The sequence below is a fragment of the Artemia sp. Qi Xiang Cuo genome, chromosome 13, assembly GCF_049724085.1.
Source record: "Artemia sp. Qi Xiang Cuo chromosome 13, ASM4972408v1, whole genome shotgun sequence".
Taxonomy (NCBI): Eukaryota; Metazoa; Arthropoda; class Branchiopoda; order Anostraca; family Artemiidae; genus Artemia; species Artemia sp. Qi Xiang Cuo.
The window spans coordinates 27222672-27362967 of NC_142806.1; the positions used below are offsets into that span (position 1 = coordinate 27222672).

The following is a 140296-nucleotide window of genomic DNA, read 5'->3' on the forward strand; positions in this document are numbered from 1 at the left end:
AAGAACACCGTCATATTTTTTTTTTATTCAATATCAATTATTAATAAAACTTAATATAAACACATCTCCTCCAAATACCACAGCAGGATAAGGAGGAGGGATAGCCAAAAAAATCCACGAAAAAATAACATTAACCTCAGAAGGAGTTTAAAAAACAAAACACAACTACTACATCATGTAAACTGCTGCCACAAGCTTAACACTCAACACCTAACTCCTTCCTTACCACACATCAATCAAAACAAAACATTAAATTTAATGATCTAATACCATTTTAATCTATCAACTATGCAACCTATTAAATTAATTGCTAAAATCATGCTTAGAAAACACTCCATTTGTCCACAGTTTTTCAAATTCTTTTAAGTCACTACTTTAATATTCTCACTTAACGAATTCCATAGCTTAGCCCCTCAAAAAACAAAAGAAAACCATGACCTAAAAGTAATCCAATTATTAACGTAAATTTTATTCATTGACCTTGTGCCAGTGGAATGAACCTCTTTAACTTATGTGAACACACTTACAAAAAAAAGGATGAAAATCACATCGAGCTGCCACTGGGAGTATTTTCAACATATCACAATCCTCACGACACGATTCAGAAGGGAATAAATTAGCAAGTATTCTAATAACAATATATTGAAAAATTCGGACCGAACGAAGGACTGAGCAGAATTTTTCCAGCTATATTAGATTACAATACGAAATATATAGGTGGATTAAACTAAAATATAATATACGGATTATTTTGGACTATTATTTGGACTACGGATTATTCAGAGTAGCAGCAACAGTAATAGTAGTATTAGTATCAGTAGTAAGAATAGTCCTGGTCGTAGTTTATTTTAATACCGTAAAAGTCTAGAGAATATTGTGTCAGTTACGCTTTTCTAAATTTATATTACAAACATTTTCTTTTATATTTACATCACTGAAAAATAAAATAAAAATTACAGTGAAAGTACATCTTGAATTGCTTAGTTTTCGCAATAGAAATCTAAAAATTGGTTACACATTGTATATAACCAGGAATCATAATTATTAATGCTGTTTAAAAGTATCGACACTAAGCTCCGATATATTAAAGTATGAATGCCTCAGTACTGCCACCTAGTATTGAAAAGTGATTGTAAGAATGCTAGCTACTGCGTGAGAATTGAAAAAGATGGACTATGAATCTTCCGCGCAAATTTTTATTCTATTTCAAGTTACATGCGTTTATTGACAACTATTAAGTTCCAACTTCATTGAACTTCAGTAAATAATTGAATCTTCCTATGGCTGTTAAAATGCATTTCATTGACAATCCAGTGAAAAAAAAGTTCTTCTTATGACTAGAAGATAAAGAAAAAAAAATAAGAATGCTTAAAATTCATTGGCAGTTCGGGAGAGTGCCAAGAGCTTGAGCTTCACCCGGGCCCCGGCACTCGGTATGCGACTAGCTTGTACATATGTTATTCTCGAATTAAGATTAGTAAAACTATTGTGTCATTTTTTATTTTTAGGTCATGAGGTGGCAAATCAGCAAACTCAACTGAATTAAGAAACTCTGACCGGAGTTTCTAGCTGGAGTACATTTACCTATTAGGTAAATGTAGTATGCTTGAGTGCAATTTTAAGCATGCTAATATCTGTACCGCTTTTTCCAGTGGTCGTTGTTTTGGTTGCACTAAAGCTCACGTTAAGGTTCCTCCTTCTTTTTATCTACCCCCAGGAATAAAATTGCACCAATCTGTAAAAGATATAAATTGTTAGAATCACTCCTCCCCTTCAGCCGTCCTTTTGTAGTACACCGCACCCAAGCAAAGATCTCCCACCTACGTTGGTTAAACACAGCTCAACAATTAACAAACCCTTACCGATTACCTACTCCTCCTCCTCTTTTAATCAGCTCCCGTCCCAAACACTTCAACAAGAAATACCCTCGTTCCAATATTATACCCAGCCTCTTAGAATCGTCAGTGCCGATCCCTTCTTCTCTTACCTTGGCAAAAAACATGCCTCTGCTACTTCCTCCCCTCACTGAGAAGCCTTATTCCCTCTCCGCTTACGGAATTTGGCCCTATATCCTCTCCACTCTCCCACAAACCAACGACTCCTTGACAGACGTGAATCACCATTCCCCTATCAGGTAACAGCCGTTTAACAGATTATCTTCATTCCACCGTAGTTCCATTCCAACTTAATAATATCCCCATAATTTGTCCGCTGTCCTCCTTTTCTCTCAAGCCCGGTCAGTCCCGTCTTTTAATCCTGCTTCTCAAACAAATTACAGCCTTCATCCCGAAAAAGATGTCTCTCCTGCCTCAGATCCACGTTCCTTCCACTCCGCACTGGCTCCCACAATTAACGAACAAAAAATTGCCCGCTTTAGTAACCGTTTTACTTTCCCAAACCTCCTTGTTACGAACACAGAAAGCCTGAATTTTGACAAATTGATTGAGCTAGAGGCCCTCTGTCAAGTACACAAAACTGATGTAATTGCCGTGACTGAGGTCCAAGCACAGAACCCTGACTTATAGTTCATTAATAACCACTCCCAATTCATAAGAATTCGTCCTCATGATCACCCCCTAGGTAAAAAGGGAGGTGGAATACTATTATTTGTAAATAATTATCCCTTTCCTAGATTAATTCATGCTCCCAACCTTTCAGATTGCGATGGAATCATTTGGGTAAGTGTAAGACCCAAAATGTTACCACACCCCTTTGATTTGATTGTGTTTTGTTACTTCTATTATTCGCCAAATCAAAACGATGCACAAAGATAGCGATTTTACCAGCAACTGCATAGTAGTGCCGACTTTGTCCTCTGCAAATTCCCGAACGCAGGTATTTTCTTAGTAGGTCATGCTAATGATCTAAAGTTAAATTCCCTTTGTAGTTCCCGAAACTTAAAACAGATAGTAAAATTACCAACAAGGGGAAAAATGACATTAATTTTAAAGTCTCTGACTTCCAAAATCTGACTAAAACAAAATACATGGATTCCTTCCCTGAAAAAAAAAGAAGTAAAAACAAGTTCTAATGACAAATCATACATTACTAGCCAACTCAAAAAACTAATTAGAATTATGAATCTACTTAAGAATGGTAAAACATCCGAAGCTAACTCACAGCGTAAACATATAAAAAAAGAAATACGTAAATCTGCTTCTTCATATTACAAGTCTAAAGTCAAGGATTTGTTTTCTACAAAGCCAAAACAATGGTATAAAAGAGTAAGAAAATTTGGGGGAAAACACATAATAATATAGATTTCCGTTTCCAAGAAGACCCTTCAGTTACAGCCAATGATCTGAAAAAATGTCTTTCCTCCATAGTACAGAACCTCTTCTCCTTTCTTTTGACACTCCTTATGGTTTGTGCTCTCTCAATTTTCCTGTTATTTCGCCCTCGGATGTGGAGGCGAAAATTAAGAACAATAAAAAGTGCAGTACTTGTCCACTAGACATCCTAATTGTACTAATTAAAGCCTTTGCCGACAATCTCTCAGAGCATTTGTCCTTACTATTTAATGATATTACCTCTACTGGTAAATTCCCAAATTGTTGGAAATTAGGTTTTATTACTCCCGTAAAAAAGAAAGGCAACAAGCAAGATTTTGATGGTGTCCGTTCCATTACTCTTACTCCAGTTTTTTCCAAGTTATATGGAAGCTTTTTAGCTGGGTGGTTGAAAGTAAAGATAATGCCAAATGTTGACCAAAGACAATCCGGAAACCTACACTCTACATCTACCACCCACTTTCCTGTTCACCTTATGGACACAATATGTAACACACTCGAAAAACCCAATACCTGACTCAATGTTATCACTGGTGACTTAATCAACCACAATATACTATTAGAAAAACTATCTAATAACCTTCAAGTTGACCTTTATTTAATTAGAATAATTGCGTCTTTCGTCTCTAATAGAAGCAATTCGTGAAATACCTGAATGTATGTTATGATCCCCTCCCAATTTACAATGGTGTGCCCCAAGGAGCCATCTTAGGTCCAATTTTATTCCTTACAATGATAAACAGCCTTGGTGTCGATTTCCCAGATAGATGGAAATTCGTTGATGATCTAACTGTCTTAGAGACATATTTCAAAATTTAAAAAGTAACCCAATGAACATCTTGGAATCGATATCAACCGAAGCTCTTACTAATGATATGAAAGTCAACCCTATAAAGTCAACTGTTCTTACTATTAATTTCCTTGAAACTCTTCCGTCTTTCTCCTGTCCAATCCCCCCCTAAAATGTCTGTTACCACTTTGAAATTACTGGGTGTTACCATCTCAAGCGACTTAAAATGGGATTGTCATATTTATGACATCTTAAAACGTGCAAATGCCACATTTCCCCTCCTTAAACTCCTTAAAAAGTTTAAATGCCCAAAATCGCATTGCTTGAGGATTTTCCTCACATTTGTACACCCAACCCTCAAGTGTGCCTGTCCCGTTTGGCATTCTGGCATATCCATTGAATTGTCAGACAGAAGAGATGTATTCCAAAAAAGGTGCCTAAGAATTATCTTCAATGAGGGTAAAGTACCTTATATTTCCCTTCTTAGGAGAGCTAATCTTGTAACCCTTAGAAAGGAGGGCAAAAATTACCTTGCGTTTTGCTAACAATGCCCTTCATAACCCTGGAACAACTCTCCTTTTCCCTGGTCAACATTCACCCCTTCGACCCCGCCTCCCACGTTCCGTTTCAACAAAAATCCCCCTTCTTGCCCCAATAAGAGTTTGCACTGAAAGATGTAGAAGAACTTTTATCCTTTACATAGTTTACATTTTCAATCAGTGAATCTCCGCAGCCTACCCCCCTCCCCCCACTCACTTTTTACCTAATAATCTTAATTTTAATGTCCATTTTGCAAATTTGAAGGTTTTTTATTTATGTTTTTTAGGAACTAATTAACTTATGTTTTTGTTTTAATTTTCTTATCCCCTTGTTAATTTTACGAGTTTTCGTTTTTTTGGCATTTTTGCTGACTTGACATTGGCCATCTAATTTTTTGAGTTTAATTTGTTTTTGTTCTTAACATTTTTACGTATTTGACATTGACCCTTTTATAATTTTCTGTTGTTGCGTGATTGTTTGTTTTTGTTTTTTTTTTTTTTAGTTTTATTTTACGCTAAAGTGCGAATTCGGCCCTTTTGGGGTTGTGATAGCCGTTTTGCAGCAATAAATCTTGTCTTATCTTAGCTTAATTCCTCTTTCCTATTTATATTTCAATAGAATCGTACATTTACCGGAATTAATTCTTCTGGGAATTCTTTTGATTCTTCCTGTTACTTTCAGACATTTTTTATCATGCATCTTGCTATGGCTGTTCGGATTCATCCATCACCTTATATATATGTGCATGAGGTCATAAATACCAAAACACCTTCTTTCCCAGCGTTTTCCCCAATAATTGTAGCTCTGCTTTAATTAGTTCAGTTTAATAATGGTTCCTGCTCTCCAGTCCTTTGGGACTTTTTCTTTTTGCCAGAGGAGGGAAAAGAAGACTAGCCACACTGAAAGGGACCTGCGGATCGATGACTTGACCATTTCTCCAGATATACGGTCACTACCGGAGATTTTCCATTCTTCAGCTTTTTCGAGGCTGAAAGGATCTCGTCCGCCGTTGGCTCGTTTTCATTAATGAGAAGATCCAAAAATGGGCTGTCCGGAATATCTGGTGGAACAGAAGGGGACGGGCGATTGAGAAGGTTTTCGAAGTAATCGGCCCATGTATTTTTTCGGTCATCTGGATCGGTTAGCAGTCTTCCGTTTTCCCCTTTTACTGGTCCATCTTGTGCGTTGGTCTTCCCAACGATTTCTTCAGTTAGGCAGTACACAGCTCTCGTGTCACCAGGTCGGGCTGCTTCTTCTGCCATTCTTACTTTCATATTAAGGTGCTTTCGTTTGTATGATCTAGCATTTTTCTTTACTTCTCTGTCCGCTTCTTTATACGCTTTGACTTTCATGACATCACCAGAGAGATAATTACCGAGCATACTCTGTTTTATTTTCTTGCGGTCTTCGATCAAGTCCAATGTCTTCTGGGATATCCACTGTTCCTTTATTGACTTTTTAAAGCCAAGAACTTTTTCAGCAGCTTCTGCATAGTTCTGTTGTATAGACGTCCAAGCTTCTTCCACATCTTGTGGTATATCAGCAAGTGCCTCGAATTTGTTCGAGAGTTTGATGTTAAATTGTCTCCTAACATTCTTGTCTCTGAGCTTCTCCACATCAAAATTGCTTGGTATTTTTGTTGGTTGTCGGGATCTGTTGGAGCGGAGTTTCAACTTGAGTGTCGCTACAAGAAGTTCATGATCCGACCCAACGTCCGCACTTCTGTAACTCCTCACGTCTTTCAGACTAGTTCTCCTCCGTCGTCGGATTAGAAAGTGGTCAATCTGATTTTCGACAGTTTTGTCTAGGGATGTCCATGTATACTTATGTATATCATTGTGCTCGAATAATGTGCCTCCTATCAACATGTCATTCGACATGGCAAAGCTGACTAGCCTTGCACCATTTTCGCTGATAGTTCCAAGCCCGTGATGTCCCAACACCTCGGGGAAATATGATCTGTCCTGACTAATTTTTGCATTTAGGTCGCCTGCCAGGCAAGTGACGTCATGGAGAGGGATGGAGTCTAGGACGGACTGGAGGGTTTCATAAAAATCGTCTTTCAAGATTTCATCGGCATCATTTGTTGGTGCATTACATATGACTAGCGACAGCTTTGCATGTTTAGATGCAAATCGTGTATACAGAATTCTCTCGTTAATCGGTTTCCACGAGCAGAGAGACTTTGCTGCATTTGGGTTCAATATAGCTGCGACTCCGGCTGCATGTCTGTCCGTTTTTCCGCTGTACAGAACTGTATAAGTCATGTTGCTGTTTACTGTTTTGAGCTTCTTTTCTCCACAGCCTTTCCATCGTGCTTCGGCCACTGCGAGGATATCTAGCCGAAAGTTTTCGTACTCTTGTAGAACTTGTTCAGTTTTTGAAAGAGCCGACATGGTCCTTACGTTCCAAAATCCGATTCGTACTGGTTTATTCGCGTTCAGAAATCTGGTCTAGGCGCATGCATGGGTCGTCATCATATTGGGATTTGATCCGAGGCTTTTCACTGACGTTTCTTTAGCACATTCTTTTTCTACGGGAGCGACTATTTTTTTGCGGAGGACACTTCCCTACAACCCTCGGGGCAAGGGTTTTAAGTTAATACCTGGGGGTATATAAGGTTTTTATAGAAGGCGTTGTCGTAGAAACTTCAAGAAAGGTTCATTCGATTTGAAATTCAAAGAGCTAGTACCCTTTTCTAATAGTTGAAAGTGATTGGAGGGCAACTAGCCCCCCCCCCCACACCCATCATTCCCTCAAACACATCCAATCAAAATTTCGAGATAGCCATTTCATTCAGCATAGTTGATTTCCAGATAGAAAATATGTTTTTGAGGAGGACACTCCACCACAACCCTCAGGACAAGGGTAGTGTGTTATGCCCTTGGGGCATATGAGGTTTTTATAGAAGGCGATGTTGTAGAAACTTCAAAACAGACTCATTTGTTTGGAAATTCAAAGCGCTAGTACCATTTTTAATAGTCAAAAGTGACTGGAGGGCAACTAGCCCCCCCCCCACGCCCATAATTCCACCAAACACATCCAATAAAAATTTTCAGACAGCCACTTTATTCAGCGTAGTAGATTTCCAGATAGAAAATATGTTTTTGAGGTGGACACTCCCCCACAACCATTAGGGCAAGGGTTTTAAGTTATGCCCTGGGGGCATATAAGGTTTTTATAGAAGGCGTTTTCGTAGAAACTTCAAAACAGGCTCATTCGATTTGAACGTCAAAGGGCTAGTACCCTTTTTAATAGTCAAAAGTGATTTGAGTGCAATTAGCCCCCCCCCTCACGCCCTTCATTCCCCCAAACACATCCAATCAAAATTTTGAGATAGCCATTTTGTTCAGCGTAGTTGATTTCCAGATAGAACATATGTTTTTGAGAAGGACACTCCCCCACATCCCTCAGGGCAAGGGTTTTAAGTTATGCCGTGGGGGTATATAAGGTTTTTAAAGAAGGCGTTGTCGTAGAAACTTCAATAAAAGCTCATTCGACTGGAAATTCAAAGGGCTAGTGGCCTTTTTAATAGTCAAAAATGATTGGAGGGCATCTATTCCCCCCCCCACACCCATCATTCCCCCAAACACATCCAATAAAAATTTTGAGACAGCCATTTTGTTCAGGGTAGTTGATTTCAAGATAGAAAACATATTTTTAAGGAGGACATTCACCCAGAACCCTCAGGGCAAGGATTATAAGTTATGCCCTGGGGGCATATAAGGTTTTTATTGGAATCTTTGTCGTAGAAACTTGAAAAAGGGCTCATTCGATTTGAAATTCAAAGGACTAATACCCTTTTTAATAGTCAAAAGTAATTTGAGGGCAACTAACCCCTCTCTCTCCCCCATCTTTTCCCAAAACACATCCAATCAAAATTTTTAGATAGCCATTTTATTCAAAGTAGGTAAAAGTTTTTGGAAATTAGGTCTTTAAGGATGACGACCCCTCAGAATCCTCGCGAAAAGGTCTTTAAGTTAAGCCCTGGGAGCACATAAAGGTTATATAGAAAGTTGTTGTATATGATTTATAGAACAGACTTTATTCCTTTTTAAATAAAATTTTTATATGTTTAAAAACTAAATGTTGACTTAAGGTTAAATTAAAATCCACTGTGATAATACTAATTCTCAATAAGATATCTCAGCAGTATCCCAAGAACGACTGAGGGTATTATGTTCAAACGTTCGGGGCTACTTCTGCTATTAAAATTTAACCAAATCCAAATAGTGTCAATGTATCCAAGCAACCAAAGAAAGTAAACAGATTTTTTTTGTGGTATCAAGTTTTCCATTACAGGTCAACTAGAGGAGTTATGAAACTAAATGAAACAGTACTATTTGTGTCCAGATTTATAAAAGGGTATATGCTCTTAAAAATTGCTGAAACTTTTTCTCCGGCATACAAATAGCAGGCCAAACTATAAAGTCTTAAAAACTAAAATATTTAAAGTATTATTTTCTTTTTCCCTGAAAAGAATATGTCAATATAAAACGAAAAGAAATTAATTAAAAAAACTTTTTCCACAAAATAAGTTTTTCAAAGAAAAGTAAAGAACTCCATTAAACAAAAAATGAGCAAAAATAAAATAAAATAATCTACCAAGCGTGAAACTACCTCAAATCAGCATTGATAAATAAATGAAACCCAAAACGAACAGAAATTACAATAATTAACCAAGTTAAACTCAAAACGAGCAGAAATTAACGTAAGTTGGGCGCAAAACCCCTATTCCTTCCCAAGGCCAGGACAAAATTTGCACTTTACTGAAAAAATACAAATGAAAGTGCTTTGTAAGTTTAATATACATATACTTATATTTAGTAATCAAAATTTTAATATTATTTGATTTATTAAAGTTATAAAACTAAAAACATTTATATTTTTTCAGTAAAGTGCAAATTTTGTTCTGGCCTTGGGAAGGCATAGGGGTTTTGCGCCCAAATTATGTAAATTTCTGCTTGTTTTGGGTTTGACTCGGTTAATTATTGTAGTTTCTGTTCGTTTTGGGTTTCATTTATTATTCATTGCTGATTTGTGGTAGTGTCACGCTTGGTAGATTATTTGATTTTAGTTTTGCTCATTTTTTGTTTAATAGAGTTCTCTACTTTTCTTTGAAAAACTTATTTTGTGGAAAAAGTTTTTTTTAATTAATATACAAAATGGGGACTTTTCTATTCTTGCCACAAGCAAGATTACGGATGCGTGTTTAATTTTTTCCTAGGGCAGATTGTGTCAAACCAATGATCCTATAAATTCGAAAGAGGTCTCATTCAAACTGAGATCAAAAGTGCCCTTTATAAGTAACCAAAAAGATTAGAGGGCAACTAGCCCCACCCCACGCACCTTTTCTCCCAAAGATCTCCTGTTTTTTTCAGATGACCGTTCGATTCAATTTACTTGAAATTCACAATATGTTTAATTTTGGGGGTGACAAGACTCCAAATAGTCCCTGGAAAAAGGGCTATTACGCAACTTGCCCATTGTTCACATATAGTATTTAGTTTTCAGAAATGTAAGAATTGTTTGTTTTTTTTTTGGTGGAGGGGGAGGGTGAATTGTTTCCGAAAGGGGTTTTGTGTAGGGACAAAACTTTTTGGGGACATCTTCAGGGGAAATTTTACACGGAAGGAGTGGAAGAGGGAGTTCCGGGCATGATTCGAAAAACGTTCAGAAATTAAATAAAAAACAAGTTTTTCCACTGAAAGTAAGGAGCCACATTAAGACTTAAGACAAATAGAAACTATCATATGTTTGAGGGGGACTACTCCTTCCTCAACCCTCGCTATCTACCCTAAAGTTTTGTTTTCGTTACGTTTCTTTAAGAAAGACTGAAACACGAGCGTCCTCAATTTTGAGGGAAAAGTGTTTCTAAAAACTCTAAGACTTTAGCATAAGCAGCAGAAATTGATGAAGGGGTTTGGCCCCCACAGAAACAGAATAATTTCTGTCCATTCTAAATTTTAATATCGTTCGATAATCTCAATAAATATAACTCGGGTTTTTGTTTAATAGACAGTAATAGAGATATTTAACCTGCCTTATCCCTGAGCAAATGGAGATCCCTCGTTTGTTTGTAGGTAGAAGTTACCGCGTGCACTGAAAAAAAGAAGAAGAAATATATATTTTGGGGAGTTTTTTGGGTAGATTCTAATGATATAAAATACATAGTTATATGTCATATAATGTAGTGTATCAGCTATCGGCAACAAAAACCATGTTGTTGTTTTCTAAGCTTCAAAATCATCTAAAATTCAAGGAATATATACTATTATAAAACGAACATATTGAAAATCAGTGAACCCACTCTAAGCATTCAAAAGAAATTACCAAACACTCAGTTCTTTGCAAATGAAAGCAAAACAACTTGACATTCCTGTGGTAAGCAGGACTCTGAAACTGATAAGAAGTTTGTTTGCTAGTAATAGTGTACTGTAATGTCATATACATAAGGATAATCCTTAAAATTACCGTAAAATAAAAACTCGGTAAGTAAAATTGGTAAAATAAGGTAAAATTGGTAAAAGAAGGTGAAATAAGGTATTCCCTAGGAAATAAAGGGTAAAGTTGGTGTTTTAGATTTGTCTAAACTGGTCTTGCTCAACAAGGCCATTTGAGTATTTCTTTTTAAGCATCACTTATAGCTTTTAGTGACATGATTTTTATTTTCCTGGGCTTAAAAACGGTAGGGCCCATTCTTCTAGAGGTTAACCAGTTTAAATAACTGTCTAGTTTATCCCTTTGGTAATCTTGCATCTCGTGTAATACCTGAGCAATTGGACAGTGTGGACAGCAATTGGAATTGGAGATTTTGGACATCTATTTTGCAAAAAAAATACAATACAAATAAAAATAAAATAGATAAATCAAAATTATCCTTATTTGGAGCTAAAATGATATTAGTAATTTTAATTTCACCTAACACCTAAGGAATACACCTAATAATATTATACACCTAATATACACCTAAAATACACCTAAGGAATGTTCCCTAACAGCCTTTCTTGTTTAAATGGCCGTTTGGAATGTGGCTATTCCAAGATTGTTGCAAATCGGTCGAAATACAATCGCAAAGCTTTAGTGTCGCTGTATTCTGTTTTCTCTGACCATGCTATTTCAGGTTTTTACATTTTGCTTAGGAAGAATGACCTATCCAAATTAAGATAAGGCTATTATCAGTATTGCAAATTTTTGTTGTATCTTCCGTTGTAATTTCGTAATCGTCGTATTATCAAAAAGTATAACACACCTGATATAAATGAAAAACTTCGTGATTTACATATAAATTTCTTACATAAATTTCATGTAAAATTCTCTTACATAAATTTCTTTTTATTTGTTTATCTTACTTTAAGTGCTGTGTGTGTTTATTTTTCTTTTCTTTTTCTCTTTACTCCACTATTTTTCACATTGTTTGTGCAGTGGGTTATAAATAAATTTTATTATATATTATATAATAATATCATTATTAACTATTATTTCAGTTCGCCTTAAAAGTAAAAGTTTATTGCAAAAAGAAATTTGTGGTGATTTCGTAAAAAAAAAGCCAGCAACCCCTCAAAAATGGCGTCAGATCAAAATGGAAAGTGGAAGATTGGAATCAGAATTGTCGAAAATCTTATACAAGGAAATTACAGTGTCCGCCATCTGCAAGTGCCACATGTCACTAGAAGGACACTTTCTGCCATTGTTCAAGTGGTGGCGCTAGCAGGCTACCAGAACATCGTAGATAGATTTTTTATAGCTCATATAAACTATATTGTTCATATCTACTTTCTTTCTATAGGCCTAAATTCCACCATCTAAAATTTCCAAATGGCACTAGAAACGGCACTTTTTGTGTCGTGTCTCAAGCAGAAAAGCCGAGGCTATTGGGCTAGCTGAACTTATAAGATTTGCATTTCATGGCTCATTTGAAAGCTTTTGCTCATATAAACGTGCTTTTTTTTTTTTTATCAATTCTACAATTCTACCATTAGTAAGTGCGATATAGCACTGAAAACAATACTTTTGGTACCACTTCATAAGTGGAAAAGCTCCGAAGTACAAAACAGGTACTATTGTGATAGTTACGTTCCAGAATGGCATTCCTCATATCATATACATGTTTTTTTTCATTTATTTATAAAAGTACAGAATACAAGTAAAAAATAGGTTTGTAACACATGGATGACTGTGATTAACTAAACACTGGAGTAGTGATAGCGTGCGCAATGCGCCGGGGACAAGGACGGGGACATGAATATACAGTGCAGTTTAACCGGTACATTGACTTACCAAGGACAGTCACACCTTACCAGGGTGCAGTCACCTATGATTCTATGAGTGATTGCATAATATGACTACTGGTATATGCGATGGGAGACAGGTTTCTGACTCTGAATGGTTCTGACAGTCGTGTTAATCAGATTTCTAATTCATAATGTATACGACCTGCACGCCTTTTAAGGTAAGTTCATTATACCCCCCCCCCCCAAAAAAAAACGGACCGTCTTGGTTATGTGTTACTATATTCGGTTTTTTACTATAAAATAGAGATCCAAATTAGAATTTGTACAGTTTGAATAGCTCTTTCATTGTATCTATAGATTTTTGATCATTTGCATTGGTAGTGATATGGAGAGTTCTAAGCGAGTTCTGGTGAGTAAATTTTTCTTGTATTATAATAAAAAGAAATCCATTTTGTCTCGTCATTAAGTTAAGGAAAAATTTGACCCCCCCTTCTTTATCATTGTCCGAACCCCCCTCTCCTGCTCAAATTTATATGCAGGCATTTTAAGTTTAAAAGAAAGGCTTTAAAAATCTTAGACTTATTCAGTCGTCTGAGGCTAAAAGTGCTTCAATTCCAGGCCAAAATCGCAAGATCCAGATCGCAAGGTAATAATCAATTGAGAATACAGGGCTTCGCACTTATTTATTTAAATGGTTATAAAATAGGCTTGTACAAATCTTAAAATACCCACCAAGACCGTATGCTACATAGTAGAATTATCCCATTTTCCCCAACCTAAGCCTTTTTTAACATATCAAAAAGTACCAAACTTGAATCTTTGGAGAGTTATGGTACTACAAGAAGCATCTTTTTGAAAATGTGTAAAACAAATTGGACACTCTAGAGGAAAAAATCAGACATTCACTAGACTTTTAGTCTTTAACATAGGCTATTATATGACCTTATTAGGGAGGAGGGGGTGTCGCATAGTGTTTCTGTGTTTAGCATTTGTATTTACCATTTAGAAAAATCCCCCCACCTCCTACATATTAAACACATATATAACGCACTTTTTACATCATTTTTACTAAAGCCGTAAATTTTCCCATACAATGGCAGGTGCGAAACCCTTTATCAGTCAATACAGAAGAAGAACCTTTTTCCATATTCATTTATTGATATATCGGTTTATCGATGGTTTTAACGTTGTATGATAGGTGAGGTTAATTCCCTTAAATACATTACGAATGTTAACCGTCTAGCAAGCTGTTATAGTAAGAAAAGCATTTTAAAATAGATGACATGCATTTTGACACGATTAAAGCTATATAAATTTATTAGTGGTGGGGTATGGAGGAAGAGGGTTTTAATTGCTAGTTTCCCATAGTGAATCACACTTGTCAAAAAATAAATATGCTCACTTTAGTGTGGGGGAGTGGGTATAGAAAAAGAGGCTTATGGGATTTACCGGCTAGGTTAGGTTACGTCTTTCGTTTTAAAAATTTTCTTTTTGATTCAGTTCTTGTTTGTTTTAAGTTATAATTTTTCCCCATACTTATAGATTGAATTTTATCTATCTAATTTACCTATCTAGAAACTGCCAACAACATCTTTTTTTTAATTTTTAATTATTATTAATGAATTACTGAGATTAAAGACTTGATGAAAAATTGCTACTGGTATTTACTGTTCACATGTGTTCACTATTTCTTTTTATTTGAAAATAATTTGGAAGTTTACAGCTATAGGTTCCATCCCCGTGGTTTGGCTCTAAAACGTGCTCTGTAAAATGGGGTGGGGGGGAGTGTGAGGGGTGCAAGCCCGCCATTAATATTATGAACAAATATCAAAATTTTTTTAACTGAAATTATTTTTTGATTCCAGGACACTGATACAACAACAACAACGAGCCAAAAGTGCTCGAAAATTGATAACACGAGCAGAATTATGAACGCCATGAGGGAGAGTGTAATCCAATACGCACCCCTTCAAGACAGGAGGGATAGTGTAATCCAATACGCACCCATTCAAGACAAGAGAGTATCTAACGACCTAGCTGTGATTTTTGACGTAAGTGCAAATAGATATTCTGAAACTTATAAAATAGTTTATTAAATTGATTCCTTTTATGATTGAGGTCAATAGGACTTTTTAGAGTTTGATTTGTAACTAATATGCAATGCAGTGAAACCTGACTTAATGCAAATGAAAATCAAATCTATTTAGGGATGATTTTAATTATGCAAACTCAACAAAAGGAACATTGCTTACTCGATTAGTAATAATAATAATAATTTCGAATCAGTTTTTTCGCTAGTTATATATCTGCTGTCCATGTATAAATTCGCACGTATGTATTTACTCTGTTGGGTAATAAAGAGGACTTGGGAAGAAGGGGGCGCCCCACATTAATATTCTGAATAATTAATATATGAAGTAAATAGGCAAAATTAATGCAAACTCAACGAATGGGGCATTGCTTACTCGAGTAATAATAATAATAATTTCGAATCAGCTACTTATAAGTGTATATGTATTTTCTCAAGGGGCTAATTATTGTAGAAAAAAAGAGTGTGGAGGAGTGGGGTGAAAAATTTTTTTAAAGACATTTGCAATTTCACATATGAAAATAGATCACGAAGGATGAATTAGTGTCAACCTAGGGGTTAGATACCCCTTTTTATATTTTTATGTTATAGCATTCAGCAATTCTTCTTTTCACTCTTAATAATTTAAAATCAGCCAGTTGATCAAACTTGTGACATAGACATGGTGGAGGACCCGGAATGGACAGATAGATTTATGAGAGAGCATTTAGGTGATGGTAGTAGTAGTAGTACTAATGCATCTAAACCGGGTCCTCATAAAGAAAATCCATCACAAGAAAATACAGGCTGGCTTAATCAGCTATCCCCAAACACCCTGGAAGATATATTAAGTAACCTAGGCGATTTCAAGCCACGTCCAACAAATGAAATTGAATAGATTGGGGGTGGTGTTATTGACAATCCTATGCCACTCCCCACCATTGTGATTAATGACACTACTACTACTACTAGTAGTAGTAGTAGTAGCAGTGGTAGTAGTGGTAGTAGTAGCAGTAGTAGTAGTAGTAGTAATAGTAATGACATAATACCCCCACTCTTAGATTTTTTTCTTTCCAACTCTGCCTTGCGCCATACAAAAGCCTACAGCGCGAAACTCGGTGAACCATTCAGCTCTTTGGTGACAGGAGACATAATAAAAGATCCCCTGGATATTACCAGGTTTCATGTTAACAGGATTCGAGCCTTTCTTGAGCAACAAATTGGGGTGTGGGGGTGTGGCGGTCGTTTAAAAGCATCAAAAGCAATACAAATATTTTTTTTAATGAAAATGCGAGCGAGCTGTATTCGAAATACTTGCACACAGAGATGTTGGCAATTCACCCGCATTTATCAAATTATGAGGAGGTTTTTTAGATTGGGTTAATAGCATTCAAACTAAATGGGATAATAATAACGAGGGGGTTAGCGGGTCGGTGGTTTTATTTATTGAGAGTTTAAACGTTGATATTTGTAGATTTAAAAAGCATTTTAGTGTAAGAGGTGGGCATAGGGATAGGGGTATAGTTTTAAAATATCAATCAGACTTAGAGGGTTGTCAGGGGGTACAACGAATCTGTTTCGATGCGAGGCTACAGTGTTTCAAGTATACATTTTTGATTGCAGCCTATAGACCTCTGCGCGATAATGCCTCTAAGAAAAAGTTGGATGAAAAAGCAGTTAATGGGATGGAGGGTTCAAAGTTTTCAATAGTAGATTTTAATTGTTTAAATGGTCAATTTCCCGTGACACTAAAAGGAATTGATATTTTTGAGCGGGCTAATGCACATTTAAAGATTGGTGTCACGAAGTTGCAGTATGGACAGGAATTTGAGGAGGGTTGGCATTGTGATAAGAAGGGTGTATTATTTCCAGTGAGGGCTTCGTCAATTGAATCAGTGGAGCATTGGGTGTGGCTTCAATACACCCCACCCACAGAGCCTGATTCAATTGGACATTTTAATCCAATTACAAATATTAGTAGGGTTTTATGTGAGGGTAAAAAGGAGAATGGGGGTGTATGTTATTACTGTCCGACATGTCTCAAGATTTCGCTCTAATTTAAAGTCAAATCATCGCATGAAACACTGTAAACGTCATGGATAGTAGGTTGTGGAAACGGTAAGCGGAGGTAAAGTTATGTTACATTTTAAAAATTTCCAGGACACGCTCATACAGAGCAAGAAGACCATTTTGGACTGCAAGGTGAGATTCATAGACGTTTACGATCCGTCAAATCCAGATCGTGTTAAAATACATGAAGCCATAGGGGTCTCTTACGCTCATGTGCAACAAGATTCCAATAATACCATTCATGTGCTGGATGTAGTTGAGTCGCTGGCGGGGAAGACTGCATGCGTTCGGCATTGGTCAGTCTAACCAAAACAGTGAACGGTGCAATTACGCTCCTTCGTTACACAAACTATCCTATGCTCCTATCACCAGAAGACAGATTGGCCATTAAAAATCGTAAAATATGTTGGGTTTGCAAGGGAGAATTTGATGGTGGTTTTGGGAATGGAGGGAGGAGGAAGGTGATTGACCATGATCATTTGTGGCAGGAAATTACATCGGGAGGGAGTAAGTTTAGAGGGGTTGCACATCAGTCGTGCAATTTAAACGTTAGACAGCAATATTTCGTACCGGTTTTTATACACAATTCCAATTACGACTTAAAGTTTGTTTTACCGGCGTTGGCCCGCATTCCCAAGGGGGGAGTTGTAGATAACGCATGGATAGATGGTACTTTTTCTTATAATATCATACCCAAATCATCGGAGAAGCTACTGCTGCTAGAATTCATGTGGAAAACCATTGACAAGGGTAAAACGTGCCTGAATAAAATCCGTTTTTTAGACTCTTTCAGCTTCTTCTCCAAGTCCTGAAGTCAATTGATTTAGGTACAGAAAAGTGACAATTTTGATAGCTTCCCCCTCCTTAAACAGCGCTTCCCCGATGATGAAATGTATGATTTATTAAAGTGTAATGGCATATATGCATATTATTATTACAACTCTGCCTCGAGGCTAGATGAGGTTTCATTACCGCCCATTGAAGCTTTTTACAATTCTCTTACTGAGAGTGAGTGCACCACTAGCGACTATGAATTTGCTAAGAGGGTTCGTGCAAAGGGCGGATGTAAAAATGGGTGGGATTATTGTAAACTATACTTGGCTAGTAACGTACTTACTCTTCTGGACATTGTGTGCAAAAATACGGATAAAATCTATGGTGAATTTGGGTTGGATTTAGGGTATTATTTTTCCACAAATCATCTGGTGATGGACTTGACACTAAAAATCAGTAAAGAAGAAATAGGTCTGATTACCGATGTAGATCAGCATCTATTTGTAGAGAGATCAATGAGGGGTGGGTATGTTTTTCAAGGGGACCGTATCACAAAAACTGATCCGACCGGACAGCAGACCGATGAAAAGTCAGACGCAGTTTTTATATGAATTACTTTTACCCATCGGCAATGTTTCACTACTGTTTGCCATGTGGCAATTATAAATGGCTTAACAATCCATGTGCTTCGAATTTCCCCGACATTGCTAGCGTTGAGGAGAATGGGGCACAGGGATGGTTATTTGAAATTGACGGTGAAATACCCATGGAAATCCATGACTCGGTAAAAGACTTTGTTTTTCTGTGCATAAATAGACCGGTGGGTAGGGACTCTCTGAGCCCCTTCAATTTATCTTTAGTAGAGGATGGGAGTATGCACTGGGTACCTTCAAAACAAAAAGTAATTGCCGACCTCAACCGGAAACAGAATATCGTTGTTCAACACGTGCTATTGAAATGGATGGTGTCCAATGGTTTCAAGGTCAGAAAGATTCATAGAGCCCTCCAATTTGATCAAAAGCCTTACATGAAAACGTTTATTGACAACTTTATCAGTAAACGTTCACAAGCGAAAACGAAGGTTGAAAAAGAAGTCTGTAAACTCATTTTAAACTCAGCCTTCGTTAAATGTGTGAAAGCGTACGAAACAGAAGTCAATGTGACATTGTAACCAATCCCAAAGATTGCGCTCGAATCATTGCGGATTTAAACTTCACATCGTTCACTATCATAGACTCTGATATGGTGCTCCTCTATTCCAAGAAAAGAAACATTGTTTTAAATAAAAATATTGCAGGCAGGAGTGCAATAACGGAAATATCTAAAAAAATCATGTTGTCATTTTATTTAATGTATGCAAGGTACAATGGCCGATTGAGGGACAAGTTCAAGTGTATTACGGGGACACTGATTCACTCCTGTTAAAAGTTAAAACTGAAAATTTATTGAATGATTTGGAAAATGAGGAGTACATTAGCTCACGAATGGACCACACCAACTGGAATGAATCCCTCTATCCAAAGCTAGTAAAACGTCAGGCACCAGATCAATTGTTAATGTTAAAATCTGAAACGGGTAGCGATCTGATATCCAGTGGTGCGTTTCCTGGGCCGAAGGTAAACTGTATGGAAACGCACAACAAGGATATCAAACAAGTTTGCAAGAGGGTACCTACACACTTTGTAAAAAATAATTTCGACATGAGTGTGTATAGAAACTGTTTTGAAAGTAGTTTAGTCCCGAGAGCAAAAGTCACGGCGATTCACTCTTCACAATTTTAAAACTACACAGCTAGATTTGAGAAAAAGATCATATCGGCCATATCGGACAAAGTCTATGTACTTGAGGATGGTGTGAAGGTACTACCATACGGTCACTATATAATCTCACACCGAGTTGAATGTGTAGAGTATAGAAAACAACTTGGTCTGAAAAGGTTAACTTAAATTATTTAATAGTACAAGGTGGGTTTGAGTGTTTTAAATTCTTTTTTTCTCTTTTTATCACAAACAATTTTCAATGTGTGCAAGGCAGAGCAATTTCTTCTTCATAATCTCCACTACTTAGCTATTTAATGTCCCCCTCCGGCCCACCCTGGCCCGCCGCAGAGGCCCCCGCGCTGCTTCCCGACCGCGACCGCGGCTGCCTTCGGCCGCCGCAGCGGCCACCCCCGGGGGGTGGACCCCATTTAAAATAAAAAAATGTGTTATAATTTTAAGTGTGTGTGTGTATATTTTAATAAATGTTGTATTTTTTATAAATAAATAAAAAAAAAATGTGTATTTATGAATGTATTTTTTTTTAGTGCCTATGTAAAATAAATGTTGTATTTTTGCTATAAAAAAAGTGTATTTTTCTTGTTTAATGTGCTTTTGTTTCATGTTCAATGTATTATTTATAAATTGCTGCTTTTATGCATATAATAAAAGAAAATATGATTCTTTATTGATTTTGTTCTTCTCATTATTCTTGAACGGACTAGTAGTAGTATAGGTTGCGAAAGCATAGGTTACGAATGCGAAAGCATAGGTGGCTAGCCCTAGCTAAGGGTGACGGGTCAGCACATTTTACCTTTAGGGTTAGTAATTAGACGTCTATAGTCTACAGTTAGTTGTAGGTGAACTGTTGAAGGGAACATGTATCAATTTAAAACATTATTCAGACCGTTTCTGTGTGGGCCATCAATGTCAGGCAAAGCGACACTCTTAACTAAAATAATTAAAAATTACGATAAAATGTTTGTGGAAAAGCCGAAAATATCTACTATTGTTACAGTATTTGGCAGGAGTCATACGATAAAATAAAAGCAATTACATATCAGGGATGGTGCAGATACAATTCATACAGGGACTTGATGTTTTCAACCTTATTGAACCAAACTCTTGGCTGATTATTTACGATTTAGCTGAATCTATTGAACAAAGGTCCCAGGAAATGCTAAACTGTTCACTGTTCGGTCTCATCATGAACAGATTTTCATTACACTGGTTATACACAACCTCTTTCATCAGCGCAAATGTATGCGAACACTTGCATTGAACTGCACCTACTATATCATCTACAGAGTTGTTCGTGATTCTAGCTCGCTAATAACTCTCAATAAACAAATATAACCCGGTGCCCCTAAATTTCTGCTCTCAGCATACAATCAGGCAACTAATAATCCTTACGGCTACATCCTATTGGATCTTAATTGAAATACACCCGAGGATCTGCGTATAGTCACAAACATTTTTGACAATGAAATTACAGTGTAGCTTCCCTTGAACGGTAAAAAAGACTAATAGTTACCATCATGGCACTGAAGAAACTACATGAAAATAGACATTTATTTTCCGTTATAAGCACTTCAAAACCCCCACTTAGGAAAGCCATACTCAAACATGGTATTGGCAATGATTTCATTAATCTAATATCTGAACTTTGTTTAAGTTTAACCGAGAGCAATGTTCAACTGCCAGAAGTAGTTAGGCAAGAGGCAAAACAACATCGTTCCATTGTACGTACATTGGCCTGTAAAAAAAGGAAAGAATTTTAAAGGGAAACGTCTTCTTCAGGCGGGCGGTAGCTTTTTCACACTTTTACTGCCGATAATTGTAGGACTTGTAAACAGTTTTCTCTAGATGGCTAAACCCTATAAATTGACTCCAGTAGAACTCGCTCTCTCACCCGTGGAGCACTTTGAGAACAATCTGAGTAAATTCATTGATAACGAGAATATTGAGGATGATAAAAAACTGCTTTTACTTCAAGATGCACTTCACCGAGTGGACAAACATAAGCCTTATCGTGTGAGAGCCAGTGGCATTGATCACAAAAAAGAACTATCTCTTCAGGATTCTTCTTCTGCTATCACTGGTGGAACATATTTAAAGAAGGAGGATATGGATTCAATAGTGTCGAGCATTGGTAATCTAATGTAGCACTCATATCATGAACAAAGTAAACGACTCATAACATATCTCATGGAAAGTGGTCAAGATCGTATTAAAGTTGATAGCAATGGAAAGGGATTATAATTCAGGGCAAGAGCTATAATCTTCTTGATCTAATATAAGATATGATTCCAAATCGTAAAGGACTTTTCTCATCTAACACTTATATATGCAACTTTCTAAATACATTAAACTTCTCCAAAAGCTCTATTAGCAGTGAGCCAGTTCTAAAAAAATTAAATAAACATGCACCATCATCGTAAATACCGTTAAAATATGAACATGAAGAAGAAGATTTTAAATCAATCTTGTAAAATAATAGCACACCTAGTGGAAATATTGATTTGACAATGAGGAGGAGAAGCACATTACTGATAGCTAGACAAAAGCAAACACGTATCAAGTCAAGGTCACCACAACCACCATAAAGCACTAATATACAAAGGGATAGTGGACGTTACACTATGTGTTTACGTTCAAAATGGTTGAAGTTCTGAAACGAGTTTATGAAAATATTGGTGAAGCGGGAAGTTTAAGTTTCCCCATCACTCTCTTGAAAGTCACTGGTGTTCATACTAAACAAGTTACACTCTACATAGAAATCATAGGCTTTGTTTTAATCATTATCAAAAACTAAGGCCTTTTTTCTCCTGTATATAATGCAAGCAGATGTCTTAACTCTAGATGAGATTCAAAGACCTCACAATACACCGCAAAGGTACATTCTACTTGCAATCAGTGTTTATAGTCGTTATGCATATGCAATTCCATTGCGGTCAAAGAGAGGTGTTTAAGTTGCTTAGGCTATTGAAAGTATTCTCGAACAGGATTCGTATAAAAAAATCAAACGGATCGCGGTAGTGAATTTGCTAATCCCCATGTTGCAAAAGTACTAATGAAATATAATGCACTGCTCTATCATAGTCATAGTCCTATAAGGGCTGCATTGGCCGAACGATTGATAAGAACTATTCGACTTTTAATTTCAAGATATTGTACATTGAAAAATACTCCTGCTTTTATTCATGATTTAGATAAAATCATGTTGATTTATAATCAACGACCTCATCGATCATTGTCCAACTTAACCCCAACGGAAGCTCATCATTCTGATCATAATACTGTTGATACTTTTCTTAAACAATATTCCAATGAAACGATTGTCAAGAAGAAGAAAACATTCAATGTTGGTTATACTATTCGAATTAATAGAACAACTAATGTTTTTGAAAACGGTAATTACTTGTGGTCCTCAGAGCTTTTTAAAGTGGCAAAAATCGTAGACACCAAACCCATAACTTATCGTTTGCGCGATACCAAAGATGAAGAGATTCTCCGCGGCTTTTATGACTATGAACTACAAAAAGTTAAAAATAATAGTGAAATCTATCAAATTGAAAAGATATTAAAGGCCCGTACTCGTAGGGGTAAGAAACAGTTACTTGTTCGGTGACTAGGATACAACTCTGATTTTGATTCTTGGATCGGTGTTGAAAATATTGACAATGCCCAATGATTTTTATGTATCATTTATGTCCAACGTTTCCGATCCTCTCTACAATGACTTGAATAAAACAAGTGATTTTTGGACGAAACTCTCCCCCGCCATTAAATTCAATGACGGGAAGTATGAAGTGGTTCTTGTCGATTGTATTCTCAAAAATACCTACGACATCCTGAGAAAGGATCGTGTGTATGATATAAAAGTTATACCATTCGATTGGTCACTCTTTTTCGAGTATGAATGTGTTGAAGCACTTAACTCTAGTGAATATCCACATGTCACATGGAAATATATAGAATATGATTGTATGACAGATTTTTGTCGTACAATCAATAGAAAAATCTTATATCGTAGGAATGATACATTCCATTTTAATTATTCAATGGAACACGATTGGATTTACATTACCTCACCTGTTGCCACTGAAATGATTTATCTCAATGATAATATGAGAGATGTTCTTGGCTTTAAACAGAATAAGATCAATGGGGAAAACGTAGGCACTGTTAACGGGATGGATCAAGTTATCTTTGCTGATTATACACCTGGTCTAGCCTCGGACTCTTGCATGTTTCTGTATGCATCCTTTGTAGAAACAACTAGAGTTGGTAATATCAAATGTCCCCTCCTACGTGTTCTTGAACGAAAAACAACCCATGAACTTGTTCATCACTATAATAAAAAGTACCTTCAGTATGTTCCTGTAAACATTTCAGATTTGGAACTCTGTCAGTTAACACTAATAAGTGAATTGGATGATCCTGTAGCAATAAAAAAAGGTTTAGCAGTAATTACACGTCATTTTCGACACATCGTTAGTGACACCACCTAAAATGAACAATAGAAGAATTCCATTTGTCTGTCCTGATATCAGTTGCTATGTTGGTGCTCTGAGTCCACGTCAAATAGGTCATGGAATGGACAACTACAAAGGGCGTACTACAATGTCTGGCTATAATCTTGATAGCTGGTTTGCTAGGCTGTTTCGTTCTGCACTACCCCTTGCCAGAAAATATGTTGTACTTGCTGCATCAAATTTTGCTGCCTCAACAGTACAGGACTGCGGGTCGGGTGAAAATTTCAACGAGAGTGTTAAGGAAAATATTAGATCTTCAGCAAGAACCGTTGGTGAGCAATTAAAATCTCAGCAAAATGGGAAGGGATTGAAAAGGATGTATGCACATCATTCACTCATCAGTCTCTACCCAGGCGGGAAGCGAAGGACATCAACAACGAGTTTGAGGAATAAAACGAAGAAGACCAATAAGCAGAAGAAAAAGAAAAATATTGTTAGATCAAAGAAGGATTTCTTCTCTTTAATTGACCTATCTCCTCCACAGGGAATCACGTCCATCAATCAGATCCTCATTGAATCTGTTCAATGCTGAAAATGTTGATGTCAGTGTCAAGTATGGCTACTATGAACAATTTCACCCCAGCAACCTCTCTCGGAAAATATACACTTTCAAATATTTTCCAATGAAGACTATTTCAATGATTTGTCATCAACATTTATTGATTTAAATGTTGCGGTGAAGAAAAAGTCAGATAATACAACTCCAACTGCTGCCGATGGTCTCTCCTACGAAAACTGTATTCTACACAACCGTTTCAAACAAATTAATGTATTCATTAATGGAACATTGGTGAGCACTAGCAATAATTTATCCAACTATGCAAGCTACATACAATTTATGTTGATGACACCAAATTGCATATAAGGAGTTGAGAGGACAGTCATTGGGCTATGCATATCGATCAGGTGTTGATACTGACGGTGAGTTGACTACTGCAGTGAGCCAGGAGTATCATTTAGTTGGAAAATTAAATCATGAGATATTCAATATATCCCAATGGCTACCCCCCAATGTCAAGATTGACATAAAGTTGCAACTAGCCCCATCGAATTTCATTTTGAGAAAAACACTTCCCGCTGCACCCGATGCAAATGTCATTATCACATCGGCAATTATTCATGCCCGAAAACAACAGGTTATGAGCTCTGTTGCATTGGCATTCGAAAAGCTAAGAGTCAATGGCAACAACATTAAACTTCTTGTCTCCCATACGATCACCAATCAACGTCACATTGTCACCGGGTCTCGTAGTTATACTGATTCATCATATATCAATAGAGAAATCCCATCAAAACTTGCTTTGGCCTTTTTGAAGAGTGGCAGTGCCGTTGGATCCTTGAGTGCATCCCCCCATGATTTTAATTTTTTCGGTCTATCTAGCCTTGTGTGCAAAGTGAATGGTATTCCACTGTGCACTCTATCATTTGACAAAAAATCCTACAGAACTCTATATGAGTTGACCATGCAATCCCTAGACCATGAATCTCAACTATTTGAAAATGGAATAACCGATTCAATGTTGTACAAATATCATGGTGTAATTGTTTTGGACCTGTCGGGGACGCAGGATATGTGCATAGTACGAACAGGGAATGTACGCTTAGAGTGCACATTTGCCGATGCATTGACTGAGAGTATCACACTAATATCATTGAGTCAATTTGAAACCTATTGGGAAATCGCACCTGACGGCAGTGTTCTACTAGACCTAGCACCATGAACACAAACCAAATAAACAGTATAATTAATATGGATCCATTTATGCTCCAGTACAAGTCCTATTGCATACCATCAGATTTCATTGAATTATTCCGAGTGTTAACAATACCCTAATCATTGTTAAAAGTAGTCCATCGACTTGGAAAACAGGCCATTGGCTATGCATCTTTCAAACAGCGAAGAATATTGAATTTTTGATCCTCTTGGCCTATCATATAAATTCTACACTCCACACATCAGCAACTTTATTGAGAGCAGTGGGAAAACTATTATTCAAAATCAACGAAGAGGACAGGATTTAACGACTAAGAAATGCGGCTTTCATGCACTACTCTTTTTCATGTTCAGATGTCTTGGCTATACCTACAAGCAGTTTCTCAACATTTACGTTGACTTTCCTCGATTGAATGACTTTCTAGTGGAAAATATACTTACAAGCGTGTTTAATATTGATTTTAGTGCCCTACTAATAAAATGTTCTAAAAATGTATGTGAAATTGTTTATTAATAAAAATAATGTATATACATGATAAAAACGACTTTTCTACTCTTTAGATTTCATCTTCTACTGCGTATAGGTACTTGTCGAGAACAACTAATGCAGCTAGATTATCTGAATTATCGGTATACTGATCCTGATGTGCTGCAATGTCAGGGTCACATTTTCTACAGTAGAGTGTAACTTCACTCTTATCATATCTCTTTGTATAGTAAATGATACTATTCTCATCCATTTTGTATAATTCGCATGTTTCAATTTGCCTATTTGAAGCAATGTCACAAATAGTGTCTTCAAATAGCGAATCACATTCCGTAAGAGCCAAATAAAAATCAGGGCGCTTAAAATCAAAGTAGTTAATGTTTTCAGAACGATGACGTAGAAACTATATTCGTTTCTTGCTTCAACAGTTGAATCACTGTCCTGTTTCCTCCTCCAGAAAAATCTAAAGCCACGACGATACCAATGTCTTAGCAATAAATTAAAATAACGCTTAGGATTTTTTCCAATCATACCAGGATATGTATTCTCCCAATGATGACATTTATCGCAGTGGCAATTAGAGCATAGGTGCCCTCTAGAATGAGAGTCACACACCCGTTCAAGACAGGAATTACAACATTTAATTTGTACAGCATATCCTCTATTAAAATTACACAGGTTGCATCATCTGTACTTTTCATCATGCTCATGAATCATTGTACAAGTCTCAGATGATGACCAGCATAGTGGATATGTGTGGAACATTTTTTTCATGTGTTGACACTCTCACCGCCAAAATGAAACTGAGTTACTATCAACAAATTGAGTGGGATAGAGAGAGAGAGAGAGAGAGAGAGAGAGAGAGAGAGAGAGGAGTAAATCATCCTTGAGCACCATCTTTCTCATGAAAAAAGTCCTAAATTTCTAAGCTAGTGTTTAAAAGCATATCCACAACACCATTTTGTCCTGTTGTGATTAATATGTCTATAAATAGTGTAAATGTTTTTGGACCACGATGTAAAAGCTTCATGCAATAGTCTATTGATGGAGATTCAGTTTTCATTATATCGACAAGCATTCCCTGAGAATCTTCCGTTGAATGGACAACTCTAGAAAATCATCATCTAGAATCAAACGTTTTTCCATAAACATAAGATTCCCCATGATTCGCTGTTTCTCAAATCTATCCATTTTCTAGAGTCCAAACACTCTCATAACCAACTTCAGACTAACCTGGATTCTCTTTTTTTTCTACGCTAAAAAATATACGCTAGCCTACTATAGAAAGAAAAATATCTTCGATTTAGAAACAGTTTTATTTAGCATAATTACAAGAATAATAATCACTGTTTAAATTTATTTTCATCAATATATTTCACTAGTGCATCTAATGCTGCCTGAAGTCTATTTATATGCACAATGTTCAGTTTTGCAGCAAAGCATAATTGCTCTTCCAATTTAAATTTACTCAATGATATCACGTATGTTGCATACATATCGTTCGATTCAAGGCTTAGTCTACATCCTCGTGTTACTTCCACAGCCACGTTTGGTACTCTCACCCATGTATTATTGCTGTTGCTACCTGCTCCTCCATGAAGCGCCAATAGTGTAAATGTTCCACTCATTTTCTTTACTAATATCGTCTCAAATAAACTAGTTTCTCTGAATTCAATTCTCTTACTAATATGAACTACAATGAAAATCTCCCTTTATTTGAATCCAATTACTAATCAAGTTATTGTATACGGAGTAGTCTCCGCTCTCTCCGATTGGGCCCCCAAAAAATGGGTGTTGCCTCAGAAACCAGTCTGGTAACTCATATATCGTTCATAGTAATAGGTGACTGTCCTTAGTAAGTCAATGTACCGGTTAAACTCAACTGTATATTCATGTCCCCGTCCTTGTCCCCGGCGCATAGCGTACACTATCACTACTCATTGGATCATAATAGAGGAACATTCAGTCACTTTCACAGCCATTAAGGCTGTCTTTAACAGGATTTGCTTAAAAATCAAGCTCCTCTCCTTCAGACTTAGATTTTGATTCAGGTGACCGTGCTTGTTCAAAAGCCTCCCCCCCCAAAAAAGTTCTGGATACGATCCTGAGGATTATATATCAACTTCTGCCTCCACTCTCCCATCGTCTCTCCCTTAGAACCAATTTTTTATTTATCTGAAGATTCTTTCAAAACAACTGCTGAAACACAAGGGCCGTTAAACTAAAATAAGTATTTCTTTTGGACACTTTAGTCAGTAACAACTCATTCGGTAGCAATTGATTGAAAAGAATCTCAAAATTGGTTTCTAAATCTTAGAAAAGAGCACTGAAACTTTCGATTTCCAATTGACTGAGCCCCCTCTAAAGCTTATTCGACCACTCCTTTCACATGAAGCGCCTCTGGGATAAAATAAATGAATAAACATTAATACATTGAACCCTTATGGGTCGTTGCCTGTACTATAGGTAATGCGATACGGTGGCCCTTGACTTAAACAGGAGAGTAGAAATTTCAATTTCCCTTCTAATGAAAATCCGGATTTATCCAAGGGGAAAATAGGGGGAACTTTCCGTAGGGGCGGGGGATATTCCGGGGGCCGGGGGTAAACGCCGTCTCCCGGGGAAAGACGGCATGAATACAAGATTTCTCTGAGATGTGAAATTTAAAATAAGAACGAGAAAATTGATTCTGCTTTGACCCTCCACATTGTTGAAGATCCAGATCATGTAGTTGATGAGGCAACTTTAGCGTTTGAAGCAAATGGCAGTAGAGAGGCCTCATGAGCTCCCACGAGGACAATACCCCTTCGAATCCCGATCCGGACACTTTTTTTAAAACTCCCACGCCCACACCATATATGGGCATAGAGTCATTAGGGGGAACACGTGGTTAATGGGGTCAATGACCTCTTTTTCCAAGGTCGATTTATTTGATGTTTCTATGTGTAATAGCTCCGGGACGAAGATTGCACATGCGCATTGAATTCTAACGGGAACAATGTTATTGATCTAGGACTCGAGGGGGAAGTGAATTTCCGAGAACTTGATTGCGTAATCAAAGTGTGTCAACAACAACAACATCGACCTTGACATTCACTGAGAGCGTGCACTTACAACACCGGTACGAACCACGTGGTTTATGGTCCATATATTGGCATAGAATACTGACGGGGCTCCAAATATGGGCATGGACTCATTAGGGGGAACACGTGGTTAATGGGGTCAATGACCTAAATTTCACAACAACAACATCGACCTTGACATTCGCAGAGAGCGTGCACTTACAACAACAAAAACCCGGAATTTGGAACACCTGTGCTGTCGACCTCAATTCACCTATCGTGAATCAATAATTCCCCTTAGAAACAACAAATTAATTTCCCTTTCTTGACAGATCAATCAATCAATGACATCATCTATCAGACTTTAAAAATTTCTGCCTAGAAACATTTCTCCAGGAATAGATCCAAGTCATTAATGTCTTTGCCTCGGAAACAACTCTTTTGGTCGAACTCCAAAAGATATTAATAACCACAGGCCATGGAAACAATTAGGCAAGAAACATCTTAGCGATGAATTGTTTTAGCGCGCGAGAAGGTTTACTATTAATTTGAAATGCGTTTGTGCAGAGATGCCAATAACAAAGGAACACGATGAATTTACGTTTAGGAATAATTTTGGCGAAACCGTTTTAGACAGGTTATGGAACTATTTCGGTGAAACAGATAGAGACATTTTAAAAGAAGATTTTTGAAGAGATTTTAGAAGAGAATTTGAATGTGGTCGTTATAATACACAAGCTTCATTTGAACAGTGTTGTGAGGTCCTCTAACCCAACCCCAAAGGGTTCCGATCCTCCTACCCCAACCCCGAAGGAAGCCCCCGGTCCTCAAAGCCCCCCAAGCTCCCAAAGGGACACCGGCACCCCCAAAGGCCCACCCAGACCCCAAACTGTCCCCCCGGCCCCTCAAAGGCCCACCCTGTGCCCCAAAGGTCCTCCTCCGGTCCCCAAAGGCCCATCGAGCTCCCAAAGGACCAATGGGGTCCCAAAGGCCCTCTACCGGTCCCCAAAAGTCCCCTAGGCACCCAAAGGCCCTCCACCGGCCCCCAACTGCCCCCCACGCTCCCAAAGGATCACCGGCGCCCCCCACGGCCCCCCCCGACTCCCACAGGCCCACCCCCGGCTCCCCACAGGAATTTTTTACTGACCATCAGTTTTTGTGATTTTAAAAGTTCTTCTTTTGTTTTCTAAAATCATCGCCTAAAATGCCTCAAACTGTTTCACCCAAAGAGACACATACACAGAGACACACACAAAGAGACACACACACAGACAAACACACAGAGACACACACACAGAGACACACACACACAGACACACACACAGAGACACAAACACACACACACACACACAGAGACACACACACACAGAGACACACACACAGAGACACACACAGGTTATGTTTTACATTGTCACAGTTACATTCTCTTGATTTTTCAAAGTTCATTTTGAATTTCTTTCGTTGAAATGCAAGAGTTGGAATATTTCAGCAGTGTTTGGTTGTGGTTTACCTTGTCACATTTACATTTTCTTGATTTTTCAAAGATCATTTTGAATTTCTTTCATTGAAATGAAAGATTTGGAATATTTCATGAGTGTTTGGTTGTGGTTTAACTTGTCAAAGTTAAATTTTCTTGATTTTTCAAAGTTCATTTTGAATTTCTTTTATTGAAATTCTTGAGTTGGAATATTTCAGTAGAGTTCGGTTGTGGTTTAACTTGTCAAAGTTAAATTTTCTTGATTTTTCAAAGTTAATTTTTAATTTTTTTTGTTGAAATGCAAGAGTTGGAATATTTCAGTAGTGTTCGGTTGTGGTTTACCTTGTCAAAGTTACATTTTCATGATTTTTCAAAGTTATTTTTTAATTTATTTCTTTGAAAAGCAAGAGTTGTAACATTTCAGAATTGTTTTGGTTTGGTTTACCAGGTCACATTTCAATTTCTTGATTTTTAAAAGTTAATGTTAATTTATTAATTTTAAATTTAAGATTTGAAATATTTAATAAGTGTTCGGTCGTGGTTTAACTTGTCACAGGTAAATTTTATTTATGTCTAAATTTTAATTTTGAATTTCTTTCGTTGAAATGAAAGAGTTGGAATATTTCAGTAGTGTTTGGTTATAGTTTACCTTGCCAAAGTTACATTTTCATTATTTTTAAAAGCTCATTTTGAATTTATTTCGTTGAATTGCAAGAGTTGGAATATTTCATTAGTGTTTGGTTGTGGTTTACCTTGTTACAGTTTTATTTTCTTGAATTTTCAAAGTTCAATTTGAATTTCTTTCGATTAATAGAAAGAGTTGGAATATTTCAGGAGTGTTTGGTTGTGGTTTACCTTGTCACAGTTACATTTTCTTGATTTTTCAAATTTCATTTAGAATTTATTTCGTTGTCTTACAAGAGTTGGAATCTTTCATTGGTGTTTGGTTTTGGTTTACCGTGTCACCGATACATTTTCATGAGTTATCAAAGTTAATTTTGAATTTTTTTTGATGAATTGAAAGAGTTGGAATATTTAAGTAGTGTTTTATGGTGGTTTAAATTGTCACAGTTACACTTTCTTGATTTTTCAAAGTTTATTTTGAATTTCTTTCGTTGAAATACAAGAGTTGAAATATTTCAGTAGTGTTTGGTTGTGGTTTACCTTGTCACAGTTACATTTTCTTGATTTTTCAAAGTTCATTTTGAATTTCTTTGGTTGAAATGCAAGAGTTGGAATATTTCAGTCGTGTTTGGTTGTGGATTACCATGTCATAGTTAAATTTTCTTGATTATTCAAATTTAATTTTGAATTTCATTTCTTGAAATGCAAGACTTAGAATATTTCAGGATCGTTCGGGTGTGATTTGACTAGTCAGAGTTAAATGTTATTGATTTTTCAAAGTTCATTTTGAATTTATACAGTTGAAATTCAAGAGTTGGAATATTACAGTAGTATTCGGTCGTGGTTTACTTTGTCGCAGTTACATTTTCTTGATTTTTCAATGTTCATTTTGAATTTCTTTCGTTGAGATGCATGAGTTGGAATATTTCAGTAGTGTTTGGTCGTGGTTTACCTTGTCACAGTTACATTTTTTTGATTATTCAAAGTTCATTTTGAATTACCTTTGTTGTAATGCATGATTTGGTACATTTTACTAGAGTTCAGTTGGGGTTTTACTTGTCACTGTTAAATTTTCTTGATTTTTCATATTTCATTTTGAATTTATATTGTTGAAATGAAAGAGTTGGAATATTTCAGTATTGTTTGGTTGTGGACTAACATGGCACAGTTACATTTTCTTGATTTTTAATAGTTCATTTTGAATTTATTTAGTTGAAAAGAAATAGTTGGAATATTTCCGTAGCTTTGTGTTTTGTATTAAATTGTCAAAATTAAATTTTATTTATTTTTAAAAGTACATTTTAATTTATTTACTTTAAAAGCAAGAGTTGGTATATTTCAGATGTGTTTGTTTATGGTTTAACTTGTCACAGTTACATTTTATTGATTATTAAAATATCATTTTTAAGTTCCGTCGTTGCAATGAAATATTTGGAATATTTCGGTTGTTTTTGCTCTTGGTTTACAATGTCACAGTTAAATTTTCTCGATATTTCTAAGTTCATTTTGAATTTCTTTCATTTAAATTCAAGAGTTGGATTATTTCAGCAGTGTTTAGTTGTTGTTTACATTGTCACATTTACATTTTCATGATTTTTCAAATATCAATTTTAATTTCTTTCTTTGAAAAGCAATAGTTGTAATATTTCAGTAGTTTTTTGTTATGGTTTAAATTGTCACACTTACACTTTCTTGATTTTTAAAAGTTAAATTTGAATTTCTTCGCATTAAATGCAAGAGTTGGACTATTTCAGTAGAGTATGTTCGTGTTTTAACTTGTCACAGTTAAAGTTTCCTGATATTTCAAATTTCATTTGATTTTATTTCATTGAAATTAAAGATTTTGAATATTTAAGTGGTGTTTGGTTATGGTTTAAATTGTCACAGTTACATATTCCTGATTTTTCAAGTTTATTTTGTATTTCTTTCGTTGAATTGCAAGAGATGGACTATTTCAGTAGTGTATGCTCGTGGTTTACCTTGTCACATTTTCATTTTCATGATTTTTAAAAGTTCATTTTGAATTTATTTCATTGAAATGAAAGAGCTGTAAGATTTAATTAGTGTTTTTTTGTGGTTTACCATGTCACAGTTACATTTTATTGATTTTTCAAAGTTCCTTTTGAATTTCTTTCGTTGAAATGCAAGAGTTGGAATATTTCAGTTGTGTTTGGTTATGGTTTACCTTTTCACAGTTACATTTTCTTGATTTTTCAAATTTCATATTGAATTTCTTTCGTTGAAATGCAAGAGTTGGAATATTTCAGTATTGTATGGTCGTGGTTTAACTTGTCAAAGTTACATTTTATTGATTTTTCAAAGTTAATGTTTAATTTCTTTCGTTGAAATGCAAGAGTTTGAATATTTCAGTAGAGTTTGGTTGTGGTTTACAATGTCACAGTTACATTTTCTTGATTTTTAAAAGTTCATTTTGAATTTATTTCGTTGTAATGTAAGAGTTTGAATATTTCAGTAGTGTTTGGTTGTGGTTTACCTTGTCACAGTTACATTTTCTTTATTTTTAAAAGTTAATTTTTAAATAAATAATTTTAATTGAAGTAGTTTGAAAATTTAAGAATTGTTTGGTTTTGGTTTACCGTGTCACAATTACATTTTCTTGATTTTTCTAAGTTCATTTTTGAATTTCTTTTGATGAAAAGCAATAGTTTGAATATTTCAGTAGTGTTTGCTTGTGGTTTTCCTTGTCATAGTTAAATTTATTGCTTTTTAAAAGTTAATTTGAGTTTATTTCGTTGAAATGTAAGAGTTGGAATATTTCAGCAGTGTTTGGTTGTGGTTTAACATTTCAAAGTTAATCTTTGCTTATTGTTCAAGTTCACGTTTAATTTCTTTAGTTGAATTGACTGTTTTGGAATATTTCAGTAGTGTTTGGTTATTGTTTACCTTGTCACAGTTACATTTCTTGATTTTTAAAAGTTCATTTTGAATTTACTTGGTTGAAATGAAAGATTTGGAATATTTAAGTAAAGGTCTGTTGTGATTTAAATTGTAACAGTTAAATTTTTTTGATTTTTAAAAGTTTATTTTGAATGTCTTTCGTTGAAATGCAAGAGTTGGAATATTTCAGTAGTGTTTGGTTGTGTTTTACCTTGTCAAAGTTAAATTTTCTTGATTTTTAAAAGTTTATTTTGAATTTCTTTAGTTGAAAAGCAATAGTTGTTCTATTTAAGTAGTGTTTGCTTGTGGTTTACATTGTCAAAGTTATATTTTCTTTTTTTTTCAATTTTAAGTTTTTATTCTTTAATTTGAAATGAAAGTGTTGGAATATTTAAGCAGTTTTTGGTTGTGGTTTACCTTGTCACAGTCAATTTTCCATGATTTTTCAAAGTTTATTTTTAATTTATTTAGTTGAAATTATCTAGTGGGAATATTTCATTAGTGTTTGGTAGTGGTTTACCTTATCATAGTTACATTTTCTTGTTTTTTCAAAGTTCATTTTTAATTTATGTCTTTTAAATGAACAAGTTGTAATATTTCACTAGTGTATGGTTGTGGTTTAAATAGTCAAAGTTAAATTTTAATGATTTTTCAAACAAAATTTTTAAGTTCTATTTTTTAAATTCAAGAGTTAGACTATTTCAGTAGTGTTTGCTCTTGGTTTACGGTTTCAAATTTAAATTTTCATGATTTTTCAAAGTTCTATTTTTATTTCTTTAGTTGAAATTCAAGAGGGTGAATATATCAGTAGTTTTTGGTTTTGGTTTAAAGTGTCAAATGTACATTTTCCTTATTTTCCAAAGTTAATGTCGAATTTCTTTCTATTAAATGCTAGACTTGGTATGTTTCAGTTTTGTTTGTATATGGTTTAAATCATAAAAGTTACAGTTCACTGATTTTCAAATTATCATTTAGAATTTATTTCTTTGAAATGCAAGAGTTGTTATATTTAAGTCGTGAGTGGATATTGTTTATCTTGTCACAGCTAAATTCTCTTGATTTTTCAATTTTAATTTGAATTTATTTTATTGGAATTCAAGAGTTTTACTATTTCTGTAGTGGTTGGTTATTGTTTAAATTCTAACTGTTACATTTTCTTGATTTTTCAAAGTTAATTTCTAATTTCTTTAGTTGAAATGCAAGATTTGGAATATTTCAGTAATGTTTGGTTCTTATTCAAATTGTCACAGTTAAATTTCATTTATTTTAAAATTAATTTTGAATTTCTTTCGTTTAAAAGCAAGAGTTTGAATATTTATCTAGTGTTTGTTTCTGTTTTACATTGACACATTTAAAAAAATTTATTCACATATGTACACACACACACACATACACGCATACACATAAACAAACACACGTACACATACACACACACACACACACACACACATACACACACATATACATACACACACACATACACACACACACACAAATACACACACAAACACACACACACATACACGCAAGCAAATACACACACACGTGAGGGGCAGTTAGGGTAGGTTAGCCAATGTACGCTTAACTTAGGTTTGCTTAGGTTAGGTGAGAGACAGGCAAAAAGTTAGGTGTATGATTAGGTTAGGTTAGTTTAGATTAAGTTAGGTGAAGTTAGGTTAGGATAGGTTAGCCTACGTTCGCGCACGTATAGGTTAGTTTAGGTTTGATTAAGTTAGGTTAGGTTAAGTTAGGTTAGATTATGTTTGGTTAGGTTAAATTAGGATAGGTTAGATTAAGTTAGGTGAGGATAAGTTAGGTTATGGTTTGTTAGCCTACGAACATGCGCGTCCGTAGGCTACCATATCATAACCTAACTCAGCCTAACCTAACTTAATAGAACCTATCCTAACTTAACCTAAACTAACTTAATCTAACCAAACCTAACTTAACCTAACCTAACTTAATCCAACCTAACCAAACCTAGATGTGCGCATACGTAGGCTAACCTAACCTAACCTAACCTAACCTAACCTAACTTAATCTCACCGAACCTACTCTACTCCGACACCTAAGTATGTGCCTGTCTCTCACCTAACCTCAGCTAACCTCAGTGAAGCGCACAGTGGATAACCTGACCTAACTTACCCGCCCGTGTGTGTGTGTATGTGTGCGTTTGTCTGTGTGTGTGTGTAGTTGTGTGTGTATGTGTGTGTGTGTGTGTATGTGTGTGTGTATGTATGTGTGTGTGTATGTATGTATGTGTGTGTGTGTCTGTATGTGGGTGTTTGTCTTTGTTTGCGGGTATGTGTGTGTGTGTGTGTACATATTTGTATACATTTGTGAAATTGTGGCATGGTACAACATAACAACACACCACAGAAATATTCAAAATTTTGCATTTCAACGAAAGAAATTCAAAATGAATTTGAAAATCAAGATAATGTAACTGTTATAAGGTAAACCATAACCAAACACTACTGAAATATTCCAACTCTTGCATTTCAACGAAATAAATTTTAAATTAAAATTTAAAAATAAAGATAATTTATATGTTAGAATTTAAACAATAACAAAACACAACATAAATATTCAGACTCTTGAATTTCAACGAAATAAATTCAAATGAAATTTGAGAAGTCAATAAAATTCAAAAGTGACAAGGTAAACAATATGCAATTACCACTGAAATATACCAACTCGTTAATTTCAACGAATTAAATTCAAAATGATCATTTGAAAATCAATGTAATGTAACTTTTATGATGTAAACCATAAGCACACACAACTGAAACAGGCAAAGTATTTAATTCAATCGAAATACATTTGAAATGAAAATTTGAAAATAAAAAAAATGTAACTGTGACACTTTAAACAAAAACCAAACACGACTGAAATAGTCAGACTCTTTAATTTCAACGAAATAAATAAAAAATTAAATAAGAAAAATAATTAAAATGTAAATTTGACATTGTAAACAAAGAGCAAACACTACAGAAATAGTCTAACTCTATCTTTTCAAATATAGAAATTAAAAATTGTGTTTGAAAAATCATTAAAGTGTAATTTTTACAAGTTAGACCAAAACCAAACACTACTGAAATATTCCAACTCTTGTATTTCAATGAAAGAAATTCAAAATGAACTTTTAAAAATAAAGAAAATTTAACTGTGAAAAGGTAAACCACGAACAAACAATACTGAAATATTAAAAAAATTGCATTTCAAAGAAATAAATTAAATATGAACATTTAAAAATCAAGAAAATTTAACTATGACAAGTTAAACCAAAACCAAACACTTCTGAAATATTCCAACTCTTGCATTTCAAATGAACGAAAAAAAATTAAAATTTGAAAAAAAAAAAAAATGTAACTGTGAATAGGTAAACCACAACCAAAAACGACTGAAATATTCCAACTCTTGCTTTTCAACGAAAGATATTCAAAATTAAATTTTAAAAATCTATAAAATGCAACTTTGACAAGGTAAACCACAACCAAACAATACTGAAATATTCCAACTCTGACATTTCAACAAAAGAAATTAAAAATGAACTTTGAAAAATAAAGAAAATGTAATTGTGACAAGTTAAACCACAACCGAACTCTACTGAAATATTCCAACTCTTGCATTTCAACAAAATAAATTCAAAATGAACTTTTAAAAATCATGAAAATGTAACTGTGACAAGGTAAACAACAACCAAACACTAATGAAATATTCCAACACATGAATTTCAAAGACAGAAATTCAAAATTAAATTTGAAAAATAAAGAAAATGAAACTGGGACAAGGTAAACCATAACCAAACACTGCTGAAATATTACAACTCTTGCTTTTCAACGAAAGAAATTCAAAAATGAACTTTGAAAAATCAAGAAAATTTAATTGTGACAAGGTAACACACAACAAAAACCTATTTAAATAATAAATATAGGTCATTAATTCTATAGTAATTAAAACTGAACATTTAATTATCAAGATAATTTAACTGTGACAATGTAAACCAGAACCAAACACTACTGAAATATACAAACTATTTAATTTCATTGAAATAAATTAAAAATGAAATTTGAAAAATCAAGAAAATGTAACTGTGACAAGGTAAACCACAACCAAACTCTACTGAAATATTCCAAGTCTTGCATTTCAATGAAAGAAATTCAAAACGAAATTTGAAAAATCAAGAAAATGTAACTGTGACAAGGTAAACCACGACCATACACTACTGAAATATTCCAGCTCTTGCATTTCAACGAAAGAAATTCAAAATGAACTTTGAAAAATCAAGAAAATGTAACTGTGACAAGGTAAACCATAACCAAACACTACTGAAATATTCCAACTCTTGCATTTCAACGAAAGCAATTCAAAATGAACTTTGAAAAATCAAGAAAATGTAACTGTGACATGGTAAACCACAACCAAACACTACTGAAATATTCCAACTCTTGCATTTCAACGAAGTAAATTCAAAATTATCTTTGAGAAATAAAGAAAATGTAACTGTTACATGTTAAACCACGACCATACACTACATAAATAGTCCAACTCTTGCCATACAAATAAATATATTCAAAATGAAATTTGAAAAATCAGGAAAATGTAACTGTGACAAGGTAAATCATAACCAAACACCACTGAAATAGTCCATATATTTAATTTCAAAGAAAGAAATGCAAAATGAAATTGGAAAAATCAATTAACTGTAACTGTGACATTGTAAACCAGAAAAATACACTGCTGAAATAGTAAACCTCTTTAAATTCATTCGAATAAATTCAAACTTAACTTCTATAAATCAAGAAAATGTAACTGTGACATGGTAAACCATAAGCAAACACGACTGAAATATTCCAACTCTTGCTTTTCAATGACAGAAATTCAAAATGAGCTTTTACAAATCATGAAAATTTAACTGTGACAAGGTAAACAAAAATAAAACACAACAGAAATAGTCAAACTATTTCAATTCAAAGAAAGAAATTAAAAATGAACTTTTAAAAATAATTAAAATTTAACTGTGACTAGGTAAACAAAGAGCAAACACTACTGAAATATTCCAACAATTGCGTTGCAACTAAAGAACTTAAAACTGAACTTTTAAAAATCAGTAAAAGGTAACTTTGACAATTTAAACCACAACCAAAGAATACTTAAATATTCCAACTCTTGAATTACAATGAAAGATATAAACATGAACAATTAAAAATATATAAAATGTAATTTTGACAATGTAATTCACCACAAAACACTAAGGATATATTACAACTCTTGCATTTCAAGTAAATAAAAAAAAAATTAACTTTGAAAGATCAGTAATATTTAACTGTGCCAAGGTAATCAACAACCAAGTACTACTGAACTATTCAAACTCATGCATTTCAAAAATAGAAATTCAAAATGAAATTTTAAAAATCAAGAAAATATAACTTTTACACGAAAAAAAACACCCTAACTCTTCTGAAATGTTACAACTCATTCATTTCAACCAATGAAATTCAAAATAAACTTTGTATAATCAAGAAAATGTAACTGTGACAAGGTAAACCACAACCAAACACTACTGAAATATTCCAACTCTTGCATTTCAACGAAAGAAATTCAGAATGAACTTTGAAAAATCACGAAAATGTAACTGTGACAAGGTAAACAACAACAACACACGACTGTAATATTCCAACTCTTGTATTTCAACTGTAGAAATTCAAAATGAACTTTTAAAAATCAAGAACATTTAACTCTGACAAGTTAAATCACACCTAAGCTCTACTGAAATATTCTAACTCTTGCATTTCAACAAAAGAAATTCAAAATGAACTATGAATAATCAAGAAAATGTAACTTTGACATGGTTATACACAACCAAACACTACTTAAATATTAAAAAAACCTCTTAACTTCTTTATAAATTCAAAATGATAATATAAATAACAATGGTATTTTCCCGTTACTATGTAAACCACAACCAAAAACAACAGTTTGAGTCCAACACTAGCTTCTATACGAGAAATGTTCAAAATGAAAATAGAAACTACATGAAAATTTAATAGTGAAAAGGTAACAAAAGTACACAAACAAGAGACATAAACATACACATGCACTTCAACGAAAGAAATTCAAAATGAACTTTGAAAAATCATGAAAATGTAACTGTGACAAGGTAAACCAAAACCAAACACCACTGAAATATTCCAACTCTTGCATTTCAACGAAAGAAATTCGAAATGAACTTTGAAAAATCAAGAAAATGTAATTGTGACAAGGTAAACCACAACCAAACACTGCTGAAACATTCCAACTCTTGCACTTCAAGTAAATCAATTCAAAATTAACTTTGAAAAATCAAGAAAATGTAACTGTGACAATTTAAACCACAACCAAACACTAATGAAATAGTCCAATTCTTTCAATTCAACGAAAGAAATTCAAAATGATCTTTGACAAACCATTAAAATGTAACTTTGGCAAGGTAAACTATAAACAAACATAACTGAAATTGTCCAACTCTTGCATTACAACTAAAGAAATTCAAAATTAACTTTGAAAAATCAAGAAAATGTAACTGTGACAAGTTAAACCAATACCAAACACTACTGAAATATTCCAACTATTGAATTTCAACTTAAGAAATTCAAATGAACTTTGAAAAATCAAGAAAATTTAACTGTGACAAGGTAAACCACAACCAAACACTTCTGAAATATTCCAACTCTTGCTTTTCAACGAAAGAAATTCAAAATGAACTTTGAAAAATCAAGAAAATGTAACTTTGACAAGGTAAACCACAACCAAACACAACTGAAATATTCCAACTCTTTCATTTCAACAAAATAAATTCAAAATGAACTTTGAAAAATCAAGAAAATGTAAATGTGACAAGTTAAACCCCAACCTAACTCTACTGAAATATTCAAACTCATGCATTTAAATAAAAGAAATTCAAAATGAAATTTGAAAAATCAAGAAAATTTAACTTTGACAAGTTAAACCACAACCCAACACTACTGAAATATTCCAAATCTTGCATTTCAACGAAAGAAATTCATAATGAACTTTGAAAAATCAATAAAATGTAAATGTGACAAGTTAAACCACAACCAAACACTGATTAAATATTACAACTCTTGCACTTCAAAGAAAGAAATTCAAAATAAACTTTGAAAAATCAAGAAAATGTAACTGTGACAAGGTAAACCACAAACTGTGTATGTCTCTGTGTGTTTGTCTCTGTGTGTGTGTGTCTGTGTGTGTGTTTCTGTGTGCGTGTGTGTCTCTGCGTGTGTCTCCGTCTGCGTGTCTGTGTGTGTTTTTCTGTGTGTGTGTGTCTCTGTTTGTTTCTCTGTGTGTGTGTCTCTGTGTGTGTGTCTCTTTTGGTGAAACAGTTTTAGGCATTTTAGGCGATGATTTTAGAAAACAAAAGCAGAACTTTTAAAATCACAACAACTGAAGGTCAGTAAATAATTCCTTTGTGGAGCCCGGGGAGGGCCTTTGGGGGGTCTGGGTGGGCCGTTGGGAGCGCCGGTAATCCTTTGGGAGCGTGGGGGGCAGGTGTGAGCCGGGGGAGGGACTGGGGTGGCCTGGGGGACTTTAGGGGACCGGTAGTGGGGATTTGGGACCCCATTGGTCCTTTGGGAGCTCGTTGGACCTTTGGGGACTGTTGGTGGACCTTGGGGGCACAGGGTGGGCCTTTTAGGGGCCGGGGGGACAGTTGAGGGGCTGGGTGGGCCGGGGGATGCGCTGGTGGCCCGTTGGGAGCGTGGGGGGGGCTTTGAGGACCGGGGGCTTCCTTCGAGGTTCGGGTTGGAGGATTGGAACCCTTTGGGTTGGGTTAGAGGACCTCACAACACTGTTCAAATGAAGCTTGTGTATTATAACGACCACACTCAAATTCTCTTCTAAAATCTCTTCAAAAATCTTCTTTTAAAATGTCTCTATCTGTTTCACCAAAATAGTTCCATAACCTGTCTAGAAAGGTTTCGCCCAAATTATCCTTAAACGTAAATTCAGCGTGTTCCTTTGTTATTGGCATCTCTGTGCAAACGCATTTCAAATTAATAGGAAACCTTCTCGCGCGCTAAAAAAATTCATCACTAAGATGTTTCTTGCCTAATTGTTTCAATGGCCTGTGGTTATTAATATCTTTTGGAGTTCGACCAAAAGAGTTGTTTCAGAGGCAAAGACATTAATGACCTGGATCTATTCCTTGAGAAATGTTTCTAGGCGGAAATTTTTAAAGTCTGATAGATGGTGTCATTGATTGATTGATCTGTCAAGAAAGGGAAATTAATTTGTTGTTTCTAAGGGGAATTATTGATTCACGATAGGTGAATTGAGGTCGACAGCACAGGTGTTCCAAATTCCGGGTTTTTGTTGTTGTAAGTGCACGCTCTCAGCGAATGTCAAGGTCGATGTTGTTGTTGTGAAATTTAGGTCATTGACCCCATTAACCACGTGTTCTCCCTAATGAATCCATGCCCATATTTGGAGCCCCGTCAGTATTCTATGACCATATATGGACCATAAACCACGTGGTTCGTACCGGTTTTGTAAGTGCACGCTCTCAGTGAATGTCAAGGTCGATGTTGTTGTTGTTGACACACTTTGATTACGCAATCAAGTTCTCGGAAATTCACTTCCCCCTCGAGTCCAAGATCAATAACATTGTTCCCGTTAGAATTCAATGCGCATGTGCAACCTTCGTCCCGGAGCTATTACACATAGAAACATCAAATAACTCGACCTTGGAAAAAGAGGTCATTGAACCCATTAACCACGTGTTCTCCCTAATGACTCTATGCCCATATATGGTGTGGGCGTGGGAGTTTTAAAAAAAGTGTCCGGATCGGGATTCGAAGGGGTATTGTCCTCGTGGGAGCTCATGAGGCCTCTCTACTAATGGCTTCCCGCAATCATTTAGGAAGGCAATTGAAAAAAAAAATCCATAAATAAAGAACTTGCTTCAAATAGAGATACTAGAGATATTCCTATAAACCAAATTTGCAATAACCTAAAATTAAAATATTAAAATACAATTTTTCCTCAGTTTAAGTTAAGATAATCTCACCACACTTAAAACGGAAACCAAGTCAATAGACAAGCTAAGTCAATCACTATGCAGAGAATTCTTGCCAAAAGTATTTGGTGAAAAGTCTTTCATTTATTCTGGCTTGGTTTTTCCGTTTGTGTGATTCAGTCTTTCATCTGTTCAGTTAGAGCTAATTCAAAAGATTAAGTTTCCTTCTTCTTTTTTTTAGCTCTGAAGACGGCTGGGAGGAATTCCGTGACGAAATATCTGCCGCTATCATTTTCGCTTCTTTTTTCCACTGGCTGATATTACCCTAATTTTTCTCGGCTATATCATTTTTTTCATATGTCATGTAATTTTATTTCAGCTAATATTTCACCATTTTAAAATTATAATTACCTGTAATATAATAAACTTTATTGTTCTGATAACAAGGGACCTAAGTCAGACAGACGGCCTTTTAAACTAGTGAACAGCTATACACAAAACAAAATCATATTCAATCCTTTGTCTGCCAGCCTCTTCGAGCTTTTATGCTTTGAAAATTGCAAGGTGTCGTGAAACATGTCAGTAAAATATGTGAGGTACCGGTAATATACAGGGGCGAATCTCCAGAATTTTTATTGGGAGGTGGAGGGGGCAAGAGGGGTCCATGTCTTGATATAAAGAAAGAAAAACGAGCAAAAATGGGGTTTTTATAGGCCAAATGAAGATACTGAAAAAACGAAGCGAATATTTCGCTTCGTTATAATAAACCTTCGAAATAAACCGTTCGAAATAAACCTTGAACCACTTTCCCAATCATCTAATCAAACACGTGAACAACCCCTTAGGTCTCAAAGGGTGTCTGCAAGAAATGCCTTAATTAAAATCCGAAATCAAATGACATAGTTTTCCAACTTATTTAATTGCTGGTTCGTTTTGTTTTTCGAGTGAATGAATTGATTCCTTTCCTTGTTCAGTTGTTTGCTAGTATCCGTCGATGGCAGTTCATATTTTTTGGATTTTGTGCAAATCGCGGATATTGGCAAATAACTCGCTTTTATGGTTGTTAGGTAGTTGTTTTTAATTCTTTTAATTTTTGGCTTTTATTGATACATCGTTTCGTTTCGCGCTGAAGAAGAGAGGCGTTTGTCTCGCTTCGTTTTTTCAGTATCTTCATTTGGCCTATAAAAACCCCATTTTTGCTCGTTTTTCTTTCTTTATGTGATGTCAGGCCAATGTGGTTTAAGAAATTATCTATGTCTTGATAGTCAAAGGGCATAGGATGTATAATATATTTTTCTCCACATTATTGGGGGGGGGGGCAACTGCCCCCCATTCCACCCCCAAATGACGCCCCGTTAAACTACCTAAATTACGTAAAACACGTAAATTACGTAAAATAGATAAAATACAAATTTTACGGGGGTCCTTAAAATTACGGTAAAATACGCAAGATACCCTATTTTAACGTGACCAATTTTACTAGTTACAACACTACATAAGGACATATAAGCAAAAATACATTTCTGAAACTACCTAAATTTCCAATTTGGGTGATTTTTTGCCAAGAGGCAGACCTTTTGCCATTTACTGTTAGCATGGGTGCAGGCAGCATCTTGTGTAGAGGGGGGCAGCTGCTTCTGTGATGGAGGGGAGAGGGATCTTACTAATACTTCCCAAGGTCCTTTGAATATAGATCTTTAGAAACTAGTCATTCTATATATCACTAAAACTCGGACTTTAACACTTTCCATGTTCTACTTTTCCTGCAACAGTATAACATAAGAGACCCACTATCCTACTTCCAATTTCCAGAAAACATAAACACCAAAAAAGCGATTTGACACAAATCACATTATGGTTAGATAACAGCTTCTTCTCAGAATCCAATTCAAAAGTTTACAGTTGGGCAAAATTAAATATCAAAATTAGTATAGGGGAGACCGGCCCACGTTTAGCCGAAGCAAACAGTTTCAATATAAAAACCTATGGGGCTTATAAAAGCTCTGACAGATGGAAGAGAACATTTTATGTTCTAAAATGTCTGACCTTAATTAATACTTTTACCAAAAATATCAGATTGGATCAGGTTTTACGGTGATTAACTCTGGAATTTTGTTCAATTTTGTCTGAAAGCCTACGCCTAATTACGAATGCTAGAAAACTCGCGTTGTAAACTCACATTGTATTCTCTTATTATTTGCCTGTTTTTGGCAGCTTCCGAGACGTGCCATCTTCACCAGTTTGCTGTTAGTATTTTTTCATCCTATGGGATAGTGAACTCCCATGTTCGGCCACAATAACCAGGGTAAATTCGGCATGCCGTACCAAGGTGTCCAAAAGTAGGCTATGCTTGTAAAAGCTGTGTAAACAGAATATTTAAAGGTTGAAGGCAAGCTTAAAACCCAAAACTGTGTTATTTCTGGCGTTGTTTAATCCTGTCAGAACAGTAGGTGAACTGAAGTTCTATTTTTTCCTGTTAAATTGCATTCAAGATAAAATGATTAAAAGTAAAACAGAAGAGATTGAGGATTGAGGATTGGACTGGATTGGATTAAGGACTGGGTTGAGGCCTATATAAAAACATGTTCAGACCACAAGACATTTGAAGTTTTAACGAATCAGGTCTGAAAAAATCCACAAGCCTGGTAAAATCATTGCACAGCGAGGCCAGAAGTAAGTAGGGAAGGTCACGTCAGCAGAAAGAGGTCAGTTGACCACGATTTGTGCTGGTGTTAATGTGTTGGAAACACAATTCCCTACTTATTTCCCTACAAAAACAGTGTGCGATAATTTTACTCAGGGGAGCTTTACCAGGAACCATCATGATCAGCTCAGAAAATACTTCTACCTGGATGACTGCCTCTCATTCTTTGCTTTACTTACAGCATTTTATCAATCAAGTCAAACCCAGAAACTCAACAGGAAAAAAATATGAAAAAGTCACAAGTGCTCACTGACACCCCTATGAAAGAATGCATTACTGCTAGGATAAAAGCTATATCTACCAAAAAGCCCTAGTCCTGGAACGGAAGTCAGACAAGTGAAAAGACTAAAAAGCAAAAGGCGTGTCTCTTGCAACAAGAGTTACAGATAGAGTGACGATTCTGACGTAGATGATCCTGTATACAACAACTCTTCAGACCCCAGCATAGACATTGAAGACAAGCCCCCTACCAGCAACTTCTAATTTGACACTGAGAAAGTCAATGCTGGTGATTACATTCTGATTGAGCTGATGAGCAAGAAAGTGAATTCTGTTCACAACATTATCATTATCAAAAAGTAGCAACTGAAGAACTTAAGGTCCACTTTTGGAAGGAGACTAGAGTAAGAGACTTTGCACTAACTGACGAGATGGATAGTGTCTTAAAGACAGAATTTGAAATAAAACTGCCACCACTAAAGGTAGAATACTAAGATTAGCGGAGCGTTTTACTTTTGTTGTTGATCAGTCAATGTATAATTTGAAATTAATACTCTTTAGTTTTTTTTTAAACCTTAATGAAATTCATTTTATAGTTTATTATGCTGACCATATTCTTTCTTAATTTTATAGCCGAAAAACAAGCTTTAATGTTCCCCTTGTCACTTTTCTTTTTCTTTTGTCCGGTGGCTAAACGTAAGCCAGAGACGATCGAACCAGTGCCGGGGTGGCTCAGGTTTGTCACTCTTGACCACTTGGATAGAGAGGCATCCAGGTGGGAAAATGGCGGAGCATTTCTAATTGTCTTTATCAAGGATGGTATTGAATGAGTTATTTTTGCTTTGGCATGCTCAGCAACTTCTTATCGTTTGAATCTATTCATGGAGAATTAAACAAGTCAAAATCAGCCGATCGGGGACCAGTCTCCTATCTATATATTGGACCGAAAATCAATATTGAAGATCGAAACGCAATTGTTGATATCGCAAATGATATTTGGAAATTTCCTTTATTTCCAGCTTTTTTAACCATCTACCAGGTAACATCCAACAAAAAATTCCAACATACGAAAAGTTCTCGCTAATATCTATAGTAAATTTGAAGCTCTAGGGGGGGGGCAGCTGCCCGCCCCGGGCCCCCATTCCCTACACCCATGACTGTTAGTACACAGGACTTGAGCAACAATGAAAAGCATAATCTGTGAAATCTCTGAATACTCCGGATAAATGGGATATTTGCGCAAAATTAAATGAAGGATCTGTATTTAGGGGAATATGAGAGATGATCATACAGTATAGAATATGAGGTTAGCAGCTGGTTTCGTACTAAATCAGGAGTTAAGCAGAGTTTTGTTCTATCCTCCTTTATATGGATCATTTCGATGGACTTTGTCTTAAGGAGTACAGAAAAGGCAATGGTAGAACACGGAATCAAACGGGGGAGGATAATCCTTCCTGGACTTAGATTACGCTGATGATTTAAGCATCCTAGATGAAAATGTGAGCAAAATTAATGAAGTTTTAGAGGTTTGGCGAGGTCAGGGTGCTAGAATAGCTTTGAAATTTAATGTTCAGAAGACCAAGTCACTAAGGCTAGGAATATGTTAAGATGAAATGGTGACATTAGGTAACGAAAAGATTGAACTAGTGAATAGCTTCAATTACCTTGGTAGTATTATTAGTAAAGACGGTGGGGGCAGGGAAGATGTTAAAAGTAGAAAAGCCAAGGCTTGGGTTGTTTTTTCACAGTTGAAAAAAGTTTGGAAGAATAGGAAGATAAGTCTTTAAACCAAGTATAGAATATTGGAAGTAACATTGGTGACAGTGGTCAAAATATGGTTCTGAAGTATGGGCGCTCCGAAAAGCGGATGAATATTTGCTAGAAGCTTTCCAAAGAAATTGCCTACGGATTGTTCTGGGTACCGGGCTGAGTGACCGTATTTCAAACAGTAGGCTGTGCGAAAAGTGGGGTTCAATGCCGCTTTCTTAGGCTATAATGAGAAAATGGTTGAGATTGCTTGGACGCGTTCTTCAGATGAAAGATGATTGTTCTTTTCGGCCAACCGTCTAGGGTTAGAAGTAAAGTAGTTCGTCGGCAGTTTGGTTGGGAAAAGGTCATAAAGAAAGATTTAAGAGAAACGGGAATATCCTGGGAGGGTGCAAAGACGGAGGTTTTAAATATATTAGAATGGAGGATGAGCCTGCTTAGCTTTGTTGGCCTCAAGTGCTTCGACGCTGCAGTGATTTGTTAGTAGTAGTAGTAGTAGTATTTGGATGAAACACAGTAGTTTCGCATCAGAACTTGAATATTTAATCGAACAAATCGATACAGGATTATTGAAAGGTGTTTTTGTTTAACAACAATATTAATTCTTTAATGTAAATTCTTTTCATGCTAATATGGAAGTCAGTAATCCTCTTGGTACGATTATCTGGAGTCAAAAACCATCCACAGATTCCAAGGCATCTGCGGATATTTTTGCAAGGGTAGAAGGATAAGCCTGCAAAGTGTTCTGTTTAGGACATGGAGGCCAAGATACAAAGAAAGCATAAACCCTCACTATCCAAAGGTGACACTGAAAAAGACTGTTCAGAGACATAAATATCCAATTTTCGTATATTTTAATATCTTCTCAAGACTTCTGAGAAAGGGCCATTAGAAAGTTTATAGACAGGTGAATCTTTCATGTTTCTGTATATTGCTTATTATTTTACATCTACTAAATGTCGTGTAAATTAATGTCGCGCATAAATGACTTATAATACATATTATAACGAACTGGCACCAAAAAATTCAGAACTGGATAATTTAAAAAGCTAATTAAAGAAGTTAGCCTTCCATTGAGGAGAGTTCTGACATAGTGCCAAATGTTTTATCCACCTTTAGACTACATGCGTCCAAGTCTATTAGGCTTAGGTTTCACTTCTTTGCCGCCTGTGAGTCCAAGCAAATTCAGTCCCAGGCTATGCAAAGCCTGGGACGTGTATGCAAACACGTCCAGTGGACACTGTCAGTCATGCGTTAATCCAAAATCAATCCAATATTGCATCCCTTAATTCTATGAATATCTACCTTAGTTCTGCCCTAGGATGGACATATGGACGGATGATAGATAGATTTATCTATTAACAAATGAAATGACATCATTTATATACAATTCTAAAAAGGGCTTATCCAAGATTTGCCTCTCAATCACTTGGAGTATCTGTTTTGGTTTTTTCTACAATTAGCCATGTCTTGATGACTGTAAAATACTTGATTTTAAATTGATTTTAAGGCCTTCACGCGTCAACTAAAAATCAATCCAATCTTTAATCTCTCGATTCTATGACTATTTATCTACCTTAGTTCTGCCCTAGGAATGGCATATGGACAAATGATAGATAGACTTATCTATCAACAAATGAAATGGCATCATTTTTATACAATCCTAAAGAGGGCTTATCCCAGATTTGCCTCTCAATCACTCAGACTATCTGTCTTAGCTTTTTCTACGATTAATTAAAAAAACTTTTTCCACAAAATAAGTTTGTGCACTTTAACAAATAAATATGAATGTTTATACTTTTTTAACTTTATTAAGTTAAATAGTATTAACATTTTTAAATATTTGTATATGTATTATAAACTAACAGTGCACATTCATTTGTATTTTTTCCCAGTAAAGTGCAAATTATGTTCTGGCCTTAGGAAGGCATAGGGGATTTGAGCCAAACTCATATTAATTTCTGCTCGTTTTGAGTTTTTTTTTAATTAATTTCTATTTGTTTTATATTGACACAGTCTTTTCAGGGAAAAAAATAATACTTTAAATCTTTTCTTTTTTAAGACTTTATAGTTTGGCCTGCTATGTGTATGCTGGAGAAAAATTTTCAGCAGTTTTTAACAACATATACCCTTTTAACAATCTGGACACAAATAGTAATATTTAATTTAGTTTCATACCTTCTCTAGTTGACCTGAAATGGAGAACTTGATACCATTCGCAAAAAAATCTGTTTACTTTCTTTGATAGCTAGGATGCACTTACGCTATTTTGATTTGGTTAAATTTTAAGAGCAGAATTAGCCTGGAAAATTTTAACATAATATCCTCAGTCGTTCTTTGGATATTGCTGAGATGCCTTATTGGGAATTAGCATTAACACAGTGCATTTTGATTTAATCTTAAGGCAACGTTTAGTTTTGAAACATTATGGGCAAATTGTAGGGTTAGCGTGTGAGGGGGATGAGTTGCCCTACTATCATTTTCGACTATTAAAGAGGACACCTGCCTTTTCTATTTTCAATCGAATGAGCCCTTTTCGAGGAACCAACGCCAACTCCTTCGATACGAAGTGCCCTTGTATAATAAAAATACAATGTACCCACATCGATCTTTACTATAAAAATGTCAAGCCTTCCAATCACTTTCGACTATCAAAAAGGGCACTAGGCCTTTCCATTTCCAATCGAATGAGTCCTTTTTGAGTTTCTACGATAAAACACCTTATATGCCGCCAGAGCATAAATTACAACCCTTACCTCAAGGGCTGTGAGGGGGTTGTCATCCTCAAAGACCTTATTTCCAGAACTTTCTGGAAATAAAACGGCTATCTAAAACTTTTGACCTAATTTCTAGAAATTTCAACTACGTTGAACAAAATGGCTATTTCAAAATTTTGATTCGATGTATTTGGGGAAAAGGTGGGCGTGAGAGGGGGTTTAGTTGCCCTCCAATCACTTTCGAATATTAAAAAGGTCACTAGCTCTTTGGATATCCAATCGAATGAGCCTTTTTTGAAGTTTCTACGACAACCCTTTCTATGAAAACCTTATATGCCCCCAGGGCATAACTTAAAAACCTTGCCCCGAGGGCTTTGGGGGAGTGTCCTCCTGAAGAAAATAATTTCCATCTGGAAATCGATTACGCTGAACAACATGGCTATGTTAAAATTTTGATTAGGTGTTTATCAGGAAAGGGTGGGCGTAGAAGGGGTGTTAGTTGCCTTCCAATTACTTCCGACTATTAAAAAGGGCACAAACCACTCCAATTTCTGATTGAATGAGCCCTTTTTGAAGTTTTTACGAAAACTTCTTCTATACGAAGTGCCCTGGTCTAAAGGAAAAAAAATGATAAATTGTGTCAACTTTATTCTTATATGCCCTCAGGGTATAACTTACATAATTTCTATCTGGAAATCAACTATGCTGAACAAAATGGCTATCTCAAAGTTTTGATTGGATGAGTTTGGGGAAATGACGGGCGTGGAAGGGTTGTTAGCTGCCTTCCAATCAATTTCGACTATTAAAAAGGGCACTAGCCATTCCAATTTCCAGTCGAATGAGCCCTTTTCGAAATTTCTACGACAACTCCTTCAATACGAAGTGCCCTGGTATGGAAGAAAAAAAATAATACATTTTGCCAACATCGTTCTTTACTTAGGCAGCGCGATTGTGCTGCCTATGATTGACGATGTCTTGATGCCTGCAAAATTCAGCCTCGACTCGGTCAATTTTTCGTTGATCGGGGTTGCAGCGGTAGCCAGCAACCTAGTAAGAGACGATCCTGTCCAATGTTAAGAAATATAATAACCCATATCTCCTAAAAATATAGTCAGATCAAAACAAAAAGTACACAATTAGAACCGCCTTGTCAGAAACCCCAATATAGGAAACTTTCTGTCCCTTGGCTTGAACAGCAAGGGAAATATATTGGCTTGAAAATAAAAAAAATGTGGCAGCTACTGCAGTATTCTGCCTAAACGGCATCTTTTTTTCCTTTTTTCTTTTTTTTCTTTTCCACAAATAGCTTGGCACTGGAACATCGTAGAGAGTTGTTCAATGGCTTATTTTAAATTAAAGTTATTGGGGTTAAAACCTTTTTATAGTTAAACCAAATTATTTTTAAAATAGAACCAATCTTTTACAAAAAACTGCATATTTTATGCTAAAGATTGATCAATGACGTCATAATCGTGGGCTGTGGCCAGGTCGTCTCTTTCCATTCCAATTGAGAAAAAGCCATAGGCTTTTTACCGTTTGTAATTTCACATTAATGCATAAACAACAATAAATAAATGAAACCCAAAACTAACAGAATTTAAAACAAATAACGGAGTCAAACTCAAAACGAGCAGAAATTAATATGAGTAGGGTTCTAAACCCCTATGCTTTCTAAAAGCTAGAATATAATTTGTTCTTTACTGAAAAATTCTTTTAAATGTTTTCCTTTTTATAACTTTAAGCAATCGAAAATTAATTAAGATTTTAAGGAATAAAAATCAGCATATTTATAATAAACTGACAATGCACATTTTTTTTAATAAATTCATTTGAATTTTTTTAATAAAGTACAAATTCAATTCTGGCTTTTAGAAAGCATAGGGGTTTAGATCCCTACTCATATTAATTTCTGCTCGTTTTGAGTTTGACTCTGTTATTTACTTTAATTTCTGTTTGTTTGGATTTCATTTATTTATTGATACTGATTTGTGGTAGTTGCATGCTTGGTAGATTATTTGATTCTATTTTTGTTCATTTTTAGTATAATGGAGTTCCTTACTTTTTTTTGAAAGCTTATTTTGTGGAAAAAGTTTTTTTTAATTATATGCATTAGATGACGATCATTAGAAGTACAGTAAAGGACGGACAGTAAGGCCCATAATAACTAAATACTACTAAAAGACTAAAAGTTTACAATGAAACCTAAATTTCCTAGAAACCAGCATTATTCATTTAAAATTAACAGAGAAAGTTACCCCAGGTGAGGCTTGAACTCACGACTTTAGGATTATGAGACTTATGCTCTACCAATTGAGCCACTGAAGCTTTTATATTATGAAAGATAATTCATTTTGAGACAATATCGAAAAGAGTAGGCTTGCAAGTAAAAGTATAGAGCAACATAATGTTTGCAGTGACAGTTACTTATCTGGGCTATGATGTGATTTTCTCTAACAGACGAGCTACTTATCTCTCATCATATATATTTTGAATATCCAAATTAAGTACCTTGTAACAACAAAGCGGATACTACCACGTCTAAAGAAATTTGGGACTGAGGTTTCATCCCAGCTGTTGCAGGGAATTAACATCAAGAAAGATATTATCATTTGTTGCTTCTTTTGAATTAAAATCAGTTAGTCGCGGACACGCATTAAACTATGGCTAATTGTAGAAAAAGCCAAGACAAATAGTCCGAGTGAGTGAGAGGTAAATCTGGGATAAGCCCTTTTTGGGATAGTATAAAAATGATGTCATTTTATTTGTTGATAGATAATTCTATTTATCATCCTTTCATACGTCATTCCTAGGGCAGAATAAGGTAGATAGTCATAGAAGTAAGGTATGAAAGATTGGATTGATTTTGGGTTGACACGTGATGGACAATGTCCACTGAACTTTTACAAAATTCGTCTTCATTCAAATGTTTCACATAGAATTTTTTTCTATTTTCAAGTCTTTCCTTTATTCTCCACGTTCTTACACTGCTCAAGAAATTTGTGGGGAGGGGCAAAGTCTCTTTTCTCTCCTCGGCACCAAAATCAGCCGAACAAGCCTTTTTCTTTTTAAAGAATGCTCAGACAGTCTTAACTAAAATATGTCCAAACCCATCCAATTTGAAATACTGTTTATTATTATTATTATTATTATTATCTTTTGGAAAACCCGTCATACAAAAAAGGAAAAGATTGAGCAATAAACGAAAAAAAAGGGAAAAAAGAAGAAAAACACATAAACTTTATTTTTGAGCAATAGATGTTGGTAGGTTATAAAAAAGACAAATGAAATAAGTGAACTTACTCAGCTGAAACTCCGTTTCCCATAAAAACTTCGCCGTTTAGGTCACAGTTTCCAGCAAGATATTCTCCGTAAGAGCTGCAGTTTTTCGACCGAAAACCATTAGATGTTATGGATTCGATATAGTACTGGTTCGAACGACTATGAGAACATCCCGCTTAAAAAAAAAAAAATTGTGAATATACTAGTATTATTCAGAATCCCAGTTTATAGACTGAACAATTCTCGAGACCGAACGTTTTGTTTACCGCGCTATAATATACTTCTTGCTGGCTCGGCAGTTTTGCTACTTCGCTCCTCAGCCTAAACTGTACCTGTACCTCAGTAACCTGTGTGAGTGTTCATTTTTTATTCATTTTTATTATTGTGCTGCATAATTGGCCCCTCCTCCCAAAAGTAAAAACACAATTTCTTGATTAGTATCTGGTCAATAATTGTATTTGAAAAAAGAAAACTACAAAAACGCAAACCTAATTCTATTGAAAGGGTCTAGGCGTCTTCCCCATGGAAAATTCCCCCGTGGAAGCCTCCCCTCTCCCCCATAAAGAATTTTCCGTCGAAAATTAACCCCCGCAGAAAATACCCCCCGGATTATTCCCCCCAAAAGTAAACAAAAAATTTGCTAAGAGTGCAGTAGGTCAACAATCAATTTAAACAGTAACCCATTTTTGTCTTTTGGATGTTTGTTGTGGACCAGTTGTTTGTGTCAAGTTTTAAAAGAGTTCCGATCTTAAAGTTGTGCGTATTTTAGAAGACTAATTGAGATTTGTAAATAGTACTTCGAGTTGCTTGACTAGTCTAAAAATTTGAAATGTTTATTAGCTACGAAATGATTAACTAACTATTTTTGTTCATCATTGTTTGAATCAATACGTTGGAGTGCTTTGCGAAAAGTTTTAGGTCCAACTCCTTTTATGATTGATATGAAACTAGTAATTTATTTCAGGGATGGTGTATTCACGTCTGGTTCACGTCTGGAGTATTCAACGAGGACCTTTATTTTTGCGTTTAGACGGGCTATCGTAGAATTCTCTCTCAAAGAGTATAAGGCTAGCAGATAATAATAGATTGTTCGAAAATTAACCGAAATGTTACCTTCTGGGAAGTTGTTAATGACTTAGATCAGAATTTTTTTCTTAGTTTTATTTATTTTGTCATATATTTTTCAGTTTTGTAAATTTTTATTCATAAGTGAATTTGAATATGTATATTAGTATAATCTTATAAGACTATAATCAACAGTAATATACAGCCCAGCTGTTTTCCCTTATGGCTGTTGATGGGTATTTTTTTTTATTTATTGGCCTTGATTTGTCTTGTCTTGGACTACGACCTATAAAAATACTGACTGAATATTGGCTTTCTTTAAAATTGAGTCTGTGACACATGTTTAGGTGCTCTTTGGGATCTAAAATCCGGGCTAAGTTTGCTAAGTTCGGGACTCAAAGGGACCTAAAGTCAGAGGAGAAGTTTCCTAATTCCGGTACCTTAGGATTTCGGTTTGACCAATTTACAAGAATGTGACGGGGGGGGGGGCATTTTTTATTTCAAGAAAACACAGAAAATGTATTTTGCAAAATCTATGCTAGGTACTTTTTCAATTTATTTTGCTAATTGAAGGTAAAAGAAAAACGTGCCTTTCAAATAGAAGGGACAGTTGCAAACTCTCTTTCCTGATTGGTGTGACTGTTCCGAGGGTTGAAGTTTTTTCGTGTAATTTTCCTTGGTTGAACAACCAAGGATATTTTGTGTACGACATGGATATCTTATTCTGAAAATCGTGCATTTTTTACATCTGGATAAGGGGGAGGTGTTGCAATAGTTCACCAAGGAACATTTTTTCTCTGTTTTCTTTCAATTATCTTGTTGACTAATGTTTTCCTGGAAAAAGGGTTTTCACAAGTACTGTTTCCATTGATGCACAACCAAATATACTACCATGTTATCGACGTTCACTTTTATTATTTTCCTCAGCATTGAAACGAGTAGCTAGCATTTTCGAATTTGGATAGTTTCAATTTCAATAGGTACCGAAATTAGCAAGACAATTAGAAATTGCCAAAATTTTTGATGCATTGAGACCAAACCCGGAGCACCGACTTTAGTTTTACTGCTAAATAGGTGAATCTTTGCCTTAAACTATTTTATCAGTATTATTAAAAGACGGGTATACGAAACAAACAGCAACAAAATTAAAAATAAAAAAAAAACACCAAATAATGAAACCTTGTGCAGACTCGCGTTATATAACTGAAACAGAACAAATACTATATTAAAAAATATTAGTTCTTCCTGTAAAATAAAATAATAATACAAACAATCTCTCTTCTCCTTTTTCCTTTTCAAACCCTCAAAAATAAACCCCAACCTGCAAACCAATAGAAAAGCCCAAACACTGAATACCCTTGCCGAGTACCCGTAACTACAACCAAATATCTATTCAAAATTCTTTCGTTCAAAATCTCTCATAACTTCACTCTCCGAAACAACAGAATATTCTGCCTCACACGCATCAAAAAAATCATATTTTTCTTCTGTTATTATCAATAGTTTTCTAAACGTAAGCATTTTAACGATGCAAGAACCTTCCTCACTTTCTCCATTATAATAATAATAATAGTCATTTATAACCCATTGACATCACAAGATAAATAGTGGTGTAAACACTAAAAAAAAAAAAAAAAAAAAAAAATGTCATTCAAAACGAAAATCAATAATAACAATACATATAAAAAAATATAAGTCACCAATAACAATTAAACGAAAATAAAATAAATAAAATTAATAGAACAAACGGATAAAACCATTGTGGGCCGAAAAACGCCGATACGCTGTTTCCGAAAGCCTTTTGAGTAAACCAGTCGGCTTCTAAGTAACATTCGGAAGGTATAACTTATTTATTATTTTTTGATTTCTATACCAAAGAGGAAGATAGAGAAGATATTTACGAAAACAGAAATAAACCACTCGAATATCACTGAAGTCCCTATTCCTAAAAATAGGATAAAGCCCAGAAAGATAAAGAACAGAATGATCTGAATAAGTAGAATAAAGCTTTCCAAAGGCAATACGATTATATTTGCCTCGATGCCTACAATTCATCTGGAAGGTCATTGCGTATTTCAGGTCATTAGGAAGGACAAAAAAATTTAACTCTTTTAGTAATGCCACTCAGTTTCCTTTATTTTTTAGCATTGCTTATCCCTGTGAATTTGTATCAAAATATACTAAATATATTCCAGAAGAAGTCTAATTTTCAACCAAAGTATGAAGCAATCCTACTTATTGGTTCTTAAGCTGTGAAGCTTAAAGATAACTCAATAGCTATTCCGAAATTAAATATAGAATAAGACTGTCTATAGAAACGAACAGAAATTAATTTTGATTTTTAAAAAATTTAGTTTAATAATAGCACGATAATAAAGCATAAAGCACACTAAAATAAAATTGTTTACCTAGTCAAAATTAAACCAACAAAAAAATACTAGCAAAAAAAATCCTACATATTGGTTATTAAGCTGTGAAACTACAGCTATTCCTAAATTAAATATAGAATAAGACTGTCTATAGAAACGAACAGAAATTAATTTTAATTTTCTTTTTAAAAATTCAATTCAATAATAGGACGATAACAAAGCATAAGGCACACAAAAATACAATTGTTTACCAAGTTAAAATCAAACGGAACAAAAAAATTCCAGCAAAAACAAATCCTATGTATTGTTTCTTAAGCTGTGAAGCTTAAAGTTAACTCTAGAGCTATTCCTAAATTAAATATAGAATAAGACTGTCTATAGAAACGAACAGAGATTAGTTTTGATTTTCTTTTTTAAAATTTAGTTCAATAATAGGACGATAATAAAGCTTAAAGCACACTAAAATAAAGTTGTTTACCCAGTCAAAATAAAACGGAACAAAAAAATACTAGCAAAAAAAATCATACATATTGGTTCTTAAGCTGTGAAGCTTAAAGGTAACTCTACAGCTGTTCCTAACTTAAATATAGAATAAGACTGTCTATAGAAGCGAACAGCAATTAATTTTAGTTTTCTTTTTAAAAATATAGTTCGATAATAGGACGATAATAAAGCATAAAGCATACTAAAATGAAATTTTTTACCAAGTCAAAATTAAGCGGAACAAAAAAATACAAGAAAAAAAAATCCTACGTATTGGTTCTTAAGGTGTGAAGCTTAAGGGTAACTCTACAACTGTTCCTAAATTAAATATAGAATAAGACTGTCAATAGAAATGAACATAAATTAAGTTTGATTTTTTTTTATTTAGTTTAATAATAGGACGATAATAAAGCATAAAGCACACTAGAATGAAATTGTTTGCCAATTCAAAATTAAACGAAAAAATACTAGAAAAAAATCCTACATATTGGTTCTTAAGCTGTGAAGCTTAAAGGTAACTCTACTGTTGTTCCTAAATTAAATATAGGATAAGACTGTCAATAGAAATGAACAGAAATTAATCTTGATTTTCTTTTTAAAAATTTAAATAAATAATAGGACGATCATAAAGCATACATCACACTAAAATAAAATTGTTTACCAAGTCAAAATTAAACAGAACAAAAAAATACTAGCCAAAAAAATACTACATATTGTTTCTTAAGCTGTGAAGCTTAAAGGTAACTCTACAGCTGTTCCTAACTTAAATATAGAATAAGACTGTCATAAAAACGAAATACAATTAATTTAAATTTCCTGTTTAAAAATTTAGTCCGATAATAGGACGATAATAAAGCATAAAGCACACTAAAATAAAATTGTTTACCAATTCAAAATTAAACGGAACAAAAAAATAATAGAAAAAAATCCTACATATTGGTTCTTAAGCTGTGAAGCTTAAAGGTAAACCCTACAGCCTTTCCTAACTTAAATATAGAATAAGACTGTCCATAGAAATGAACAGAAATTAATTTTGATTTTCATTTTTTAAAATTTACTTAAATAATAGGACGATAATAAAGCATAAAGCACACTAAAATAATATTGTTTAGCAAGTCAAAACTAAACAGAACAAGAAAATACTAGCAAAGAAAAATCCTACATATTGGTTCTTAAGCTGTGAAGCTTAAAGGTAACTCTACCGATATTCCTAAATAAAATATAGAATAAGATCGTCTATAGAAGCAAACATAAACTATTTTGGATTTTCTTTTTTAAAATTCAGTTCAATAATCGGACGATAATAAAGCACAAAGCACACTACAATAAAATTGTTTACCATGTCAAAATTAAACGGAACAAAAAAATACTAGCAAAAAATTCTACATATTGGTTCTTAAGCTATGAAGCTTAAAGGTAACTCTACAGCTATTCCTAAATTAAATATAGAATTAGACTGTCTATAGAAACAAACAGAAATTAAATTCGTTTTTTTTTTTTTTAATTTTAGTTCAATAATAAGACGATAATAAAGCATAAAGCACACTAAAATAAAATTGTTTACCAAGTCAAAATTAAACGGAACAAAAAAGACTAGCAAAAAAAAAATCATAGTACATTCAAATTATAACTTACAATTAGTAGGACAGCCAGGTTGAATAAATCCGCCGTTAGGGAAAAAATCAGCATGCCCCATTTGTTCTGGGACATTTTCAGTATTTGTGTGTATAACATCCACAAAATCCCCGTCACTAGGATCGAGCTTTCCGTTATTACCATCCAGACTGATTGAGGGAATCCCAGGGTCAAGTCCTGTTTAGATATTATGGAAAAATAGAATAAAGAAGTTTCTAAAGGTGAGTTAGAATACAGTGTAGGGAAGGAGATTATTGATGTTTGACGGATACTAGATTTGTTCTTATTATTTTTATTAGGTTTATCTAATTATTTGATTTATTAGGTGGATAAAAATGTGGAGTTTTTGCTACTGTAAACCCTCGTAATTTTTTCTCCAGCGCGAAAGTTATCTCTTTTTATTTATTTGTGATGGTTGGAAATAAAAATGGAACTTCCATAACAGACCGTAAAGTCAATTCTTTGGTGCAATTTTTCAAGTGGTAATATATCAGTGTGATTTAAAAATGCGGTTCAATTCAATATTCTAGGGAGAGATTATTTTCTGTTTTTAATATTCTAGAATTCCAAAAAAGGTGAGATGATTAAGGCATGCTTTGCCGATAAGAGATGATCGATTGTCAAAAATTACCCTTTTTGTCTGTTCGTCTGAGGCCAAACTAAAATCAGGTCGTCCCTAAATAGGGTAGGAAGAGACTATAAGAAATGATTCGTAGAAAACTAGAACTCTAATGAAGGGTGTAACGAATTAAGCTTTGAAGCTTTAAGCTTTGATTTAGATACTTTTGGGGAGTCTTTTTTCGCATAATTGTAACATCTGTTTGGTGAAGTCCTACTTAAAACTTTATTGCTAAAATCAGGGTAAGGGATATTCATTAACCCGTATTGATTAATGATAATGTATTTTTGAGATTCATTCTTTTGTTAAAGGAGATACCAGTCCGTAGGAAGAGAGAGCGGGAGGGGGAGGGGATTTACCTTGTTTCGCAGTGTTATTCTCGTATATAGTACTAATCACTTTAGTAGGGGGAGATGTATTACCCTGGGACGAACAACGAGACGAACAAAATCACAAGCCTATTTCTAAGCCAATGAGAGAGTTACAATACTACCGGGACGAAGTTACATCACTTGACATCCATGAATTTAGCTTAAATTTAAGTAATAGACTATTGTGTAATTGATACAGATAGGAATTACGTCAAACCTATAGAGCTTTGATTGCGTAAGAACTCAAGACAGAAAAATCAACAGGCTTCACGGGAATTTAAATATATCTGTGCATAGTTGTCGATGCACAAAGGAACCTTCAGAAATTACTTTTAAGGGATTATTCGGGTGAAATAGATTGAGATATTGTAGGGATTATCTGGACAGGAAAAAGTTAGAATTTGTAGGTTGTGGTCGCTATAATACACAACTTCCGATTTTCAATATAGAGGCTACATTAAGAGTTACAAATATGTAAGTAAAAAGTTATCAGAACGTCTTTCAGACCTCATCTTTGAGAGTTACACAAGTGAACAAATTGAATGTTCACTTCGGACACTTTTTTGCTGAACATTATGAAATATGACAACTTAGAATGTTATCTTTTTAAAAGTTCCCCATGGCCTAAATGTTTCCTGATTATGATTTCTTTATTTACTAACCTTAGACACTTCCACTTCAACTGTTCATGCAAACATCCAGCAATAAAATCAATATTACAAAGAAAATTATCACCATTTAAAAAAATTATGCTCGTCGAAACCTCTATTTCCAAACACATTTTTAAACCAACTAATTTAAACAAGTATATACAGTTTCAAGACGTTCGTGAAACGTTGAATTGTTCCTTATTCTTAATACGCGAAGTATAGACAATAAAATTAAATTTTAGATGAATTTACAGAGTAGAAACTTTGTTCATTTTAAGTCTTTTGGGCTTATAAATAACACCTAAAAGACCTTATTTTTCCCTAATCAAAGACCTGATGAAAATTTAGGGTAATGAGAGATTACACTCTTTTGGAGTGCACAACCAAATGGTGGACACTTTTAGTAACTGAAATTAGTGATTTGATGAGTTTGGGCTTATAAATAACGCCTAAAATGCCCTATTTTTCTCCTCATGAAAATTTAGGGTAATGAGAAATTACGCTCTTTTGGGTGGCACAACGAAATGGTGGTCAAATTTAGTAACTGAATTTAGTGATTTGATGAGTTTGGGCTGATAAATAATGCCTAATAGGTCTTATTTTTCCCCTCATGAAAATTTAGTGTAATGAGAGATTACGCTCTTTTGGGGGACACAACGAAATGGTGGACAAATTTAGTGATTTGATGAGTTTGGGCTTATAAATAATGCCTAGAAGGCCTTATTTTTCTCCTCATGAAAATTTAGGGTAATGAGAAATTACGCTCTTTTGGGGGGGCATAACGAAATGGTGGACAAATTTAGTAACTGAATTTAGTGATTTGATGAGTTTGGGCTTATAAATAACGTCTATAAGGCCGTATTTTTCCCCTCATGTAAATTTAGGGTAATGATATATTACGCTCTTTTGTGGAGGACAACGAAATGTTGGACAAATTTAGTAACTGTATTTAGTGACTTGATGAGTTTAGACTTATAAATAATGCCCAAAAGGTCGTATTTTCCCCATCCATCTTTAGAATAGATACAGTTATGTAATATTTAAGATAATTCTTCGCATATATTTTACTTTTTTTATTTTTGTTACAAGTAGTCAATCTATTTAAATTTATTTTAATAAGGTATCTGAAGCATCTTTAAAATAGATACATGTAAGTAATATTTAAGATAATTCTTCAAGTATATTTTACTGTATTAATTTTTGTTACAAGTAGTTGTTATTTTTTTAGTTTATTTTATTAAGGTATCTGAAGCATCTTAAGAATAGATGCATGTAAGTAATATTTAAGATAATTCTTCGCATATATTGAACTGTATTTATTTTTGTTACAAGTTACGCCTAAAAGGACTTATTTTTCTCCTCATATAAATTTTGGGTAACGAGATGTCTTCCTTATTTGAATATTCTCGTTTATTTGATTGATTTTGAGCCTATTTTTATCTTTTTTTCGACTCTGATTTTATTCAAATACTCATGATAGCTAAGCATAGCAACAAACACGATTCATCTGCGAACACCCCTGCTACAGTCTAATCAGCTCTTTTATTTTATTGTATATTTCCTTTGAACCTTTTATTATCTTTCTTTCGGCTTTAATTTTGATTCAAATATTACTGATAGCTCAGCCTAGCGACAAACACGATACACCTGAGCACGTCCCTGCTACAGTCTAATCAGCTCTTATTTATTGTATATTTTCTTTTGAGCCTATTTTTATCTTTCTTTCGACTCTGACTTTATTCAAATAGTAATGATAGCTAAGCCTAGTAACAAACATGATACACCTGAGGACACACCTGCTACAGTCTAATCAGCTCTTTTTTCTATTATATACTTTCTTCAAGTATATTTTACTGTATATATTTTTGTTACAAGTAGTCGTTTTTTTAATTTATTTTATTAATGCATCTAAAGCATCTTTAGGATAGATAAATGTAAGTAAAAATTAAAATAATTCTTTTCATATATTTTAATTTATTTACTTTTTGTTACATGTAGAGCTATTTTTAATTTTCTTTTATTCTAGTATCTGAAGCATTTTTTAAATAGATACATGTAAGTAATATTTAAGATAATTCTTCAAGTATATTTTTATGTGTTTATTTTTGTTCCAAGTCGTCGTTTTTTTAATTTATTTTATTAAGGTATCTGAAGCATCTTTAGAATAGATACATGTAAGTAAAATTTAAGATAATTATTCATATATATTTTAATTTATTTATTTTTGTTACAAGAAGAGCTGTTTTTAATTTTTTTTTATTCTGGTATCTGAAGCATCATTAGAATAGATACAGTTAAGTAATATTTTAAGATAATTCTTCATGTATATTTTGATGTAGTTATTTTTGTTACAATTAGTAGTCTTTTTTAAATTTATTTTACTAAGGTATCTAAAGCATCTTCAGAATAGATACATATAAGTAATATTTAAGATAATTCTTCGCATATATTGTAATTTATTTATCATTTTTGTTACAAGTAGAGATGTTTTTAATTTCCTTTTATTCTAGTATCTGAAACATCTTTAGAATAGATAAATTTAAGCAATATTTAAGATAATTCTTCATGTATATTTTAATGTATTTATTTTTGTTACAAGTAGTTGTTTTTTTTATTTATTTTATTAAGGTATCTGAAGCATCTTTAGAATGGATACATGTAAGTAATATTTAAGATAATTCTTCGTATATATTTTAATTTATATATTTTTGTTACAAACAGAGCTGTTTTTAATTTACTTTTATTAAATTAAAAACAGCTTCATTTCACACACACATGTATGTTTATTTGTATGTTTTTGTATTTGTATGTGTTTTTGTCTCTCTCACTCACTGTTTTTTGCATATGTGTTTAGGCTGGAGTTGCATGTCACAGTGCCTAGTGTCTGTGTGTGTGTGTGTGTGTGTGTGTGTGTGTGTGTGTGTGTGTGTGTGTGTGTGTGTGTGTGTGTGTGTGTGTGTGTGTGTGTGTGTGTGTGTGTGTGTGTGTGTGTGTGTGTGTGTGTGTGTGTGTGTGTGTGTGTGTGTGTGTGTGTGTGTGTGTGTGTGTGTGTGTGTGTGTGTGTGTGTGTGTGTGTGTGTGTGTGTGTGTGTGTGTGTGTGTGTGTGTGTGTGTGTGTGTGTGTGTGTGTGTGTGTGTGTGTGTGTGTGTGTGTGTGTGTGTGTGTGTGTGTGTGTGTGTGTGTGTGTGTGTGTGTGTGTGTGTGTGTGTGTGTGTGTGTGTGTGTGTGTGTGTGTGTGTGTGTGTGTGTGTGTGTGTGTGTGTGTGTGTGTGTGTGTGTGTGTGTGTGTGTGTGTGTGTGTGTGTGTGTGTGTGTGTGTGTGTGTGTGTGTGTGTGTGTGTGTGTGTGTGTGTGTGTGTGTGTGTGTGTGTGTGTGTGTGTGTGTGTGTGTGTGTGTGTGTGTGTGTGTGTGTGTGTGTGTGTGTGTGTGTGTGTGTGTGTGTGTGTGTGTGTGTGTGTGTGTGTGTGTGTGTGTGTGTGTGTGTGTGTGTGTGTGTGTGTGTGTGTGTGTGTGTGTGTGTGTGTGTGTGTGTGTGTGTGTGTGTGTGTGTGTGTGTGTGTGTGTGTGTGTGTGTGTGTGTGTGTGTGTGTGTGTGTGTGTGTGTGTGTGTGTGTGTGTGTGTGTGTGTGTGTGTGTGTGTGTGTGTGTGTGTGTGTGTGTGTGTGTGTGTGTGTGTGTGTGTGTGTGTGTGTGTGTGTGTGTGTGTGTGTGTGTGTGTGTGTGTGTGTGTGTGTGTGTGTGTGTGTGTGTGTGTGTGTGTGTGTGTGTGTGTGTGTGTGTGTGTGTGTGTGTGTGTGTGTGTGTGTGTGTGTGTGTGTGTGTGTGTGTGTGTGTGTGTGTGTGTGTGTGTGTGTGTGTGTGTGTGTGTGTGTGTGTGTGTGTGTGTGTGTGTGTGTGTGTGTGTGTGTGTGTGTGTGTGTGTGTGTGTGTGTGTGTGTGTGTGTGTGTGTGTGTGTGTGTGTGTGTGTGTGTGTGTGTGTGTGTGTGTGTGTGTGTGTGTGTGTGTGTGTGTGTGTGTGTGTGTGTGTGTGTGTGTGTGTGTGTGTGTGTGTGTGTGTGTGTGTGTGTGTGTGTGTGTGTGTGTGTGTGTGTGTGTGTGTGTGTGTGTGTGTGTGTGTGTGTGTGTGTGTGTGTGTGTGTGTGTGTGTGTGTGTGTGTGTGTGTGTGTGTGTGTGTGTGTGTGTGTGTGTGTGTGTGTGTGTGTGTGTGTGTGTGTGTGTGTGTGTGTGTGTGTGTGTGTGTGTGTGTGTGTGTGTGTGTGTGTGTGTGTGTGTGTGTGTGTGTGTGTGTGTGTGTGTGTGTGTGTGTGTGTGTGTGTGTGTGTGTGTGTGTGTGTGTGTGTGTGTGTGTGTGTGTGTGTGTGTGTGTGTGTGTGTGTGTGTGTGTGTGTGTGTGTGTGTGTGTGTGTGTGTGTGTGTGTGTGTGTGTGTGTGTGTGTGTGTGTGTGTGTGTGTGTGTGTGTGTGTGTGTGTGTGTGTGTGTGTGTGTGTGTGTGTGTGTGTGTGTGTGTGTGTGTGTGTGTGTGTGTGTGTGTGTGTGTGTGTGTGTGTGTGTGTGTGTGTGTGTGTGTGTGTGTGTGTGTGTGTGTGTGTGTGTGTGTGTGTGTGTGTGTGTGTGTGTGTGTGTGTGTGTGTGTGTGTGTGTGTGTGTGTGTGTGTGTGTGTGTGTGTGTGTGTGTGTGTGTGTGTGTGTGTGTGTGTGTGTGTGTGTGTGTGTGTGTGTGTGTGTGTGTGTGTGTGTGTGTGTGTGTGTGTGTGTGTGTGTGTGTGTGTGTGTGTGTGTGTGTGTGTGTGTGTGTGTGTGTGTGTGTGTGTGTGTGTGTGTGTGTGTGTGTGTGTGTGTGTGTGTGTGTGTGTGTGTGTGTGTGTGTGTGTGTGTGTGTGTGTGTGTGTGTGTGTGTGTGTGTGTGTGTGTGTGTGTGTGTGTGTGTGTGTGTGTGTGTGTGTGTGTGTGTGTGTGTGTGTGTGTGTGTGTGTGTGTGTGTGTGTGTGTGTGTGTGTGTGTGTGTGTGTGTGTGTGTGTGTGTGTGTGTGTGTGTGTGTGTGTGTGTGTGTGTGTGTGTGTGTGTGTGTGTGTGTGTGTGTGTGTGTGTGTGTGTGTGTGTGTGTGTGTGTGTGTGTGTGTGTGTGTGTGTGTGTGTGTGTGTGTGTGTGTGTGTGTGTGTGTGTGTGTGTGTGTGTGTGTGTGTGTGTGTGTGTGTGTGTGTGTGTGTGTGTGTGTGTGTGTGTGTGTGTGTGTGTGTGTGTGTGTGTGTGTGTGTGTGTGTGTGTGTGTGTGTGTGTGTGTGTGTGTGTGTGTGTGTGTGTGTGTGTGTGTGTGTGTGTGTGTGTGTGTGTGTGTGTGTGTGTGTGTGTGTGTGTGTGTGTGTGTGTGTGTGTGTGTGTGTGTGTGTGTGTGTGTGTGTGTGTGTGTGTGTGTGTGTGTGTGTGTGTGTGTGTGTGTGTGTGTGTGTGTGTGTGTGTGTGTGTGTGTGTGTGTGTGTGTGTGTGTGTGTGTGTGTGTGTGTGTGTGTGTGTGTGTGTGTGTGTGTGTGTGTGTGTGTGTGTGTGTGTGTGTGTGTGTGTGTGTGTGTGTGTGTGTGTGTGTGTGTGTGTGTGTGTGTGTGTGTGTGTGTGTGTGTGTGTGTGTGTGTGTGTGTGTGTGTGTGTGTGTGTGTGTGTGTGTGTGTGTGTGTGTGTGTGTGTGTGTGTGTGTGTGTGTGTGTGTGTGTGTGTGTGTGTGTGTGTGTGTGTGTGTGTGTGTGTGTGTGTGTGTGTGTGTGTGTGTGTGTGTGTGTGTGTGTGTGTGTGTGTGTGTGTGTGTGTGTGTGTGTGTGTGTGTGTGTGTGTGTGTGTGTGTGTGTGTGTGTGTGTGTGTGTGTGTGTGTGTGTGTGTGTGTGTGTGTGTGTGTGTGTGTGTGTGTGTGTGTGTGTGTGTGTGTGTGTGTGTGTGTGTGTGTGTGTGTGTGTGTGTGTGTGTGTGTGTGTGTGTGTGTGTGTGTGTGTGTGTGTGTGTGTGTGTGTGTGTGTGTGTGTGTGTGTGTGTGTGTGTGTGTGTGTGTGTGTGTGTGTGTGTGTGTGTGTGTGTGTGTGTGTGTGTGTGTGTGTGTGTGTGTGTGTGTGTGTGTGTGTGTGTGTGTGTGTGTGTGTGTGTGTGTGTGTGTGTGTGTGTGTGTGTGTGTGTGTGTGTGTGTGTGTGTGTGTGTGTGTGTGTGTGTGTGTGTGTGTGTGTGTGTGTGTGTGTGTGTGTGTGTGTGTGTGTGTGTGTGTGTGTGTGTGTGTGTGTGTGTGTGTGTGTGTGTGTGTGTGTGTGTGTGTGTGTGTGTGTGTGTGTGTGTGTGTGTGTGTGTGTGTGTGTGTGTGTGTGTGTGTGTGTGTGTGTGTGTGTGTGTGTGTGTGTGTGTGTGTGTGTGTGTGTGTGTGTGTGTGTGTGTGTGTGTGTGTGTGTGTGTGTGTGTGTGTGTGTGTGTGTGTGTGTGTGTGTGTGTGTGTGTGTGTGTGTGTGTGTGTGTGTGTGTGTGTGTGTGTGTGTGTGTGTGTGTGTGTGTGTGTGTGTGTGTGTGTGTGTGTGTGTGTGTGTGTGTGTGTGTGTGTGTGTGTGTGTGTGTGTGTGTGTGTGTGTGTGTGTGTGTGTGTGTGTGTGTGTGTGTGTGTGTGTGTGTGTGTGTGTGTGTGTGTGTGTGTGTGTGTGTGTGTGTGTGTGTGTGTGTGTGTGTGTGTGTGTGTGTGTGTGTGTGTGTGTGTGTGTGTGTGTGTGTGTGTGTGTGTGTGTGTGTGTGTGTGTGTGTGTGTGTGTGTGTGTGTGTGTGTGTGTGTGTGTGTGTGTGTGTGTGTGTGTGTGTGTGTGTGTGTGTGTGTGTGTGTGTGTGTGTGTGTGTGTGTGTGTGTGTGTGTGTGTGTGTGTGTCTGTGTGTGTGTGTGTGTGTGTGTATGTATGTGTGTGTGTGTGTGTCTGTGTGTGTGTGTGTGTGTGTGTGTGTCTGTTTGTGTGTCTTTGTTTGTATGTGTGTGTGTGTGGGATTTTTTGTGTGTGTGTGTGTGTGTGTGTGGGTTAGGATTAAACCTTTGCTAAATTTCTTCTATCGAGAGAATCAAACGCTTGCTCTTAAATCATAAAACTGAGGACCAAAGGTACTTAACAACTAAGGCACTTCTCAATTATTAACCTAGGAGTGAAAATTTGTTCGACACATGTTCTACCTTTTCTAAAACCGCACTGTTCTTCTATTAAAACTTTGTCTACAGCCACTCTCAGTCTAAAAAGTTTCATATTACTAAGTAATTAGATACTCACAGAGACCAGACTAATGCCTTGATAATTACGACACTCACTCTTATCATGTTTCTTATACGGTGGTTTAATTAAGGTTTTCCTAAAATCATTAAGAACTTCCCCTGTTTAGAAAATATTTAATCTTCAGTAGCTTCTTTCTAACCTCAGAGCCACCTTATTTAAGAAACTCATTTAACACACTATCAGCACCTGGAGCCTTATTATTTTTAAATCCTTTTAGTACTGTCGCTTATTCTTCCTCACAAAAAAAAAAATCTTCCTTCACATCCAAAGTATCACAAACTTTTTCATTTCCCTCTGTATCTTTTCCTGCAACTGTGTCTCAATTTCTCAAAACGTTATATATATACACACACACACACACATATATATATATATATATATATATATATATATATATATATATATATATATATATATATATATATATATATATATATATATATATATATATATATATATATATATATATATATATATATATATATATATATATATATATATATATATATATATATATATATATATATATATATATATATATATATATATATATATATATATATATTAGTGTATAAAAAATCACTGTGAATACTATGAAAATTGAACAGAAATCAAATCTGCAAAAATGAGGTTAAAAAAAAGTTTCTCAAATAAAAGTAAACACTTAAAATAGAATTTAAAACAAACAAAAGCTATTCTGTTAATCAGGAGAGCTAACCCCTATCTCAACTTCTTTTTGTGGAAAATTTCTTCCGTGGCAAATACCCACATTATTTAAAAAAAAAACTACAACAGTCTAAATAATTAAAGCGCAGACGACAAGTCAACTAATGCTGTTATTGCTAAAGGTTGGGTTTTTCGTTCAATTCTTAAAGTGACTGCTCAAACATAAGAGGCGGTGAATCGGAAAAAGTGTTTATAAAGCAGAATAAAACTGTTGCATAAAGAGCAGAGATTGATGAGGAAGGGCCCCCAGATATACTGATTAGTGGTAAGTCTTAAGATTTAATATTACTTTATACTTGCCTGTTTGTTTTTTTAATTTATTAGCTTCATAAATCCGCTATGCAATAAGCAGAGGCTAACAAAATAGTTTAATGCAAATAATCACCTGAAACTCGTGCAACAGAATCATTTGTATATGCCCCAATGGCACCAGCAAGGTGAGCTCCCATACTAAAGCCAATTATATGAAATTTTTTTATATTTGCACCATTTGCCACCAGTGAGTCAATAAAGGATGCGGAATAAGCCCCAACATTAATAATTGCTAAAGCAAGCTCATAGTTGTCATGCGATGCAAAATCAGTTTCACAATCGATGCTGATTACATTGTAATCCCCTTGGCTTAGGAACGCTAAAAGAAATTTAAAAGAAACATTTAAAATAGAAATATATTTAGAACATGCATATCAGAGTTGTTGTATTTTCTTATCAGGGTAAACATTGTGATTTGTAATACGGAAAAAGAGCAAACGAGATAAAAACAATAAGAGATTTAGAGAGAATTAAAAAGGTAAAGAAAGAGAGGGAGGGACAGGGGGGATAAATAGAGAGTAAAGGACAAATGAAACCCTTTCCCAGAAGGCTTAGGGCGCATTTGTCCCACTTCTTTTTCTGATGATTTCTGTTCTTTTTAAGTTTGTATTATTATTTTGATTTATTACCTTTGTTTGACAAACTGATGTTTTTGAATAATTTTTTAGTATGCTGCAAATTTAGTTCCAGAGTCAAATATATTTTTGAATTAGTGGGATTAGGAATGCTAAAATAAATTTACGGCACAATGTTTAAAATCGAAAAATAGTGAGGACAAATATATAATTGTTGTTTTATTTTCGTATTAGTCTAAAATCTATGACTTATAGTAATCGGAACAATGTGAAATAAACAGAAAAACAAACGCGAGACAGAAAGGGAATACATACATACATATATACTGAGAGAGAAAGAGAGAAAATACACATTTTAAAACTATATAACAGGAGTCCCTGGGATTATATTTTCTATCTCTGAAGCATCAGTTCATCTTGTCACAACAAAATATTCTTTAGTTCCTTTTCAATTTGTTTATAAGCAGTCATTAGATGACTGCTCTATCAGTCAGCAGTTAGATGAAGTCAGCAGTTATCACTCTTTAGATTATATTTTGATGGTTTCGCCAGAAAAGTAGGTATGAAATACAAAGGCTTAAAAATGAAAAGGGTAGAAGAAGGCACACCAATCTTACAATATCAAGCTAACAGTATACCCATAAGAAAAAATCAGACTTCTGTAAGAGAAACTTCACCCTTTTACCCAACATTCTAAAACTGGGTGATAATCTGGGACAAATGAAAAAAAAACAGTTTTAAATTCAGTATTCAGCAAAAAAGCTCAGGCATAATGCATGAAACTAAGAGAGGAAGGGAAATAATAAAAGAAAATTAAAATAAAAAAGTGAGAAAACGACGATTTTGTTAGCCAGTTGAAAAATGTTATGAAGACGAAGAACAAGCAAATAGCTCGCCAAGGACCTCCGCCAAGTCGTCCTCCGTGCAAAATAAAAAAAAAACAAAAAAAAGAACAAAATCTAACCTTTCGAAGTGTGCTTGACAAAGAAAGAACAGATACTGAATAAAAACCCACTGGGGATCACTGAAAGAGGATTTACCAAAATGATTAAGCAAGAATTCTTTGCCTTGCAATAGTTTTAGCTTGTTGGCAATTTCAATTTTTATTACATACTCGAATAACTCCTGTTAAAATAGACTGGGCAAAAATATTGACTGAGTCTTTTTATATTAAATTGTTATAAATTGGATCTAATGAAATATCTCCGGTGTCTCTATTTATAGCCAAATTTCTGTTTATATTCTGTTTGATCTCAAAAACAAGATTGCGGTAGGCCATTTACAGTAGATATTAAAGTTGCCTCTTCAAAAAGGATCAAATGTGTAAGATTTTCAAAGATATGCAGGGCCAAGGCGGAATCAAATTTGTCATTTTATTTTCCAATCACAGCGACTTATCTATTGAAGTTCTGTGTTCATGCAAACGTTCACCAAGTTGTTGATGGCTCCTACCAATGTAAAATTTCCCACATGACCACGGGACTCTGTAGACACCACTATTCAGTATAGGGTCAGTTTTATCTTTTCGTGAGTTGAAAAAAGGTTCAACTATTTGTTCAGTAACATACTAATGCAATTTTTGTTTTGTATGTAACACAAAAAATTCAGCCAAATTCAAAATATAAAAAAATCGGAAATTTTTAGAAATTCAGAGAAAATACAGATTTTCAAACCATGGCAAAAATTCCCCCCTCCCCAATTAGCCTAGTGATGTTCATAAAGTCCCTTCATAAAGTTTATAAAGGCTGTTCCTATATTGGATTGGCATACCAACAATTGGGATAGAGACTGTCGAAACATAGATTTTTACCAACAGAGCTATGAAGTTACGCCAAAGCCTCAGTAATTTTGATCTTACCTTGAGCCAACATGCAACCCCAGCCCAACTCAGGTCATTTTGTTTGTTTATTGCATCTCTATCATTACCGTTGTTAAGGGTCTCACAAGAAATTCCAGGGAGTCAGATGCCATCCAAAGGTACATTCCCCATAAAGTCACTCTTAATTGAGATAAATTAAGAAATCCAAAGAGAAATTTTTTCAAAAAAAAGCTACATTAACCCTAAAACGAGCATAAACAAATTCAAACTATAATTCTAGCAGAAGAATAACAATTATAAAGCTACAATTCTAGCAGAAGAATAAGTAAATGAATCCCTAAACTAAAATAAATTACAATAGATAATCAAGTCAAATTTAAACGAACAGAAACTACCACAAGCAGCAGTAGAGCTAGTGCCCCCTATGCCATCTAAGGACCAAAACGTCAGTTGCACTTTACTGAAAACTTTACTGCAGCACTGAAACATTTTACTCTAGCAAGTAAAATGTAAAAATGTAAGCACTTTACGGAGTTTTCATTTCTAGCTGTGTGTTTTTATTTTTCATAACATCAACAAAAAAGAAAGAAAGTCATCAAATTGGCTAGGCGAATACCCCCCCCCCCCCGGTAAATACCCCCCCCCCCGAAAAATAACCCCCCACAGAAAATACCCCCTGAAAATACCCCCCCCCCCCGAAAATACACCCCAGCGGAAAATACCCCCCACGGAAAGCCATTTTGTTCAGCATAGTCGAAAATTTAATAGATGTGTCTTTGAGGATGACTTATCCCCCACAGTTGCCTGGGGAAGGGCTGCAAGTTATGAACTTTGCCCATTGTTTACATATAGTATTAATTATTGGGAAGTATACATACGTTTTCAGGAGGGATTTTTTTTCTGGTGAGTTGGGGTCGGAGGAGGGGGTTACGTGGGATGATCTTTCCATGGAGGATGTTTCCTTGGGGGAAGGGATATTTCTATGAAGGGGGAGCCGGATTACTTAGCATTATTTAAAAAAGATCAGAAATTAAACAAAAAAACAAGTTTTTTCAACTGAAAGTAAGGAGTAACATTTAAACTTAAAACGAACAGAAATTATTACTTATATGAGAGAGTTCGCCTTCTAGTCAATATCTCGCTCTTTACACTAATTTTTTTTTAGTACTTTCAAAAGAGCTATCTAGTCTAATTAAACAGGCTTTGTGATTCGAACAAAATTTGAACTGTAGCGTAATATTTGAACCCATAATATACAAGTAACAGAACTTCTTCCCCCTACATAAATTAAAAAAAATAAAACTTAAATAAAATTCTCAAATTTGGAAAGCCTTCTTTTCCACGGGGGGGGGGGGTATTTACCGGGGGATAAAGTATTTGGATAGTTTGAACTCAGAAAAAATTTCTTTATAGGTATATAGCCACAAAAAAAAAAAAAAATACAGAAGAATAGCGAGGTATATGGAAATTTTGTTAACTAAAAAAAATCCCAATATGAAGTAAATGTAATGTTTCATTTAAGTGTTTTTTTCCAAGTGTTTTTTTTAATGACCGTTTTTCAAAGTATTAAATACTATTATTAAGTTTATGTAGTGTTTCATTAAAGTGTTTTATGATGATCGCCATGGGCGCTGGCAAGGGGGGGGGGGAGGGGGGCCCTGGCCTCCCTGGAAATTTGGTACTATAAAGTAACTATAAGGAAACCAACGAAAAAAGAGCAGAATAGGGAAAAAACATGGAAAAAATGTGTTATACCCCATTTTCATAAACAGTTGAGTCTAAAGGCATTAAATATTTTGGTGTTTGATAACCAAGTTCAAAACTGTCGATATTGTTAAAAAATATCCGTCCAACACTTCGGAATTGCTTAGAAAACGGATTGCTGAGAGTTTGTATCTTAGTTTTGGCAATTAGGCTATTGTTTTGTGTATTTGATTTGTAATTAATTTCTTTTTTTCATTTTTATATACTTTTAGTTTAATTGACATATTTTTTCCATTACCTTAAAAAAAAATGTTTGTCTCCAAGCGTCATTAAAAACAAAGTTTTTTCAACTAAAAGCAAGGAGCAGCATGCTGGTAGATATTGGAATGTAACATTTTAGCTGAATAGAGAAACAATTTAATTAATTCCTACTCCCCCTTCCTCTTTTAACATTTATCTGAAGCCTCATGAAGAGAAAGCAGTTTGTCCATTAAAATGTACTTTTTTAGGAATCTACCCTACCCCCACCCAAACAATGACTCACCCCCTTATTATAGCTGATACGCAATTACAGATGACCAAACGTAGCCTATTTTCATTACAAATAAAGCAAATCAACTTAGTTGAATCCAGTACTGCCATCGTGTGGCACTACTTTTTTTGCAACTGAGAAGCCTAAAAGATAGTTGTTGATATTTTCAAATTAATTAGCTTTTCAAGATTTTAAATTGATCGACAATTCCGCCTCTTAGGAGTATATTTCTAGTTGGATAACGTAGACTGGCAAGAAAACAAGACATTCCCATGATTCAGTCTGTGTGGTCATTTAATAAAGAAATTTAAATCCAGGTTTGAATGAGCTCCCTCCCAGTTATCTTGGACCTTAGGTTTGATACAATCACCACTGGGAAAAACAAAACAAATAAACATGCATCAACTATGTTTCTTCTGGGAAAAAAAAGGCGAAATTCCACATTTTGAAAATTGGAGCTTGAAACGTCTATGGTAAGGGTCTCTGATATGATGTATCTAATAAAGGGATTTTCAATAAGATCGCTTGCTTTTTGCAGGGTGTTTCCTCTTTTTTCAAAAATCAGACAAATTTTCTCAGATTTTTGGTTTTGGGTGGGTAACAAATGTAACAATAAAATGAAAGAATTATAAATATTGAGAGGCAGCATAAAAAGCCAATACTGACGGTGTAATAATTGTCCTGAGATTTCCAGTTTTAGTTTTAGTGAATATTCGTCCAAGTCACTTTTTATTTTCCAAGGAGGGGGTGTTTTCCACGGGGGTTACTTTCAGTGGGGGGGGGGGCATTTTTCGGGGGTTAAACCCCCCCCCCCCATTCAATATATTCATTTATGTTATTTTACTGTGTTCATGGCCATATATTTGGCTTTAAAATACACTTATTTATCTATCTATCTAATATACAGAATAATTGTACCAAACACATTTTACATGCAGACCCGTTATGCTCCCCCCCCCCTAATGTGCAAATCTATAGCACAAATTTAATTCTAAAGTAACGAAGAAACTAACAAAAAAACTGGTGTGTTCTCGAAATTTACACAGCGTAAACTTGAGTGAGTGGCGCATAATACACAAGTACCAAAATTCCATCCCCCTGCGGAAATTAAAAAAATAAAACCCAAATAAAATTCTCAAATTTGGAAAGCCTTATTTTCCGCGGGGGGGGAGGTGTTTTTCGGAGGGGTATTTTCCAGGGGGTATTTTCTAGGGGGTATTTTCTGGGTGTATATTCCACGGAGGGGGGGGATGTTTTTCAGTGGGTGTTCTCCGGGGGGTATTTTCCGCGGGGGTATTTTCCGCGTGGGGTATTTTCCGGGGGGTATTTTCCGTGGGATATTTTCCGTGGATGGGGGGTATGTTCTGCGGGGGGTATTTTCCTGGGGGGTATTTTACGTGGGGTATTCACCAGGGAAGTAAACGCCGGCCACCCATCAAATTAAACAAGGTTACCGAAAAGAACTAATGAAATGTAAATTCATAATTTGATAGATATTGATAATCATTCCTGGAAGTCTCAGCTATTTTAGATTTATTATTTAGCAATTCCAGAGGGGGGCTGGCTGCCCTCCAATCACTTTTGAGTTATAAAATGGGCACTAAAACTTTCAATTTCAAATTAAATTTCACTTTCCAATTGCCAATTTCAAAGTATTCTCAATCAAAAGTAATCAGGATAACAGTTTTCACAGTCACAAGCAGTAGTCGTAGTCTCAAGTAGTTACAGTCAAAAGTTTATATGGTTTAATAGTTGTACTAATGGTAGCAGTAGCAGTAGCAGTCAAAGTCATAGTGGAAATCGCAGTAGTAGTAGTAGTCGCAAATAATCTCAGTCGTAATCAGTCCCTATTGAAAGTAGTCGTATATGCAAGTATTTACAACCACAAGCAGGCGTAGTCGCAAGTAGCTGCAGTCAGAGTCACAAATAGTTATAGTCGCAGTCGAAAGCAGTCACAGTTGGAACCGCAAGTAGTCTCTGTCGGAAGCAGTTTCAGTGAAAATCACAATTAGTTACACTCGCAGTTGCAAGCAGTCGCCGTCGCAGTCAAAAGTATTGGCAGTTGCATTTAGTCAGAGTTGCAATAAATTGCAGTTGTACTTGCAAGTAGTCGTAGTTGTAGTCACAAATAGCATATTTGCAGTCGAAGATAGTAAACACTATTAGCAGTTGCAGTTGCAAGTAGTCACAGTTGCAAGCAGTCGTAGTCAAAAGTAGCCATGGTCTTAAGTAGTTACAGCCTTAGCAGTATTAGTTGTAGTTACTGGACCATTCAACTATCTTGAAACAAAATATCTGTATCAAATTTGTATCGGATTTGTATCAAATTTGTATCGGCTGCCATCATCTTTGGACGATGGCAGCTAAAGGGGTCATGGGAGAATGGCTCGCTGCCCCTCAGTTACTTTTGAATTCTAAAAAAGCACTAGAACTATCAATTTCCAATTGAATGAGCTTCCTCCATAGGTCTTAGTACAACTCCTTCCATACAAAGTGGTGTGGGGAAAAATTATACATTTTAGCCTTACTGTCGCCTACTCTTTACTTAGCTAGTGCTATTGCACTCCCTATGATACCGAGTATAGCTATGTTTTACCGGGACCTCCATTACTGATAAAAGATAAAACTATCCTATTTAGAGTTGTGCTGCGTATAAAATTCCATGTTCTTGTGGTTGTTTCTACATAGAGAGGGCCCATCAGCAACTGAAAGCGGGACTATCGGAACACAAACCATCAATAGACTAAGACATGAAGCTCTTTTTGTGGGGTAAGATCGACTTTTAGGCCTAATTCCCCGCCTTTTTGCAAAAGACCCTTCAAAATAATGCGTAAAAGTGATTTATTGGGAGAGTATATCTGCATTATGCATACAATATGGATGCTAAGGGATGAACAACATCTATAGATGTGTAAGGTTTTTCATCCCTTAGAAAATCCCCCCAGAAATCCCCATTGAAATTCATCCATGGAAATCTCCCCCCCCCCGCCCCGGAAAATTTTCCCCAGAAAATGTACCCCTTAAAATTCTCCCATGGATAATTCTCCCTAGAAAATAAATTCCCCAGGATAAACCCTCCCATATTCCCTCTAGATAATTTCGGGTTTTCATTAGTAATAAAACTGAAAGTTCTACTCACAATTTTAAGTCAGATGCAACGTTATAGCATTGCCTATAGTAAGGAGCCACAGGACTTCAATGTATTTTTATTTGTTTGTTTCTTATTCCTTCCCAGAGGCACTTCATATGGAAGAGGTGGTTGTCTGAACTTCGGAGGGAGTTAATTTTATTATAAATTAAAAGTTTTTGTGCCTTTTTTAAGAGTCAAAGGGGATTTGGGGGCAGCAACTCCCCACCTACCCCACTATCCCACCCTAAGCCCATCTTCCCCAAATCGATCTGATAAAAAGTTTGGGGTAGTCACTTTGTTGAAAATAGTCTAAAGGTCAAAAACCCATGATTCCGGGTCGACCGCCCCCCCCACTCGAGCTCTGGAGGTGAGTGTTATAAGTGATTCAAGTTGTCCATTATTATGATGTAAGGTTTTTATAGAAAGGGTGGTCGTATAAACTTTGGAGGGGGCTCACTCAATTAAAAATAAGGTTTCTAGTGCCCTTTTTAAAATTCAAAAGTGATCAGATGGCAACCACCATCACGCCCTTTTTTCGCCAAATACATTCGATCATAGTTTTGAGATAGCCATCTAATTCAAAGAAGTTGAAAAGTCAAATAACAGTGCCTCCAGGGATGACGAAGCCCCCTATAGCCCCTGGGACAAATATTGTACGTTATTTAAGTTGCCCATGGTTCATATATAAGGTTGATTATTGGGAAAAAAGGGGGCATGTTTTGGCATGAGTCTAAAAAAAGACTAAGGGTATAAAGATAAAACTTTAAAAAATGGAGAGGGGGAAGTAAAAAAAAAATCAAAACACACTATATGAAGGAGCGCTATCCAAAGGATCCAATAGCAGTATCTAAGGAATGGCTAGAGGTATTAAGTTGTATCTTTAAAATCGTGCTCAGAGGGGAGTAGAAAAAGGAACGAACAGCCCCCCGGAAAGGATTGTACATCCAATTTGACTACTCCTAACATGCGAAATTTTTCATAAAGAAACATAACCTGTATCAACTTCATTCTCTTCATATGTAAAGTTGTTCATCCAAAGAAGAAGAAAAAAAAACTGTAGATGAATTCAGGGAGATTTTTCCAAGGAAATTTCCTCCCAACTGAAAATTTCCCCCATGGAATAGCCCCCCTCCCCACTCCACAGAAATACTCCCCGCAGAAAATGCTCGTTTTTTCCCAAAAGCAAATACTATTTGAAAACAAAAGACAAATTTCAAAAACTGCAGCGTTTTCCATGGGGGCTGTGGGTGGTCATGTCATCCCCAGAGGCATATGTATTGGATCCTTCAATTGTGATGAACCAAATGACTATCTCAAAATTTTATTTTTATGTCTTAGGGGGAAAAGGCATGGGAAGGGGGATAGTTGCCTTCCAATCTCTTCGGTCAAAGGCAACCCAATAGTCTAAAGGTCAAAAGTCTAAAAGTCTAAAGTTAAAAATAGTCTGAGGGTAAAAAAAACATGATTCTTTGTCGACAACCCCCCCCCCCCCCCCACCGCTCGAGATCCAGAGGGGAGTATTATAAGTGATTCAAGTTGCCCATAATTAAGATATAAGGTTTTTATGCAAAGGATGGTCCATATAAACTTTGGAGGGGGCTCACTCCATTAAAAGAAATTTCTAGTGCCCTTTTTAATATTCAAAAGTGATCAGAGGGCAACCACTACCCCGCCCTTTTTTCGCCAGATACATCCGATCATAGTTTTGGGATAGCCATCTAATTCAGAGAAGTTGAAAGGTCAAATAACAATGCATCCAGGTTTGGCAAAGCCCCCTACAGCCCCTGGGGCATTGTACGTTATATAAGTTGCCATATAAGTTGCCCGTTATATGTTCATATATAAGGTTGATAATTGGGAAAAAGAGGGCATGTTTTATCATGAGTCTCTTAAAAGGCTAAGGGTATAAAAATAAAACTTTAGAAAATGGAGAGGGGGGCGTAAAAAAAAACAAAAAAACACACTATATGAAGGATTGCTATCCAAAGGATCCAATAGCAGTATCTAAGGAATGGCTAGAGGTATTAACCTGAATCTTTAAAATCATGCTCAGAGGGGAGTAGAAAAAGGAACGGACAGCCCCCCGGAAAGAATTATACATCCAATTTGTCTACTTTTAACATGCGTAATTTCTCATACAGAAACATAACCTGAATCAACCTGGTCAAAACACTCCCCCTCCCCTAGAATCAGTAATAAAGGCGTACACTAAAAATATACGTGGGAACTGTGTAAGATTAGACAACAAGCTCCAGAAACTTATTCGATTTTCATTTGACGGTTCACATAGAATTAGAAAATCATGCCATTGAAACGGATTCTTTTAGGTATCTATCCGCCTCCCCCCTATACTAAGACCTACCATCCTCTTTAATAATACAGCACTGCACTATGAAACAAATCCCTTCATTTAAATAAAGCATTAAAATTAACACGAGAAATATTATGGTGGAATAAAAGGGGAGGTATCGCCCTGCAGCACCTTTATAGAGATTACCCACATTCTTCGACGTAAAAATCCTGCCAGACGGTTTGATCCACACTGAAGAATTCCCCCCTGCCAATTCCACCACAACATTCTATTCATATGTAAAGTTGTTAATCCAAAGAAGAAAAAAAAAAACTGTAGATGAATTCAGGGAGATTTTTCCAAGAAAATTTCCTCCCAACTAAAATTTCCCCCAGGGAATAACCACCCCCCCCTCACATAGAAAAATTCCCTGCAGAAAATGCTCGTTTTTTCCAACAGCAAATACTGTTTGAAAACAAAAGACAAATTTCAAAAATTGCAGTGCATTCCCTGGGGGCTCTGGAGGGTCATGTCATCCCCAGAGGCATATTTATTGGACCCTTCAATTGTGATGAACCAAATGGCTATCTCGAAATTTCATTTGTATGTCTTTGGGAGAAAAGGCATGGGAAGGGAGATATTTGCCCTCCAATCTCTTAGGTCATAGCTAACCCAATAGTCTAAAGGTCAAAAGTCTTAAAGTCTAAAGTTAAGAATAGTCTATAGGTCAAAAACCATGATTTTGGGTCGACAACCCTCTCCCCACTCAAGATCCGGAGGTGAGTATTATAAGTGATTCAAGTTGCCCATTATTAAGATATAAGGTTTTTATGCAAAGGGTGGTCGTATAAACTTTGGAAGGGGCTCACTCAATTAAAAATAAAATTTCTAGTGCCCTTTTTAACATTCAAAAGTGATCGGAGGGCAACCACCCACGCGCCTTTTTTTCGCCAAATACATCCGATCATAGTTTTGAGATAGCCACATAATTCAAAAAAGTTGAAAGGTCAAATAAAAATGCCTCCAGGGATGGAAAAACCCCCTACAGCCCCTGGGGAAAGTATTGTATGCTATTTAAATTGCCCATGGCTCATACATAAGGTTGAGTATTGGGAAAAAAGGGGGCTTGTTTTATCATGAGTCTCAAAAAAGGCTAAGGGTATAAAAAAAAAACTTTAAAAAATGGAGAGGGAGATGTAAAAAAAATAAAAACACACTATATGAAGGAGTGCTATCCAAAGAATCCAATAGCAGTATCTAAGGAATGGCTAGAGGTATTAAGCTGGATCTTTAAAATCATGCTTAGATAGGAGTAGAAAAAGGAAGGGACAACCCCCCGGAAAGCCTTGTACATCCAATTTGTCTACTCTTAACATGCGGAATTTGTCAAAAAAAAAACATAACTTGAATCAACCTGGTCAATACACTCCCCCTCCCCTAAAATCAGTAATAAAGGCGTACACTAGAAATATACGTGGGAACCGTGTAAGATTAGACAACAAGTCTCAGAAACTCATTCAATTTTCATTTGATGGTTCACATAGGATTAGAAAAATATGCCATTGAAACGTATTCTTTTATGCATCTACCTGTCCCCCTACGCAAAGATCTACCACCCTCCTTAATAATACAGCACTGTACTATGAAGCAAACCCCTTCCTTTTAATAAGGCATTAAAATTAGCGCGAGAAATATTATGGTGGAATAAAAGAGGCGGCATCGTTCTGCAGCACCTTTATAGAGATTACCCACATTCTCCCACGTAAAAATCCTGCTAGACGATTTGATCCCAACTGAATAATTCCCCTTGTCATTTCCACCACATTATTCCCTTCGTATGTAAAGTTGTTCATCCAAAGAAGAAAAAAAAACTGTAGATGAATTCAGGGAGATTTTTCCAAGAAAATTTCCTCCCAACGGAAAATTTTCCCCCAGGGAATAATCCCTCCCCCCACAGACAAATCCCCCGCAGAAAATGCTCGTTTTTTCCCCATAACAAATACTATTTGAAAACAAAGGACAAACTTCAAAAATTGCAGCGCTTTCCCTAGAGGTTGTAGAGGGTCATGTCATCCCCAGAGGCTTATTTATTGGACCCTTCAATTGTGATGAACCAAATGGCTATCTCGAAATTTCCTTTGTGTGTCCTTGGGGGAAAAGGCATGGGAAGGTGAATAGTCGCCCTCCAATCTCTTAGGTCATAGGCAACCCAATATTGCGGCCTAAGTAAAGAGCGATATGGGCAAAGTGTACCATTTATCATTTTTTTTTAAAAGGGCAAATCGTACAGAAGTTTTCAGAGAAACTTTGAAAGGGGTTCATTCGATTGAAGATTGAAAGTTCCAGTGCAATATTGAATATTCGAAAGTGATTGGAGGGGCCCATCATTTCTCAAAACTCATCAAATAAAAATTTTAAGATATCCATTGTGTTCAGCGTAGTTGAAAGGTCTGGAAATTATGTCTGAGGTTGACTACCCCCTCCCCAAGGTGTTCAGGAAAAGCGTTGTAACTTATGCCCCGGGGTCATGTAAGTTATTTCTGGGAAGGGTGGTCATACAAGCTTCGGAGGGGGCCCATCGGATTGGAAACCACAAGTTGTAGTGCCCTTTTTAAGGTTCAAAGTGATAGAAGGATAGCTAACCCCCCCCGTGTTATTTTCCCGAAAGGTATCCGATCGAAATTTTTAGATAGCCTTTTGTTCAAAAAATAGTTCAAATATAACAAAAAAAGACTTTTGGGATTAACACAGTCTGGGGACAAGGATTGTGATTATTCCCCAGGGGCAAATAAGGTTAATAACGTAAGGGGTGATCGTGTGAACTTTAGAAGCGACTCATTCAATTGGAAAGATATAGTTCTAGTTCCCTTTTAAGAAACAAAAGCGGTTGAGGGCAACTACCCCCCGCCCCTCCCTGATTTTTTTTTCCCAAGACACATCTGATTGAAATTGTGAATAGCCATTGTCCACAATAGTCTAAAGAGCATATAAAGCTGGCTTCAGGGTAGACACAATCCCCAGGGTCTCGGGGCAAGGGTTGTAAGTTATGCCCTGGGACATAAAAGGTTTTTAATGAACGGGTGGCTGTATAAACTTCGAATGGGATGGGGCTCACTTGACTGGAATACAGCAATTTTGTTCAGCATTGTTGAAAGGTCCAATAATTGTGTCTTTGAGGATGTCAAACTCCCCATAGTCCTCAGGGCAAGGGCTGTAAGTAAGGCAATTCGTTCATTGTTTACACATAGTATATGTTACTGAGACAGGTATGCATATTTCAACTTTACTTTCCAAAAACACGACGGCCAGTCAGGTGAGACTGTCAGAGATTGCTGAGGGGAATGTGGGACTAAAATAAAACATCTTAATTAAAACATTCCCGCCGTCACAAACCTTCTCCCAGCAATGGGGAAAAAGCAGGTGATGCGGGACGCCAAAATGGCGCATTATCAGGAGTAGATATAGCCGGCCCCTGCTAGGGATGGAGAGGAGTGGCTTACCGCCGTCCTGAAATTAGCCAAGAAACCTTCTTTCTTATTAAGAATTATGAAGTACAAACGATGAAGAACGAGAACCAATGCTACCACGTCAGGGGCAACCTACGAAGTTACCGCGTCCGGGGCAACCGATGATCTGACGACCGAGAATCTCGCGAAAGGAGACACTTTAACAACGGTGACAACTCCGACCCCTGGAGGCTATGCTTTCCCCTAGATTTCTTTTATCTATTGGAGCCCAGATCGTTAGGACGCTTGCTAAACAAGGCAAAATAGATCTCGTCCTAAATGAACTAAACTGATATAAATGGGATATTGTTGGACTTTCAGAAGCACACCTCCCTACCACAGGCGAAGAAAGGATCGGCAACACTAGTCTGTCTGATAGTGTCAAGGAGAACCAATGACGTCCATCTCCAAGGTGTTGGCTTTTTTATGTAAAAAAGCCAAGCACGAAGTAAAGCACGAAGATCCCTGATTTTCGTAACACCTCTGTCAGAACGGTTGATTATGATATGAATGAAAGGATCACCGATCAACATCACAATCATACAAGTCTACGCTCCTGACTGCAGCAAACCAGGTGAAGAGTGTGATAATTTTGACCCTCAACTGCAAAGCCTAGGTGACGCAGTTCCCAAAAAAGACCTTGTCATTGTCATTGGCGACTTCAATGCTATTGTTGCTAACGCTTCTGCTGGAAACGGAGATGTTATGGGTAAATTCGGCCTAGGTAGATGTAACAAGAGGGGAGAACGCCTCAGTGAATTCTGCAGAGACATCAATCTGACCGTCACAAATACTCTCTTCACACACAAAGAACGTCGTAAGGCAACATGGACCTTGCCGGAAGGAAAACCCGTAATCTTATTGATTACGCGCTCTGCTCTAGGCGGTGGAAATCGTCTGTGCTAGATACTGTTACCCTCGCAGGTGGTGATTTCGGCAGTGACCATTCCTTGGTCATGTCTGCACTGAAGATACACCTGAAATTTTTCGAAAAGCTGAACAAGAGACCCACTTGTTTCAACACACATCTTCTCAAAGACCCTTAAACCCCACAGACTTACATCGAGGAACTGTCTATTCAAATATTGGACCGTCTTTTGGATATTCCTATAACTCTGTTTAAAGAAGATATCGATAAAGTGGTCACATACTCCTCTGAGATCATCAGGGACAAGGCGATATCAACTTTAGAAACGAAAAAAGTTGATAAGAAGCCTTGAATAGCCGACAAAATTACTTTATTATTTGCTGTGAAGCGAAGACACAATAACAGGTCAGACAGAGAGAGCAGGGACAGATATAAGCAGTTGAAGCCAGCTGTAGAAAATGCCCCCTGTAGAGCCCATCGCACCTACATAAAAGACAAATGCAAACAGTATGAGTCTGATTTTCAGAAAGGTGACTCACACTTTATGTATAAGAGAGTTCGCGAGCTACTGAGCAAAAAAGTCTTAGTTCTTTTGCACTGCTAGATAAAAACACCTCCCAGATACAAAGCACAGAAGGTATCTGATTGAGATGGATGGAGTATTAAAAAAAAGCTTAATCCTGATATCCATCCAAACCTTGCTGTCCTGGACCTATTTCCCGTTGCCGTCTCAGACCCCACCCCACCTCCTCTCCTTTCTGAGGTAGAAGACACCATCCAAGCGCTGAAGACCTACAAGGCCCTTGGCTCGAATGGAATACAGGCAGAATTTCTGAAAGTCCGGTGTGAACCACTTATAGATCTTTTAAACAAATTCGTATTAGCTGCCTGGAAAAAGGGTCCTTTCCCAACTTCTTGGTGTGAGGCCACAATTATTACGCTACACAAAAAGGGGTCAAAGGCGATGTGTGATAATTACCGTCCTATTAGCCTAACAAGTCAAGCTGCCAAAATCTTCATCTGAATTATGCTTCAACGGATCAGAGCCGTCTCGTCCTTCGTCATCCAAACATGCCAAACCTATATTCGCCTTGGGAGATCAACCGTTGACGAAATTTTCACGCTGCGCCTGATCTTAGAGAAATATCTGCAATTAGGTCGCGACCTGTATGAGCTCTTCCTCGACTTTATTCAAGCATTTGACTTTATCAGAGACAGCGATAGAGCGTTGTCTATTGTAAAGGCCATACGGCTCCTATGTTTTATTATTAATATTTATTATTTTTTCCCAGAGGCACTTTATACGAAACAGGTCGTCGTATAAACTTCAAAAGGGGCTCATTTGATCGGAAATCGAGCGTTCTAGTGTTCTTTTCAAGGGTCAAAAGTGAATGGAAGGCAACTAATACACCTCTCAGGGCCGCCTTTTCCCCAAACACATCCAATCAAAATTTTGAGATAGCCATTTTGTTCAACGTTGTTGAAAATTCTGGAAATTTGGTCTTTCAGGATGAACCCCCCCCCCACAGCCCTCAGGGCAATGTTTTTAAGTTATGCCCTGGGGCATATAAGGTTTTTATAGAAAGCGTTGTCGTGGAAACTTCAAAAAGGGCTCATTCGATTGAAAATTTAAACGGCTAGTGCTCTTTTTAATAGTCAAAAGTGGTTGGAAGGCAACTAACACCCTTTCCACGCCCACCATTTCTCCCAATCACATCAAATCAAAATTTTGCGATAGCAATTTTGTTCAACGTAGTTGAAAGTTCTGGAAATTATATCTTTGAGCAGGACACTTCCCCCACAGTCTTCAAGACAAGTGTTATTAGCTATGCCCTGGGGGCATATATGGTTCTTAAGGAAGGAATTATTGTATAAACTTCAGAGAGGGCTCATTTGATTGGAAATTAAAATTTCGAGTTCACTTTTTAAGTGTCAAAAGAAATCGGAGGGTAACCAGCCCCCCCCCCTCCACACGCCGTTTTTTCCCAAATGCATCCGATAAAAACTGTGAGATTTTGTTAAAAATAGTTCAAAGATCATATAACAAAAACTCAGGTGTCGACAAAATTCTCAAGGGCCCGCCGGCAGCCAATGTAAGTTATGCCCTGGGGGCATAAATGGTTCTTATTGAAGGGATGCTCGTATAAACTTCAAATAGGGCTCATTTGATTGGAAATTGAAAGTTCTAGTTCACTTTTTAAGAGTCAAAAGAGATTGGATGGCACCTACCCTCCCCCCTCTCCACGCCCTTTTTCCCTCAAACACATCTGATAAGAACTTTGAGACAGGCGTGTTTTTAATAATAGTTCAAAGACGATAGAACGAAAACTCCGAGGTGGACACAGCCCCTCAGGGCCCGATGGCAGGCGATCTGATTTATGCCCTGGGGGAGTATATGGTTCTTGTGGAAGGGATGCTCGTAAAAATTTCAGAGAGGGCTTATTTGATTTGGAAATTGAAAGTTCTAGTTTACTTTTTGAGAGTCAAAAGACGAGCCTCCCCCCAAAGCCCCTTTTTATCCAAATACATCCGATAAAAATTTTAAGATTGCCATTAAGTTAAAAATTATTTAAAATCAGATAAAAAAACTCAGGTGTCGACACACACCCCATAGGTCCGGGGGCAGGCGTTGTAATTTATGCCCTGGGCCATATACGGTTATTATGAAAGGGATGCTCGTATAAATTTCAGAGAAGGCTCATTTGATTGGAAATTGAAAATTCGAGTTCACTTTTTAATAGTCAAAAGAGATTCGATGGCAACTATCCCCCCCCCTTCACACACCCTTTTTAAACGTCTGTGTTGACGCAACTCCCCATGGTCCGAATGCAAGTGTTATAGGTAATTATCTAGGGGTATATATAGCTATTATGGAAGGAATACTGGTATAAACTTTGGAGAGGGCTAATTTGATTGGAAATTAAAAATTCTCGTTAACTTTTTAAGAGTCATAAGAGATCTAAGGGCAAATAGCCCCCCCCCCCTCAAAGCCCTAAATACATCAGATAAAAATTTTGAGATTGAAAATTTGTTAAAAATAGTTAAAAGTTCAGCTAACAAAAACTCCAGTGTCGACACAGCCCCCCAAGGCTCGGGGGTAGGTGTTGTAAATTATGCCCTAGGGACATTTATGGTTGTTATAGAAGGGACGCACGTATAAACTTCATAGAGGGCTTATTTGATTGGAAATTGAAAGTTGTAATTCACTTTTCAGGAGTCAAAAGTAATCGGAGGGTAGCTAGCCTCCCCCACACTCCATTTATTTTTTGCCAAAGGCACTTCATATAGAAGGGGTCGTCGTTTAAACTTCAAATGGGGCTCATTCAACTGGAAATCGAGAGTTCAAGTGCCCTTTTTAAGAGTCAAAAGTTATCGGAGGGCAACTAGCCCCTGCCCATGCTCTTTTTCCCCAAATACATCTGATAAAAAATACGAGGTAACCGTTAGTAGAACCCTATCAGGAGGTCCCATTGCTCACCCCTGCTGCCATCTACAATTTAGTGTAACGCTGACAGTACATAATTTATGGTTTTTGTCACTGAAAATGAAAAAACAGGGTTTTTCTCACTTTGATGTATTTTCATGGTTTCGATGAAATTGATTTACATAATCGAGGGGAATTATTGATTCACGAAAGGGGTGAGAATTTTTCAGAACTTGATTTGCATAATCGAGGGGAATTATTGATTTACGAAAAGGGGAATAAAGAAACAAATATGGCTTCTTTGATCTTAGGTCTGAGGGATAAACGCTCTTTAAGTCAAAAAGAAAAATTAATATTCTATTTTTAAATAAGGCTTCCTTGATCTTTACTGTCAGGAATTAGAAATGACATCACTTGTTATCTTGGAATTATGCGGGAGTCTAAAGAGATAGAAATTCTATTTTAAAATAAGGCTTCTCTGATCTTAAAGTCGGAGAGATAAATTGATATTCTAACGAAACCTTAATAGTGTAGCTACAAACTTCTTAGAAATGAAGAAATTAACGCGGGAAAGGGTTTCCTAGGAATTTCAAATGTGACAGCGCAGGGATGCCAAAACAAAAGGAACACGCAGAAATTACGTTTCGGGATTATTTGGGCGAAACCGTTTTGAGACATTTTAAGAGATGATTTAAGCGAAACAGTTAGAGACATTTTAGAAGATGATTTTAGAAGAGGATTTGAGGGTGAAACTCTGTGGTCGTTATAATACACAAGTTCCATTTGATCAGTGTTGTGAGGTCCCCTACCCCAACAACCCCCCTTACACCAACCCCAAAAGCCCCCTACCCCAACCCCGAAGGAAGCCCCCGGCCCCCAAAGGTCCCCCGAGCTCCCATAGGACCACCCGGCCCCCCAAAGGCCCCCCGGGCCCCCAAAGAGCCCCCTCACCATTTTTTTAATACTTTTTTGGGCACTTGAGACACAAAAGGGTCCCCACATTTCAAAAGGCTTTATTATATCTTTTCAGAACAAGTTCCTTTCTTAATGTCATTCCTAAACCCCTTTTACAAGTTGAAGTACCCAAAGGGCTCTGATCCCCCTTACCCCAACCCCAAAGGAAGCCCCCGGCCCCCCAAAGGTCCCCCGGGCCCCCAAAGCCCCCCGAGCTACCAAAGCCCCCCCTCCCGGGCCTCCAAAGAGCCCCCCCCCCCATTTTTTAAGTTTTTTCGGACTGAATTTTTTAGACTTAGAAATTATCCAACATTTTTCCGGTTTTTTTCTTCAACCCATTGGCATAGAGTTTTAGCCTAGAGTCTTAGATTAGTTTTATTTAGAGCTGAAGTTTACTTTAGTTTTAGTTAAGAGTTTAGAGTTTTAGCTTAGAGTCTTAGCTTAGAGTTTTTGTTAGAGTTATAGTTTAGTTTAGTTTTTGTTAATAGTTTAGAATTTTTAGCTTTGAGTCTTAGATTATAGTTTTTGTTAGAGTTCTAGTTTAGTTTAGTTCTAGTTAAGAGTTTTAGCTTAGAGTCTTAGCTTAGAGTTCTAGTTAGAGTTGAAGTTTAGTTTAGTTTTAGTTAAGAGTTTAGAGTTTTACCTTAGAGTCTTAGCTTAGAGTTTTGTTAGAGTTCTAATTTAGTTTAGTAATAGTTAAGAGTTTAGTTTTTAGCTTAGAGTCTTAGCTGAGAGTTTTTTTTGAAGTTTTAGTTTAGTTTAGTTTTAGTTAAGAGTTTGATGTTTTAGCTTAGAGTCTCAGCTTAGAGTTCTTGTTAGAGTTCTAGTTTAGTTTAGTTATAGTTAAGAGTTTAGATTTTTAGCTTAGAGTCATAGCTTAGAGTTTTTGTTAGAGTTCTAGTTTAGTTTAGTGTTTTAGCCAAGAGTTTGGTGTTTTACCTTTGAGTCTTAACTTAGAGTTTTTGTTAGAGTTCTAGTTTAGTTTAGTTTTAGTTAAGAGCTTAGAGTTTTTTAGGCGTTTAGTAGTAGTTAGAGCTTAGAGACTTGTCTTGCTTAGAGTTTTTAAGTTCTAGTTTAGTTTAGTTTTAGTTAAGAGTTTAGAGTTTTACCTTAGAGTCTTAGCTTAGAGTTTTGGTTAGAGTTGAAGTTTAGTTTAGTTATAGTTAAGAGTTTAGAGTTTTTGGTTAGAGTTCTGGTTTGGTTTAGTTAAGAGTTTGGAGTTTTACCTTAGAGACTTAGCTTAGAGTTTTAGTTTATTTTAGTTTTAGTTAAGAGTTTTGGAGTTTTATCTTAGAGTCTTAGCTTAGAGTTTTTGTTAGAGTTCTAGTTTGGTTAAGTTTTAGTTAAGGGTTTAGAGTTTTAGCTTAGAGTCATAGCTTAGAGTTTTTGTTAGAATCCTAGTTTAGTTTACTTATAGTTAAGAGTTTAGAGTTTTTAGCTTAAAGTCTTAGCTTAGAGCTTTAATTAGAGTTTTAGTTTAGTTTAGTTTTAGTTAAGAGTTTAGAGTTTTTTTAGCTTAGAGTCTTAGCTTAGAGTTTTAGTTAGAGTTCTAGTTTAGTTTAGTTTTAGTTAAGAGTTTAGAATTTTAGCTTAGAGTCTTAGCTTAGAGTTTTTGTTAGAATTGAAGTTTAGTTTAGTAATAGTTAAGAGTTTTACAATAGAGTCTTAGCTTAGAGTTTTTGTTAGAGTTGAATTTTAGTTTAGTAATAGTTAAGAGTTTTACCATAGAGTCTTAGATTAGAGTTTTTGTTAGAATTGAAGTTTAGTTTAGTTATAGTTAAGAATTTAGAGTTTTTTAGCTTAGATTCTTAGCTTAGAGTTTTTTTAGAGTTCTAGTTTAGTCTAGTTTTGGTTAAGAGTTTAGAGTTTTACCATAGAGTCTTAGCTTAGATTGAAGTTTAGTTTAGTTATAGTTAAGAATTTAGAGTTTTTAGCTTAGAGTCGTAGTTTAGGGTTTTTGTTAGAGTTCTAGTTTAGTTTAGTTTTAGTTAAGAGTTTAGAGTTTTACCTTAGAGTCTTAGCTTAGAGTTTAGTTAGAGTTGAAGTTTAGTTTAGCTATTGTTAAGAGTTTTGTGTTTTAGCTTTGAGTCTTAGCTTAGAGTTTTAGTAAGAGTTGAAGTTTAATTTAGTTATAGTTAAGAGTTTAGAGTTTTAGCTTAGTCATAGCTTAGAGTTTTTTTTTGTTAGAGTTCTAGTTTAGTTAAGAGTTTTAGTTTAGAGTTTAGAGTTTTAGTTTAGAGTCTTAGAGTTTTAGTTAGAGTTTTAGTTAAAGTTGTAGTTTCGTTAAGTTTTAGTTAAGAGTTTAGAGTTTTAGCCTAGAGTCTTTGCTTAGAGTCTTAGTTAAAGTTCTAGTTTAGTTTAGTTTTAGTTTATAGTTCTACTTTAGAGTCTTAGCTTAGCGTTTTACTAAGAGTTGAAGTTTAGTTTAGTTATAGTTAAAGGTTTAGAGTTTTAGCTTAGACTCATAGCTTAGAGTTTTATTTAGAATTCTAGTTTAATTTAGTTTTAGTTAAGAGTTTAGAGTTTTACCTTAGAGTCTTAGCTTAGAGTTTTAGTTAGAGTTCTAGTTTAGTACAGTTTTAGTTAAGAGTTTAGAGTTTTATCTTGGAGTCTTAGCTTAGAGTTTTTGTTAGAGTTCTACTTTAGTTTATTTTTAGCTAATAGTTTAGAGTTTTACCTTAGAGTCCTAGCTTAGAGTTTTAGTTAGAGTTCTAGTTTAGTTTAGTTTAAGTTAAGAGTTTTGATTTTTACATTAAAGTCTTAGCTTAGAGTTTTAGTTAGGGTTGAAGTTTAGTTTATTTTAGTTATGGTTAAGAGTCTAGAGTTTTACCTCAGAGTCTTAGCATAGAGTTTTATGTTAGAGTTCTAGTTTAGTTTAGTTTTAGTTGAGAATTTAGAGTTTTTTCTTAGAGTCTTAGCTTAGAGTTTTAGTTCTAGTTTAGTTTAGTTAGAGTTAAGAGTTTAGAGTTTTAGCTTAGAGTCATAGCTAAGAGTTTTACTTAAAGTTGTAGTTTGGTTAAGTTTTAGTTAAGAGTTTTAGCTTAGAGGCATAGCTTAGAGTTTTTGTTAGAGTTCTAGTTTAGTTTAGTTATAGTTGAGAGTTTAGAGTTTTTAGCTTCGAGTCTTAGCTTAGAGTTTTTGTTAGACTTCTAGTTTAGTTTAGTTTTAGTTAAGAGTTTAGAGTTTTAGCTTAGAATCATAGCTTAGAGTTTAGTTAGAGTTGAAGTTTAGTTTAGCTATAGTTAAGAGTTTGGAGTTTTAGCTTAGAGTCTTAGCTTAGAGTTTTAGTTAGAGTTCTAGTTTAGTTTAGTTATAGTTAAGAGTTTAGAATTTTAGCTTAGAGTCTTAGCTTAGAGTTTTTGTTAGAATTGAAGTTTAGTTTAGTAATAGTTAAGAGTTTTACCATAGAGTCTTAGCTTAGAGTTTTTGTTAGAGTTGAATTTTAGTTTAGTAATAGTTAAGAGTTTTACCATAGAGTCTTAGATTAGAGTTTTTGTTAGAATTGAAGTTTAGTTTAGTTATAGTTAAGAATTTAGAGTTTTTTAGCTTAGAGTCTCAGCTTAGAGTTTTTTTAGAGTTCTAGTTTAGTTTAGTTTTAGTTAAGAGTTTAGAGTTTTAACTTAGACTTAGAGTTTTAATTAGAGTTTTAGTTTAGTTTAGTTTTATTTAAGAGTCTAGAGTTTTTTAGCTTAGAGTCTCAGCTTAGAGTTTTTTGTTGAAGTTCTAGTTTAGTTTAGTTTTAGTTATGAATTTAGAGTTTTAGCTTAGAGTCATAGCTTAGAGTTTTTGTTAGAGTTCTAGTTTATTTTAGTTTTAGTTAAGAGTTTAGAGTTTTAACATAGAGTCTTAGCTTAGAGTTTTTGTTAGAGTTGAAGTTTAGTTTAGTTATAGTTAAGAATTTAGAGTTTTAGCTTAGAGTCTTAGATTATAGTTTTTGTTAGAGTTCTAGTTTAGTTTTGTTTTAGTTAAGAGTTTAGAGTTTTACCTTAGAGTCTTAGCTTAGAATTTAGTTAGAGTTGAAGTTTAGTTTATCTATTGTTAAGAGTTTGGAGTTTTAGCTTTGAGTCTTAGCTTAGAGTTTTAGTTAGAGTTGAAGTTTAATTTAGTTATAGTTAAGAGTTTAGAGTTTTAGCTTAGTCATAGCTTAGAGTTTTTTCTGTTAGAGTTCTAGTTTAGTTAAGAGTTTTAGTTTAGAGTTTAGAGTTTTAGTTTAGAGTCTTAGAGTTTTATTTAGAGTTTTAGTTAGAGTTGTAGTTTAGCTTACTTATAGTTAAAAGTTTAGATTTTTAACCTAGAGTCTTAGCTTGTAGTCTTAGTTAATATTTTCTGTTAAAGTTTTCGTATATTTTAGTTTTAGTTTAGAGTTCTAATTTAGAGTCCACTCTTAACGTTTTAAAAAGAGTTGAAGTTTAGATTAATTATAGTTGAAGTTTTGGAGTTTTAGCTTGGAGTCTTAGCTTAGAGTCTTATTTAGAATTCTAGTTTAATTTAGTTTTAGTTAAGAGTTTAGAGTTTTATCTTGGAGTCTTAGCTTAGAGTTTTTGTTAGAGTTCTACTTTAGTTTATTTTTAGCTAATAGTTTAGAGTTTTACCTTAGAGTCCTAGCTTAGAGTTTTAGTTAGAGTTCTAGTTTAGTTTAGTTTAAGTTAAGAGTTTTGATTTTTACATTAAAGTCTTAGCTTAGAGTTTTAGTTAGGGTTGAAGTTTAGTTTATTTTAGTTATGGTTAAGAGTCTAGAGTTTTACCTTAGAGTCTTAGCATAGAGTTTTATGTTAGAGTTCTAGTTTAGTTTAGTTTTAGTTGAGAATTTAGAGTTTTTTCTTAGAGTCTTAGCTTAGAGTTTTAGTTCTAGTTTAGTTAGAGTTAAGAGTTTAGAGTTTTAGCTTAGAGTCATAGCTAAGAGTTTTACTTAAAGTTGTAGTTTGGTTAAGTTTTAGTTAAGAGTTTTAGCTTAGAGTCTTAGCTTAGAGTTTTTGTTAGAGTTCTAGTTTAGTTTAGATTTAGTTGATAGTTTAGAGTTTTTAGCTTAGAGTCTTAGCTCAGAGTTTTTGTTAGAGTTCTAGTTCAGTTTATTTATAGTTAAGAGCTTAGAGTTTTATCTTATACTCTTAGCTTAGAGTTTAGTTAGAGTTGAAGTTTAGTTTAGCTATACTTAAGAGCTTATAGTTTTAGCTTTGAGTCTTAGCTTAGAGTTTAAGTTAGAGTTGAAGTTTAGTTTATTTATAGTTAAGAGTTTAGAGTTTTAGCTTAGAGTCATAGCTTAGAGTTTTTTGTTAGAGTTCTAGTTTAGTTAAGAGTTTTAGTTTAGAGTTTAAAGCTTTAGTTTAGAGTCTTAGAGTTTTAGTTAGAGTTTTAGTCAAAGTTGTAGTTTAGTTAAGTTTTAGTTAAGAGTTTAGAGTTTTAACTTAGAGTCTTAGCTTAGAGTCTTAGTTTAGAGTTTTTGTTGAAGTTCTAGTTTAGTTTTAGTTAAGAGATCTACCTTAGAGTCTTAGCTTAGAGTTTTACTAAGAGTTGAAGTTTAGTTTAGTTATAGTTAAAGGTTTAGAGTTTTAGCTTAGAGTAATAGCTTAGAGTCTTATTTAGAATTCTAGTTTAATTAAGTTTTAGTTAAGAGTTTAAAGTTTTGCCTTAGAGCCTTAGCTTAGAGTTTTAGTTAGAGTTCTAGTTTAGTACAGTTTTAGTTAAGAGTTTAGAGTTTTATCTTGGAGTCTTAGCTAAGAGTTTTTGTTAGATTTCTACTTTAGTTTAGTTTTAGCTAAGAGTTTAGAGTTTTACCTTAGAGTCTTAGCTTAGAGTTTTAGTTAGAGTTCTAGTTTAGTTTTAGTTAAGAGTTTTTATTTTTACATTAAAGTCTCAGCTTAGAGTTTTAGTTAGGGTTGAAGTTTAGTTTACTTTAGTTATAGTTAAGAGTCTATAGTTTTACCTTAGAGTCTTATCTTAGAGCTTTAGTTAGAGTTCCAGTTTAGTTTAGTTGTACTTAAGAGTTTAGAGTTTTAGCTTAGAATCTTAGCTTAGAGTTTTAGTTCTAGTTTAGTTTAGTTTCTCCACGTTTAAGTTAGGTTAGGCTAGGTTAGACTACGTACGCGCGCGTACGTAGGCTAACCTAACCTAACCTAACTGAAGCGTGGAGAAACCTAACCTGTAACCTAAACTAACCTATGGTTTTGGTATTTCTATGTAATATTGTGGAATTTTGTGGTTATGCTAGTTTAGACTAAACTTCAACTCTAGCTAAATCTCTAAGCTAAGATTCTAGGCTAAAACTCTAAGCTAAAACTATTAACTAAAACTAAACTAAACAATAACTCTAACTAAAACTCTAAGCTAAGACTCTAAGCTAAAACTATAAAATCTTAACTATAACTAAACTAAACGAAACTTCAACCCTAACTAAAACTCTAAGCTAAGACTTTAAGGTAAAACTCAAAACTCTTAACTAAAACTAAATTAAACTAGTACTCTAGCTAAAACTCTAAGCTAAGACTTTAAGGTAAAACTCTAAACTCTTAACTAAAACTAAACTAAACTAGAACTCTAACTAAAACTCTAAGCTAAGACTCCAAGCTAAAACTCTAAACCCCAAAACTATAACTAAACTAAACTTCAACTCTAATTAAAACTCTAAGCTAACACTCTAAGGTAGAAGTAAAGACTTTAATGTAAAAATCAAAACTCTTAACTAAAACTAAACTAAACTAGAACTCTAACTAAAACTCCAACCTAAGACTCTAGGTAAAACTCTAAACTCTTAGCTAAAACTAAACTAAAGTAGAACTCTAACAAAACTCTTAGCTAAGACTCCAAGATAAAACTCTAAACTCTTAACTAAAACTGTACTAAACTAGAACTCTAACTAAAATTCTAAGCTAAGACTCTAAGGTAAAACTCTAGACTCTTAGCTATAACTGAAGTAAACTAAACTTCAACCCTAACTAAAACTCTAAGCTAAGACTTTAATGTAAAAATCAAAACTCTTAACTAAAACTAAACTAAACTAGAACTCTAACTAAAACTCTAAGCTAAGACTCTAAGGTAAAACTCTAAACTCTAAACTAAAACTAAATTAAACTAGAATTCTAAATAAAACTCTAAGCTATGACTCTAAGCTAAAACTCTAAAGCTTCAACTATAACTAAACTAAACTTCAACTCTTAGTAAAACTCTAAGCGAAGACTCTAAGGTAGAACTCTAAACTAAAACTAAACTAAACTAGAACTTCAACAAAAACTCTAAACTAAGACTCTAAGATAAGACTCTTGGTTAAAACTCTAAGCTCTTAACTAAAACTTAACTAAACTACAACTTTAACTAAAACTCTAACTAAAACTCTAAGACTCTAAACTAAAACTCTAAGCTAAAACTCTAAACTAAACTAGGACTCTAACAAAAAAATCTAAGCAATGACTCTAAGCTAAAACTCTAAACTCTTAACTATAACTAAACTAAACTTCAACTCTAACTAAAACTCTAAGCTAAGACTTAAAGCTAAAACTCCAAACTCTTAACTATAGATAAACTAAACTTCAACTCTAACTAAATTCGAAGCTAAGACTCTAAGGTAAAACTCTAAACTCTTAACTATAACTAAACTAAACTAGAACTCTAACAAAAACTCTAAGCTATGCCTCTAAGCTAAAACTCTTAACTAAAACTTAACCAAACTACAACTTTAAGTAAAACTCTAAGCTATGACTCTAAGCTAAAACTCTAAACTCTTATCTATAACTAAACTAAACTAGAACTAAAACTCTAAGCTAAGACTCTAAGAGAAAACTCTAAACTCTCAACTAAAACTAAACTAATCTAGAACTCTAACATAAAACTCTATGCTAAGACTCTAAGGTAAAACTCTAGACTCTTAACTATAACTAAAGTAAACTAAACTTCAACTATAACTAAAACTCTAAGCTAAGACTTTAATGTAAAAATCAAAACTCTTAACTTAAACTAAACTAAACTAGAACTATAACTAAAACTCTAAGCTAAGACTCTAAGTTAAAACTCTAAACTCTTAGCTAAAAATAAACTAAAGTAGAACTCTAACAAAAACTCTAAGCTAAGACTCCAAGATAAAACTCTAAACTCTTAACTAAAACTGTACTAAACTAAAACTCTAACTAAAACTCTAAGCTAAGACTCTAAGGTAAAACTCTAAACTCTTAACTAAAACTAAATTAAACTAGAATTATAAATAAAACTCTAAGCTATGAGTCTAAGCTAAAACTCTAAACCTTTAACTATAACTAAACTAAAATTCAACACAGTAAAACTCTAAGCTATGACTCTAAGGTAGAACTCTAAACTAAAACTAAACTAAACTAGAACCTCAACAAAAACTCTAAACTAAGGCTCTAAGCTAAGACTCTAGGCTAAAGCTATAAACTCTTAAATAAAAGTTAACTAAACTACAACTTTAACTAAAACTCTAACTAAAACTCTAAGACTTTAAACTAAATCTCTAAACTCAAAACTAAAACTCTTAACTAAAATAGAACTCTAACAAAAAAAACTCTAAGCTATGACTCTAAGCTAAAGCTCTAAACTCTTAACTATAACTAAACTAAACTTCAACTCTTACTAAAACTCTAAGCTAAGACTCAAAGCTAAAACTCCAAACTATTAACTATAGATAAAATAAACTTCAACTCTAACTAAACTCTAAGCTAAGACTCTAAGCTAAAACTCTAAACTCTTAACTAAAACTAAACTAAACTAAAACTCTAACAAAAACTCTAAGCTAAGACTCTAAGCTAAAAACTCTAAATTCTTAACTATAACTAAACTAAACTTCAACTTTAACAAAACTCTAAGCTAAGACTCTATGGTAAAACTCTAAACTCTTAACTAAAACTAAACTAAACTAGAACTCTAACAAAAACTCTAAGCTAAGACTCTAAGCTAAAACTCTAAACTCTTAACTAAAACTAACCTAAACTATAACTTCTACAAAAAATTCTAAGCTAAGACTCTAAGCTAAAACACTAAACTCTTAACTAAAACTAAACTAAACTAGAAGTCTAACAAAAAACTCTAAGCTGAGACTCTAAGCTAAAAAACTCTATACTCTTAACTAAAACTAAACTAAACTAAAACTCTAATTAAAACTCTAAGTCTAATTTAAAACTCTAAACTATTAACTATAACTAAAACTCTAAGACTCTAAACTAAAACTCTAAACTCTAAACTTAAAAACGCTAAACTAAAGCTAAAAAACTCTAAATTCTTAACTATAACTAAACTAAACTTCAACTCTAACAAAAACTCTAATCTAAGACTCTATGGTAAAACTCTTATTTATTACTAAACAAAACTTCAACTCTAACAAAAACTCTAAGCTAAGACTCTATGGTAAAACTTTTAACTATTACTAAACTAAACTTCAAATCTAGCAAAAACTCTAAGCTAAGACTCTAAGCTAAAACTCCAAACTCGTAACTAAAACTAAACTAAACTAGAACTCTAACCAAAACTCTAAGCTAAGACTCTAAGCTAAAAAAACTCTAAACTCAAAACTAAAACTAAACTAAACTAAAACTCTAATTAAAGCTCTAATCTAAGACTCTAAGCTAAAACTCTAAACTCTTAGCTAAAACTAAACTAAACTAGAACTCTAACTAAACTCTGTGCTGAGACTCTAAGGTAAAACTCAAAACTCTTAACTAAAACTAAACTAAACTAGAACTCTAACAAAAACTCTAAGCTAAGACTTTAAGCTAAAAACTCTAAACTCTTAACTAAACTAAACTAGAACTCTCACAAAAACTCTAAGATAAAACTCTAAACCCTTAACTAAAACTTAACAAAACTATAACTCTAAAAAAAACTCTAAGCTAAGACTCTAAGATAAAACTTAAAAACTCTTAACTAAAACTAAACTAAACTAAAACTCTAAGCTAAGTCTCTAAGGTAAAACTCAAAATTCTTAACTATAACTAAGTCAAACTAGAACTTTAACAAAAACTCTAGGCTAAGTCTCTAAGCTAAAACTCGAAACTCTTAACTATAACTACACTAAACTTCAACTCTAACAAAAACTCTAAGCTAAGACTCTAAGCTAAAAACTCTAAGCTCTTAACTATAACTAAACTAAACTACAACTCTAACAAAAACTCTATGCTAAAACACTAAGCTCTTAACTAAAACTAAACTAAACTAGAACTCTAACTAAAACTCTAAGCTAAGACTCTAATGTAAAACACCAAACTCTTGGCTAAAACACTAAACTAAACTAGAACTCTAACAAAAACTCTAAGCTATGACTCTAAGTTAAAACTCTAAACTATTAACTATAACTTAACTAAACTATAACTTTAACTAAAAGTCTAAGCTATGACTCTAAGCTAAAACTCTAAATTATTAACTATAACTAAACTAAACTTCAACTAAAACGAAACTTGAACTCTAACAAAAACTCTAAGCTAAGACTCTAAGCTATAACTCTAAACTCATAACTATTACTAAACTAGACTTCAACTCTAACTAAAACTCAAAGCTAAGACTTTAGGCTAAAACTCTAAACTCTTAACTAAAACTAAACTAAACTAGAACTCTAACAAAAACTCTATGCTAAGACTGTAGGCTAAAACATCAAACTCTTAACTAAAACTAAGCTAAACTAGAACTTCAACAAAAACTCTAAGCTAACACTTTAAGCTAAAAAATAAACTCTTAACTGTAACTAAACTAAACTAGAACTCTAGCAAAACTCTAAGCAAAGACTCTAAGCTAAAACTCTAAACTTTTAACTAAAACTAAAGTAAACTTCAACTCTAACTAAAACTCTAATCTAAGACTCTAAGGTAAAACTCCAAACTCTTGGCTAAAACACTAAACTAAACTAGAACTCTAACAAAAACTCTAAGCTATGACTCTAAGTTAAAACTCTAAACTCTTAACTATAACTTAACTAAACTATAACTTTAACTAAAAGTCTAAGCTCTGACTCTAAGCTAAAACTCTAAATTATTAACTATAACTAAACTAAACTTCAACTAAAACGAAACTAGAACTCTAACAAAAACTCTAAGCTAAGACTCTAAGCTAAAACTCTAAACTCTTAACTATTACTAAACTAAACTTCAACTCTAACTAAAACTCCAAGCTAAGACTCTAAGCTAAAACTCTAAAGTCTTAACTAAAACTAAACTAAACTAGAATTCTAACAGGAACTCTATGCTGAGACTCTAGGCTAAAACATCAAACTCTTAACTAAAACTAAGCTAAACTAAAACTTCAACAAAAACTCTCAGCTAAGACTTTAAGCTAAAAACTAAACTCTTAACTGTTACTAAAGTAAACTTCAACTCTAACAAAACTCTAAGCTAGAACTCTAAGGTAAAACTCTTAACTCTTAACTAAAACTAAAGTAAACTTCAACTTTAACAAAAACTCTAAGCTAAGACTCTAAGCTAAAACTCTAAATTCTTAACTAAAACTAAACTAAACTTCAACTCTAACTATAACTCTTAGCTAAGACTCTAAGCTAAAACTATTAACTAAAACTAAACTAAACTAGAACTCTAACAAAAACTCTAAGCTAAGACTCTAAGCTAAAAACTCTAAACTATTAAGTAAAACTAAACTAAACTAGAACTCTAACAAAAACTCTAAGCTAAGACTCTAAGCTAAAACTCTAAACTCTTAACTAAAACTAAACTAAACTTCAACTCTAAATAAAACTAAGCTAAGACTCTAGGCTAAAACTCTATGCCAATGGGTTAAAGAAAAAACTGGAAAAATGTTGGATAATTTCTAAGTCTAAAAAATAAAGTCCAAAAAAACTTAAAAAAGTGGGGGGGCTCTTTGGAGGCTCGGGGGGGGGGCTTTGGTAGCTCGGGGGCTTTAGGGGCCCGGGGGCCCTTGGGGGTCGGGTGGTCCTTTGGGAGCCCGGGAGAGCTTTGGGGGCCAGGGGCTTCCTGCGGGGTTGGGGTAAGGGGGATCGGAGCCCTTTGGGTACTTCAACTTGTAAAATGGGTTTAGGAATGACATTAAGAAAGGAACTTGTTCTGAAAAGATATAATAAAGCCTTTTGAAATGTGGAGACCCTTCTGTGTCTCAAGTGCACAAAAAAAATAAAAAAAAAGGTGAGGGGGCTCTTTGGGGGCCCGGGGGGCCTTTTGGGGTCCAGGAGGCCCTTGGGGGGCCGGGTGGTCCTTTGGGAGCCCGGGGGACCTTTGGGGGCCGGGGGCTTCCTTCGGGGTTGGGGTAGGGGGGTCGGGGGCCTTTGGGGTTTGGGTAGGGGGGTTGTTGGGGTAGGGGACCTCACAACACTGTTCAAATGGAACTTGTGTGTTATAACGACCACAGAGTTTCACCCTCAAATCCTCTTCTAAATCATCTTCAAAAATCATCTTCTAAAATGTCTCTAACTGTTTCGCTTAAATCATCTCTTAAAATGTCTCAAAACAGTTTCACCCAAATAATCCCGAAACGTAATTTCTGCGTGTTCCTTTTGTTTTGGCATCCCTGCGCTGTCACATTTGAAATTCCTAGGAAACCCTTTCCCGCGTTAATCTCTTCATCTCTAAGAGGTTTGTAGCTACACTATTAAGGTTTCGTTAGAATATCAATTTATCTCTCCGACTTAAAGATCAGAGAAGCCTTATTTAAAAATAGAATTTCTATCTCTTTAGACTCCCACATAATTCCAAGATAACAAGTGATGTCATTTCTAATTCCTGACACTAAAGATCAACGAAGCCTTATTTAAAATAGAATATTAATTTATCTCTCTGACCTAAAGAGCGTTTATCCCTCAGACCTAAGATCAAAGAAGCCATATTTGTTTCTTTATTCCCATTTTCGTAAATCAGTAATTCCCCTCGATTATGCAAATCAAGTTCTCAGAAATTCTCTCCCCTTTCGTGAATCAATAATTCCCCTCGATTATTTAAATCAATTTCATCGAAAACCATGAAAATACATCAAAGTGAGAAAAATCCTGTTTTTTCATTCTCAGTGACAAAAACCATAAAGTATGTACTGCCTGCGTTACACTAAATTTTAGATGGCAGCAGGGGTGAGCAATGGGACCTCCTGATAGGGTTCTACTACCGTTTAGTTAAAAAAGTTCAAAGATAAAGAAAAATTCCTTTACGGATGGCCATTTCATTAAAAATAGTTCAAACGTCAGATAAAAAAAACTCCTGTGTCGACGCAACCCCCCAGGACCCGGGGCAGGTGCTATAAGTAGTCTTCTGGGGCATAAATGATTTTTATGGAGTGAATTCTCCTATTAACTTCAGAGATTGCTCATTAGACTGGAAATTGAAAGTTCTAGTTCACTTTTAAAGAGTCAAAAGATATCGGAGGGCAACTAGATCCTCCCCCTCCATGCCCTTTTTTCCTCAAACCAATCCAATAAGAACTTTGAGATAACCATTTTTTATAATTTAAAGATCATATAATGAAAACTCCGGGGTCACACAACCCCCAGGGACCAGAGGCAGCCATTGTAAGTAATATTCTGGGGGCATATATAGTTCTTATGGAAGGGATGCTCGTATAAACTTCGGAGGAGGTTCATATGATCGAAAATTGAAAGTTCTTGTTAACTTTTTAAGATTCAAAAGAGATCGGAGGGCAAACCCCCCCCCCTTCTCCATGCCCTATTTTCCTCAAACCTATCCGACAAGAACTTTGAGAAGGTCATTTTTTCAAAATTATTCACGGATCATATAACAAAAACTCCGGGGTCAAAACAATCCTTCAGGGCCCGGGGTAAATGTTTTAAGTTATGCCTGGGGGCTTTTATAGCTGTTATGGAAGGAATGCTCGCATAAACTTCAGAGAGGGCTCATTTGATTGGAAATTGAAATTTCTAGTTCAGTTTTTAAGAGTCCAATGCGATCAGAGGGCAACTATCTCCCCCACGCCCCTTTTCCTCCAAATGAATCCGATTAAAATTTGAGATAGCCATTTTGTTAAAAATAGTTCAAAGATCAGATAAAAACTCCGGCGTCGATACAATCACCCAGGGCTCGGGGGCAGGCGTTGCAAGTTATGCCTGTGGGCATTTATAGCTGTTATAGAAGGGATGCTCGTATAAACTTCAGAGAGGGCTCATTTGATTGGAAATCGAAAGTTCTAGTTCAGTGTTTAAGAGTCAAAAGAGATCGAAGGTTAACTATCCCCCACGCCCCTTTTCTCCCAAATGAATCCGATAAAAAATTGCGATAGCCATTTTAGTAGAAAAGTTCAAAGGTCAGATAAAAAAGACTCCAGTGTCAACACAACTACCAGGGCCCGTGGGCAGGCGTTGCAAGTTACGCCATGGGGTATATATAGTTCTTACGGAAGGGATGCTCGTATAAACTTCAGAAAGGGCTGATTTGAATGGAAATTGAAAATTCAAGCTCAATTTTTGAGAGTCAAAAGACATCGGAGGGCCCCTAGCTGTCCCCACGCCCTTTTTTCCCGAAATCCATTTGATAAAAATTTTGAGATAGCCATTTTTTTTAAATAGTTCAAAGGTCAGATAAAAAAATTTCGGTGTCGACACAACCCCCCAGGGCCCGGCGAAAAGGCATTGTAAGCTATGTTCTGGGGTCGTATATGGCTTTTATGAAAGGAATTCTCGAATAAACTTCAGAGAGGACTCATTTGAATAGAAATGAAAAGTTCTTCTCAGAGTAAAAAAATATCGGAGGGCAACTAGCCCCTCCCGCCCTCCACGCCTTTGGGTTTATCGGATGGATAAACCCATCCGATAGAAATTTGAGGTGACTATTTTGTTAAAAAATAGTTCAAACATCAGATATTAAGACCCCGGGGACGACACAACCCCTCAGGGCCCAGAGACAGGCGTTATAAGTTATACTCTGGGGGTATACACGGTTCTTATAGAAGGGATGCTTGTATAAACTTCAGAGAGGGCTCATTTGATTGAAAATAGAAAGTTCTAGTTGAATTTTAAAGAGTCAAAAGAGATCGAAGGGCAATTGGCCCTCGCCCTCCCCCCGCCCTTTTTACCCCAAACCCATCTGATAGAATTTTGAGATAGCCATTTTGTTAAAAATGGTTCAAACATCAGGTAATAAAAACTCCGAGGTTGACACAAACCCATTTCTTCAGTTTGATATTGTTGCTTTCATACCAGTTTTGATACTTTGATGAACGTTTGATTTTTTTTTTAAATTTGATTTTGAAATAAGGATTTTTTTAAAACTTGAAACTTTTTGCAATCAAAAACGAACAAAAATTAGTTAAAAATCTTTCCGAAAAATAGGTTTTTCAAAGAAAAGTAAAGGCCATTTTAAACTTAAGCTCAGCAGATATAAATACTTGTTAAAATCTAAACTCAAAACGACAAAAAATTACTATTAAAGAATAAAGGAAATCCAAAACGAACAGAAATTAAAAAAAACAATCATAGTAAAAAAAATACAACAAGTAATAATATAAACAAATAAATAGATCTTAAAGCGAGTAATGTTTAGATCAAATATGAAAATCAAGCTTAAAACGAAAAAAAAAAATTTTCTATTGAAGTGTAAATGAAACTTAAAACGAACAAAAATTAAATAAACGATCAATGCAAACAAGCATACATTAGATATCAATGTAAATGAATTAATAAATATTAAAACGAGTGAAACTTAAATTGAATATGCAAATCAAGATTGAAACGAACAAAAATCCCTACAACCAAGAGTTGTGTATCGCCTCCTTCTCTCACTGTAAAAGTTTAAAATCTACTGCGTCATTGGCACTTTACTGAAAATTATGTGCGTCTTCAACAGATTGGAAAGTATAAACAACATGAGAGAGAGAGATAAGAGAGATAAGATTTATTCCAAAAATGAACTATCACTAGCCTTTGAAGGCCGAATTCGCATTCTGAGTCAAATAACATAAAATAACACACACAAAAAAAACAAAAAACAAAACAAATCAAGTAAAATAAAAAGATCAAAATTCTGAGGTCAGGTAAAAAATAAAAATATGAAGTAAAAAATAAGTTCGAACATGAAATTAAAATAACAATTTATGAAACACTTGCTACACTGGCAATACAAGAAATTGGTTAGGTACAAATTAGAAACTATTAATTGTGCCAGTTATAGCTAAAGATAAAATAAAGATAAGAAAGTAAAAAAAAGAAACTATTGGGACATTTTATTCAAAAGAATAAAAACATTTTTTTTACATTTTATTCAACATCAAATTTAATCTTTGAAATATAATTATATTAATTGTTGAAAGATCCATCAGTTCAAGAATTTATTTGACTGTAATTTAATTTTTATTTTCAATGCTGTAAGAACTAGAAAAGAAAATATTTGCAATATAATTCGTCTTCAGTGAAGCACCGATGACGCAGTAGGCTTTTGGTTATTACAGTTAAGGAAGGGGGCAGTATCCCTACTCTTGTCTGTAGTGAAACTATATTCGTCTCGAACGACTTTAGAAAGAACTAATAAATTAAACTAAATATTTGATTATAATGCTATTAATTGCTGAAAGCTCATCAGTTCAAATTTGACTATAATTTTAATGTCAATTTTCAATATTAAGTACAAAAGAAAATATTTGTAATAAAACTGGTTTTCAGTAGAGCACCAATGATGTAGTAGGTTTTAGACTTTTACAGTAACAGAAAGATGCGATACCCGAACTATTTTTTGGGTATCTAAATATCATATAATCTAAATATAATAGTTTAAATGTCACATAACAAGGCTTTTGGAGTTTAAATAAACCCCAGAAACAAGGAACAAAGGTTGTAAGCTATGCCCAGGGGGTATTTAAGGTTTTTATAGAAGGGATGGTGGTTTAACTTAAGAAGAGGCCCAATCTTTATCCCTGAAAAAGACTATGTCAATATAAAACGAACAGAAATTGATTTAAAAAAACTTTTTCCGCAAAATAAGCTTGTCAAAAAAAGGAAAGAACTCCATTAAACCAAAAATTAACAAAAATAGAATACAATAATCTACCAAGAATACAACTATCCCAAATCAGTATCAATAAACAAATGAAACCCCAAAACAAACAGAAATTATAATAAATAATAGAGTAAAACTAAAAACAAGCTGAAATTAATATGAGTAGTGTTCTAAATCCAATGTTTTCTAAAAGCCAGAACATAATTTGTACTTTACTGAAAATAATTTCTTTTAAATGTTTTCACTTTTATAAATTTAAGAAATAAAAAATTAATTAATATTTTAAGTAAAAAATATCAGCATATGTATATTATCTGACAATACACATTTTTTTTTTCAGTAGCTTCATTTGAAATTTTTTCAGTAAAGTACAAATTATACTCTGGCTTTTAGAAAGCATGGGGCTTAGAACCCTGCTCATATTAATTTCTGCTCGTTTTGAGTTTAACTCTGTTATTTATTTTAATTTGTTTTGGTTTTGGGTTTCATCTAATTTTTGATACTGATTTGTGGTAGTTGTATTCTTGGTAGACTATTTTATTCTATTTTTGTTAATTTTTGGTTTAATGGAGTTCTTTACCTTGGAAAAAGTTTTTTTAATTGATTGTCAAAGCAATGACTATATTATGAGGTGGTATCACATTTATTATCACATAGGAAACAATGAATCAAAACAAACTATGGATATAAAGAACTAACCATTTTTCATATCAATGACAAATTCAGATAAGCCGTTCATTAGCCAGCCATGAGCAATGACTTTTGTCTGTCTGCCATTGTTAAAGTTCGATCCAGTTTCACCAGGAAGAATGGTTTCGTATGAACTTGGATTATCCCTAAGTTAAAAAGACATAATTGATCCTAATCTAAGACCAGCTAGATAATTTACAGTATCTCGGAGGTTATAATCAGCATAAGGATACTGAAGCTTCGGGAACGATTGTGGTAAAGTAGGGCTTCGGAACGTAAGCACTAAAAATGATGTACTAGGCAATTGGAAGAAGAATTTTCCAAAGGTGGTTTTAATTTCTCGTTTGACTAACCGAATATTAAACAATAAGCAGTTCAAACAGCATGTTCCATTCCCATTTCTAGATTTACAATGAAAGAGTGGTTAAATTGACAAGGCTACGTCTTACGGAAAAAAGATAAAAGATAGTCGGAGATTATGCTTTTTGTTTGTCCATCTGGCGCTGAATAAAAACGGTTCCTCCCCATAAGGGATTCGAAGTTTGTTCTTTCAACAAGCTTCCTACATAATGTTTATTCAGCGATAAGATGACGGATAATAGAATGCCAAACATAGAGGTTTTGGTCGTCAAAACATTTATGCCATCTAGGTCAAACAAATCACAAGTCTTTTTTGAATTAATTAAAAAATACTTTCCGACAGATAAGGTTTTTAGAGAAAAGTAAAGGCCATGTCAAACTTAATATCAGAAGAAATAGAAACGTGCAATAGCTCGAACTCAAAACGACCAGAAATTACTAGTAAAGAATAAATGAAGACCCCAAACGAACAGAAATTAAATAAACAATCATAGCTAAAAAACATACAACAGGTACTAATATAAATGAATAAATAAATCTTAAAACAAGTTAAGTTTAAGTTAAGTTTGGGTTTTGCCTCCTTCTATCACTGTAAAACTCTAAAAAACCTACTGCGTCATTGGCACTTTACTGAATACTATATGTGTCTTGAAGAGTCTTGAAAAGTAAAAATAAAATCAAACTGAATGTTAGATTTATAATGCTATTAATTATTGAAAGGTCATCAGTTCAATATTTTATTTCTTTGTAATTTTATTTTCATTTTCAATGCTGCAATAACTGGAAAAGAAAATATTTGTAACATAATTTGTTTTCAGTGAAGCACCAATCAGCTCATCAGTTCAAAATTTAATTTTGATGTAACTTTTGTGCTTAATTTCAATGTTGTAATAAGTACAAAAGAAAATATTTGTAATATAATTTGTTCTCAGTAAAACCTTTACTCAGTAAAGGTTTTAGACTTTTGCAGTAGGGTTTAGACTTTTACTAGCAATGTGTCATTGTCCGATGTTCTTCGCATATTGGCAGCCTTGTTGAAATTTTCAATTTTCAAAAAAAAGTTTCAAACAGTTCGTAGTAACGAACTGTAAGTAAGGAGCGACCCGGCTCAATGGTAAACAAAACTGTAGAAAACGGAATTTTGATGCCAATAGATACATCAAAAGAATCAGATTTTAATACTGATTTCAAATATATAAGTTTCATTATTCTACCTATCAAAAGTTAATTCTACCCATCAAAAGTTACGTGCCTGAGAATATTTGGCTGATTTTAGAAAAAAGGGGAAAAGACCCCCTAAAAGCAATAGCAACATAATGAAAATCACACCATCATATTCAGCGTATCAGAGAACCCTACTGCGGAGGTTTCAAGCTCCTATCTAAAAAATGTTGAATTTTCCATTTTTTGCCAAAAGAAAGATCACGGATGCGTGTTTATTTGTTGTTGTTTTTTTCGCCACGGGTGATCGTATCGACCCAGTGGTCCTAGAATATCATGGGAGGGCTCATTCGAACGGAAATTAAAAGTTCTAGTGCCCTTTTTAAGTGAAAAAAACGGAGGGCAACTAGGCCCCCTCCCACGCTCATTTTTTTCCTAAAGTCACCCAATCAAAGTTTTGAGATTGCCATTTTGTTCAGCATAGTCGAAAATCTAATAAATATGTCTTTGAGGATGGCTTTATCCCCTACAGTTCCCGGGGGACGGGCTGCAAGTTATGAACTTTGCCCATTACTTACATATTGTATTGGTTATTGGGAAGTATACAGACATTTTCAGAAAGGATTTTTTTCTGGTGGGCGGGGGGGCCGGAGGAGGGGGTTACTCGGGAGGATCTTTCCGTGGAGGATGTTTCTTTGGGGTAAGGGACATTTCTATGAAGGGGGCGCCGGATTTCCAAGCATTATTTAAAAAACGATCAGAAATTAAATAAAAAAAAAGTTTTTTCAACTGAAAGTAAGAAGCAACATTAGAACTTAAAACGAGCAGAAATTATTACGTATATGAGGAGGTTCTCCCCCAAGTCAATACCTCGCTCTTTACGCTAGTTTTATTTTAGTGCTTTCAAAAGATCTATCTATTCTAATTAAACGGCCTTTGTGATTCAAGGTTTTGTGAATTAAAATTTTTTTTAACTTTTAAAGTAAAGTGTGTGGTATTGACTAAGGGGAGAACCCCCCTCATATGCGTAATAATATATACGTAATAAAAAAAACAATAAAGAAAAAACAAGCGATACGGCTCAATAGTAATCGAAACTTTTAAAAACGGAATTCTGATGTCAATAAATGTATCAAAAGAATGGGCTTATAATGCTGATTCTAAATATATAAATTTTATTAAGTTTAGTATTACTCATCAAAGGCTACGAGCCTGAGAAAATTTACCTGATTTTTAAAGAGGGAGGAAACATCCCCTACAAGTGAAAGAATTTTAATGAAAATCACACCGTCAGATTCAGCGTATCAGAAAACCCTATTACATAGGTTTCAAGCTCATATATGCAAATAACTGCAACTTAGTATTTTTGCCAGAAGAAAAATATACGAGCATAGAAGTTCGTTACGTAAGTTAATTTGTAAATTACGTCAGAACCAAATTTAGAGACAGCCATTTAGCAAAAGAAAAGTAAAATTTTTATGTAAATTTTGTTTACTTATTCAATGACGATGAGCCAAAATAAAAGCTGCATTAACTAAAAAACGATCAGAAATTAAATAAAAAAACAAGTTTTTTAAACTGAGCGACATTAAAACTTAAAACGAACAGAAATTATTCCGTATATGAAAGGGGCTGTCCCCTCCTCAATGCCTCACTCTTTACGCTAAAGTTTTTTTTTTAAAAAAAAATAAAGTTGTGAGACAGAGTCAAACTTTAGCGTAAAGAGCGAGGCGTTGAGGAGGAGACAGCCCCTTTCATATACGGACTAATTTCTGTTCGTTTTAAGTTTTAATGTCGCTCCTTACTTTCAGTTTAAAAAACTCGTTTTTTTTATTTAATCTTTAACAAAACGTAACAAAATTATTTGATCCTCAACTATAAACTTAATTAGGACAGTTAAAACTAAACAAGAGACAGTAAAACTAAACAATTAACGAATTTGTTCTTTTTGCCCAAAAGAGCACGCCGTTTACATGGAAAAAACCTTTGACTTATTTCCTGGGAAGCAAGGAAGTGACATTCAATAAAATATTTGGTTAAATCCATTGAAGTCTAAAAGCAAACAGAAGAGAAATGAGTTAAATGCATTTATGAAAGTTATATCTGCTACTCTCAGAAAAGCTTTTAGTTCAGCGCTAGTAAAACGTCATGACTGCATGATCTTGGTGGCGGATCTCCTTATAAAGAAGAGTATTTATTTTCATTTCATGGTTTAATGTTGCTTTTTATTTCAATTTTGAAACTAGTTAAAAGAAAACATCAATCTCAGATCTAAAGTTTAAGCAATACGAACATGACCGTATCAAGAGGGTAGTTTGTTCTACCTCCCCCCCCCTAAATAAAATGTTTTCAAACTTGCAAAAAAGTAACAAAATACACATACAATGTTTTTGCATTTGTAGTTTAAATTTGTAGTTTAAATCCAGTAGTTTACATTTTCCGGGGATTAAGAGTTTTCTCTAGATTTTTTGTAGTTTTGACGTGTAATATTTTTTCGGGATTTGGATCGCGGAAGATTAAGAAGATTTCCCAAAAATCAGTAGAAGCGGAAACACTGATTACAAGCTTACCTTGTCCAGAGATAAAATGCAACATTGTTAGGGTCAAATTTGGGTCCTGAGTATGTACGTACAGCGTTTCCATCCACACCTCTCTGCAAATGTGAAAGAGGACTACCTGTCAATTCAAAGTAACGATGAGTTTCTTGCCGGGAATATATACTAACAGACAAGTGTTTATTGTTTGGTGTTACAAACTACGGCTTTTATCAATTAATACCAGTGGCAGCACATGAAGCAAAGATACTAGAATGATGGCGTACAATTTGTATCATTGTGAGGCTTCTTCATTTAATCTTCTGGAGCTGCAGACAAGGAGGGAAATATTTAAGACACTGGTACGGGAGCCCTACATCGTTACAAATCAGGTGATGCATAAGTTTAAGGACACCAGACTCCATACGCATAGCGTGGTAAGCATCCTCCTAGAAAGTCCGTTTAAAACCTTTTAATCTCAGACAGTAGAAAATATACCTTAATGCCAAGCTAGGGAAACTCTCGCCTAGTCTCACCGGAGCTCGGTGCTCATTTTCAAAACAAGAAGAAACAAAGAAGTACTAAATCTGACTTCAATTTCTTCCCAACATAGCAATCTGGTTCGAGAGTTGTGGTTGAGCAAAATTCCCTAATTTTTAGACCATGGAATTACCCGATTGTTCCAAAAGAAAAAAAAACGGAAAGATATGTTAAGAAAATAAATGTGCTGTCTCACAAAGAAGTACAAGCTAAAAAGCTTGACAGTGTACCTTCTTACACAACTTAAACCAAGAAAGTCAAGGAGACGGAAAGACTTACAGAAAGCAATGAAAGTGCTTTTACCGTGAAAGCATTGAAAGAAAGGGAATAATTAAATAGTTGTTGGACTTAGGACAAATTCGAAGAAGAAAAATGCAGCAAAGGCTATTAGGAATCACAATCCAGACGAATGACCCAGAAGTTTGGGACAAAAATTTGGAAGGTCTAAAAACTGTTTCAAAAAGAAATAAGGAGATCAAAGAAAATCTCATATAGGAATTTCTGTGACAGCATGAAGTCCGAAGAAGCTCGTATTCAAGCTACTAAATACAATAAAAAAGGACACTGGGGCAACCAATAGAGGGAACTTAGTGAAATTGGCTCTCTCACAATAAGTCGAGAAAAAAATCTTCACCCGTATGATTGAGGCACATATAAATGATACAGTAGATAATACCAGATGGCAATGATACCAGTTCAAATTTTTAGGCCCAAGAAAGCAGAGGGTTGACTGGGTCAAAGAAGCAACATGTAATTTTTGACCATTTACGGCTCTATGTGCTGATGGGATCCATTCAATCGGGCTTCAAATTGGATGGGAGAAGATACAAACCTATCACATTGGAATTACTGCTAGGAGCCCCACTTTAAGCTACATCCAAGGTAAAGCTGGAAGCAAGGAGTATTCTAATACCCAAGCCTGGGAAAGAAGATTATTCATATCCAAGCTTGTACACGTTAGTCAGACTACCATCCTTTTAACTGAAAGTTTGAACGGTAATTATATTGGTACCTCATGAGCAACTCTGAGACCAAAAGTCTTATATCCAAAAACCAAATGGGCTTTAGAAGCTGAGGCTCTACAGAAACAGCTATGCACTACCTTGTATGTTGTACAGAGCAAGCAATGAGAATGAACGAATATACTTTTGACATTTTTCTAGACATAAGAGGGCCGCTTAAGAACGCTACTTTTTAATATTTAGAAATATTAATTTAAAAAAAAAAAAAAAAAAAAAAAAATACACAAAAACATCATTCCCTCGTGCTCTGAAACTGCTTTTGGGTATCTAAAGGGCAGAGAGCTGAAGTGAGTAAATAGTAATAAAAATTCAAAAGCAAATTTAGAAAGATTTTCTTCAAAGAAGAGCATGTTCTCCGTATATTCTGATCTATAGTATCAATAATTTATTCATATTTAACAAACAACCGGCCTGACTGTAGTTCCTAAAGAGCACCTTCTCGATCACCTAAGACATGATTTTAGTGACAACTGATGCTTAACATTGCACATTAGTTTTTCAAAACATTGACGAAAAATTAAAAATAAAATATATTTTAAGTCAAGATGACAGGAAACTAATAATGAAAATAAACTGAATGTTCAATATGTAATAACATTAATTCTTGAAAACCCAGCAATTCAAGAGTTTATTTAATATTTGTTCCTTTATTTTTCGTTTTTATAATTGAATACAAAAATGTTTAAAATATTCTGTTTTCAGTTTGTGCAAATGACTTAGTACTCTATAGAAGACTTGAGACAAGGAGAGGCTCGTGGGTAGAACCCCTCCCCCCATATTGGCTATTTACATGCATCGGAAAATCTTATAATGACAGCTGAAAGTGCTGTAATTATTATTCATACATATACTGAATTTGGGGTGGTCTAAAGGTTCGTCGTAAAATTCAGTATCTAACTTGAGATCTTTATGGTTATTTTTCGGTTTCTTCAACAATTTTGTTTTATAAATGGTCTTGTAGGTTATGTCAATATAAAATGCTTGTTTATCCTAAATTCCATTAAATATTCCCCATGAACCAGACAAACAGGCAAAAATGTGTTTTTTTTTACAATAAGCTATTTTAGTAAACGTTAACTTCCTCCAGAAATTGATATTACAGTTTACTAACTCCGGGTGCCAAATATTTCCTACACTTCTTATTTGTGTAACCATTCGGTTTCACAATATTTTATCAGTGCGCCTGTGCAATGGGAAAATCTTAGAAAGTGTATCAAGCGTCAAAAGATTGCGATCAATGATCCCAATTGTTTTTGTTTTTTTAGTTTAGCTCTTAGCCAAATGGCCTTTGGGACATTTTTCCTGCGCTTCTTCTCGGCTAGAGCAAAAAGAGACACGTTGTAGCAAACAAAATGTTCTTTATGACGTACTATCATGTTATATAAATTAGTATGCATACTATCGGGGGAATGTTAACAAGGGTACTAGCCCTTCCAGTTTCGAATCGAATGAGCCCTTTTTGAAGTTTCTACGATAGTAATTTCTATGAAACCTTATATGCCCCAAGGCATAACTTATAACCCTTATCCTGATGGTTGTGGGGGGATTGTCATCCTCAAAGAACTAATTTCCAAAACTTTAAACAACGTTGAACAAAATGGCTATCTCAAAATTTTGATTGGATGTGTTTGGGGAAATGGTGCGCGGGAGAGGGCAGTTTGTTGCCCTTCAATCACTTTCGACTATTAAAAAGGCACTAGCCCTTTCAACTTCCAATCGAATTAGCCCCTTTTGAAGTTTCTACAAAAGCCCTTTCTATAAACAAAAAACCTTATATGCCCCAAGGGCACAAGTTACAACCCTTGCCCTAAGGGCTTTGGGGGACTGTCATCCGCAAAGACCTAATTTCCAGAATTTTCAACTACGTTGAAGAAAATTGCTATCACAAAATTTTGATTGGATATGTTTGGGGAAATGGTGGGCGTGAGAGGGGGGTTAGTTGCCCTCCAGTCACTTTCTACTTTTAAAATGGGCACTAGCCCTTTCAATTTCCAGTCGAATGAGTCTTTTTTAAAGTTTCTACGACAACTCTTTCTATAAGAACCTTATATACCCCCAGGGCATAACTTACATACCTGAGGGCTGTGGAGGGGGGGAGTATCATCCTCAAATATCTAGTGTCCAGAACTTCCAACTACGTTGAACACATTGGTTGTCTCAAAATTTTGATTGGATGTGTTTGGGGAAATCGTGGGCGTGAGAGGGGGGTTAGCTGCCCTCATATCACTTTCGAATTTTAAAAAGGGCACTAGCCCTTTCAATTTCCAATTGAATGAGCACTTTTAGCAGTTTTTACGACAACACTTTATATAAAAACCTTATCTGCCCCAAGGGCATAACTTACAACCCTTGCCCTTAGGGCTGTGGGGGGTTGTCACCCTCAAAGACCTAATTTCCAGGACTTTAAACAACGTTGAACAAAATTGCTATCTCAAACTTTCCAGAATTTTCAACTACGTTGAAAAAAATTGCTATCACAAAATTTTGATTGGATGTGTTTGGGAAAATGGTGGGCGTGAGAGGGGGGTTAGTTGCCCTTCATTCACTTTTGATTATTAAAAAGGGCACTAGCCCATACAATTTCCAATTGAATGAGCCTTTTCTGAAGTTTCTACAACAACATTTACTATAAAAAGCTTATACGCCCCCACGGCATAACTTACAACCCTTGCCCTGGGGGCTGGGGGGGTTGTCATCCTCAAAGACGTAATTTCCAGAACCTTCAATTCCGTTGACAAAAATGTCCATCTCAAATCTTTGATTGCATGTGTTTGGGGAAATGGTGGACGTGAGAGGGGGGTTAGTTGCCCTCCAGTCACTTTCGACTATTAAAAAGGGCACTGGCCCTTTGAATTTCCAATTGAATAAGCCTTTTTTGAAGTTTCTATGACAACACTATCTGTAAAAAATCTTATATGCCCCCAGCGCATAACTTACAACCTTTGCCATGAGGGATGTGGGGGGTTTGTTATCCTCAGATACATAATTTCCAGAACTTTCAGCTACGTTGAACAAAATGGCTATCTCAAATTTTGATTGGATGTGTTTGCGGAAATGGTGGGCGTGAGAGGGGGATTAGTTGCTCTCCATTCACTTTCGACTATCAAAAACAGCACTAGTCCTTTCAATTTCCAATCAAATAAGCCCTTTTTGAAGTTACTACAACAACACTTTCTATAAAAACGTTATATGCCCCCAGGGCATAATTTATAACCCTTGCCCTGAGGGCTGTGAGGGGGTTATTATCTTCAAAGACCTAATTTTCAGAACTTTCAACTACGTTGAACAAACTGGATATCTAAAAATTTTGCTTGCATGTTGTTGGGGAAATGGTGGGCAAGAGAGGGGGGTTAGTTGCCCTCCAATCACTTTCAACTATTAAAAACAACACTGGCCATTTCAATTTCCAATCGAATGAGCCCTTTTTGAAGTTTCTACGACAACACTTTCTATAAACACCTTATATGCCCACAGGGCAAAACTTACAACCCTTGCCCTGAGGGCTCTGGGGGGAGGGTTCTCCTCAAAGACATAATTCACAGACCTTTAAACTATGTTGAACAAAATGGCTATCTCAAAATTTTGATTGGATGTGCTTGGAAAAATGGTGGGCGTGAAAGGGGTGTTAGTTGCCTTCCAATCACTTTCGGCTATTAAAAAGGGCACAAGCCTTCCCAATTTCAAATAGAATGAGCCGGTTTTGAAGTTTGTACGACAACTCTTTCGATTCAAAGTGCCCTTGTCTAAAAGGAACAAAAAAAAATATAATACATTGTGCCAACATCGTTTTAAAAATTGTATCATTGCTTGAAATTCACTGTTGTATAGAGAGAAATAATCAGAATTCCAGAGTTCATACAATGTCTTATTTTATCTTCATTTAAAGTAATACTAAAGAATGTTTCTTAGAATTTAAGATTGTATATTAATCGCTATTGGTATTATAGCTGGCGAAACCAAAATGCTACCTGATAAATCAATCCAATATTTCTGTATGCTTTGCGATTCTTAAAAAAAAATTAATTTTACGCTAATGTTTTTAAAATTATTTTAATTGTATACTGAAAGTAAATGATGTTACAACTGGTGTATGACTATGAAAAACTTTATAGATTAGTTTATTCTTGTCCGGCTACATACTCACTTTTGATTCCCAAATCATTATTCCTGTGTTTTACCTTTTCTGTTTTCAGTAAAGCGCTAGTTTTCTATAATCCTTGAAACATAGAGAAACACAATTAGTTAATTTATTTGTCCTAGCTTTATTGGTATATATTAGATAAGCTGTGAAGTAATTTTTTTGTCAGTTTTAAGTTTCAATTTCGCTCTTTACTTCCCTTAAAAAACTTTGTTTTTTGAATTAATCAGACACAAAAGAAGAAGTAAATCTAAGAGACTTGGAAATATATCACCATGGAGCTGAAGAAAAGCGAAAGACGCACAGGAAAGTATATAACATTTTTCAATATTAAGGAACGGTTTAGTTGCCGAACGATTTACATCCTGGATAAGCTTTATTGTAAGCGTTCGAAAGCAGTTAGAGAAAAGAAGGGAAAGTGGACATCCATATGACTGGACAGTAAGAAACTGAAGAATGAATAAAGCTGTGAAATAGGATTCATAGAATTGGTCCAGGAAAAATATGTTTGGGTTTTCTTAGAATACCGATGTTTCTGCCTTCCTTCATTTAATCCAATCAATATGGTGTTTAAAAGATAAGTTTTCATCTAGGAGGATACCTACGAAACGGGCATGGCCATCCTTTGTTCTACTAATAAAGCCTTTGGATATATGAATTTCAGATAGTTGAGGTTAAGCCTGATATATATGAGAAAAAAACTAAAAAACTAGTTTCAGAAACATTTAAGGCAAGAGAGTTAGCATCAAACCAAAATTGAAACTCTCTCGAAGAGGTCTACTACCTTTGAACGATCCTCATCCTCCGTTCTCCCAGAAGTAATAAGTGTGGTATCATCGGCAAAAGTAACAAGAGAATCTGAGGAATCTAAAGTATGGTTATGGGTACAGGAGGATCTTAGACGACATAGACGACAACAATAAAGAGAATTTTTATTTCAAACTGCAAAAAATAGGTCATTTACATGTATTAAGAACAATACTGGTCCTAGGAAATTGACCCGGGAGAGTTCCCCAGGTCAACGCTTATGGTGAGCGAAAAGCGGATCAATAGAAATTATTCTACCAGATATGGAAGACTTGAACCAAGAAAACACCCTACCCCTTACGCCAAAAGGAGAAAGTTTAAATAGGAGAACACTGTGGGTTAAAGAATCAAAGGCTTTAGAAATATCCAGAAACAAATTAGCAGGAATCAAAAGGGAGTCGAGGGCAGAGGAAAGATAATTCAGTAAAACTGCATAAGCATGCTCAGTTGAATGATTTGCTCGAAAACCAAATTGAAAATCGTTAAACAAAACTTTAGAAGTAAGAAAACTATTAATATGAGAAAGTATCACCTCAAATATTTTGCTAAATACAGACAATAAAGAAATTGGCCGATAATTGGCTGGATTATTTCGTGTCCCCCCTTATATAATACGATGACTCGAGCACGCTTGAGACTACTCGGGAAAATACTTCGCTGAAAGTAGAGATTAATAAGTTTCGTTAAGGGAGAAATAATAGAAAGAAGCATGAACTTAATTACCTTTTATTGTTTATTTGTTTTTTATTCCTAGGGGCGATCATATCAAACAAAACGCCCCGGAAAATTGGTAGAGAGCTCATTCAAACATAAATTAAAAGATCCTTTTTGAGTGACCATAAGGATTTTACCACGGGTTAGTGTTGTTTTCGGCCATTTTATGGAACCAAACTTCACCTTTTCCCCAAAGAAGACCATTTTGTAACTGATTTAAAATTCTGAACGGCTAATTAATTTAAAAGCGTTAAAAACTATATTTTATGCTTCTCAGCTGCAGAGGAAGTAATGCTGCAGGGTGAAGTGATTGGATTTAACTATGTTTGTTTACTTTATTTTTTATGGAATTATGTTTGGTGATGTTTAATAGCGTATCAGCTATCACGAAGGGCGAGTCATTGTGTGGGCAAGGGGACAGACGCCTAAAAGATCATATCTTAATATCCAGACTGCTATGTCTCCATGAGCTTTCAGATAAATATAGAGAGAGGTAGGGGGAGTAGGAATTTATCAAAATGTTTCTCTACGTAGCATAAAATATTATATTCCCATGCATTCCGGAAAAGAGGTTGAAAAGGCGAGGTGGGCCATCAAGATCCCCACCACTAACTTTTTTTTGGTGGGGGGGGAATTCTACTAGGAATTTTGTTTTCATCAATTTTAAATGGTAATAATTCTCTTTTTCTGTGTATATGAAACAATTTCAATATATTGAAGCATATGTATAACGTGTATATCGACATGCTTTTTACTTACCATTCATTACTATGAAGAATTTTTTTTCTCTTTTTTTACGCCATCCAAACCATATAGAAAAAAGTAGAAAGGGGTCATTCTGTCACAAATTAGACTCATATTGCCCCTATTATCTTTTCTTCGGTTTCTTCATAATTACTTTTTTGTCCCTGATTTCTAGGGAGCCATGCCACCAACCCCCCCCCCCCCTTCCCGTGGGCCCCCATGGCTGCTCTACCAACTTTAGACCTGTGGAGGCCCGACCCGAGGAACCAACTCTAGTATTACCGCCTGATGTACTCAATCCCCCTATCATAGGGGTTATTCCACTTCTATAATCGAATTTTGCGACAAAAACACATTTCACATACAACATTTTGAGAACTAAACTTGTTTAGAGGAACGGAGTGTTCATAACAGTATCTCCTAAACTAACATAGTTGTCTATTCTAAGTCTCCTACTAACCGTTATCGATACCGTTGTCAATAGTCTCTTGATGCAACTCATATTATATCATGGAACATCCCAATAACAGCCGAAAAAATGCTTAGGTTTGGAAACATATGCCGGAGGAAAATACAAGATATAAACTGTACTGAAAGAATACCAAACATAGGCTACAGATTAAAGCCTATACTAAGCACCCTATAATTAGCAACAAAATTTGGAAGAGACATTGGAAATACTGGGAAATACGACAAGAATGATGGAGGGCAGACTCGCTTGATGTGTGGTCCTATAAACTATTGGGCCTGCGCAGAAACGGAAGAGAGCGTACAATCTTCAGGCAGTCACATGAAAAGCCTCCCTTGAGAAGATTGAAAGAGGGGCTCTGATCACCTGGGTCAAAGAGACGCGGAGATTAGAAGTTGTTGCCTTATACGCCTAAAGGCGTGGGAGGACCCTAAGTCGATAAGCAATTAGTATCCTCCACCCAACATATGGTTGGACATAGAGATGAAGCGTACGCAGCTGTATTGGCCACTGGCAGCTTGGTGCTTAATAGAGTTAGGTGCTTGATAGAGTAGTAGTAGTAGTAATAACATATCTTACCAAGCACAAGGGTGGCAATGCCGAAAGCGATCCATGCTCTAATCATTGTCTGCCTATTATAGAATACATTTGATTACCTTTTGGATAACCAAAATGTTTATATACATGAATTTTTATCATGAACAAACAGATCTGAATGAAGAAAAAGCAAACCTACCGTATAAAAAGAGTATTAAGTCCAGTCTAATCTGTCAAAGCTGCGATAAGTAAATGCATTCGACATATATTATATTGTTTTTTTCACTCACAGATATGCTTGGATTATAAAATAGATAACCTGTTTGTTACTGTTACCATGTGTTAGTTTAATCAAAAACATAACACTTTCTCGAAAATAAAAAAAGTCTTGATGTAATAGAGTAAGGTTAAAAAAATGATGGAATTCTATTAATATTTAAAATGAAAAGGAATTAAACCCAGAAAAAAAGGGTTTTTATTCAGCCTAGCGTCCTTTTTCTCAACGTTAAGTATCGGTTGCACATTTTTCAACTGCATACTTTTACTCAGAGGTATTTAGAGTAGCGCATTGAGTTGTCAGTTCACAAAAAGTGATACGCAAATACTGTGACTATGATTTTTGTGAAGGCTCATAAATAGTTGAAAAAACAAGGTTTTTCAATTAAAAGTAAAGAGCGCAGCATAAAAATGAGCGCAGCATAATAAACGAACAAAAATTATTCCAGCTTTGAGCTGGGCAACCTCCTCCTAAATACCTCACCCTTTACGTCAAAGTTTAAAAAAGTTTCTTATCAGAGGCAACGCTAAAGCGTTTCTTATAGTAAAGGCTATATGGCTCAAATATTTTATCATCATTATTTTTACCAGAGGAACTTCATATGGAAGGAGTGGTCCTATAAACTTCGGAGGGGGCTCATTCTATTGGAAATCAGAAGTTCTAGTTCACCTTTTAAGATTAAAAAAAATCGGAGGGCTACTAGCCCCCCTCCCACACTTTTTCACCAAACTCATCCTATAAAAATTTTAGGACAACCATTTTGTTGAAAATCGTTCAAACATCAAATAAAAAAAAATCCGGGGTATCTTCAAGCCCCTAGAGCCAGGTAGCAAGTGCTTTAGGTTATGCCCCGGGTGACATAACGTAAGGGGTGGTTGTATAAACCTCAAACGTGGCTCATTTGATTGAAAATTCTAGTTACTTTTTTACGAGTCAAAAAGGATCGCAGGGCATCTTCTTATATACCCCAGGGGCATATAAGGTTCTTATGGAAGAGGTGTTTGTATAAACCTTGGAGGGGATTCATTTGATTATAAATCGGAATTTCTTGTGTCCTTTTTAAGAGTCAAAAGCAATTAGAGGGACAACTACCCTCCACCCCCGAAGGCTGTTTTTCCCCGAATGCATCCGATCATAATTTTGAGATAGCTATTTTGTTCAAAATAGTTTAAAGATAAAATAACGAAAACTCCATGGTTGACAGACCCCCCTAGAGCCCGGGGCAAGTGTTGTAAGTTATGCACCGGGTCATATAAGGTTTTTATGTAAGGGGTGGTCGTATAAACTTCAGAAGTGGCTCGCTTGATTGGAAAATGAAAATTCTAGTTACTTTTTTTTAAGAGATAAAATTAAAAGGAGGGCATGTGATCCAACCCCACCCCCCCCCCCCCTGCCCCCTCACACGCACCCTCTTTTCCCCAGACGCATTTAATCAAAATTTTGAGATAGTCATTATGTTTGAAATAGTCCAACGATTAAACAATCCAACGATCGGGGTCAACATGCTCCCCCCCACCATACCCCGGGGAAGAGCTGTAACTTATGCCGGGGGGTAGGCTATATAAAGTTTTTAATTTTACGGAAATGTTATTACAGGAAGTGAAAAAGATGTGAAAACTGTGTGTAAGGGGTTGAATTGGTACGATGAAGGATTTCACGTGAAAAATACACTAACAAAAGAGCAGTGTACTACCCTTGAAAAAATCTGCAAATTATGACGACATAGCAAGAAACTGTTTTCTCCCATTTGTGGAAAAAGCCCGAGTATTGGGACTGACTTTTGAAAAATTGCTGAACACAAAAAAAAAATTGGAAGGAAAAAGTAAACAAAATAGTCGGGATATTGAGTCAACCGAGAAAAAGCCTTTTCAAAACGATGTTCGAAAGAGTTCTGTATGTCATTACATATTGCCTCACGCTATTAATGTACACTGCTCCTACTTACGCATTACCTGAAAACCTTGTCAAACAAATTGAAAGAGCCATCTGGAGATTTGTCTGGACGGGGAAACTTAAAAAGTTACAGATGAAAATGCTATACCTTCGTGTGGAATCGGGTGGAACTTGGGTGGCAGATTTCAGGGTAATATGCAAGACGCTCTTCCTCAGAAACATTTGTGAACCTGTGGTTAAAGAGGAGCCATCAACTGCAATTATGAGGCAGTGGTTTCTCCCTATAGTGAATGAGGATACACAAGAAAAGGTAAAAAATTAAGCAAAAAATTCCGACCCCTCTTCGATGGATTGTCAGCCCTCTGAAGAAAGCAAAGGAATTGGGAGCACTGAGATGTGACTTGGGAAAGGAGGAACTAAAGAAGGTATCGCGGGATGTTTTTAGAAGTGAGAAAGAACCGAATTGTAGAGCTAGAGAAAAAAGAGCCGTTCATTGACTTTCAGTTATCTTTTAAAAATCTAAGTGAATTACCGTTTAGTTATAAACAGAAAGAGTTTGAGTACTGAATGATTCATGGAATCTTACCCTTTAGTGACACAGTTAGTCGCATATTGAAAACCCAAACGCCTACTTGTTCAATGTGTGGAGACGAAGTGCTTGACGGACTGATGCCCGAATTGATTCAATGCCCTCGAACAGTAGATTACCCCAAAGATTATTGGAAATATTAGAAAATGAAGGAATAAACAACGTCTGTAGAAGAAAAGAAGAAAGCTCTAAAGCTGTCCTTTTGTGTTAAAGGTAAGCCAAGGAACTATGCGCTGTGTTTGTTAGTGACAAGTGTTAGCATGCTTGTGTGGAAAATACGGAAACGGCAAAAACAAGTCAAAATTCCTTTGCCGAATGTTTGGCTTGAAAGTTATGCGGATGACTTGAGACGGAGTCAAGTATGGAGGGAGAGAGTAGATGTGGAATGGATGAGTAAAATTGAGTTTCAATTTGAAATTTTTGATTTAAATGTTATTAAGTATTAAACAGATTTAAATTGTAAATTTAAAAAAAAATGAGGAAATAAAGTTAGTATTAAGATAAAAGAATTTAGATTATATTTTAATGGTTAATGTATGAATTTTGAGTAGCCAAAAGGGTATTAAAAAGAATTTAGTAGTTTATTTGCGTGTTTTTAAAGAAGGATTAGAATGGCGTGCCTAAAGACATTGTAAGGGCATAACATTCTACTCCTCTTAGGTCTGTTATGGGGTTGAGGGAAGTTTGGGAGGATGGCGGATGATGTATACTTGATTGAGAACAAGGTTTTGAGGAAAATATTTGTGTAATTTTAATGTGTTTCCATGTTGAAAGGGGCGCCCAATGGCGGAAGGACACCCTGCAAAACCGGGAATGGTATTTTTTGCGGTTTTGAAATTTATAGTAGTACACTTTGTCTTCATCAATTATGTTTGGCTAACCAAATTAAAAAATTAAAGAAGTTCTTAAATCAGTGTAGGTAACATTATAGATTTGAAATTAAGTGAAACAGATTATTATGTCACCGAGAGGAGAGGAGGTGGGATTTATTTTACAAAAAAACCTTGGAGGGGATTCATTCGATTATAAATCGGAATTTCTTGTGTCCTTTTCAGTAGTATCCCATCTCTGCTTTCTATGACACAGGTAGCAGGATTTCTATAACAGCCCTATCCCTTTTCCATGGGATTTCTACGACAGCCATACCAGATTAAAACAGGGAAATTAGCGTATGGTTGTTGGTTATGTTTGTTGTTTGCTGGTTGTTGGTTCCGGTAATTGGTTATGTTTGTTGGTTAGGGTTTTGGATATGATTAATAGTTGTTGGTTATGGTTTTTGATTATGTGGTTTGTTGGCTGTTGGTTGTCAGTTATTCCTGTTGGTTATTGGTTATCTTTGATGTTTGTTGTTGCTGGTTATGTGGTTTGTTGGTTATGTTCGCTGTTTGCTGGTTGTTGGTTATGGTTGTTGGTTATGATTGTTGGTTGTTGGTTATGATTGTTGGTTGATGGTTATGGTTTTTGGTTATGATTGTTGGTTATGTTTGTTGGTTATGATTGTTGGTTGATGGTTATGGTTTTTGTTTATAATTATTGGTTATGTTTCTTGGCTGTTGTTGCTGGTTATGTGGTTTGTTGGTTATGTTTGCTGGTTTTTGGTTATGTTTCTTGGTTATGTTTATTGGCTGTTGGTTATGATTGTTGGTTGTTGGTTGATAGTTATGTTTGATGGTTTGGATATGTTTGATAATTAGATAGATAGATTTATTTTCCATATATCAGTAAAATTATTACATAACAATTTGCAAATCCCCACAAAGGCTCCATGGCCTGTAGGAGGGGGATTATGAAAAGATCAAATAAACATTAAACAATTAAATGCTTAAGATTTAAACAATATAAACATAACATTAATATTTAAACATATAAACATAAGCATTTGAACTTTTAACATGTAAAGCATTTGCTTCATAAAACGGAAAGAAAAACTATTGACAGCAGGCCAAAGTAAAGAAAATTATTCACATGAAAACAAATATCTTTTTACTAGTCTTTTGAAGGTGCCAAACGAGTGGCATTCTCGAACCGAATCGGGAAGGGTGTTCCATGTCAAATGACACGCAACAAGAGGATTAAAATCGGATCTTATTGTTGGTGTATGGGGAATATGGATATTTAGAGAACTACGGAGTTGATAATTTCACCAATCAGATACAAAAGAAGACGTAAACCTAAGGGACCTAGGAATATCACCGTGGAGCTGAAGAAAAGCGAAAGACACACAGGAAAGAATATAAAGTTTTTTAATATCAAGAAACGGTTTAGCTGCAGAACGATTTACATCCTGGATAAGATTTATAGCTTTAACATAAGTATTCGAAAGCGGTTTGAGAAAAGACGGGAAAGTAGACATCCATTTGACTGAACAATAGGAAACATAAGAATGAATTAAGCTATGAAACAGGATTCTTAGAATTGGTCCTGGAAAGATATGTTTTAGTTTTTTTAGAATACCGAGGTTTCTGGGCAGATGTTTGCATGTCCCAGTGTATGTCTTTGTCGGTTTATGTATGACTGAATCTATATATTTGTGTGTGTTTTTTTTTCTCTCACTCTCTTTGCCTGTGTGTCTGGGTGTTTGTCTGCCTGTTGCAGTGCCTGTCAGAGTTGGTTTGTATGTCTGAATCTATATATTTGTATGTATTTTTGTCTCTTTTACTCTCTTTGCCTTAGTGTCTTGGCGGGTGTTTGCGTGTGCCAGTGCTTGTCTTTGTCGCTTTGCAGGTCTGAATTAATGTTTTTGTATTTTTTTTTGTCTCTCTCACTCGCTAACCCTGTTTCTCTAGGTGGTTGGTTGCTAGTCTTAGTGCATGTATTTGTCGGTTTGTTTGTGTGAATCTATGTATTTGCATGCGTTTTTGTCTCTCACTCTCTTTTCCTGTGTGTCTGGATGGGTGTTTGCATGTTCCCAAGCCTGTCTTTGTCGGTTAGCATGTCTGAATTTATGGGTTTGTATTCCTTTGTGTCAGTCTCACTCTCTTTACCTTTGTGTCTGGGTAGGTGTTTGCATGTCCCAGTGCCTGTCTTTGTCAGTTTTTTTTCTTAGTCTATGTATTTGTATGCTTTTTTGTCTCTCTCTCACTCTCTAAGCCTGTGTGTCTAGGTGGGTGTTTGCATTTCCCAGTGCCTGTCTTAGCCAGTTTGCATTTCTGAATATATGTGTTGTATGTGTGTTTGTCTTCTCACTCTCTACGCCTATGTGTCTAGGCAGATGTTTGCTTGTCCTAGTAACTGTCTTTGTCGGTTTGTATGTCTGAATCTATGTATTTGTATACGTTTTTGTCTCTCTTACAATCTTTGCCTGTATGTCTTTGTCGGTTATCATGTCTGAATTTATGTGTTTGTATTCCTTTGTGTCAGTCTCACTCTCTTTACCTTTGTGTCTGGGTAGGTGTTTGCATTTCCCAGTGCCTGTCTTTGTCAGTTTTTTTGTCTTAGTCTAGGTATTTGTATACGTTTTTGTCCCTCTCACTCTCTAAGCCTGTGTGTCTAGGTGGGTGTTTGCATTTCCCAGTGCCTGTCTTTGGCAGTTTGCATTTCTGAATCTATGTGTTGTATGCGTGTTTGTCTTCTCACTCTCTACGCCTATGTGTCTAGGCAGATGTTTGCTTGTCCTATAGCCTGTCATTGTCGGTTTGCATGTCTTAATCAATGTATATTTATGTTTTTCTATCTCTCTCACTCTCTAAAGTATATGTGTCTGGGCGGATGTTTGCATGTCCTAGTGCATGTCTTTGTTGGTTTTTATGTCTGAATCTATGTATTTATATTTCTTTTTTGTCTTTCTCACAAACTAAACCAGTGTGTCTGCGGGGAGGGGGCATTTGCTTGTCTCAGTGCCTGTCTTTGTCGGCTTAAATATCTAAATCTATGTGTATGTGCTTTTTTGCCTCTCTCACTCTCTTTGCCTGTGTGTCTGGGTGGATGTTTGCATGTCCCAGTGCATGTCTTTGTCGGTTCGCATGTTTTAATTTATGCATTTTTATGCATTTTTGTCTCTCTTAATCTCTTTGCCTGTGTGTTTGATCGGGTGTTTCCTTGTCCTTACGCCAGTATTTGTCGGTTTGTATTTCTAAATCTATGTATTTGTATGTATTTTTGTCTCTCTCACTCCCTTTGTTTCTGTGTCTGGGCAGGTGTTTACCGGTTCCCAGGTTTGTCTTTGTCGGTTTGTATGTCTTAATCTATATTTGTATGTGTCTTATGTCTCTCTCAATCTCTTTACCTGTGTGTCTGGGCGGGTGTTTGCTTGTCTAAGTGCCTTTCTTTGTTGGTTTGTATATCTGAATCTAAATATTTGTATGCGTTTTTGTCTCTCTCACTCTCTTTGCCTGTATGTCTTGGGGGGCTTTTGCATGTCCCAGTGACTGTCTTTGTTGGTTTGTATGTCTGAATCTATGTATTTGTATGTATTTTTTTCTCTCTCTGACTCTCTAAGCATGTGTGTCTGGGTAGGCGTTTGCATGCTCCAGTACATGTCTTTGTCGATTGGTATGTCTGAATCTATGTATTTGTGTGTGTTTTTGTCTCTCTCAATCTCTTCGCCTGTGTGCCTGGGCATTTGTATGCCTGTCCCAGTGCCTGTCATTGTTGGATTTTATGTCTGAATCTATATATTTGTATGTGTTTTATGTCTCTCTCACTCTCTTTACCTGTGTGTCTCGGTGGGTGTTGGCTTGTCCCAGTGCTTGTCTTTGTTGGTTTGTATGTCTTAATATATATTTGTATGTGTCTTATGTCTCTCTCACTCTCTTCACCTGTATGTCTGGGTGGGTGTTTGCTTGTCTCAGTACATTTCTTTGTCGGTTTGTATGTCTGAATCTAAATATTTGTAGGTGTTTTTTGTCTCTCTCACTCTCTTTTTCTGTGTGTGTCAGGCTGGTGTTTGCTTTTCAAAGTGGCTGTCTTTGTCGGTTCCTATGTCTAACTCTATATATTTTTTTGTCTCTCTCACTCTCTTTGCCTGTGTGTCTCGGCCGGTGTTTGTTTGTCCCACTGCCTTTTTTTGTCGGTTTGTATGTCTGAACGTATATTTTCGTATCTGTTTTTGCTCTCTCACTCTCTTTGCATGTGTGTTTAGGCGGGTGTTTGCTTATCCCACTGCCTGTCTTTGTCAGTTTATATGTCTAAATCTATATATGTGTATGTTTTTTTTTGTCTCTCTTACACTCTTTGCCTGTGTGTCTGGGTGGGTCTTTGCTTGTCCCGCTGCCTGTCTCTGTTTGTTTTTATTTCTGAACGTATGTATTTTTATATGTTTTTGTCTCTCTCACTCTCTTTTCCTGTGTGCCTGGGCGGGTGTTTGCTTCTCCTAGTACATGTCTTTGTTTGTTTGAATGTCTGAATCTTTATATTTGGTGGTGTCTTTATGTCCCTCAATCTCTGTTCCTGTGGGTCTTGGCGGGTCTTTGCTTGTCCCAATGCCTGTCTTTGTCGGTTTGTGATGTCTGAATTTATGTATTTGTATATTTTTTTCTCTCTTTCACTCTCATTTCTGTGTGTCTGGGCAGGTGTTTACCTGTCGCCAGGTTTGTCTTTTTCGGTATGTATTTCTGAATCTATATATTTGTATGTGTTTTTGTCTCTCTTACTTTCTTTGCCTGTGTGTCTGGGCAGGTGTTTGTTTGTCCAACTGTCTGTCTTTATCAGTTTGTATGTCCGAACGCATATATTTGTATGTGTTTTTGTCCTTCTCACTCTGTTTACATTTTTGTCTGGGTGGGTCTTTGCTTGTCTCACTGCCTCTCCTATTTGTTTTTATGTCTGAACGTATATATTTTTATATGTTTTTATCTCTCTCACTCTCTTTGCCTGTGTGTCTGGGTGGGTGTTTGCTTCACCTAGTGCCTTTCTTTGTTTGTTTGAATGTCTGAATCTTTATATTTGTATGTGTTTTTTTCTCCCTCAATCTCTGTTCCTGTATGTCTTGGCGGGTCTTTGCTTGTCCCAATGCCTGTCTTTGTCGGTTTGTGAGTCTGAATTTATGTATTTGTATATTTTTTTTTCTCTCTTTCACTCTTATTTCTGTGTGTCTGGGCAGGTGTTTACCTGTCGCCAGGTTTGTCTTTTTCGGTATGTATTTCTGAATCTATAGATTTGTATGTGTTTTTGTCTCTCTTACTCTCCTTTCCTGTGTGTCTGGGCAGGTGTTTGTTTGTCCAACTGTCTGTCTTTGTCAGTTTGTATGTCTAAACGCATACATTTGTATGTGTTTTTGTCTCTCTCACTCATTTTACATTTTTGTCTGGGTGGGTGTTTGCTTTCACCACTGCCTGTCTTTGTCAGTTTGTATGTCTGAGTCTATTATATTGTATGTGTTTTTGTTTCTCTCACTCTATTTGCCTCTGTGTCTGGGAGGGTGTTTGCTTCTCCCAACGCCTGTCTTTGTCCGTTTGTATGTATGAATCGATGTGTTTGTAAGTGTTATTGTCTCTAACTCTCTTTATCTGTTTGTCAGTGTTTGTGTTTGCTTGTCCCAGAGCCTGTCTTTGTATGTTTGTATGTCTGAATCTATGTATTTGTATGTGTTTTTGTCTCTCTTACTCTCTTTTCCTGTGTGTTTTGGCAGGTGTTTACCTTTCCCTGGGTTTGTTTTTTACGGTTTGTATGTCTGAATCTATATATCTGTATGTGCTTTTGGCTCACTCACTCTCTTTGCTTGTCTGTCTGGGTGGGTGTTTGCTTCTCCCAGTTCATGTCTTTGTTGGTTTTTATGTCTGAATGTATATATTTGTATGTGTTTTTGTCTCTCTTACTCTCTTTGTCTGTGTGTTTCGGGCGGTGTTTTCTTGTCCCAGTGCTTGTCTTTGTCGGTTTGTGTGTCTGAATCTATTTATTTGCATGCGTTTTTCTCCCTCCCTCTCTTTGACTGTGTGTCTGGGCAGGTGTTTACCTGTCCCCGGATTTGTCTTTGTCGGTTTGTATGTCTGAATCTATATATTTGTATGCGTTTTTTGTCTCTTTCACACTCTTTACCTGTGCGTTTGGGAGGGTCTTTGTTTGTCCCAGTGCCTGTCTTTGTGGGTTTGTATTTCTGAATCTAAATATTTGTAAGTGTTTCTGTCTCTCTCAAGCTCTTCGCCTTTGTGTCTGGGTGGGTGTTTACTTGTCCTACTGCCTGTCTTTGTCGGTTTGTTTGTCTGAATCTATAGATGTGTATGTGTTTATGTTTCTCTTACTCTCTTTGCCTGTGTGTCTAGGCGGGTGTTTGCATTTCCCAGTGCCTCTCTTTGTTGGTTTGTATGTCTGAATCTATGTATTTGAATGTTTTTTTGTCTTTCTTACTCTCTTTGCCTGTGTATCTGGGTGGCTGTTTGCCTGCCCCAGTGCTTATCTTTGTCGGTTTGTATTCCTGAATCTATGAATTTGTATGGGTTTTGTCTGTCTCTCTCACTCTCTTTGCCTGTGTGTCTGGGCGGGTGTTTTGTTTTCCCTGTGCCTGTTTTTATCGATTTGCTTGTCTGATTTTATGTGTTTGTATGTGTTTTTTGTCACTCTCACTCTCTTTGCCGGTGTGTCTGGGCAGATGTTTGCTTGTCCCACTGCCAGTCTTTGTCAGTTTGTGTGTCCGAGTCTATATATTTGTATGTGTTCTTTTCTCTCTCTCACTCTCTTTGTCTGTGTGTGTCTGGGTGGGTGTTTGCTTGTCCCAGTTGCTTTATTTGTTGGTTTGTGTGTCTGAATCTATTCATTTGTATGTATTTTTTTGTCTCCTTTGCTCTCTATGCCTGTGTCAGGGGAGGTGTTTGCTTGTCCCAGTAACTGTCTTTTTCGGTTTGTATGTCTGAATCTATATATTTGTAGGTGTTTTTGTCTCTCTCACTCTCTTCCCCTGTGTGTAAGGGCCGGTGTTTGCTTATCCCACTGCCTGTCTTCGTCAGTTTGTATGTCTGAATCTATGTATTTGTATGTGTTTTTATTTGTCTCACTCTATGTTCCTGTGTGTCTTGGCGGGCGTTTGCTTCTTCCAGCTTCTGTCTTTGTCGGTTCTTGTATCTCAATCTATGTGTTTCTAAGCATTTTTTGTCTCTCAGACTCTTTATCTGTATGTCTGTGCTGGTGTTTGCTTGTCCCAGTGCTCGTCTTTTTATGTTTTTATGTCTGAATCTTTGTATTTGTATGTGTTTTTGTCTCTCTTACTCTCTTTGCCTGCGTGTCTTGGCAATTGTTTGCTTCTCCCGGTGCATGTCTTTGTTGGTTTGTATGTCTGGAACTATATATTTGTATGTGTATTTGTCTCTCTCAATCTATGTGCCTCTGTGTCTGGCCGGGTGTTTTCCGGTCCCATTGCTTGTCCAGGTCGGTTTGTATTTCTGAATCTATGTATTTGTATGCGTTTTTGTCTCTGTTTCTCTCACTCTCTTTGCCTGTATGTCTGGTCAGGTAATCGTGGTCCCCATGCCTGTTTTGTCGGTTTGCTTGTCTTAATTTATTTGTTTTTGTCTCTCTCTCTCTCTCTCTCTCTCTCTCTTTCTCTCTCTCTCTCTCTCTCGCTCTCTCTCTTTCTCTCTCTCTCTCTCTCTCTGTTTGCCTGTGTGTCTGAGCAGGTGTTAACCTGTCTTCAGGTTTTTCTTTGGCAGTTTATATGTCTGAATCTATATATTTGTATTAGTTTATTCCTCTCTTACTCTCTTTACTTGTGTTTATGGGTGATTCTTTGCTTGTCTCACTGCCTGTCTTAGACGGTTTGTATCTCAGAATCTATATATCTGTATGTGTTTTTGTCTCTCTTACTCTCTAAGCATGTGTGTCTAGGCAGGTGTTTGCATGTCCCAGTGTATGTCTTTGTCGGTTTATATATGACTGAATCTATGTATTTTTGTGTGTTTTTGTCTCTCTCACTCTCTTTGCCTGTGTGTCTGGGTGTTTGTCTGCCTGTCGCAGTGCCTGTCAGAGTTGGTTTGTATGTCTGAATCTATGTATATGTATATCTTTTCGTCTCTTTTACTATCTTTGCTTGTGTGTCTTGGCAGGTGTTTGCGTGTCCCAGTGCCTGTCTTTGCCAGTTTGCATTTCTGAATCTATGTGTTGTATGCGTGTTTGTCTCCTCACTCTCTACGCCTATGTGTCTAGGCAGATGTTTGCTTGTCCTACTGCCTGTCTTTGTCGGTTTGTATGTCTGAATTTATGTATATTTATACGTTTTTGTCTCTCTTACTCTCCTTGCCTGTGTGTCAGGGCGGGTGTTTGTATTTCCCATTACCTGTCATTGTCGGTTTGCATGTCTGAATCCATGTATATGTATGTGTTTCTATCTCTCTCACTCTCTAAAGCATATGCGTCTGGGTGGATGTTTGCATGTCCCAGTGCATGTCTTTGTCGGTTTTATGTCTGAATCTATGTATTCATATTTCTTTTTTGTCTTTCTCACGCACTAAACCAGTGTGTCTGTGTGGGTATCTGCTTGTCTCAGTGCCTGTCTGTGTCGGCTTACATGTCTAAATCTATGTGTTTGTGTTTTTGCCTCTCTCGCTCTCTTTGCCTGTGTGTCTGTGTGGATGTTTGCATGTCCCAGTGCATGTATTTGTCGGTTCGCATGTTTTAATTTATGTATTTTTATGTGCTTTTGTCTCTCTTAATCTCTTTGCCTGTGTGTTTGAGCGGGTTTCGCTTGTCCTTACGCCTGTATTTGTCGGTTCGTATGTCTAAATCTATGTATTTGTATGTGTTTTTGTTTCTCTCACTCCCTTTGCTTGTGTGTCTGGGCAGGTTTTTACCTGTCCCCGGGTTTGTCTTTGTCGGTTTCTATGTCGTAATCTATATTTGTATGTGTCTTATGTCTCTCTCACTGTCTTTACCTGTGTGTCAGGGCAAGTGTTTGCTTGTCCTAGTGCCTTTCTTTGTCGGTTTGTATGTCTGAATCTAAATATTTATATGTGTTATTGTCTCTCTCAGTCTCTTTGCCTGTATGTCTTGCCGGGTTTTTGCTTGTCCCAGTGTCTGTCTTTGTCTGTTTGTATGTCTGAATCTATGTATTTGTATGTATTTTTGTCTCTCTCTGACTCTCTAAGCATGTGTGTCTGGGCAGGCGTTTGCATGTTCCAGTACATGTCTTTGTCGGTTCCTATGTCTGAATCTATGTATTTGTGTGTCTTCTTGTCTCTCTCAATCTCTTTGCCTGTGTGCCTTGGTAGTTGTATGCCTGTCCCAGTGCCTGTCATTGTTGGATTGTATGTCTGAATCTATGTATTCTTATGCATTTTTTCTCTCTTACTCTCTTTGCCTGTGTTTCTCGGCAGGTGTTTGCTTGTCCCAGTGCTTGTCTTTATTGGTTTGTATATTCCAATTGTATCTGTGTAGTTTTTATGAAAAGTAACAAAAGAGACGAAAATTAGTGAACAAGAGAGTAGTGAAGAATTATGGTATGCAAAGTAATATTTGGCAGGGAAAGCCACTGGTGATAAATCGCTAGGGGTGGCACCGTGATTGCGTTATTTTCGGGGATTCGGGGAATCAAATTTTTTTTCGGGGTAACGCATAGATTTTCGGGGAAATACCCGAAAATTTGGGGATAGTGCAAGCCCTGCTTGATTTATAATCAGGAAAATCAAAATACTAAACCCAACGAGAAAGAAAAGCTCCGACTTTGCGGTTGACGCAATAAACCACAAAGCAAAATGAATTTAAAGTCAGCCGAACGCCACCGCCTGTGCCGGCGGTGGCACGCCTGTGGGGCGCCGGAGGCTTAGCGACACTTCGGTGGCAGTCGACCGGGCATCTCGTCGGTGGCGTTCGATCCGCCGGCGCGGCGCCAGGGTCTAGTTAGTTGTATTCCTGGTAGATTATTTGATTCCATTTTTGTTCATTTTTGGTTTAATGGAGCTATTTATTTTTTAATATTTTTTTTTTGTGGAAAACTTTTTTTAATTAATTTAGTAAAGACGCTACTTCGTTAAATTCAAAACATTACGCAATAAATAACAAACAATAAACACACATTAATCAAACATAAAATTAAGCACTTGGGCTCAGGTTTTACGAATATTACCAACCATGAGTTGCTGTACATGACAGTAGTATAAACAAGCTATGAGAGGATGAAGGTGAATATTGTGTATGCTTGTTTTTTCTTTAGCCAGCTTCACCAATAATGTTAAAGTATCCATCCACCCTCCACTTCCCCTGACTCCAGGCCCAGCAAAGAACGCGTAATCTCATAGCTACCGTCTTTCCGATTTACAAGTATTCGAAAAAATAAAGTTAGAATATAAACTTACCCCTTGGGCATTGTTTGATAAAGAATTTTCAGAAATTCTGAATAACTTTTGGCAGCATTGTGGCAGAAACCTTAAATTAATTAATGCTTGCCAGGGATGCTAATTGGAAGAAAAACATTGACCTCTAGAGTTTAAAAATTATCTTCTCCTTGGTATTGTAATTTAAAAAAGCCAAATCTATAAAAAATACACAACAACTTTTTCTTCTGTAAATTAGACTATAGAAGACATATTTCCATAGGGAGGGGGGTTACACTGAATATCATTATTATGTCTAAAATTCCCTTGACAAAGCGAAGCTCGATCTTCTAGTTCTGTATGTTAAAATTGATAACAATAGAAAAATAGTGTGGGTTGGTACTGCTCATATGTGCAAACAAAATTTCTAAATTGTGAGAGAAATATACATATATTGTTCGACTGTACTTTATCCCATTGCAACAAATATTTTGTACAGCATACTGATGCAAAGATAAATTTCCAACAAGTAGTACAGGCGTTGCGTGAAATACGAAGAATTTCAGTAATGATCCTTAGTATATTTACATCAACTCTTTTCTGGAGTTACTAAAAAGAAATATTTAGGAAAGCAAAAATAGCGAAAAGTTACCAAGGCATACATAAAGGCACTTTTTCATATGTGGGTTATCTTTTTCATAGTATGTGAGCGAATCCAAAACGCGAGGAATAGGACTTTATCACCGCTTATTAGGCGTTTCAATTTCAAATAAGAGAATTTGGAATTATATTTTAGCTTCAATTAAATGTTTTGTGTGAAGATTAAAAGAATTAAATCATTCCTGGAGCGGATCTCCTCCTACCAACTTCCATGACCGAACTACGATTGATTTGACCTATATAGCTATTAAATAAAAAAAAACAACAAGTTTTTCAAACTGAAAGTAAGGAGTCATATTAAAACTTAAAACGAACAGAAATTATTCCGTATATGAAAGGGACTGTCTCCTCCTCAACGCCTCGCTCTTTACGCTAAAGTTTTTTATTGTTTTAAAAAATGAAGTTGTGAGACAGACTCATCGCAGAGTATTAGTAATAAATATACGTAACTTACGAATTAACTTACGTAACGAACTTCTATATTCATATATTTTTAATACGTTTATTAAGGGGTTCGCCCCCTAGTCAATACCTTGCTCTTTAAGCGAAAGTTCGAATTTTGTTCAAATTCTTTAAAAATGACCGCTTAATCACAAAGGCCGTTAATTAGAATAAATAGCTCTTATGAAAGTACTAAAAAATCTTTGGCTTAAAGAGTGAGGTATTGACTACGGGGTGAACCCAATCATATATGGAATATTTTCTGTTCGTTTAAAGTTTTGATGTTGCTGCTGTTGCAGTTAAAATACTTGTTTTTTATATTAAATTTCTAATCTTTTTTTAAATAATGCTGGGAAGTCCGGCGTCCCCTTAATAGCAATGTCCCTTCCCCCATGAAAACTTCCTTCATGGAAAGATCCTCCCACAAAACCCCCGACCCCCCCCCACTCCCCGGAAAAATCTCTCCTGAAAACGTCTGTATACGTCCCAATAACCAATACTATATGTTAACATTGGGTAAAGTTCATAACTTTCAGCCCTCCCCCCTGGAACTTCGGGGGATTAAGTCATCCTAAAAATAGCTATCTCAAAATTTTGATCAGGTGACTTTGGGAAAAAATGAGCGTGGGAGGGGGCCTAGTTGCCCTCCATTTTTCGGTCACTTAAAAATGGCACTAGAACTTTTAATTTCCATTCCAATGAGCCCTTCCACGATATTCTAGGACAATTGGGTTGATACGATCACCCCTGGGAAAAAAAACAAAACAAACAAACAAACAAATAAACACGCACCCGTGATCTTTCTTCTGGCAAAAAATGCAAAATTCTACATTTTTGTAGATGGGAGCTTGAAACCTCTACAGTAAGGTGTCCTGATACGCGGAATATGATGGTGGGATTTTCATTAAGGTTCCATAACTTTTAGGGGGTCTTTCCCCCTTTTTTCGAAAATCAGCCGAATTTTCGCCTAACTTTTGATGGGTATAATTAAACTTGATGAAACTTATATATTTGAAATCAGCATTAGAATCTGATTCTTTTGATGTATCTATTTGTATCAAAATACCATTTCCTAGAGTTTCGGTTACCATTGAGCCGGGTCGCTCCTTACTTACAGTTCGTTTCCACGAACTGTTTGATAACATGAATATTATTACAAGAGGCCGAAGTCTTACTTTCTTTTTAATTCAGGAATTTATATTTACTGTATATCTATAGCACAGTTCATATAATTATCCAGTATGATCATTCCCTATCTCACCCATTATAAAAACACGGACCGGGGTGCGAGTGCTCCAGAGAACGTAGAAACATAAGCGGCGTCAGATCTTTTCACGGGTAGACAAGTCAGACACGAAACAATCGGAAACAAGCGGACACGCGCTATTACGAATATTGCACTTTACGCGAAACAATCGGAAACAAGTGGAAACCCGCTATTAATAACTGCACGAAGAAGTGGGAGGAGCTTTTTGTTCGCACCGAGAACGAAGACCAGAAATGATCTGCTATAAGCTTACTGGATAATTAAATGAACTGTGATCTACAGTGAATGTATAAATCTGAGGGGGAAAATTATGGGAGGCGTCGGATTGTTTGCCCCCCAACCAAGCATTGCACTCCCCATCGAAGACTGGAGAAAGGTCAAGACAGAGAATCTTGCCCAAACCTCAAATGAATAGTTCGGTTCATTTCCAAGAGACATTCTCAGCAAAACGTTTGTTCAAATAAAACAATCCTTACAATAAATGCAATTTCTAAAACGAAAATTAAAAATTAAAACAGTCTCAGAATCATTACTTCAACGAAGTTCAACCAGGACTAACAGAGAAAATAACACGAAACGAGGCTGCTAATTCCTATAAAATGAAAATCAAGGAAATGATTTTAATGTGATTCCTGTCTTTTAGTACCTAACTTTAAATATATTTTTATAAAAGGTTCACTGGTATTGGCTATTGGTTTTGTAATATAATCTGTCAAAACGTTTCTAATTACTTTTGTATATAAAGCATTGAACATAAAGCATTTTTGTGTATAAAGCTTTGGGTATAAACCCAAGTCCTTACTAATGAGGTTGGAGTTGTTAAAAAGTATTAAATTAAAAAAAAACAAGTTTCTTTAACTAAAAGTATGGAGCAACATTAAAAACGAACATAAATTATTACGTATATGAGGGGGTTTGCTCTCTAGTCAACGCCTCGCTTTTTACGCTAAAGTTCGAATTTTACTCCAATTCTTCAAGAATGACCATTGAATCACAAAGGGCGTTTAATTAGAATAGATAGCTCTTTTGAAAGTGCTAAAAAAAAAACTGTAGCTTAAAGAGCGAGGTAATGACTAGAGGGCAAACCCCCTCATGTACGTAATCATTTATGTTCGTTTTAAGTTTTAATGTTGCTCCTTACTTTTCGTTCAAAAGACTCGTTTTTTTTAAATTTAATTTCTGATCGATTTTGAAATAATGCTTGGAAATCCAGCTTCGTAGAAACGTCCCTCCCCCATGAAAATATCCTCCATGGAAAGATCCTCCCACGTCATCCCCTCCCCCCGACCCCCACTAGAAAAAATACCTTCTGAAAACATCTGTAAACTTCCCAATAACCAATACTATATGTAAACAATGGGCAAAGTTCATAACTTGCAGCCCTTCCTCCGGAGGCTGTGGGAGAATAAGTTATCTTCAAAGACATATTTATTAGACTTTCGACTAAGCTTAACAAAATGGCTATTTCAAGATTTTGATCGGGTGACTTTGAGAAAAAATGAGTATGGAAAAAAGGTCTAGTTGCCCTCCGATTTTTGGACACATAAAAAGGGCACTAGAACTTTTAATTTCCATTCGAATGAGCTCTCTTGCGATATTCTAGGACCACTGGATCGATATGAACACCCCTGGGAAAAGAAAAACAAAAACAAAAAACAAACAAACACGCATCCGTGATCTTTCTTCTGGCCAAAAATACAAAGTTCCACATATTTGCACATAGGAGCTTGAAACATCTACTGCAGGGTTTCCTAATATGCTGAATCTGATGGTGTAATTTTCATTAAGATTCTATCACTTTTAGGGGGTGTTTTTCCCTTCTTTCAAAAACAAGGCAAATTTTTTCAGGCTCGTAGCTTTTGATGATTAATACTAAACTTGAATAAACTTATATATTTGAAGTTAGCATAAAAATTTGATTCTTTTGATGTATCTATTGGTATGAAAATTCCGTTTTTTAGTTTCGGTGACTATTGAGCCGGGTCTCCCCTTACTTACGGTTCGTTACCACGAACTGTTTGATTGCATGGGTGTATCTGTCGAAACATGGCTGCTTGGAGGAGAATATAAAGAATTAAGAACACTGTTAGAAGTTAAATCCCTAGATATGCAAAATGAAAATTGCGGCTCAATTTTGCTTCAAACATGTGTGAAATTACTATTTTTTTTTTAAATATGTGCGAAAGGGTAAACGACTGTTGGAGAGACTATGGACCCACTTTGCCTATATAATCATAGAAGACATCCATGCAGAATGAAAATATCTGTGTGATTCTGGCTTAAACATTATTGTCATTCAGGGTAGGGGGATGGCTATGTTCAGAGCCCTCTGATTTTCAAATTGACCCCAAAACAGTAGCCAATACTTGTATTAATTTTATTTTAATTGTAAAAATATAATTTGTATAAAAAGTGTCTCAATTGTTCTCAAAATACTATCAATAACATTTTCAAAAATTGACATAATGAAAGTTATATGAATAAAATTGGGAAAATTTTAAGCAAATGCTGAAAGTTGTGCCTCTTTGAAAAAGAACTATCAATTGAGCTATAAAGAAGGTGCTTTCTTTTTTAATACAATGACGTCATAATCATAGGCTACAACCATAAATGACTTACAGTAAAATTATGTGATGACATCAGTTGTGACTGGCGTCTAGTTTTTCCTATGTCCAGCTAAGAAAAAGCAGAGGACTTTTTTCTGTGTCTGATATATATTATAAATGAAGATCAATTGATCTTTGACAATTTGAATAAAAGAAATGTTTTTTTTCAGATAAAATTAAAGAGTGACATTAAAACTTAAGACGAAACAGAGAATATTCTGCATAGAAGGGTTATTATAAATACCTTTGGCTGTTTCTTTAGCTTATGGCCTTAAATTAAAAAATCCGAAGAAGGTTGAGCTGGAAATTTGTACCTATTTGATATCTCTTGGGTTGTTTACGAGACAAAGCTTTTATTTTGAACCAAGACTAGGCCCCCCTAATTGAATGGTACACATTTAAATTGAAATATATTTTCTTCGTATTTCATATTATTTCATGGCAAGAAATGGAGTTCACGCTGAGAAGTCCTATTCAGAGCTCTTTTTGTGAACTTTTCGTGGATCTTCAAGAAGAATCACTCTGCGGCAGTTTGAGATAAAAATAATTTCTCTTGAAACAAGAAATGACCATTCTTTTTTACTTTTTTTCTGTTTTTACTTTTGTTTATTTCTTGTAAAGTGACCATTTTTTTTAGTGATCACACACAGAAAAAAACCCTAGGTTCTTATAGCTGGATGTAGTAAAGGAAGAACCTATGTTGCAACTTAATTCATCACGTAGTTTAACTATAATGTCATCTATGGTTGTAACCTGCCATAATAACCTCATTCATCATCTTGTATATGAAGATGCGGTCAAAATTTTGAATGATATTTTAATCAGTTGTTATGCCCCGCAAACTTGAAAGAATGCAAAATAATTAGGATATATTCCAGTTCGTGCAAACATAAGAAAAACATAACTCAAGCCTTTAAAAAAAACGCTTTCCATTTGGAACAAAAACGAATCAAGTTTCAATTTTGTCATTTAGTTTGGATATTTGTCTGAAAACACTTAGACGTGTAGATTAGTTTCTGGAAACACTATGGATATTATAAGTAATTCGTTAATATCAATAGGTAAAGGCATGTGGAATTTGCTAGTGAAAGCCTGCCAGGGTGTCAAATCATTGATCAGTAATAGCTCTAATATAGTTGCTCCAAGTGTAGACACCCACCATACACTAAGTCAAGAAGCAAGCATCTCTGGTAAAATATCACAATCTGCCGTCTCTGTTACGAGATTCATAATGATCGTTATAAAGTACACAGCGAAATATGGCTGGCAAACGTTGACATTTTTCTTTTTGTCAGCATATAGGATTATAAGATACATATTGTCAGTGACAGGGATTAAATGGCCAACCATTTTATCATTCTTTATTGGGATATCGGGCTTTTTGTACCTCTCCTTTTATCTGTATGACAAAAAGCACTTTACATTAGAGGAACATATCAAGCGAATAAAGAATAAAGTTAAAGATCTATTTGCTGCGATGTTTAATGGCCCCAGACAAAATGGAACAAAAGGAAAAAATAAGAACTCGTCAAAAAGACAGAGCAAGAATTCACACGGTGACAAACACGTGGAGAGGTAGTAACAACGACCATTAAACTAATTTGATAACCATGTATAAACTATCCTGTATACGCTAGCAGACCTTCATGGATTTGATTTAGCTTCAAAAACAATTGAAAATAAAAACAAGGAGAACGTAGACTGTCCCAGAAAGTAAATAAAAGTCTATACAATTTATATAGTCTATACGACTATAGTCTATAGTCTATACAATTCTATAGTCTATATGATGACACAATTTTCTTGATTTTGAACAGGGGACATGGTTTTTGGAGTTTTTCTACATCACACCTTTTATGCAGAATTTTCAATTATTGAAGGCTTGAGTTGTGTTGCCATAGAAAATATTTTAACAAAATTCTATGCTCGATTTTATGACGGACTGCATTACTGGGAATATAGAGACACTGAAATTTCAAAAGCAACAAAAAAAATCACTTTTGTTCTTGGACGTCAACTACAACAACTAAAATAGATGGAAACAAGGTAATCATCACCCTTGAGGTTGTGGAAAATGTGTTTAAAACCGCTTTTCTAGCCGAAAATGGTGTTTAAGATTTAAAACTATGACTTGCATAAATTGTGGATTGATAAATATAGTTCCATAAGAAAGGTAATAGGGTTCAGTTCAATTTATAAATGTATCAGTGTTTAGATCCATAGGGTAGTGTACCAATGTTGAATTCTATATGTAAATGTACCAGCATTCAGATATACATGTAAATGTACCACTAACTTGGTCTATATGTAAATGTACTAGTATTTAGTTCTTTTTTGTAAATGTACCAGTGTTTACTTCTTATGTAAACGTACCAGTGTTCAGTTTTATATATAAATTTACCAGTTTTCTGTTCTATATGTAAATTTACTATTGTTCAGTTCTTTATCTAAAT

At 35.6% G+C, this 140296-nt stretch overlaps 2 protein-coding genes and 1 non-coding gene across 3 annotated transcripts; all 3 read right to left on the bottom strand.

The window, feature by feature from the left end:
* Positions 1-1214: 1214 nt before the first annotated feature.
* Positions 1215-119086, bottom strand: LOC148945135 (pancreatic triacylglycerol lipase-like). Its single transcript, XM_089098848.1, has 8 exons — positions 118979-119086; positions 110002-110107; positions 105920-106056; positions 69606-69851; positions 59578-59754; positions 54047-54200; positions 10664-10722; positions 1215-1337 (listed from the first exon to the last, which is right to left on the bottom strand). The coding sequence occupies exons 1-7, from the start codon at positions 119022-119024 to the stop codon at positions 10665-10667; spliced, it is 924 nt and encodes a 307-aa protein (XP_088954974.1). The 5' UTR covers positions 119025-119086; the 3' UTR covers positions 1215-1337; position 10664.
* LOC148945136 (protein CFDP2-like) lies at positions 5511-7016 on the bottom strand. Its single transcript, XM_089098948.1, has one exon. It carries the CDS (start codon positions 7014-7016, stop codon positions 5511-5513), a length of 1506 nt encoding a protein of 501 aa, XP_088955074.1.
* TRNAM-CAU (transfer RNA methionine (anticodon CAU)) lies at positions 52999-53071 on the bottom strand. The gene has a single exon. It is a non-coding gene; the product is annotated as a tRNA-Met (tRNA).
* Positions 119087-140296: the final 21210 nt, after the last annotated feature.

Bases quoted from the DNA above. Each gene is read 5' to 3' on its own strand.
- LOC148945136 (XM_089098948.1), bottom strand. From the start codon at position 7,016: ATGTCGGCTCTTTCAAAAACTGAACAAGTTCTACAAGAGTACGAAAAC.
- LOC148945135 (XM_089098848.1), bottom strand. From the start codon at position 119,024: ATGATTAGAGCATGGATCGCTTTCGGCATTGCCACCCTTGTGCTTG. The intron at 59,755-69,605 runs GTGATTATTTGC...ATATCTAAACAG, and splicing joins TTCTGTTGCACGAGTTTCAG to GACTTGACCCTGGGATTCCC. The intron at 54,201-59,577 runs GTAAGTTATAAT...TTTTTTTTTAAG, and splicing joins ACCTGGCTGTCCTACTAATT to CGGGATGTTCTCATAGTCGT.